The following is a 140709-nucleotide window of genomic DNA, read 5'->3' as shown; positions in this document are numbered from 1 at the left end:
GGTTTTAAAAGTGAGTTTTTATTAGATTCTATCAACAGCATTGCAATTGTGAATGAATTTTATTCTGTGCTGTGTTTGCCGATTATTATTTTTTCGTTAGGAACTCCGGACTAGAGCCTCTTACTGGTTTTACAAGTAAGAAAATTGACGCGTATAGTAGCTTTTTGACGGTATCGGTTACCTCTTTCGAAAGAGTACCGCTATGAAATGGGGCCGTGTCTGTCAATCAATTGTTCATTTTACACTTTGCGCTCTTTTCTCATTTTTTTAGAGTGTCCATCTTACTATTACGTTACAACACTAGATGCTGATTTTGAAAGTTTACGTTAATGTTCATTCCTTACTTAATGTATAAATACATATCGCTCATTTAAATGAAGACTATGATAAGTCAAAAAACGACATGCTTTATATTATGTACAAATTTCTTACTCATATCTTGTATACTTTAAAACAAATTGATTTTTTCTTTTTTTATTCTAGTCAGTTGAAATCTCCAATTCCTGGCTTACCTGATATTATTAAAAATGAAGTTGTAACAGCCGTGTTTAAGGACCCAAAGTATGATGAAAACTTCACCTTTCTAGCTAAAAGGCTTCCAAACGCTGTGGACCCTCCCCAAGTTATACAATCGGACAACAACAAAAATGGACCAATTATCGGTACCGGCCTTTAATATAATATGTTTTTTTATATTCTCATATGGGGTATTCTAATTGTGTGTAAAGGAATCATCTTGGACCCTATAAAGTATATACATAAAACTGTTTTTTCTGACTGACTGCTTGGTAAAAAACACACAGTAAGAGTTAGGAAGTTGTAATTTTCAATTTAGTTACCTAAGTTAAAGAAAAAATCGTGAAAAAATATTCTATACATTTTTTTCCATCTGATCGTCTCCGAGATCAGTTGTAAATATCTTTGTGAAAATTTATCTGATACGTTTTGATAATATTTGTTTTAATTATTTGTGTAATTATTGTGTGGCTTTGCAGTTAGTATATGATTCGATATATTTACTGATATTTGTGAGGTGTGTGATAGATTTTCAAAATTTTGACTGTTCCATTAAGATGAGTAACAACTACAATTCCATACTTGACTTGATTTTCACAGAGCTAATAATGAAAACGGTACCCGTGCAAGCAATAAGCACCTTCGACTCTATGAGGGGCGTGGCTTGCGCCATGATCCTTGATCCATCTCAAATTAATTGGCAGAAGCCAAACCGCATAAACATCATTATTGAAATATAAATTAAAGTGTATTTCTATATATTTTAATTTAATTCATTATTGATATTTAATCTGGTTCTGTTAGTTGCAAAATAATAATAATAATAACTGATCTACAGCATACACTCCGGAAAAAAAGACAAAATCAATATACGTGGGATATTTCATGCAATTATTGTAATTTTCAACCTGTCTTTAAAATTATTATTAGTTTTCATCGTATTCAAATATATGGGCGTTACTTAATAACAACCAATTCGTGTAAAACTTTTGGTTCTTAATTCGATAGATTTGAAATTAATTTTAATATATTTATGAAAAAAAATACAAATTGAAAGCAGCTAACTCAAGCCAGTTTATTACAGTTTGTTTATGCTTTTTATGTTTTAGGTTTTGGAGGCCATACTCAAAGGGCATACATTCCTCCCGGCGCTCAAAGGCTTGTATCCTCCAGCATTAGAACACAACGTATCGACAACGGACAAAGGTTTGCATATCAAAATAATGGAAGAAATTGTGTAAATTATAACAATCATCCAATGCAAGGTAAATTAAAAAATCAATAAGGTTTAAAAAATAAGATTAGGAATATGTTGAATCATTGTTTGTTCTTGATTTTGATTTAATTCGAAAGTTGAATTGAAAGTTTGTGTTAGTGTACACAAAAATTGGAAAACTGCATTCAAATTTAACAACATTAACAGTTTTTGACACCCAAAAATAATTATTTTTTGATAATATCAACAATCCTCTCAATTTGAACCTGAACCCATCAACAATGGGTAAAAGGGCGGACATAATGCATTTGTGCCAATGTGTGTAACAGGCAGATGGCAGCAGCTCTGACTTTGTAAAGTAAAAATATTATTTTTTAGTATCAATAGCCGAGTCGATATAGCCAGACAGATGGCTTAAGACTCGGCTATTGATTGATACTGAAAAATAATATATTTACTTTACAAAGTCAGAGCTGCGGTCTGTCCGGCTGTCCGTCCGACTGTGCGTATGTATGTACGCAAGAATCTCAAAGCCTATAAGAGCAAGAGACTTGAAATTTGGAACGTAGGTCCTGCTAGTGTCCGCGCAGAACGAGTTTGTTTCCGATAATCGATAACGTGCCCGTTTTCCAGCAATCGAAAAAATTCTAAATTGAAATCGTGTTTTTGCTGCATAACTGTTTGGTTTTAAGGTATAGAGTAACCAAACTTGATATGTAGCTTCTAAAATAATATATGCGAGTCAAGTATCTTTCATTTTAGCGCAAATCCCAATAATACATATACACACACATTAGCATTGAAATTGTGATATTTTATTCTGTGCTGTGTGCATAAGCTGATGTATTATTTCTTATTCTGAAAAACGACATGGCGATGGACGAAATATCTATAATGATCTTTAACAATATCCATTTTGATTTAAATGTAACAGTTTATAATAATTAATTCTTCGATAAATTTTTCAAGTAAAATCAGTTGTAAAGCTTTGATTGATCGAAAAATGCGGTAACTGATTCTTATAACCGGAAATTTATAATGGGTAAGGGTGTATTATAAAATCAAATCAATTATAATCGATTTTGAGATGAGGTTTCTTGACAGATCTCTCTCAGATCTTAAAGGAGCTAGAAACAAAAATAACAGATGTAGGTTCTTTTGAAGTAGACTATGACATTCGAAAAGGTAGTATGTCACATTTAAGCAATTAAAATTTCATTGAAATCGGTCCACAAAACACCAATGTTGTTTGGGAACGAATTAATTTGCGAGTAAATGCATGTGGTTTTTGTGCGTGTATATAGTAGAAAGCTCGAATAATTAAGTTGCAGCTGGGTGTTGGGTTTAAGGTATCTCCTAGTCCAGATTTCCTGACTAGAGAATTGTTACTTATGAATGTATATAGATTTCAATAATTACCATAATTACATATTCTTATTTAAATTCTTTTTATATATATTGCAGGTTACTATCCACATCAAACTGCATCTTACCATCAAAGAAATACCGATTCAAACTATCAACAACGTAATAATTATAATGGATCGCGGAATCCCCAAAACCGGCAGTCAAATAGGGGCACCTATCATAATAACTCAAATTATAGACGATTTTAAAATACATTTTTAAGCTATCAATCGTTTTTTTATAAATTACAAAATGATATAATTATGAGTATGCCAATGTTTGACTGTATGGATATTAATTCAGTTATATTCATCAGAACGTAAAAATAGGTTTGTCGGATATTTTTAACATAAATGGTAACAAATAAACAATAACGCTAACTATACTTATACATAAGTGATGTTGTGCCATTCAAACTCAAATAAAAACAACTAAGAGGTCCTAGTCAGGAGTTCCCGACTAGGAGATACCCTGAACCCTCTTCCAACACCAAATGCAGCTCGCGGAACGTTCTCGCTTGCTTTCGTAGCAATAAAGATAAATTACAAAAAAAAAGTTCCGCACTACTTGCCAGCCAAAAAAGTGTTACCTCAAGGATTCGAAGCCACACCAACTATTGAGTCGTAATGAAAAAAACAAACGAATTTAAATAGCAGCAAAGAAAACAATACAGTAGCTATTGCAATATATATATATATATATATGAATGAATTTATATATATATATATATATATTCATACGCGTCTTTGCATTTTATCAACAGTTTTGCAATTGCGATTGTATTGTTTTCTGTTCTGCTATTTTAATTAGTTTTTTTTTCTCATTAAGTCTCAAGTATTGGTATCACTGTTGGGTAGAGGAGGCGGCATGACTGAAGCATGCTAGCGCGTAGCGCGAGCTGCATTTGGTTTTGGTAAATGAGGGTGCAGGGTATTTCCTAGTCGCGAGCTCCCGACTAAGACTTGTTTGATTACCATTGGATCGGCTTCAAATTTATCTCCAGAGACCTTTGTTAAAATTTATTTAATACTTTTTTTCGATAGACACCGTTCTTCTCACCACAAGACTAACATGGGCGGAAATTGTTGATTCTAAAATATGATCTTTATTTAATGGATTTAAAATTTATTTAAATATTTCACAGGCAGCAACTGGATAAAAAACAGTTATATGTATTTCAAGATTCAAGCACAAAACTAGCCATGGCCAAGGTCAAGGTATACCTGGTCGCCAAGAGCCTGGTGACAACTGGCGCCGATAACACTATTAATATTTGAGACTGGAAGGTGTATTTTACCAAGAAACTCTGTACGTAGTAAAGACTCTCGCAGAATCTAATGGTGCTAATAAGTCTTGGCGCCCAGCGGCAAAGACTGCATATACACTATAAAACAATCATAAAGGGAGCTCACTATATTATAAGGCGGTGCGAATTATTATAAATATTATATGGGGCACAGCTATCATTCGCCCATCCAGGTCGCCTTACAATCCAATCTAGGAAGTGAGTGAGCAAGGCAAGAATGACTCAGGCGCAGAAAAGAAGCGCTTTGTCATTGATTTCCGGAAGGTGAATCAAAAAAAAAAAAAACCGTTGAGGATAAGTAAGCGATGTAAACCATCACAAGCCTTGATAAAGCTCCATATTTCACGATCTTAGATACAAAATCAAGCTGCCACAAAATTATCCTTGTGGAGTAAGACTGTGAAAAATCATATTTTTTTTATTAACGGCGGATTAAACAAGCTCTTCGGCTTGGAGAACGTTGAAGGCCAGGTTTAAAAAATTCTTCAGGGCGTCGATTTGTGGGCCTCCAAAGAAAAGTCACAGTTTTTTTTTTTCAAAAACTAGCCTTGACAAAGTAAAAACGATTCTGGAGTTTTTTCAACCTACTTACCTTTTTATAGTTAAGTATTGCTTGCTAGTTTTTGCAGGTACTTCGTAAAAGACTATGGCTCAATAGCTAAAAATGTGTCGGATACATAATAAGAAAACTGCAGAAAAAGTTAACTACGGTCAAATCTTCGTAACGTATCTGAAAGATAAAATGACCACTATTACAGTTAAACAACACCTTTGATTTACTTTAGTTAAAGCGATAACGAACCATTTTTTAGTTCTAAAACAATATATAATATTTTTGTATACATTTGCTTAACTGTACATTTCTCAATGGATTTTGGTGGAAGAGATGAATATTTAACCGATTTCGCAAAATATTTGCCTATTACTATTACAGTTAAACAACACCTTTGATTTACTTTAGTTAAAGCGATAACGAACCATTTTTTAGTTCTAAAACAATATATAATATTTTTGTATACATTTGCTTAACTGTACATTTCTCAATGGATTTTGGTGGAAGAGATGAATATTTAACCGATTTCGCAAAATATTTGCCGGGGTAGATGAACAAAGATGTTCACGGGAATCCTGATGCAATGTACAACATCCCGCCTTCCGCCCAACCTAATGCGGGCGCAGTTTTGGAACGGACGGGCCGATTTGGTAGATCCTAAGTCTATAGGCTGACTGTCTACTTGCTTCACACTTGTATGTCATTGGAAGTTGTAGTCGGTATAGGTTCATTTGAGGGAATATTAAAATCATTTCTTAAGCCTACGTAACTTATGCGTACAATGCGTACAAGCAACATATGGGAGATGTCCACAGCTTGATGGGTAGTTGTAGTGATGTCTAAATTTAAAATATGTAAGTAGAAGCTTGTTAAAATAATTTTTAAGCCTACGTAGTGACACACCCTATTCCAGGTTTTTTGATTGCCACGAATGCGGAAAAGAAGCACAATGTGGAGAATGCAATCGTACAATTAAGAATACAGTGAGCTGCAAAATATTCCAGTCGATCACAGCTGAGAGCACGCCGAACTGACAGCTGAAATATGAGCTTTTTTATACCCTGAACCAATTAAAAATGGATATAAGCGTATATTGTATTTGTGCAAAATCCAAATGTATGTAACAGGCAGAAGGAAGCATCTCCGACCTTCCAAATCGTCAAGTTTTTTTTTTTCAAAATCGAGGTCGGTGCGAAAGTGGAAACTTTTTCGATGCTTTTTTTTTAATATCTCGGGTAATAGTTCCGCGCGGAGATATGACGTTTCAAAACGACATAGCTCCGCGGAGATATGACCTTCCAAAACATCAAAACTTTTTCGATGATTTTTTTAAATATCTCGGGTAAATAATGTTTGATTTTAAAATGTTATACCCTTTTGAATGCGTACGGATCCCTACCATCAATAGGCATTCAAGCAAATTAAACATCGATGGGTTGAAAAATGTTGTTGACAAAAAGCCGATTCGTTCGTAATTTCAACCTTTTTGATGATGATTTGGAATATTTCCGTCAAATAATGTTCGATTCTGCAATTTCATACCATTTTTGACTCGTAGGGATCAGTTCTATCGATTGACATAAAAAAAAAGAAATCCAAAATTTTGACCCAAATCGACAAAATAGCAAGGGGTTACAAGGGGTTTTTTCAAAATCGAGGTCGCTGCGAAAATCGTAACATTTTCGATGCTTTTTTTTTAATATCTCGGGTAATAGCTCCGCGCGGAGATATGACGTTTCAAAACGACATAACTCCCCGGAGATATGACCTTCCAAAATATCAAAACTTTTTCGATGATTTTTTTAAATATCTCATGTAAATAATGTCTGATTTTAAAATGTTATACCCTTTTGAATGCGTACGGATCCCTACCATCAATAGTCATTCAAACAAATTAATCATCGGTTGAAAAATGTTGTTGACAAAAAGCCGATTCGTTCGTAATTTCAACCTTTTTGATCCTGATCGTTTGATCGTTTCAAAACGACATAACTCCCCGGAGATATGACCTTCCAAAACATCAAAACTTTTTCGATGATTTTTTTAAATATCTCGGGTAAATAATGTCTGATTTTAAAATGTTATACCCTTTTGAATGCGTACGGATCCCTACCATCAATAGGCATTCAAACAAATTAATCATCGATGGGTTGAAAAATGTTGTTGACAAAAAACCGATTCGTTCGTAATTTCAACCTTTTTGATGATGATTTATAATATTTCCGTTAAATAATGTCCGATTTTGGAATAGTATACCATTTTTGACTCGTTAGGATAAGTTCTACCGATGGGAATCAAAAAAAGGAAATCCAAAATTTTGACCCAAATCGACAAAATAGCAAGGGGTTACATCACGATTGTTTCCAAAATCGAGGTCGGTGCGAAAATCGAAACTTTTTCGGTGCTTTTTTTTTAATATCTCCGGTAATAGCTCCGCGCGGAGATATGACGTTTCAAAACGACATAACTCCGCGGAGATATAACCTTCCAAAACATCAAGACTTATTCGATGTTTTTTTTAATATCTCGGGTAAATAATGTCTGATTTTAAAATGTTATACCATTTTAAATGCGTACGGATCCCTACCATCAACTGGCATTCAAGCAAATTAAACATCGATGGGTTGAAAAATGTTGTTGACAAAAAACCGATTCGTTCGTAATTTCAACCTTTTTGATGATGATTTGGAATATTTCCGTCAAATAATGTCAGATTTTGGAATTGTATACCATTTTTGACTCGTAGGGATCAGTTCTATCAATTGACATCAAAAAAAGGAAATCCAAAATTTTGACCCAAATCGACAAAATGGCAAGGGGTTACATCACGATTGTTTTAAAAAATCGAGGTCGGTGCGAAAATCGAAACTTTTTCGATGCTTTTTTTTTAATATCTCGGGTAATAGTTCCGCGCGGAGATATGACGTTTCAAAACGACATAACTCCGCGGAGATATGACCTTCCAAAACACCAAAACTTTTTCGATGATTTTTTTAAATATCTCGGGTCAATAATGTCTGATTTTAAAATGTTATACCTTTTTGAATGCGTACGGATCCCTACCATCAATAGGCATTCAAGCAAATTAAACATCGATGGGTTGAAAAATGTTGTTGACAAAAAACCGATTCGTTCGTAATTTCAACCTTTTTGATGATGATTTGGAATATTTCCGTCAAATAATGTCCGATTTTGGAATTGTATACCATTTTTGACTCGTAAGGATCAGTTCTTCCGATGGGAATCAAAAAAAGGAAATCCAAAATTTTGACCCAAATCGACAAAATGGCAAGGGGTTACAAGGGGTTTTTTTCAAAATCGAGGTCGGTGCGAAAATCGAAACTTTTTCGATGCTTTTTTTTTAATATCTCGGGTAATAGCTCCGCGCGGAGATATGACGTTTTAAAACGACATAACTCCGCGGAGATATGACCTTCCAAAACATCAACATTTTTCGATGATTTTTTTTTATATCTCGGGTAAATATTGTCTGATTTTAAAATGTTATACCATTTTGAATGCGTACGGATCCCAACCATCAACTGGCATTCAAGCAAATTAAACATCGAGATGTTGAAGAATAATGTTGACAAGAAACCGATTCGTTCGTAATTTCAACCTTTTTGATGATGATTTGGAATATTTCCGTTAAATAATGTTCAATTCTGCAATTTTATACCAATTTTGACTCGTAGGGATCAGTTCTATCGATTGACATCAAAAAAAGGAAATCCAAAATTTTGACCCAAATCGACAAAATGGCAAGGGGTTACAAGGGGTGTTTTTCAAAATCGAGGTCGGTGCGAAAATCGAAACTTTTTCGATGTTTTTTTTTTTAATATCTCGGGTAATAGCTCCGCGCGGAGATATGACGTTTCAAAACGACATAGCTCCGCGGAGAAATAACCTTCCAAAACATCAAAACTTTTTCGATGATTTTTTTAAATATCTCGGGTAAATAATGTCTGATTTTAAAATGTTATACCATTTTGAATGCGTACGGATCCCTACCATCAATAGGCATTCAAACAAATTAATCATCGATGGGTTAAAAAATGTTGTTGACAAAACACCGATTCGTTCGTAATTTCAACCTTTTTGATGATGATTTGGAATATTTCCGTCAAATAATGTCCGATTTTGGAATTGTATACCATTTTTGACTCGTAAGGATCAGTTCTACCAATGGGAATCAAAAAAAGGAAATCCAAAATTTTGACCCAAATCGACAAAATAGCAAGGGGTTACATTACGATTGTTTTCAAAATCGAGGTCGGTGCGAAAATCGAAACTTTTTCGATGCTTTGTTTTAATATCTCGGGTAATAGTTCCGCGCGGAGATATGACGTTTCAAAACGACATAACTCCGCGGAGATATAACCTTCCAAAACATCAAGACTTATTCGATGATTTTTATTAATATCTCGGGTAAATAATGTCTGATTTTAAAATGTTATACCATTTTGAATGCGTACGGATCCCTACCATCAACTGCCAGTCGAGCAAATTAAACATCGATGGGTTGAAAAATGTTGTTGACAAGAAACTGATTCGTTCGTAATTTCAACCTTTTTGATGATGATATGGAATATTTCCGTCAAATAATGTCCGATTTTGGAATTGTATACCATTTTTGACTCGTAAGGATCAGTTCTTCCGATGGGAATCAAAAAAAGGAAATCCAAAATTTTGACCCAAATCGACAAAATGGCAAGGGGTTACAAGGGGTTTTTTTCAAAATCGAGGTCGGTGCGAAAATCGAAACTTTTTCGATGCTTTTTTTTTAATATCTCGGGTAATAGCTCCGTGCGGAGATATGACGTTTTAAAACGACATAACTCCCCGGAGATATGACCTTCCAAAACATCAAAATTTTTCGATGATTTTTTTTTATATCTCGGGTAAATAATGTCTGATTTTAAAATGTTATACCTTTTTGAATGCGTACGGATCCCTACCATCAATAGGCATTCAAGCAAATTAAACATCGATGGGTTGAAAAATGTTGTTGACAAAAAACCGATTCGTTCGTAATTTCATCCTTTTTGATGATGATTTGGAATATTTCCGTCAAATAATGTTCAATTCTGCAATTTTATACCAATTTTGACTCGTAGGGATCAGTTCTATCGATTGTCATCAAAAAAAGGAAATCCAAAATTTTGACCCAAATCGACAAAATGGCAAGGGGTTACAAGGGGTTTTTTTCAAAATCGAGGTCGGTGCGAAAATCGAAACTTTTTCGATGTTTTTTTTTTAATATCTCGGGCAATAGCTCCGCGCGGAGATATGACGTTTCAAAACGACATAGCTCCGCGGAGAAATAACCTTCCAAAACATCAAAACTTTTTCGATGATTTTTTTAAATATCTCGGGTAAATAATGTCTGATTTTAAAATGTTATACCCTTTTGAATGCGTACGGATCCCTACCATCAATAGGCATTCAAACAAATTAATCATCGATGGGTTAAAAAATGTTGTTGACAAAAAACCGATTCGTTCGTAATTTCAACCTTTTTGATGATGATTTGGAATATTTCCGTCAAATAATGTCCGATTTTGGAATTGTATACCATTTTTGACTCGTAAGGATAAGTTCTTCCGATGGGAATCAAAAAAAGGAAATCCAAAATTTTGACCCAAATCGACAAAATAGCTAGGGGTTACAAGGGGTTTTTTTCAAAATCGAGGTCGGTGCGAAAATCGAAACTTTTTCGATGCTTTTTTTTTAATATCTCGGGTAATAGTTCCGCGCGGAGATATGACGTTTCAAAACGACATAACTCCGCGGAGATATGACCTTCCAAAACATCAAGACTTATTCGATGATTTTTTTTAATATCTCGGGTAAATAATGTCTGATTTTAAAATGTTATACCCTTTTGAATGCGTACGGATCCCTACCATCAATTGGCATTCAAACAAATTAATCATCGATCGATTGAAAAATGTTGTTGAAAAATAACCGATTCGTTCGTAATTTCAACCTTTTTGATGATGATTTGGAATATTTCCGTCAAATAATGTCCGATTTTCGAATTGTATACCATTTTTGACTCGTAAGGATCAGTTCTTCCGATGGGAATCAAAAAAAGGAAATCCAAAATTTTGACCCAAATCGACAAAATAGCTAGGGGTTACAAGGGGTTTTTTTCAAAATCGAGGTCGGTGCGAAAATCGAAACTTTTTCGATGCTTTTTTTTAATATCTCGGGTAATAGTTCCGCGCGGAGATATGACGTTTCAAAACGACATAACTCCGCGGAGATATGACCTTCCAAAACATCAAAACTTTTTCGATGATTTTTGTAAATATCTCGGGTAAATAATGTCTGATTTTAAAATGTTATACCCTTTTGAATGCGTACGGATCCCTACCAACAATAGGCATTCAAACAAATTAATCATCGATGGGTTAAAAAATGTTGTTGACAAAAAACCGATTCGTTCGTAATTTCAACCTTTTTGATGATGATTTGGAATATTTCCGTCAAATAATGTCCGATTTTGGAATTGTATACCATTTTTGACTCGTAAGGATCAGTTCTTCCGATGGGAATCAAAAAAAGGAAACCCAAAATTTTGACCCAAATCGACAAAATAGCTAGGGGTTACAAGGGGTTTTTTTCAAAATCGAGGTCGGTGCGAAAATCGAAACTTTTTCGATGCTTTTTTTTTAATATCTCGGGTAATAGTTCCGCGCGGAGATATGACGTTTCAAAACGACATAACTCCGCGGAGATATGACCTTCCAAAACATCAAGACTTATTCGATGATTTTTTTTAATATCTCGGGTAAATAATGTCTGATTTTAAAATGTTATACCCTTTTGAATGCGTACGGATCCCTACCATCAATTGGCATTCAAACAAATTAATCATCGATCGATTGAAAAATGTTGTTGAAAAATAACCGATTCGTTCGTAATTTCAACCTTTTTGATGATGATTTGGAATATTTCCGTCAAATAATGTCCGATTTTCGAATTGTATACCATTTTTGACTCGTAAGGAATAGTTCTTCCGATGGGAATCAAAAAAAGGAAATCCAAAATTTTGACCCAAATCGACAAAATAGCTAGGGGTTACAAGGGGTTTTTTTCAAAATCGAGGTCGGTGCGAAAATCGAAACTTTTTCGATGCTTATTTTTAATATCTCGGGTAATAGTTCCGCGCGGAGATATGACGTTTCAAAACGACATAACTCCGCGGAGATATGACCTTCCAAAACATCAAAACTCTTTCGATGATTTTTTTAAATATCTCGGGTAAATAATGTCTGATTTTAAAATGTTATACCCTTTTGAATGCGTACGGATCCCTACCATCAATTGGCATTCAAACAAATCTATCATCGATCGGTTGAAAAATGTTGTTGAAAAATAACCGATTCGTTCGTAATTTCAACCTTTTTGATGATGATTTGGAATATTTCCGTCAAATAATGTCCGATTTTGGAATTGTATACCATTTTTGACTCGTAAGGATCAGTTCTTCCGATGGGAATCAAAAAAAGGAAATCCAAAATTTTGACCCAAATCGACAAAATGGCAAGGGGTTACAAGGGGTTTTTTTCAAAATCGAGGTCAATGCGGAAATCGAAAATTTTTCGATGCTTTTTTTTTAATATCTCGGGTAATAGCTCCGCGCGGAGATATGACGTTTTAAAACGACATAACTCCCCGGAGATATGACCTTCCAAAACATCAAGACTTATTCGATGATTTTTTTTAATATCTCGGGTAAATAATGTCTGATTTTAAAATGTTATACCATTTTAAATGCGTACGGATCCCAACCATCAACTGGCATTCAAGCAAATTAAACATCGAGGGGTTGAAGAATAATGTTGACAAGAAACCGATTCGTTCGTAATTTCAACCTTTTTGATGATGATTTGGAATATTTCCGTTAAATAATGTTCAATTCTGCAATTTTATACCAATTTTGACTCGTAGGGATCAGTTCTATCGATTGACATCAAAAAAAGGAAATCCAAAATTTTGACCCAAATCGACAAAATGGCAAGGTTACAAGGGGTTTTTTTCAAAATCGAGGTCGGTGCGAAAATCGAAACTTTTTCGATGTTTTTTTTTTTTTAATATCTCGGGTAATAGCTCCGCGCGGAGATATGACGTTTCAAAACGACATAGCTCCGCGGAGAAATAACCTTCCAAAACATCAAAACTTTTTCAATGATTTTTTTAAATATCTCGGGTAAATAATGTCTGATTTTAAAATGTTATACCATTTTGAATGCGTACGGATCCCTACCATCAATAGGCATTCAAACAAATTAATCATCGATGGGTTAAAAAATGTTGTTGACAAAAAACCGATTCGTTCGTAATTTCAACCTTTTTGATGATGATTTGGAATATTTCCGTCAAATAATGTCCGATTTTGGAATTGTATACCATTTTTGACTCGTAAGGATCAGTTCTACCAATGGGAATCAAAAAAAGGAAATCCAAAATTTTGACCCAAATCGACAAAATAGCAAGGGGTTACATCGCGATTGTTTTCAAAATCGAGGTCGGTGCGAAAATCGAAACTTTTTCGATGCTTTTTTTTAATATCTCGGGTAATAGTTCCGCGCGGAGATATGACGTTTCAAAACGACATAACTCCGCGGAGATATAACCTTCCAAAACATCAAGACTTATTCGATGATTTTTATTAATATCTCCGGTAAATAATGTCTGATTTTAAAATGTTATACCATTTTGAATGCGTACGGATCCCTACCATCAACTGCCAGTCGAGCAAATTAAACATCGATGGGTTGAAAAATGTTGTTGACAAGAAACTGATTCGTTCGTAATTTCAACCTTTTTGATGATGATTTGGAATATTTCCGTCAAATAATGTCCGATTTTGGAATTGTATACCATTTTTGACTCGTAAGGATCAGTTCTACCGATGGGAATTAAAAAAGGAAATCCAACATTTTAACCCAAATCGACAAAATAGCAAGGGGTTACATCGCGATTGTTTTCAAAATCGAGGTCGGTGCGAAAATCGAAACTTTTTCGATGCTTTTTTTTTTAATATCTCGGGTAATAGCTCCGCGCGGAGATATGACGTTTCAAAACGACATAACTCCGCGGAGATATAACCTTCCAAAACATCAAGACTTGTTCGATGATTTTTTTTAATATCTCGGGTAAATAATGTCTGATTTTAAAATGTTATACCATTTTAAATGCGTACGGATCCCAACCATCAACTGGCATTCAAGCAAATTAAACATCGAGGGGTTGAAGAATAATGTTGACAAGAAACCGATTCGTTCGTAATTTCAACCTTTTTGATGATGATTTGGAATATTTCCGTCAAATAATGTCCGATTTTGGAATTGTATACCATTTTTGACTCGTAAGGATCAGTTCTATCGATTGACGTCAAAAAAAGGAAATCCAAATTTTGACCCAAATCGACAAAATGGCAAGGGGTTACAAGGGGTTTTTTTCAAAATCGAGGTCGGTGCGAAAATCGAAACTTTTTCGATGTTTTTTTTTTTTAATATCTCGGGTAATAGCTCCGCGCGGAGATATGACGTTTCAAAACGACATAACTCCGCGGAGAAATAACCTTCCAAAACATCAAAACTTTTTCGATGATTTTTTTAAATATCTCGAGTAAATAATGTCTGATTTTAAAATGTTATACCCTTTTGAATGCGTACGGATCCCTACCATCAATTGGCATTCAAGCAAATTAAGCATCGATGTGTTTAAAAATGTTGTTGACAAAAAACCGATTCGTTCGTAATTTCAACCTTTTTGATGATGATTTGGAATATTTCCGTCAAATAATGTCAGATTTTGGAATTGTATACCATTTTTGACTCGTAAGGATCAGTTCTACCGATGGAAATCAAAAAAAAGGAAATCCAAAATTTTGACCCAAATCGACAAAATAGCAAGGGAATTACATCACGATTGTTTTCAAAATCGAGGTCGGTGCAAAAATCGAAACTTTTTCGATGCTTTTTTTTTAATATCTCGGGTAATAGCTCCGCGCGGAGATATGACGTTTCAAAACGACATAACTCCGCGGAGATATAACCTTCCAAAACATCAAGACTTATTCGATGATTTTTTTTAATATCTCGGGTAAATAATGTCTGATTTTAAAATGTTATACCATTTTGAATGCGTACGGATCCCTACCATCAATTGGCATTCAAGCAAATTAAACATCGATGTGTTTAAAAATGTTGTTGACAAAAAACCGATTCGTTCGTAATTTCAACCTTTTTGATGATGATTTGGAATATTTCCGTCAAATAATGTCCGATTTTGGAATTGTATACCATTTTTGACTCGTAAGGATCAGTTCTATCGATTGACGTCAAAAAAAGGAAATCCAAATTTTGACCCAAATCGACAAAATGGCAAGGGGTTACAAGGGGTTTTTTTCAAAATCGAGGTCGGTGCGAAAATCGAAACTTTTTCGATGCTTTTTTTTAATATCTCGGGTAATAGCTCCGCGCGGAGATATGACGTTTCAAAACGACATAACTCCGCGGAGAAATAAACTTCCAAAAAATCAAAACTTTTTCGATGATTTTTTTAAATATCTCGGGTAAATAATGTCTGATTTTAAAATGTTATACCATTTTGAATGCGTACGGATCCCTACCATCAATTGGTATTCAAACAAATTAATCATCGATGGGTTGAAAAATGTTGTTGACAAAAAACCGATTTGTTCGTAATTTCAACCTTTTTGATGATGATTTGGAATATTTCCGTCAAATAATGTCCGATTTTGGAATTGTATACCATTTTTGACTCGTAAGGATCAGTTCTATCGATTGACATCAAAAAAAGGAAATCCAAATTTTGACCCAAATCGACAAAATAGCAAGGGGTTACATCGCGATTGTTTTCAAATCGAGGTCGGTGCGAAAATCGAAACTTTTTCGATGCTTTTTTTTAATATCTCGGGTAATAGCTCCGCGCGGAGATATGACGTTTCAAAACGACATAACTCCGCGGAGATATAACCTTCCAAAACATCGACTTATTCGATGTTTTTTTTAATATCTCGGGTAAATAATGTCTGATTTTAAAATGTTATACCCTTTTGAATGCGTACGGATCCCTACCATCAATAGGCATTCAAACAAATTAATCATCGATGGGTTGAAAAATGTTGTTGAGAAGAAACCGATTCGTTCGTAATTTCAACCTTCTTGATGATGATTTGGAATATTTCCGTCAAATAATGTCCGATTTTGGAATTGTATACCATTTTTGACTCGTAAGGATAGGTTCTACCGATGGGAATCAAAAAAGGAAATCCAACATTTTAACCCAAATCGACAAAATAGCAAGGGGTTACATCGCGATTGTTTTCAAATCGAGGTCGGTGCGAAAATCGAAACTTTTTCGATGCTTTTTTTTTTAATATCTCGGGTAATAGCTCCGCGCGGAGATATGACGTTTCAAAACGACATAACTCCGCGGAGATAGAACCTTCCAAAACATCAAGACTTTTTCGATGATTTTTTTTAATATCTCGGGTAAATAATGTCTGATTTTAAAATGTTATACCATTTTAAATGCGTACGGATCCCTACCATCAACTGGCATTCAAGCAAATTAAACATCGAGGGGTTGAAGAATGTTGTTGACAAGAAACCGATTCGTTCGTAATTTCAACCTTTTTGATGATGATTTGGAATATTTCCGTCAAATAATGTTCGATTCTGCAATTTCATACCAATTTTGACTCGTAGGGATCAGTTCTATCGATTGACATCAAAAAAAGGAAATCCAAAATTTTGACCCAAAATGGCAAGGGGTTACAAAGGGTTGTTTTCAAAATCGAGGTCGGTGCGAAAATCGAAACTTTTTCGATGCTTTTTTTTAATATCTCGGGTAATAGCTCCGCGCGGAGATATGACGTTTCAAAACGACATAACTCCGCGGAGATATAACCTTCCAAAACATCGACTTATTCGATGTTTTTTTTAATATCTCGGGTAAATATTGTCTGATTTTAAAATGTTATACCCTTTTGAATGCGTACGGATCCCTACCATCAATAGGCATTCAAACAAATTAATCATCGATGGGCTGAAAAATGTTGTTGACAAGAAACCGATTCGTTCGTAATTTCAACCTTTTTGATGATGATTTGGAATATTTCCGTCAAATAATGTCCGATTTTGGAATTGTATACCATTTTTGACTCGTAAGGATCAGTTCTATCGATTGACATCAAAAAAAGGAAATCCAAATTTTGACCCAAATCGACAAAATAGCAAGGGGTTACATCACGATTGTTTCCAAAATCGAGGTCGGTGCGAAAATCGAAACTTTTTCGATGCTTTTTTTTAATATCTCGGGTAATAGCTCCGCGCGGAGATATGACGTTTCAAAACGACATAACTCCGCGGAGATATAACCTTCCAAAACATCGACTTATTCGATGTTTTTTTTTAATATCTCGGGTAAATATTGTCTGATTTTAAAATGTTATACCCTTTTGAATGCGTACGGATCCCTACCATCAATAGGCATTCAAACAAATTAATCATCGATGGGCTGAAAAATGTTGTTGACAAGAAACCGATTCGTTCGTAATTTCAACCTTTTTGATGATGATTTGGAATATTTCCGTCAAATAATGTCCGATTTTGGAATTGTATACCATTTTTGACTCGTAAGGATAGGTTCTACCGATGGGAATCAAAAAAGGAAATCCAACATTTTAACCCAAATCGACAAAATAGCAAGGGTTTACATCGCGATTGTTTTCAAAATCGAGGTCGGTGCGAAAATCGAAACTTTTTAGATGCTTTTTTTTTTAATATCTCGGGTAATAGCTCCGCGCGGAGATATGACGTTTCAAAACGACATAACTCCGCGGAGATATAACCTTCCAAAACATCAAGACTTGTTCGATGATTTTTTTTAATATCTCGGGTAAATAATGTCTGATTTTAAAATGTTATACCATTTTGAATGCGTACGGATCCCTACCATCAACTGGCATTCAAACAAATGAATCATCGATGGGTTGAAAAATGTTGTTGACAAAAAATCGATTCGTTCGTAATTTCAACCTTTTTGATGATGATTTGGAATATTTCCGTCAAATAATGTCCGATTTTGGAATTGTATACCATTTTTGACTCGTAAGGATCAGTTCTACCGATGGGAATCAAAAAAAGGAAATCCAAAATGTTGACCCAAATCGACAAAATAGCAAGGGGTTACATCACGATTGTTTTCAAAATCGAGGTCGGTGCGCAAATCGAAACTTTTTCGATGCTTTTTTTTAATATCTCGGGTAATAGCTCCGCGCGGAGATATGACGTTTCAAAACGACATAACTCCGCGGAGATATAACCTTCCAAAACATCAAGACTTATTCGATGATTTTTTTTAATATCTCGGGTAAATAATGTCTGATTTTAAAATGTTATACCCTTTTGAATGCGTACGGATCCCTACCATCAATAGGCATTCAAACAAATTAATCATCGATGGGTTGAAAAATGTTGTTGACAAGAAACCGATTCGTTCGTAATTTCAACCTTTTTGATGATGATTTGGAATATTTCCGTCAAATAAAGTTCGATTCTGCAATTTCATACCAATTTTGACTCGTAGGGATCAGTTCTATCGATTGACATCAAAAAAAGGAAATCCAAAATTTTGACCCAAATCGACAAAATGGCAAGGGGTTACAAAGGGTTTTTTTCAAAATCGAGGTCGGTGCGAAAAGCGAAACTTTTTCGATGCTTTTTTTTAATATCTCGGGTAATAGCTCCGCGCGGAGATATGACGTTTCAAAACGACATAACTCCGCGGAGATATAACCTTCCAAAACATCAAGACTTATTCGATGATTTTTTTTAATATCTCGGGTAAATAATGTCTGATTTTAAAATGTTATACCCTTTTGAATGCGTACGGATCCCTACCATCAATAGGCATTCAAACAAATTAATCATCGATGGGTTGAAAAATGTTGTTGAGAAGAAACCGATTCGTTCGTAATTTCAACCTTCTTGATGATGATTTGGAATATTTCCGTCAAATAATGTCCGATTTTGGAATTGTATACCATTTTTGACTCGTAAGGATAGGTTCTACCGATGGGAATCAAAAAACGAAATCCAACATTTTAACCCAAATCGACAAAATAGCAAGGGGTTACATCGGGTTGACCCAAATCGACAAAATGGCAAGGGGTTACAAGGGGTTTTTTTCAAAATCGAGGTCGGTGCGAAAATCGAAACTTTTTCGATGCTTTTTTTTAATATCTCGGGTAATAGCTCCGCGCGGAGATATGACGTTTCAAAACGACATAACTCCGCGGAGAAATAAACTTCCAAAAAATCAAAACTTTTTCGATGATTTTTTTAAATATCTCGGGTAAATAATGTCTGATTTTAAAATGTTATACCATTTTGAATGCGTACGGATCCCTACCATCAATTGGCATTCAAACAAATTAATCATCGATGGGTTGAAAAATGTTGTTGACAAAAAACCGATTCGTTCGTAATTTCAACCTTTTTGATGATGATTTGGAATATTTCCGTCAAATAATGTCCGATTTTGGAATTGTATACCATTTTTGACTCGTAAGGATCAGTTCTATCGATTGACATCAAAAAAAGGAAATCCAAATTTTGACCCAAATCGACAAAATAGCAAGGGGTTACATCACGATTGTTTCCAAAATCGAGGTCGGTGCGAAAATCGAAACTTTTTCGATGCTTTTTTTTTTAATATCTCGGGTAATAGCTCCGCGCGGAGATATGACGTTTCAAAACGACATAACTCCGCGGAGATATAACCTTCCAAAACATCAAGACTTTTTCGATGATTTTTTTTAATATCTCGGGTAAATAATGTCTGATTTTAAAATGTTATACCATTTTAAATGCGTACGGATCCCTACCATCAACTGGCATTCAAGCAAATTAAACATCGAGGGGTTGAAGAATGTTGTTGACAAGAAACCGATTCGTTCGTAATTTCAACCTTTTTATTGATGATTTGGAATATTTCCGTCAAATAATGTTCGATTCTGCAATTTCATACCAATTTTGACTCGTAGGGATCAGTTCTATCGATTGACATCAAAAAAAGGAAATCCAAAATTTTGACCCAAAATGGCAAGGGGTTACAAAGGGTTGTTTTCAAAATCGAGGTCGGTGCGAAAATCGAAACTTTTTCGATGCTTTTTTTAATATCTCGGGTAATAGCTCCGCGCGGAGATATGACGTTTCAAAACGACATAACTCCGCGGAGAAATAACCTTCCAAAACATCAAAACTTTTTCGATGATTTTTTTAAATATCTCGGGTAAATAATGTCTGATTTTAAAATGTTATACCATTTTGAATGCGTACGGATCCCTACCATCAATTGGCATTCAAACAAATTAATCATCGATGGGTTGAAAAATGTTGTTGACAAAAAACCGATTCGTTCGTAATTTCAACCTTTTTGATGATGATTTGGAATATTTCCGTCAAATAATGTCCGATTTTGGAATTGTATACCATTTTTGACTCGTAAGGATCAGTTCTATCGATTGACATCAAAAAAAGGAAATCCAAATTTTGACCCAAATCGACAAAATAGCAAGGGGTTACATCACGATTGTTTCCAAAATCGAGGTCGGTGCGAAAATCGAAACTTTTTCGATGCTTTTTTTTAATATCTCGGGTAATAGCTCCGCGAGGAGATATGACGTTTCAAAACGACATAACTCCGCGGAGATATAACCTTCCAAAACATCGACTTATTCGATGTTTTTTTTAATATCTCGGGTAAATATTGTCTGATTTTAAAATGTTATACCCTTTTGAATGCGTACGGATCCCTACCATCAATAGGCATTCAAACAAATTAATCATCGATGGGCTGAAAAATGTTGTTGACAAGAAACCGATTCGTTCGTAATTTCAACCTTTTTGATGATGATTTGGAATATTTCCGTCAAATAATGTCCGATTTTGGAATTGTATACCATTTTTGACTCGTAAGGATAGGTTCTACCGATGGGAATCAAAAAAGGAAATCCAACATTTTAACCCAAATCGACAAAATAGCAAGGGTTTACATCGCGATTGTTTTCAAAATCGAGGTCGGTGCGAAAATCGAAACTTTTTCGATGCTTTTTTTTTTAATATCTCGGGTAATAGCTCCGCGCGGAGATATGACGTTTCAAAATGACATAACTCCGCGGAGATATAACCTTCCAAAACATCAAGACTTGTTCGATGATTTTTTTTAATATCTCGGGTAAATAATGTCTGATTTTAAAATGTTATACCATTTTGAATGCGTACGGATCCCTACCATCAACTGGCATTCAAACAAATTAATCATCGATGGGTTGAAAAATGTTGTTGACAAAAAATCGATTCGTTCGTAATTTCAACCTTTTTGATGATGATTTGGAATATTTCCGTCAAATAATGTCCGATTTTGGAATTGTATACCATTTTTGACTCGTAAGGATCAGTTCTACCGATGGGAATCAAAAAAAGTAAATCCAAAATGATGACCCAAATCGACAAAATAGCAAGGGGTTACAAAGGGTTTTTTTCAAAATCGAGGTCGGTGCGAAAAGCGAAACTTTTTCGATGCTTTTTTTTAATATCTCCGGTAATAGCTCCGCGCGGAGATATGACGTTTTAAAACGACATAACTCCGCGGAGATATAACCCTCCAAAACATCAAAACTTTTTCGATGATTTTTTTAAATATCTCGGGTAAATAATGTCTGATTTTAAAATGTTATACCATTTTGAATGCGTACGGATCCCTACCATCAATTGGCATTCAAACAAATTAATCATCGAGGGGTTGAAGAATGTTGTTGACAAGAAACCGATTCGTTCGTAATTTCAACCTTTTTGATGATGATTTGGAATATTTCCGTCAAATAATGTTCGATTCTGCAATTTCATACCAATTTTGACTCGTAGGGATGAGTTCTATCGATTGACATCAAAAAAAGGAAATCCAAATTTTGACCCAAATCGACAAAATAGCAAGGGGTTACATCACGATTGTTTCCAAAATCGAGGTCGGTGCGAAAATCGAAACTTTTTCGATGCTTTTTTTTAATATCTCGGGTAATAGCTCCGCGCGGAGATATGACGTTTCAAAACGACATAACTCCGCGGAGATATAACCTTCCAAAACATCGACTTATTCGATGTTTTTTTTAATATCTCGGGTAAATAATGTCTGACTTTAAAATGTTATACCCTTTTGAATGCGTACGGATCCCTACCATCAATAGGCATTCAAACAAATTAATCATCGATGGGTTGAAAAATGTTGAGAAGAAACCGATTCGTTCGTAATTTCAACCTTCTTGATGATGATTTGGAATATTTCCGTCAAATAATGTCCGATTTTGGAATTGTATACCATTTTTGACTCGTAAGGATAGGTTCTACCGATGGGAATCAAAAAACGAAATCCAACATTTTAACCCAAATCGACAAAATAGCAAGGGGTTACATCGCGATTGTTTTCAAAATCGAGGTCGGTGCGAAAATCGAAACTTTTTCGATGCTTTTTTTTTTAATATCTCGGGTAATAGCTCCGCGCGGAGATATGACGTTTCAAAACGACATAACTCCGCGGAGATATAACCTTCCAAAACATCAAGACTTTTTCGATGATTTTTTTTAATATCTCGGGTAAATAATGTCTGATTTTAAAATGTTATACCATTTTAAATGCGTACGGATCCCTACCATCAACTGGCATTCAAGCAAATTAAACATCGAGGGGTTGAAGAATGTTGTTGACAAGAAACCGATTCGTTCGTAATTTCAACCTTTTTGATGATGATCGCGATTGTTTTCAAAATCGAGGTCGGTGCGAAAATCGAAACTTTTTCGATGCTTTTTTTTTTAATATCTCGGGTAATAGCTCCGCGCGGAGATATGACGTTTCAAAACGACATAACTCCGCGGAGATATAACCTTCCAAAACATCAAGACTTTTTCGATGATTTTTTTTAATATCTCGGGTAAATAATGTCTGATTTTAAAATGTTATACCATTTTAAATGCGTACGGATCCCTACCATCAACTGGCATTCAAGCAAATTAAACATCGAGGGGTTGAAGAATGTTGTTGACAAGAAACCGATTCGTTCGTAATTTCAACCTTTTTGATGATGATTTGGAATATTTCCGTCAAATAATGTCCGATTTTGGAATTGTATACCATTTTTGACTCGTAAGGATCAGTTCTATCGATTGAAATCCAACATTTTAACCCAAATCGACAAAATAGCAAGGGTTTACATCGCGATTGTTTTCAAAATCGAGGTCGGTGCGAAAATCGAAACTTTTTCGATGCTTTTTTTTTTAATATCTCGGGTAATAGCTCCGCGCGGAGATATGACGTTTCAAAACGACATAACTCCGCGGAGATATAACCTTCCAAAACATTAAGACTTGTTCGATGATTTTTTTTAATATCTCGGGTAAATAATGTCTGATTTTAAAATGTTATACCATTTTGAATGCGTACGGATCCCTACCATCAACTGGCATTCAAACAAATTAATCATCGATGGGTTGAAAAATGTTGTTGACAAAAAACCGATTCGTTCGTAATTTCAACCTTTTTGATGATGATTTGGAATATTTCCGTCAAATAATGTTCGATTCTGCAATTTCATACCAATTTTGACTCGTAGGGATCAGTTCTATCGATTGACATCAAAAAAAGGAAATTCAAATTTTGACCCAAATCCACAAAATAGCAAGGGGTTACATCACGATTGTTTCCAAAATCGAGGTCGGTGCGAAAATCGAAACTTTTTCGATGATTTTTTTTTAATATCTCGGGTAATAGCTCCGCGCGGAGATATGACGTTTCAAAACGACATAACTCCGCGGAGATATAACCTTCCAAAACATCGACTTATTCGATGTTTTTTTTAATATCTCGGGTAAATATTGTCTGATTTTAAAATGTTATACCCTTTTGAATGCGTACGGATCCCTACCATCAATAGGCATTCAAGCAAATTAATCATCGATGGGCTGAAAAATGTTGTTGACAAGAAACCGATTCGTTCGTAATTTCAACCTTTTTGATAATGATTTGGAATATTTCCGTCAAATAATGTCCGATTTTGGAATTGTATACCATTTTTGACTCGTAAGGATAGGTTCTACCGATGGGAATCAAAAAAGGAAATCCAACATTTTAACCCAAATCGACAAAATAGCAAGGGTTTACATCGCGATTGTTTTCAAAATCGAGGTCGGTGCGAAAATCGAAACTTTTTCGATGCTTTTTTTTTTAATATCTCGGGTAATAGCTCCGCGCGGAGATATGACGTTTCAAAACGGCATAACTCCGCGGAGATATAACCTTCCAAAACATCAAGACTTTTTCGATGATTTTTTTTAATATCTCGGGTAAATAATGTCTGATTTTAAAATGTTATACCATTTTGAATGCGTACGGATCCCTACCATCAATTGGCATTCAAACAAATTAATCATCGAGGGGTTGAAGAATGTTGTTGACAAAAAACCGATTCGTTCGTAATTTCAACCTTTTTGATGATGATTTGGAATATTTCCGTCAAATAATGTTCGATTCTGCAATTTCATACCAATTTTGACTCGTAGGGATCAGTTCTATCGATTGACATCAAAAAAAGGAAATCCAAATTTTGACCCAAATCGACAAAATAGCAAGGGGTTACATCACGATTGTTTTCAAAATCGAGGTCGGTGCGAAAATCGAAACTTTTTCGATGCTTTTTTTTTTAATATCTCGGGTAATAGCTCCGCGCGGAGATATGACGTTTCAAAACGACATAACTCCACGGAGATATAACCTTCCAAAACATCAAGACTTGTTCGATGATTTTTTTTAATATCTCGGGTAAATAATGTCTGATTTTAAAATGTTATACCATTTTGAATGCGTACGGATCCCTACCATCAATTGGCATTCAAACAAATTAATCATCGATGGGTTGAAAAATGTTGTTGACAAAAAACCGATTCGTTCGTAATTTCAACCTTTTTGATGATGATTTGGAATATTTCCGTCAAATAATGTCCGATTTTGGAATTGTATACCATTTTTGACTCATAAGGATCAGTTCTACCGATGGGAATCAAAAAAAGGAAATCCAAAATTTTGACCCAAATCGACAAAATAGCAAGGGGTTACATCACGATTGTTTTCAAAATCGAGGTCGGTGCGAAAATCGAAACTTTTTCGATGCTTTTTTTTTTTAAATATCTCCAGTAATAGCTCTGCGCGGAGATATGACGTTTCAAAACGACATAACTCCGCGGAGATATGACCTTCCAAAACATCAAAACTTTTTCGATGATTTTTTTAAATATCTCGGGTAAATAATGTCTGATTTTAAAATGTTATACCCTTTTGAATGCGTACGGATCCCTACCATCAATTGGCATTCAAACAAATTAATCATCGATGGGTTGAAAAATGTTGTTGACAAAAAACCGATTCGTTCGTAATTTCAACCATTCTGATGATTTTTTGGAATATTTCAGTCAAATAATGTCCGATTTTGGAATTGTATACCATTTTTGACTCGTAGGGATCAGTTCTATCGATTGACATCAAAAAAAGGAAATCCAAAATTTTGACCCAAATCGACAAAATGGCAAGGGGTTACAAGGGGTTTTTTTCAAAATCGAGGTCGGTGCGAAAATCGAAACTTTTTCGATGCTTTTTTTTTAATATCTCGGGTAATAGCTCCGCGCGGAGATATGACGTTTCAAAACGACATAACTCCGCGGAGATATGACCTTCCAAAACTTGTTCGATTTTTTTAAATATCTCGGGTAAATAATGTCTGATTTTAAAATGTTATACCTTTTTGAATGCGTACGGATCCCTACCAACAATAGGCATTCAAGCAAATTAAACATCGATGTGTTGAAAAATGTTGTTGACAAAAAACCGATTCGTTCGTAATTTCAACCTTTTTGATGATGATTTGGAATATTTCCGTCAAATAATGTTCGATTTCTGCAAATCGATTCTGCAATTTCATACCATTTTTGACTCGTAGGGATAAGTTCTATCGATTGACATCAAAAAAAGGAAATCAAAAATTTTGAACCAAATCGACAAAATGGCAAGGGGTTATAAGGGGTTTTTTTCAAAATCAATTGGGGCGAAAATCGAAACTTTTTCGATGCTTTTTTTTAATATCTCCGGTAATAGCTCCGCGCGGAGATATGACGTTTCAAAACGACATAACTCAGCGGAGATATGAACTTCCAAAATATCCAAACTTTTTCGATGATTTTTTTAAATATCTCGGGTAAATAATGTCTGATTTTAAAATGTTATACCATTTTGAATGCGTACGGATCCCTACCATCAATTGGCATTCAAGCAAATTAAACATCGATGGGTTGAAAAATGTTGTTGACAAAAAACCGATTCGTTCGTAATTTCAACCTTTTTGATGATGATTTGGAATATTTCCGTCAAATAATGTTCGAGTCTGTAATTTCATACCATTTTTGACTCGTAACGATCAGTTCTACCGATGGGAATCAAAAAAAAGGAAATCCAAAATTTTGACCCAAATCGACAAAATAGCAAGGGGTTACATCACGATTGTTTTCAAAATCGAGGTCGGTGCGAAAATCGAAACTTTTTCGATGCTTTTTTTTTTAATATCTCGGGTAATAGCTCCGCGCGGAGATATGACGTTTCAAAACGACATAACTCCGCGGAGATATAACCTTCCAAATCAAGACTTATTCGATGATTTTTTTTTAAATCTCGGGTAAATAATGCCTGATTTTAAAATGTTATACCACTTTGAATGCGTACGGATCCCTACCATCAATTGGCATTCAAGCAAATTAAACATCGATGGGTTGAAAAATGTTGTTGACAAAAAACCGATTCGTTCGTAATTTGAACCTTTTTGATGATGATTTGGAATATTTCCGTCATACCATTTTCATACCATTTTTGACTCGTACCGATGGGAATCAAAAAAAGGGAATCCAAAATTTTGACCCAAATCGACAAAATAGCAAGGATTGTTTTCAAAATCGAGGTCGGTGCGAAAATCGAAACTTTTTCGATGCTTTTTTTTTAATATCTCGGGTAATAACTCCGCGCGGAGATATGACGTCTCAAAACGACATAACTCCGCGGAGATATGACCTTCCAAAACATCAAAACTTTTTCGATGATTTTTTTAAATATCTCGGGTAAATAATGTCTGATTTCAAAATGTTATACCTTTTTGAATGCGTACGGATCCCTACCAACAATAGGCATTCAAGAAAATTAAACATCGATGGGTTGAAAAATGTTGTTGACAAAAAACCGATTCGTTCGTAATTTCAACCTTTTTGATGATGATTTGGAATATTTCCGTCAAATAATGTTCGATTCTGCAATTTCATACCATTTTTGACTCGTAGGATAAGTTCTATCGATTGACATCAAAAAAAGAAAATCCAAAATTTTGACCCAAATCGACAAAATGGCAAGGGGTTACAAGGGGTTTTTTTCAAAATCGAGGTCGGTGCGAAAGTCGAAACTTTTTCGATGCTTTTTTTTTAATATCTCGGGTAATAGCTCCGCGTGGAGATATGACGTTTCAAATCGACATAACTCCCCGGAGATATGATCTTCCAAAACATCAAAACTTTTTCGATGATTTTTTTAAATATCTCGGGTAAATAATGTCTGATTTTAAAATGTTATACGTTTTTGAGTGCGTACGGATCCCTACCATCAATTGGCATTCAAGCAAATTAAACATCGATGGGTTGAAAAATGTTGTTGACAAAAAACCGATTCGTTCGTAAATTCAACCTTTTTAATGATGATTTGGAATATTTCCGTCAAATAATGTCAGATTTTGGAATTGTATACCATTTTTGACTCGTCAGGATCAGTTCTACCGATGGGAATCAAAAAAAGGAAATCCAAAATTTTGACCCAAATCGACAAAATACTAAGGGGTTACATCACGATTGTTTTCAAAATCGAGGTCGGTGCGAAAATCGAAACTTTTTTGATGCTTTTTTTTTAATATCTCGGATAATAGCTCCGCGCGGAGATATGACGTTTCAAAACGACATAACTCCCCGCAGGTATAACCTTCCAAAACATCAAAACTTTTTCGATGATTTTTTTAAATATTTCAGGTAAATAATGTCTGATTTTAAAATGTTATACCCTTTTGAATGCGTACGGATTCTACCATCAATAGGCATTCAAACAAATTAAACATCGATGGGTTGAAAAATGTTGTTGACAAAAAACCGATTCGTTCGTAATTTCAACCTTTTTGATGATGATTTGGAATATTTCCGTCAAATAATGTCCGATTTTGGAATTTCATACCATTTTTGACTCGTAAGGATCAGTTCTAACAATTGGCATTAAAAAAAGGAAATCCAAATCGGTGCGAAAATCGAAACTTTTTCGATGAGTATACCCATTAAAAATGGGTATAAGGGTATATTGTATTTGTGCAAAATCCAAATGTATGTAACAGGCAGAAGGAAGCATCTCCGACCCCATAAAGTATATATATTCTTGATCAGCATCAATAGCCGAGTCGATATAGCCATGTCCGTCTGTCTATCCGTCCGTCTGTCCGTCGGTATGTATGAACGGAAGGATCTCAGAACTTAAAATAGTTAGAGACTTGAAATTAGGTATGTAGGTCCACCTAGTGCCCGCGCAGTACGAGATTGTTTCCGATAATCGATAACTTGCCCTGTTTCCAAGTAACCGAAAAATCAATATCGAAATTATGCGTTTTGAGCAAATGAGGTGAGAGAATTTCTGTATACATTTACACATTCATGCGCGTTTTCTGCGCTCTATTAAATTCGTTTTTTTTTTATTAAAACTCAATTATTGGTGTTGCTGTTGAGTAGAGGCGTGCGGCCTGTTCCGAACCCTACCGGCAAAACATTTTTTGTTTAATTTATTTTTATAACTACCAAAGCAAGCGATCGCGAGCTTCATTTAGCGTTGGAAGAAGAAGGCTCAGGGTATTCCGTATTCGGAAGCTCCCGACTACTTGTTTTTTTTTTCATCTTCAAGATACATGTGGACAATTCGTCATAAAATTGGGTAGATTATTCATATAGATTGAGAACAATGAGGAACCTACGACTAAACCTGTTTAAAAACTTAGAAGCGAAGAGAAAAGAAAAATTTCTTTAGTTTTGCACATAGTATGCTTACGCTTAGAGTTTCAAATACTTTGTTGATATCAAGCTGGGTGAGAATAGTCATTTTGCCCGTTTATTTTCCAATATTCTTAGTTATCATTACATTGTAACACAGCGCGTTTATAAAAATTAACATGGTTTAATGTCACTATAATACAGCTTTATTTAGTCATATTTTAATAAATCTATATCAAACATTTACATAATCTTGCATGTGCAATTAGGAACCGATATTCAATTGACCTGACAGTAGATTGTCTAATATACAAAAACCCTTAGGATATTATCTATTATTAATATATTTTGGAACTTCCAGCATAACCCACGCGATCAGAAGAGCATTGTTTATCACGGAGTATAGCATTATTTTTAATACCGGTGATACATCAACTGAAAATTATAGAGTTAAACATGTGTGCTAGATTCTCGCCCTCAACATATGCGACACTATGATAGTGACAGTTAAAGCAATGACCTGCGCAGAATTTAATTAGTTATTTTAATGAGTTTGCGAAAATAAGTTCAAAGGCAGTTTTATTAATTATAAGAAAATCGTATTTTGGCATTTGAAGATAATTGCTGCAGCAGGAGGGTACTAGTCCTTACGTAAATATCTGCAAGAAATTAAGTACATATTAATATATATATTATATAATACACCGTTTTTCTCAACAATTTTCATATTCAGTGGCTCAATTGCCTTGAACCCATTTGCGACTTCATTTAGTTTAGATTCTTCCTTTGCGCATAGATTGAATGAATTCCACGTTGTCGTCTTTGCTCTCATTTCCTGTGCTAGACAGCTCAAACTGATATGCAGGCCGACATCACTTATGTCTAAAATGTCTATCGCAGTCGAAAATATTTGGACCTCCAGTGCTCCATACACCTGATACATCTGCTCCAATACATTATAAACTAAAGTGTTCGGTTGCGGGCGACACTATTCTGTAATGTTATTTGTTTTTGGCTTAGCAATGTTAATCTTATTTTTTTTTTGCCTTTGTCTTTGGATTTAAGTGACTTATAGTATAATTCAACCGTCCAACATTCTTACATGTTTTTGCGAATATAACATTTTTGTCGAATGTTAAAAATGGGGCCTGTACATAATCCCATAGGAAAAAATGTCAAAAATATGACATTTTCTCAAACTGTGTATATTCGCCCCGAACAATTCGAGTACTTTTTCCACTCACATGTTACCGACGGCGGGCACTTGCCAATGGAACCACAAAGTGGGAGATTTAAAATGTAACATTTTTTGAGCATAGTGGAATTAGGCTATAAGCGGACGTCTGTATGCCAGTTCTCATGGCTAAATTTTCCTAAGGCTGTCTTGATTAATTTACTTTAACAACAGATTCAAGTTCACTGCATCACTGTCATTTAATTTTATTATTCATTTTATAATTTAAAACTGATTTTATGTCAAAAGGCAGATGGAGAGTAGTATAAGATAGAAATATATGACACGTGGTAATTGCTAGTAATAAAAAATTATCGAGAGTCTGATTTGTGATGTTGAGCAGAGCGGACATGGTGAAAAGCGCGGACTCAAGAATTCATCAAAAAATACTATAAGGTAAAAGTATATAAATAAATAATAATCGTAAATAATCAAAGTCATGTATATACGTTCACCCTATTGGGCTAAGTACATGCCGCGGCTGCCAACGCCACCAGGACGCTTCCCCTTATTGTTGAAGTCCTTCCTTCCCTTAAACAGCGACTGAGGAGGGGGTACGTCTGTTCTCAGGACCCCTGAAACGACAGGATCTATCGCCGTATCCCCAACAGGGTTAAGAAGGAGGTGACTATTCTAAACAAAAAACTCAGACACCATGCTGGAGTAAGCAACGGTAGACGAGAGCTCCACTTACGCGCTGTGGAAACTATACAGGCTATACAAACAGCACGTTGCGCCAAATTTTCCCGTCCGACATCCCGATAGCTCCAGTGCCAGAAGACTGAGTCGAAGCAGTAATTTAAAACCTGGAAGAGCCTTTAAGACGATTAATACCGCATCGCATGGCAGAAGCCAGCGCACAAGGTCTAATGTCCCTCCCGCAGCCCTTATCATCTTCCAAAAAGTCAAGCAGGAGATAAAGAGCTTCAAACATAATAAAGCCAGTGGGGAAGATCGTTTGGACAACCAGACAAATAAGTTACTGCCGTACAAGGCACTGTTTTTTCTCGTCGTCTAGTGGCCAGGAAGAACGCGCAAATCACTATGAGCGGAGAGCTTCCTAATCAGTTAGGGTCCTTTCGCCCCGTCAGCGTCCTGCCTGCCTTCGGCAAGATTCTGGACCGTTAAATCCCGAAGCTCTAATTTGGGTTCCGACTCAAGCATGGCTAACTCCAGTTTGGACTTAACCACAGGAAGGAAGAAGTTTATAAATGGACCACAGAAAGGCCATCTCCTGATGGCCACGTTTGCATGCTCGAACAGATGGGCGAATGAAGCGGCAGACATCCTGCAGGCTGACATTTCAGTGAACATTGAACTATGTGCTGCGGTCACTCATACCGTGCGCAAAGACTCCTGCCTCGGACTTTTTCTCCATAGTGAGCTCTTAAAGCAGGTGAGTCACCACAAATTCTTCGGAGACATTCTCGACTTACGTTTAAGAAACATATCACCGAGGTAACCAACAATGTCTGTAGAAAAATCAGGTGAACGAGCTGACTGCTCAACTCTAACGACAAACTCTTGTTCCGAAACAAGGTCCTCATCTAGAACGTATTAAATAATGGCGATATAGGCTGAAAGCTTACGGTATAGCCGCAAACACTCATTTGAATAAAGTTCTCATAATCCAGGCCAAGACCATGCGAAAAATGTCTGGAGCTGAATATATTCTAGCACGGGATATCGCAAAAGGCCTTAAGGTTCTAATGATAGGCGGCGTTGTCAACAGATAAGCAGCTAATTACCAATTTAATCTCCGCAACTACCAAAGGACCTGCTTTCTTATTTTCGATTTCGTTATTTATTTTTATCGCTTTCACTGAGACTTAGCTAGACTTGACATCACTGATTCTTCAGCGCTTCTTTCCGAATACACTACTTCAGACTCCATCGAGTCAGTCGTATTGGAGAAAAAGTAAGGGCTAAGTATGCCCTTTTGTCGTTTGACCTCCCTTCTAGTTGTATGTGTAATAATAATTTCCGCGTTTCATCTCACTTTCGATTTGATCATTAAATTTAAAATACGTGACATTATAAACAGTGGGTCGAATCTATAGTTTTTGCATGGCTTTTATTTAAACTTGGATGCAAGTGAACTTGTCCTGTATAGTTATGCAGACATTAATGTAGCAATTACAGCCTTGAGCTTGCTTCTTGATGTCTACGTTCTATTCGATTATCCAGTGAGGTTTCAGTTGAAATTGAAAAGATTTTAATTTCTCCCTCTAAGCAGTTTCCAGATCAATATTCTTAATGCAAAATTTGAAATTGCCGGCTTTTTTCTTTTAAAGAGCAAACGCAAGACGTCCTAATCGCCATTTTCGGTAAAGTTTGCCAATGGGAGTGGGAATTCTAATGCGAGCATTGCCCATCATATTTTCAACACATTGGCAAGATATTTTTATTATATTCCTCTTTATTACATTAGTTTGAATCCGATTATCACTGAAAGTTCACTATTTAACGGCCCTTACGTAATCAAGTCGGTGTGCCCACCAATTCCTGAGTGTATTCTTGTCTGCTTAGGTACTGTGCTGCAACCCTCTTCATAAAAAGGCAATAAATCAAATAAAAAATAGAAAACTATAGGTATTTGCAAATTGTCTGCTTAATTTCAACTGCGACAATTATGCAGTTCTATTATTTCACTACCTAATCACGGGTTCGTGAAGCGTAGATCTACAACCATTAACCTTCATAAGTTTACTTTGCCAGTCATTTATAATTTTAAGCAAAGGATACGCGCTGATTTAATCAATACTGATTTTGGTAGGGTTGAATTAATCACTTCATGTTGATTCAAAAAAAATGTATTCTCGTTTTCCTAGTCACTTTTCCGAACTGGATTTCAGAGTATTTGTTTACTCTTTACTCCTGTTATCAACAAAATTATTTGTTTCTATTGTTATCCTCGAATAAACTGTCAAAATAGGATTTGCCTTATTGATCTCGGTCATAACATGAGATAATCATGACCAAAATTTGAATCAGGCACTTCACAACTTCATACTTTTAACACGTCCGAGCAGCTTAAAAAGTTTACTGGACACTAGGAGTGCAAGACATTAACGTCGGCTTTTAATGAACTACAAAAAGTTAGTTTATATAAAAGCCACAACCACACATCATAGGCATACTTTATTACGCGAGAGTGAGATATTTCATGCTTAGATACTGAAATCTAGTTATAAAGATTGAGGTGGAGGCCAAGAACACGTCATATTGGAATCAGGAGTGATTGACTGAATCGAAGTTATGCTTCGAAAATTTCATGTACCCGTAACGTTTCAATACGGATAATTTATGAGAAAAGTAATATTTCACAAGATGTGTTTTGTGCATGTGTTAAATATTGTATTACACGACTATCTAAGTTTTTCTACAGTATGCCTATAATCTGTTATTTACCCTTGCAGTGTATTTTGTTTATTTATTTTTTTTTTTTCACGAAATTAAAACACAAATTTGATTCACATAGGCATGTGTGAACATTCCATAATATCCATTCAACAAATATTGGTTTGAGTTTCATGCACTTGCTTATGCTTATTATTAAACAAATTAATTATTGTTTGTTTTCGATTATAAAATTGATGGAAAATAAACCTGCAGGGCTATAAATTAATTATGTCTGGAGCAGTTAGACCGTATATGGTGAATAACCGCTTGGGACTCGCTAACATTCTTTTCATTGACTCATTTTTGTTGATGAAATTATTGTTGGTTGTGCTGGTTCTGTGAGAAATCGCCTTGTGCCTTTATAAGCGATTTGTATCACTAAGCGGCAATATTTTCTTAGGCGAATGTAGAAAGCAGTCAAAGGAATATATTAATATGTCGGCTTCTGGTCACCAAAAGTTACTTTTAATGGATGTGGCATTGCGATGGTCTTTATATTCACTATATTTTCACTTCGGGAAGACGATGCTCTCTCGACGGCATCAACTTTCAAACTGGCAAGAATGTGACTATAATGCCTGTTTTAATGAATTGTAGTCTTCCGAGACCACAAATTCATTGTTTCTTTTACAAATGAGAAAATAAGACGTGCATATTGAAGCATGATTTGTCTCTTTTGTACGCTTGGTATGGCTAAGCGCGACTGAATGCTTGCCATCTCGTTTTACAGTTCCCACCAATAAGAATTAAGGGTGGGATTAAGTAAAAGGTTTTATAAACAACAGTTGACCAATGACCAAAGTCTTATAAATGCCTGAAAACTATTCAAACATTATCAAATCAGTATAGTTAATACATTTGTTTTAAGGGAATTATATTAAATTATAATGAAAGTTAATATAATTAATTTGTATATCATTTATATGCCATTTGGCTATTTAAGTAAATGATATCTTTACACAAAGCATCCAATTCAATTATAAAAACACGTAAGAGGCTCATCCTTCCACCCTCTTTTACCAACACCAAATACAGCTCGCACTGCGAGCTCGTTCTCTTTTGCAGCAATAACAAGTAAGAGGTTCTAGTCGAGACTTGCTGACTATGCGATACCCTGAACCCTCTTATTTGAACACTCGCGCTATGCGCACGCTTGCTTTAGTAGTAAGAAAAATAAATTAGAACAAAAATTAAATTTTTTTCTTCGCTGGGGTTCGAACTCGCAGCAAACAACACTATTTGCCGCCGCCTCTACTCAACAGCCACACCAATAACTGGGCCTTAATGAGAAAAAAATGATTCAAAATAGCAGCACAGACAGCAGAGTCGGGAGCTCCCGACTAGGAGATACCCTGAACTCTCTTCTTCCAAAAATGCAAAAAAAGTTTCCTCGGTAGGGTTCGCACTTGCAGCAACCGCACTATTTGCCCCGCTACTACTCAACAGCAACACCAACAATTGAGTCTAATAAAAAAAAAATAGAAGTAGCAGTACAAAAAACAATACAATCGCAATTCGGTTGATAGAATTCAATGAATACGCGTTTGAATTTGTGTGTGTACATATTTATAGAAATTCCTGCAAAACATGTTTTATTTAATAACTTCTGCATTTCTCAACCGATCTTGTTGAAATTTAGTATAGTCCAACTTATTGTGCTATAATTCAATTGTATTTAAATTGTGTCTTCTACTGCTGGGCAGTAAAGTTTTGTATATTCACTTAATTTATATCTATGAAGTAGTAGCGAGAAGGTAAGGATAGCTATAAAATGAAAGATACTTGATATATATATTCTAGTAACTACATGTTAAGTTTAGTGGCTTTAGCTCTTATTATTTACCAAAATTGCTCAAATAAGAGGATTTCGATATCGACTCTAATGGATTACTTGGAAACGGGGCAAGTTATCGAGATTCGGAAACAAACTCGTTCTGCGTAGGCAGTAGGAGGAACTATGTTTAAAAATTTCTCTAGCTTTCATAGGCTCTGCGATCCTTGCGTTCATACACACGGGCAGACGGACGGACAGATAAAGCCATGTTGGCTTAATCTCAAGGGATTCGAAAATACAAAGAGCCAAAACAAAGCGTCGGACTGGCTTCCCTCCAGGATCCTGCTTGCACAGTGTCCCTTTGGTGCCAATTGAATGCATGCTGGGCGAAAGCAACATATTCCCTCATTGGTCGGAGGGGCCGCTCTTAAATCTCAAAAATTCAATGTTTTTGATTGAAACGCAACTCCATGTTGAGCAAAGTTCTACCCGCGATTTGGGTATAAACCACAGCCACCACGATACTCCCCGAAGGGCCGCAACCAAAAAGTCAGTACGGAACAAGTTCCGCGGGCTCCTGGCTACCCGTGGTACCAAAATTACAGCTTTGGTCGACTGTTGTAGCAAGCATTCTACTACCCAGTTTAGTCTTCCGTCAGACAAAGAATGGGTCATCTTGTTTCGCCGCTCGATTTAGCTGGCTGCCGAAATCAACTATGGGCAATCACCCAGGGTCACCACGAGGGGGCCACATATTTGTGGGCCTACGAGTCGAGTTGACTAATGATTTACGAAATACGCAACATGCTCTTCTACATTGGTCCATTGAACCCCAGACGGACGGGCAGACAGGCTGACGTAGCTAGATCGACTCGCGTAGCTCGATCGACTCACCTGTTGAATCTGATCAAGAATATATATTTTTTATGGGTTCAGGCTATACAAAAAAAAAAAAAAAAATCATAAATACGGACGGATACATGCGTATATTTATCTATGTATGTCCTGCAAGCATTTATTTTAACAAATATTTTTGAGCGCTGTCAAAATTAGATAATTAAGACTATGTACCATTAATAAATTGGTTTTCAGAATATATAGTCACACTCACTGTGGGTGGGACAAATTAAGGTAGTTAGTGTGTATGTAATCTGCGTATTGTGATTAACTCACATCCCAAGCCGTAAGATCTAGGACACTGAAAATTGCAAATCGATAACTTACTCCGTTTCCAAGTAATCGATAAAAATCGATATCGGTATCCTGTCTCTTGGGCAATTTTGGTAAATAATGAGAGCTAGAGTCACGAAACATGATATGTTGCTTCTAAAAATTATATATTTCTCAAGTATCTTTCATTTTATACCTATCGCCACCTCTCCGCTACCACCCAGGGCTATAAATCATGTTAATAACCCAACTTTTATTGCCAACCAATTTAAGTCAAACTTTAAATGCAATTGACTTTTTCAGTATACACAAATATTCTATGATACAATAAGATGACGTTTCAAAACGACATATCCTTCTTCAAAATAAAGGTCGGTGCTAAAATCGAAACTTTTTCGATGATTTTTTTTTAATATCTCCGGTAAATAATGTCTGATTTTAAAATGTTATACCTTTTTGAATGCGTACGGATCCCTATCATCAATTGGCATTCAAACAAATTAATCATCGATGGGTTGAAAAATGTTGTTGACAAAAAACAGATTCGTTCGTAAATTCAACCTTTTTGATGATTTTTTGGTATATTTTCATCAAATAATGTCCGATTTTGCAATTTCATACCATTTTGGCTCGTAAGGATCAGGTCTATCGATTGACATCAAAAAATGGAAATACAAAATTTTGACCCAAATCGACAAAATGGCAAGAGGTTACATCATTTTTTTTTTTCAAAATCGAGGTCGGTGCGAAAATCGAAACGTTTTCGATGCTTTTCTTTTAATATCTCGGGTAATAGCTCCGCGCGGAGATATGACGTTTCAAAACGCCATATCCTTCTTCAAAATAGAGGTCGGTGCGATAATCGAAACTTTTTCGATGCTTTTCTTTTAATATCTCGGGTAATAGCTCCGCGCGGAGATATGACGTTTCAAAACGACATAACTCCGCGGAGATATAACCTTCCAAATCATCAAGTTTTTTTTTTCAAAATAGAGGTCGGTGCGAAAATCGAAACTTTTTCAATGCTTTTCTTTTAATATCTCGGGTAATAGCTCCGCGAGGAGATATGACGTTTCAAAACGACATAACTCCGCGGAGATATGACGCTCCAAATCATCAAGTTTTTTTTTTCAAAACAGAGGTCGGTGCGAAAATCGAAACTTTTTCGATGCTGTTTTTTAATATCTCGGGAAATAGCTCCGCGCGGAGATATGACGTTTCAAAACGACATAACTCCGCGGAGATATGACCCTCCAAATCATCAAGTTTTTTTTTTTCAAAATAAAGGTCGGTGCGATAATCGAAACTTTTTCGATGCTTTTCTTTTTATATCTCGGGTAATAGCTCCGCGCGGAGATATGACGTTTCAAAACGACATAACTCCGCGGAGATATGACGCTCCAAATCATCAAGTTTTTTTTTTCAAAACAGAGGTCGGTGCGAAAATCGTAACTTTTTGCATGCTTTTTTTTTTTAATATCTCGGGTAATAGCTCCGCGCGGAGATATGACGTTTCAAAACGACATAACTCCGCGGAGATATGACGCTCCAAATCATCAAGTTTTTTTTTTCAAAACAGAGGTCGGTGCGAAAATCGAAACTTTTTGCATGCTTTTTTTTTTTTATTATCTCGGGTAATAGCTCCGCGCGGAGATATGACGTTTCAAAACGACATATCCTTCTTTAAATTAAGGGTCGGTGCGAAAATCGAAACTTTTTCGAAGCTTTTCTTTTAATATCACGGGTAATAGCTCCGCGCGGAGACATGACGTTTCAAAACGACATATCCTTCTTTAAATTAAGGGTCGGTGCGAAAATCGAAACTTTTTCGATGCTTTTTTTTTAATATCTCGGGTAACAGCTCCGCGCGGAGATATGACGTTTCAAAACGACATAACTCCGCGGAGATATGACCTTCCAAATCATCAAATTTTTGTTTTTTTTTCAAAATAGAGGTCGGTGCGATAATCGAAACTTTTTCGATGCTTTTTTTTTAATATCTCGGGTAATAGCTCCGCGCGGAGATATGACGTTTCAAAACGACATAACTCCGCGGAGATATGAACGTCCAAATCATCAAGTTTTTTTTTTTTCAAAAATAGTGGTCGGTGCGAAAATCGAAACTTTTTCGATGCTTTTCTTTTAATATCTCGGGAAATAGCTCCGCGCGGAGATATGACGTTTCAAAACGACATAACTCCGCGGAGATATGAACTTCCAAATCATCAAGTTTTTTTTTTTTCAAAAATAGTGGTCGGTGCGAAAATCGAAACTTTTTCGATGCTTTTGTTTTAATATCTCGGGTAATAGCTCCGCTAGGAGATATGACGTTTCAAAACGACATAACTCCGCGGAGATATGAACTTCCAAATCATCAAGTTTTTTTTTTTCAAAAATAGTGGTCGGTGCGAAAATGGAAACTTTTTCGATGCTTTTCTTTTAATATCTCGGGTAATAGCTCCGCGCGGAGATATGACGTTTCAAAACGACATATCCTTCTTCAAAATAATATCTCGGGTAATAGCTCCGCGCGGAGATATGACGTTTCAAAACGACATAACTCCGCGGAGATATGAACGTCCAAATCATCAAGTTTTTTTTTTCAAAATAGAGGTCGGTGCGAAAATCGAAACTTTTTCGATGCTTTTCTTTTAATATCTCGGGAAATAGCTCCGCGCGGAGATATGACGTTTCAAAACGACATAACTCCGCGGAGATATGAACTTCCAAATCATCAAGTTTTTTTTTTTCAAAAATAGTGGTCGGTGCGAAAATGGAAACTTTTTCGATGCTTTTCTTTTAATATCTCGGGTAATAGCTCCGCGCGGAGATATGACGTTTCAAAACGACATATCCTTCTTCAAAATAATATCTCGGGTAATAGCTCCGCGCGGAGATATGACGTTTCAAAACGACATAACTCCGCGGAGATATGACCTTCCAAATCATCAAGTTTTTTTTTTTTAAAATAAAGGTCGGTGCGAAAATCTAAACTTTTTCCAGGCTTTTTTTTTTTAATATCTCGGGTAATAGCTCCGCGCGGAGATATGACGTTTCAAAACGACATAACTCCGCGGAGATATGAACTTTCAAATCATCATACATTTTTTTTTTTTCAAAAATAGTGGTCGGTGCGATAATCGAAACTTTTTCGATGCTTTTCTTTTAATATCTCGGGAAATAGCTCCGCGCGGAGATATGACGTTTCAAAACGACATAACTCCGCGGAGATATGAACGTCCAAATCATCAAGTTTTTTTTTTCAAAATAGAGGTCGGTGCGAAAATCGAAACTTTTTCGATGCTTTTCTTTTAATATCTCGGGAAATAGCTCCGCGCGGAGATATGACGTTTCAAAACGACATACCTTCTTCAAAATAAAGGTCGGTGCGATAATCGAAACTTTTTTCATGCTTTTTTTTTAATATCTCGGGTAATAGCTCCGCGCGGAGATATGACGTTTCAAAACGACATAACTCCGCGGAGATATGAACTCCCAAATCATCAAGTTTTTTTTTTTCATAAATAGTGGTCGGTGCGAAAATCGAAACTTTTTCGATGCTTTTCTTTTAATATCTCGGGTAATAGCTCCGCTAGGAGATATGACGTTTCAAAACGACATAACTCCGCGGAGATATGAACTTCCAAATCATCAAGTTTTTTTTTTTTCAAAAATAGTGGTCGGTGCGAAAATCGAAACTATTTCGATGCTTTTCTTTTAATATCTCGGGTAATAGCTCCGCGCGGAGATATGACGTTTCAAAACGACATAACTCCGCGGAGATATGACCTTCCAAATCATCAAGTTTTTTTTTTTCAAAATAGAGGTCGGTGCAATAATCGAAACTTTTTCAATGCTTTTCTTTTACTATCTCGGGTAATAGCTCCGCGAGGAGATATGACGTTTCAAAACGACATATCCTTCTTCAAAATACGACATATCCTTCTTCAAAATAAAGGTCGGTGCGAAAATCGAAACTTTTTCGATGCTTTTTTTTAATATCTCGGGTAATAGCTCCGCGCGGAGATATGACGTTTCAAAACGACATAACTCCGCGGAGATATGACCTTCCAAATCATCAAGTTTTTTTTTTTTCAAAATAGAGGTCGGTGCGATAATCGAAACTTTTTCAATGCTTTTCTTTTACTATCTCGGGTAATAGCTCCGCGAGGAGATATGACGTTTCAAAACGACATATCCTTCTTCAAAATAAAGGTCGGTGCGAAAATCGAAACTTTTTCGATGCTTTTCTTTTAATATCTCGGGTAATAGCTCCGCGCGGAGATATGACGTTTCAAAACGACATATCCTTCTTCAAAATAAAGGTCGGTGCGAAAATCGAAACTTTTTCGATGCTTTTTTTTAATATCTCGGGTAATAGCTCCGCGCGGAGATATGACGTTTCAAAACGCTATAACTCCGCGGAGATGTGACCTTCCAAATCATCAAATTTTTTTTTTCAAAAATAGAGGTCGGTGTAAAATCGAAACTTTTTCGATGCTTTTCTTTTAATATCTCGAGTAATAGCTCCGCGAGGAGATATGACGTTTTAAAACGACATATCCTTCTTCAAAATAAAGGTCGGTGCGAAAATCGAAACTTTTTCCATGCTTTTTTTTAATATCTCGGGTAATAGCTCCGCGCGGAGATATGACGTTTCAAAACGACATAACTCCGCGGAGATGTGACCTTCCAAATCATCAAATTTTTTTTTTTTTTCAAAAATAGAAGTCGGTGCGAAAATCGAAACTTTTTCGATGCTTTTCTTTTAATATCTCGGGAAATAGCTCCGCGCGGAGATATGACGTTTCAAAACGACATATCCTTCTGGAAAATATAGGTCGGTGCGAAAATCGAAACTTTTTCGATGCTTTTCTTTTAATATCTCGGGTAATAGCTCCGCGCGGAGATATGACGTTTCAAAACGACATAACTCCGCGGAGATATGACCTTCCAAATCATCAAGTTTTTTTTTTCAAAATAGAGGTCAGAGCGAAAATCGAAACTTTTTCGATGCTTTTCTTTTAATATCTCGGGTAATAGCTCCGCGAGGAGATATGACGTTTCAAAACGACATACCTTCTTCAAAATAAAGGTCGGTGCGAAAATCGAAACTTTTTCCATGCTTTTCTTTTAATATCTCGGGTAATAGCTCCGCGCGGAGATATGACGTTTCAAAACGACATATCCTTCTTCAAAATAAGGGTTGGTGCGAAAATCGAAACTTGTTCGATGATTTTTTTTTAATATCTCGGGAAATAGCACCGCGCGGAGATATGACGTTTCAAAACGACATATCCTTCTTCAAAAAAAAGGTCGGTGCGAAAATCGAAACTTTTTCGATGCTTTTTTTAATATCTCGGGTAATAGCTCTGCGAGGAGATATGACGTTTCAAAACGACATATCCTTCTTCAAAATAAAGGTCGGTGCAAAAATCGAAACTTTTTCGATGCTTTTCTTTTAATATCTCGGGTAATAGCTCCACGCGGAGATATGACGTTTCAAAACGACATAACTCCGCGGAGATATGACCTTCCAAATCATCAAGTTTTTTTTTTCAAAATAGAGGTCGGTGCGATAATCGAAACTTTTTCGATGCTTTTCTTTTAATGTCTCGGGAAATAGCTCCGCGCGGAGATATGACGTTTCAAAACGACATATCCTTCTTCAAAATAAAGGTCGGTGCGAAAATCGAAACTTTTTCGATGCTTTTCTTTTAATATCTCGGGTAATAGCTCCGCGCGGAGATATGACGTTTCAAAACGACATAACTCCGCGGAGATATGACCTTCCAAATCATCAAGTTTTTTTTTTCAAAATAGAGGTCAGAGCGAAAATCGAAACTTTTTCGATGCTTTTCTTTTAATATCTCGGGTAATAGCTCCGCGAGGAGATATGACGTTTCAAAACGACATACCTTCTTCAAAATAAAGGTCGGTGCGAAAATCGAAACTTTTTCCATGCTTTTCTTTTAATATCTCGGGTAATAGCTCCGCGCGGAGATATGACGTTTCAAAACGACATATCCTTCTTCAAAATAAGGGTTGGTGCGAAAATCGAAACTTGTTCGATGATTTTTTTTTAATATCTCGGGAAATAGCACCGCGCGGAGATATGACGTTTCAAAACGACATATCCTTCTTCAAAATAAAGGTCGGTGCGAAAATCGAAACTTTTTCGATGCTTTTTTTAATATCTCGGGTAATAGCTCTGCGAGGAGATATGACGTTTCAAAACGACATATCCTTCTTCAAAATAAAGGTCGGTGCAAAAATCGAAACTTTTTCGATGCTTTTCTTTTAATATCTCGGGTAATAGCTCCACGCGGAGATATGACGTTTCAAAACGACATAACTCCGCGGAGATATGACCTTCCAAATCATCAAGTTTTTTTTTTCAAAATAGAGGTCGGTGCGATAATCGAAACTTTTTCGATGCTTTTCTTTTAATGTCTCGGGTAATAGCTCCGCGCGGAGATATGACGTTTCAAAACGACATAACTCCGCGGAGATATGACTTTCCAAATCATCAAGTTTTTTTTTCAAAATAGAGGTCGGTGCGATAATCGAAACTTTTTCGATGCGTTTCTTTTAATATCTCGGGTAATAGCTCTGCGAGGAGATATGACGTTTCAAAACGACATATCCTTCTTCAAAATAAAGGTCGGTGCAAAAATCGAAACTTTTTCGATGCTTTTCTTTTAATATCTCGGGTAATAGCTCCACGCGGAGATATGACGTTTCAAAACGATAACTCCGCGGAGATATGACCTTCCAAATCATCAAGTTTTTTTTTTCAAAATAGAGGTCGGTGCGATAATCGAAACTTTTTCGATGCTTTTCTTTTAATGTCTCGGGTAATAGCTCCGCGAGGAGATATGACGTTTCAAAACGACATATCCTTCTTCAAAATAATATCTCGGGTAATAGCTCCGCGCGGAGATATGACGTTTCAAAACGACATAACACCGCGGAGATATGACCTTCCACATCATCAAGTTTTTTTTTTTCAAAATAGAGGTAACTCCGCGGAGATATGACCTTCCAAATCATCAAGTTTTTTTTTTCAAAATAGAGGTCGGTGCGATAATCGAAACTTTTTCGATGCTTTTCTTTTTATATCTCGGGTAATAGCTCCGCGAGGAGATATGACGTTTCAAAACGACAAACCCTTCTTCAAAATAAAGGTCGGTGCGAAAATCGAAACTTTTTCCATGCTTTTTTTTTAATATCTCGAGTAATAGCTGCACGCGGAGATATGACGTTTCGAAACGACATAACTCCGCGCAGATATTACCTTCCAAATCATCAAGTTTTTTTTTCCAAATTAGAGGTCGGTGCGAAAATCGAAACTTTTTCGATGCTTTACTTTTAATAGATAGGAGATATGACCTTCCAAATCATCAAGTTTTTTTTTCCAAATTAGAGGTCGGTGCGAAAATCGAAACTTTTTCGATGCTTTACTTTTAATATCTCGGGTAATAGCTCCGCGCGGAGATATGACGTTTCAAAACGACATAACTCCGCGGAGATATGACCTTCCAAATCATCAAGTTTTTTTTTTTTCAAAATAGAGGTCGGTGCGAAAATCTAAACGTTTTCGATGCTTTTCTTTTAATATCTCGGGTAATAGCTCCGCGCGGAGATATGACGTTTCAAAACGACATAACTCCGCGGAGATATGACCTTCCAAATCATCAAGTATTTTTTTTCAAAATAGAGGTCGGTGCGAAAATCGAAACTTTTTCGATGCTTTTCTTTTAATATCTCGGGTAATAGCTCCGCGCGGAGATATGACGTTTCAAAACGACATAACTCCGCGGAGATATGACCTTCCAAATCATCAAGTATTTTTTTTCAAAATAGAGGTCGGTGCGAAAATCGAAACTTTTTCGATGCTTTTTTTTTTTAATATCTCGGGTATTAGCTCCGCGCGGAGATATGACGTTTCAAAACGACATAACTCCGCGGAGATATGACTTTCCAAATCATCAAGTTTCTTTTTTTCCAAAATAGAGGTTGGTGCGAAAATCGAAACTTTTTCGATGCTTTTCTTTTAATATCTCGGGTAATAGCTCCGCGCGGAGATATGACGTTTCAAAACGACATAACTCCGCGGAGATATGACCTTCCAAATCATCAAGTTTTTTTTTTTTCAAAATAGAGGTCGGTGCGAAAATCGAAACGTTTTCGATGCTTTTCTTTTAATACCTCGGGTAATAGCTCCGCGCGGAGATATGACGTTTCAAAACGACATAACTCCGCGGAGATATGACGCTCCAAATCATCAAGTTTTTTTTTTCAAAATAGAGGTCGGTGCGAAAATCGAAACTTTTTCGATGCTTTTCTTTTAATATCTCGGGTAATAGCTCCGCGCGGAGATATGACGTTTCAAAACGACATAACTCCGCGGAGATATGACCTTCCAAATCATCAAGTATTTTTTTTCCAAATTAGAGGTCGGTGCGATAATCGAAACTTTTTCGATGCTTTTCTTTTAATATCTCGGGTAATAGCTCCGCGAGGAGATATGACGTTTCAAAACGACATACCCTTCTTCAAAATAAAGGTCGGTGCGAAAATCGAAACTTTTTCCATGCTTTTTTTTTTAATAGCTCGGGTAATAGCTCCGCGCGGAGATATGACGTTTCAAAACGACATAACTCCGCGGAGATATGAACTTCCAAATCATCAAGTTTTTTTTTTTCAAAAGTAGTGGTCGGTGCGAAAATCGAAACTTTTTCGATGCTTTTCTTTTAATATCTCGGGTAATAGCTCCGCGAGGAGATATGACGTTTCAAAACGACATACCCTTCTTCAAAATAAAGGTCGGTGCGAAAATCGAAACTTTTTCGATGCTTTTCTTTTAATATCTCGGGTAATAGCTCCGCGCGGAGATATGACGTTTCAAAACGACATAACTCCGCGGAGATATGACCTTCCAAATCAAGTTTTTTTTTTTTTCAAAATAGAGGTCGGTGCGAAAATCGAAACTTTTTCGATGCTTTTCTTTTAATATCTCGGGTAATAGCTCCGCGAGGAGATATGACGTTTCAAAACGACATACCCTTCTTCAAAATAAAGGTCGGTGCGAAAATCGAAACTTTTTCCATGCTTTTTTTTTAATAGCTCGGGTAATAGCTCCGCGCGGAGATATGACGTTTCAAAACGACATAACTCCGCGGAGATATGACCTTCCAAATCATCAAGTATTTTTTTTCAAAATAGAGGTCGGTGCGAAAATCGAAACTTTTTCGATGCTTTTTTTTTTTAATATCTCGGGTATTAGCTCCGCGCGGAGATATGACGTTTCAAAACGACATAACTCCGCGGAGATATGACCTTCCAAATCATCAAGTTTTTTTTTTTTCAAAATAGAGGTCGGTGCGAAAATCGAAACGTTTTCGATGCTTTTCTTTTAATACCTCGGGTAATAGCTCCGCGCGGAGATATGACGTTTCAAAACGACATACCCTTCTTCAAAATAAAGGTCGGTGCGAAAATCGAAACTTTTTCCATGCTTTTTTTTTTAATAGCTCGGGTAATAGCTCCGCGCGGAGATATGACGTTTCAAAACGACATAACTCCGCGGAGATATGACCTTCCAAATCAAGTTTTTTTTTTTTCAAAATAGAGGTCGGTGCGAAAATCGAAACTTTTTCGATGCTTTTCTTTTAATATCTCGGGTAATAGCTCCGCGAGGAGATATGACGTTTCAAAACGACATACCCTTCTTCAAAATAAAGGTCGGTGCGAAAATCGAAACTTTTTCCATGCTTTTTTTTTTAATAGCTCGGGTAATAGCTCCGCGCGGAGATATGACGTTTCAAAACGACATAACTCCGCGGAGATATGAACTTCCAAATCATCAAGTTTTTTTTTTTTTCAAAAATAGTGGTCGGTGCGAAAATCGAAACTTTTTCGATGCTTTTCTTTTAATATCTCGGGTAATAGCTCCGCGATGAGATATGACGTTTCAAAACGACATATCCTTCTTCAAAATAAAGGTCGGTGCGAAAATCGAAACTTTTTCGATGCTTTTTTTAATATCTCGGGAAATAGCTCCGCGCGGAGATATGACGTTTCAAAACGACATAACTCCGCGGAGATATGACCTTCCAAATCAAGTTTTTTTTTTTTTCAAAATAGAGGTCGGTGCGAAAATCGAAACTTTTTCGATGCTTTTCTTTTAATATCTCGGGTAATAGCTCCGCGAGGAGATATGACGTTTCAAAACGACATACCCTTCTTCAAAATAAAGGTCGGTGCGAAAATCGAAACTTTTTCCATGCTTTTTTTTTAATAGCTCGGGTAATAGCTCCGCGCGGAGATATGACGTTTCAAAACGACATAACTCCGCGGAGATATGACCTTCCAAATCAAGTTTTTTTTTTTTTCAAAATAGAGGTCGGTGCGAAAATCGAAACTTTTTCGATGCTTTTCTTTTAATATCTCGGGTAATAGCTCCGCGAGGAGATATGACGTTTCAAAACGACATACCCTTCTTCAAAATAAAGGTCGGTGCGAAAATCGAAACTTTTTCCATGCTTTTTTTTTAATAGCTCGGGTAATAGCTCCGCGCGGAGATATGACGTTTCAAAACGACATAACTCCGCGGAGATATGAACTTCCAAATCATCAAGTTTTTTTTTTTTCAAAAATAGTGGTCGTTGCGAAAATCGAAACTTTTTCGATGCTTTTCTTTTAATATCTCGGGTAATAGCTCCGCGAGGAGATATGACGTTTCAAAACGACATACCCTTCTTCAAAATAAAGGTCGGTGCGAAAATCGAAACTTTTTCCATGCTTTTTTTTTTTAATAGCTCGGGTAATAGCTCCGCGCGGAGATATGACGTTTCAAAACGACATAACTCCGCGGAGATATGAACTTCCAAATCATCAAGTTTTTTTTTTCAAAAATAGTGGTCGGTGCGAAAATCGAAACTTTTTCGATGCTTTTCTTTTAATAGCTCCGCGCGGAGATATGACGTTTCAAAACGACATAACTCCGCGGAGATATGACCTTCCAAATCATCAAGTTTTTTTTTTCAAAATAGAGGTCGGTGCGAAAATCGAAACTTTTTCGATGTTTTTTTTTAATATCTCGGGTAATAGCTCCGCGCGGAGATATGACGTTTCAAAACGACATAACTCCGCGGAGATATGACCTTCCAAATCATCAAGTATTTTTTTTTCAAAATAGAGGTCGGTGCGAAAATCGAAACTTTCGATGCTTTTCTTTTAATATCTCGGGTAATATCTCCGCGCGGAGATATGACGTTTCAAAACGACATATCCTTCTTCAAAATAAAGGTCGGTGCGAAAATCGAAACTTTTTTGATGCATTTTTTTAATATCTCGGGTAATAGCTCCGCGCGGAGATATGACGTTTCAAAACGACATAACTCCGCGGAGATATGAACTTCCAAATCATCAAGTTTTTTTTTTTTCAAAAATAGTGGTCGTTGCGAAAATCGAAACTTTTTCGATGCTTTTCTTTTAATAGCTCCGCGCGGAGATATGACGTTTCAAAACGACATAGCTCCGCGGAGATATGACCTTCCAAATCATCAAGTTTTTTTTTTTTTTCAAAAATAGAGGTCGGTGCGAAAATCGAAACTTTTTCGATGCTTTTCTGTTAATATCTCGGGTAATAGCTCCGCGAGGAGATATGACGTTTCAAAACGACATACCCTTCTTCAAAATAAAGGTCGGTGCGAAAATCGAAACTTTTTCCATGCTTTTTTTTTTTAATAGCTCGGGTAATAGCTCCGCGCGGAGATATGACGTTTCAAAACGACATAACTCCGCGGAGATATGAACTTCCAAATCAACAATTTTTTTTTTTCAAAAATAGTGGTCGGTGCGAAAATCGAAACTTTTTCGATGCTTTTCTTTTAATAGCTCCGCGCGGAGATATGACGTTTCAAAACGACATAACTCCGCGGAGATATGACCTTCCAAATCATCAAGTTTTTTTTTTCAAAATGGAGGTCGGTGCGATCATCGAAACTTTTTCGATGCTTTTCTTTTAATATCTCGGGAAATAGCTCCGCGCGGAGATATGACGTTTCAAAACGACATATCCTTCTTCAAAATAAAGGTCGGTGCGAAAATCGAAACTTTTTCGATGCTTTTCTTTTAATAGCTCCGCGCGGAGATATGACGTTTCAAAACGACATAACTCCGCGGAGATATGACCTTCCAAATCATCAAGTTTTTTTTTTCAAAATGGAGGTCGGTGCGATAATCGAAACTTTTTCGATGCTTTTTTTTTTTAATATCTCGGGTATTAGCTCCGCTCGGAGATATGACGTTTCAAAACGACATAACTCCGCGGAGATATGACCTTCCAAATCATCAAGTTTTTTTTTTCAAAATAGAGGTCGGTGCGATAATCGAAACTTTTTCAATGCTTTTCTTTTAATATCTCGGGTAATAGCTCCGCGAGGAGATATGACGTTTCAAAACGACATATCCTTCTTCAAAATAAAGGTCGGTGCGAAAATCGAAACTTTTTCGACGCTTTTTTTTTAATATCTCGGGTAATAGCTCCGCGCGGAGATATGGCGTTTCAAAACGACATAACTCCGCGGAGATATGACCTTCCAAATATCAAGGTTTTTTTTTCAAAATGGAGGTCGGTGCGATAATCGAAACTTTTTCGATGCTTTTCTTTTAATATCTCGGGTAATAGCTCCGCGCGGAGATATGACGTTTCAAAACGACATAACTCCGCGGAGATATGACCTTCCAAATCATCAAGTTTTTTTTTTTTCAAAATGGAGGCCGGCGCGATAATCGAAACTTTTTCGATGCATTTTTTTAATATCTCGGGTAATAGCTCCGCGCGGAGATATGACGTTTCAAAACGACATAACTCCGCGGAGATATGACCTTCCAAATCATCAAGTATTTTTTTCAAAATAGAGGTCGGTGCGAAAATCGAAACTTTTTCGATGCTTTTCTTTTAATATCTCGGGTAATAGCTCCGCGCGGAGATATGACGTTTCAAAACGACATAACTCCGCGGAGATATGACCTTCCAAATCATCAAGTATTTTTTTTCAAAATAGAGGTCGGTGCGAAAATCGAAACTTTTTCGATGCTTTTCTTTTAATAGCTCCGCGCGGAGATATGACGTTTCAAAACGACATATCCTTCTTCAAAAAAAAGGTCGGTGCGAAAATCGAAACTTTTTCGATGCTTTTCTTTTAATATTTCGGGTAATAGCTCCGCGAGGAGATATGACCTTCCAAATCATCAAGTTTTTTTTTTCAAAATAGAGGTCGGTGCGATAATCGAAACTTTTTCAATGCTTTTCTTTTAATATCTCGGGTAATAGCTCCGCGAGGAGATATGACGTTTCAAAACGACATAACTCCGCGGAGATATGACCTTCCAAATCATCAAGTTTTTTTTTTTTTTCAAAAATAGAGGTCGGTGCGAAAATCGAAACTTTCTCGATGCTTTTCTTTTAATATCTCGGGTAAAAGCTCCGCGCGGAGATATGACGTTTCAAAACGACATAACTCCGCGGAGATATGACCTTCCAAATCATCAAGTTTTTTTTTTCAAAATAGAGGTCGGTGCGAAAATCGAAACTTTTTCGATGTTTTTCTTTTAGTATCTCGGGTAATAGCTCCGCGCGGAGATATGACGTTTCAAAACGACATATCCTTCTTCAAAATAAAGGTCGGTGCGAAAATCGAAACTTTTTTGATGCATTTTTTTAATATCTTGGGTAATAGCTCCGCGCGGCGATATGACGTTTCAAAACGACATAACTCCGCGGAGATATGAACTTCAAATCATCAAGTTTTTTTTTTTCAAAAATAGTGGTCGGTGCGAAAATCGAAACTTTTTCGATGCTTTTCTTTTAATAGCTCCGCGCGGAGATATGACGTTCCAAAACGACATAGCTCCGCGGAGATATGACCTTCCAAATATCAAGTTTTTTTTTTTCAAAATGGAGGTCGGTGCGATAATCGAAACTTTTTCGATGCTTTTTAATATCTCGGGTAAAAGCTGCGCGCGGAGATATGACGTTTCAAAACGACATAACTCCGCGGAGATATGAACTTCCAAATCAACAAGTTTTTTTTTTTTTCAAAAATAGTGGTCGGTGCGAAAATCGAAACTTTTTCGATGCTTTTCTTTTAATATCTCGGGTAATAGCTCCGCGAGGAGATATGACGTTTCAAAACGACATATCCTTCTTCAAAATAAAGGTCGGTGCGAAAATCGAAACTTTTTCGATGCTTTTTTTAATATCTCGGGAAATAGCTCCGCGCGGAGATATGACGTTTCAAAACGACATAACTCCGCGGAGATATGACCTTCCAAATCATCAAGTTTTTTTTTTTCAAAATAGAGGTCGGTGCGATAATCGAAACTTTTTCGATGCTTTTTAATATCTCGGGTAAAAGCTGCGCGCGGAGATATGACGTTTCAAAACGACATAACTCCGCGGAGATATGAACTTCCAAATCAACAAGTTTTTTTTTTTTCAAAAATAGTGGTCGGTGCGAAAATCGAAACTTTTTCGATGCTTTTCTTTTCAATAGCACCGCGCGGAGATGTGACGTTTCAAAACGACATAACTCCGCGGAGATATGACCTTCCAAATCATCAAGTTTTTTTTTTTCAAAATGGAGGTCGGTGCGATAATCGAAACTTTTTCGATGCTTTTCTTTTAATATCTCGGGTAATAGCTCCGCGAGGAGATATGACGTTTCAAAACGACATATCCTTCTTCAAAATAAAGGTCGGTGCGAAAATCGAAACTTTTTCGACGCTTTTTTTTTTTAATATCTCGGGTAATAGCTCCGCGCGGAGATATGACGTTTCAAAACGACATAACTCCGCGGAGATATGACCTTCCAAATCATCAAGTTTTTTCTTTTTCAAAATGGAGGTCGCTGCGATAATCGAAACTTTTTCGATGCTTTTCTTTTAATATCTCGGGTAATAGCTCCGCGCGGAGATATGACGTTTCAAAACGACATAACTCCGCGGAGATATGAACTTCCAAATCAACAAGTTTTTTTTTTTTTCAAAAATAGTGGTCGGTGCGAAAATCGAAACTTTTTCGATGCTTTTCTTTTAATATCTCGGGTAATAGCTCCGCGAGGAGATATGACGTTTCAAAACGACATATCCTTCTTCAAAATAAAGGTCGGTGCGAAAATCGAAACTTTTTCGATGCTTTTTTTAATATCTCGGGAAATAGCTCCGCGCGGAGATATGACGTTTCAAAACGACATAACTCCGCGGAGATATGACCTTCCAAATCATCAAGTTTTTTTTTTTCAAAATAGAGGTCGGTGCGATAATCGAAACTTTTTCGATGCTTTTTAATATCTCGGGTAAAAGCTGCGCGCGGAGATATGACGTTTCAAAACGACATAACTCCGCGGAGATATGAACTTCCAAATCAACAAGTTTTTTTTTTTTCAAAAATAGTGGTCGGTGCGAAAATCGAAACTTTTTCGATGCTTTTCTTTTCAATAGCACCGCGCGGAGATGTGACGTTTCAAAACGACATAACTCCGCGGAGATATGACCTTCCAAATCATCAAGTTTTTTTTTTTCAAAATGGAGGTCGGTGCGATAATCGAAACTTTTTCGATGCTTTTCTTTTAATATCTCGGGTAATAGCTCCGCGAGGAGATATGACGTTTCAAAACGACATATCCTTCTTCAAAATAAAGGTCGGTGCGAAAATCGAAACTTTTTCGACGCTTTTTTTTTTTAATATCTCGGGTAATAGCTCCGCGCGGAGATATGACGTTTCAAAACGACATAACTCCGCGGAGATATGACCTTCCAAATCATCAAGTTTTTTCTTTTTCAAAATGGAGGTCGCTGCGATAATCGAAACTTTTTCGATGCTTTTCTTTTAATATCTCGGGTAATAGCTCCGCGAGGAGATATGACGTTTCAAAACGACATAACTCCGCGGAGATATGAACTTCCAAATCATCAAGTTTTTTTTTTTCAAAAATAGTGGTCGGTGCGAAAATCGAAACTTTTTCGATGCTTTTTTTAATATCTCGGGAAATAGCTCCGCGCGGAGATATGACGTTTCAAAACGACATAACTCCGCGGAGATATGACCTTCCAAATCAAGTTTTTTTTTTTTTCAAAATAGAGGTCGGTGCGAAAATCGAAACTTTTTCGATGCTTTTCTTTTAATATCTCGGGTAATAGCTCCGCGAGGAGATATGACGTTTCAAAACGACATACCCTTCTTCAAAATAAAGGTCGGTGCGAAAATCGAAACTTTTTCCATGCTTTTTTTTTTAATAGCTCGGGTAATAGCTCCGCGCGGAGATATGACGTTTCAAAACGACATAACTCCGCGGAGATATGAACTTCCAAATCATCAAGTTTTTTTTTTTTCAAAAATAGTGGTCGGTGCGAAAATCGAAACTTTTTCGATGCTTTTCTTTTAATATCTCGGGTAATAGCTCCGCGCGGAGATATGACGTTTCAAAACGACATATACTTGTTCAAAGTAAAGGTCGGTGCGAAAATCGAAGTTTTTTCGATGCATTTTTTTAATATCTCGTGTAATAGCTCCGCGCGGAGATATGACGTTTCAAAACGACATAACTCCGCGGAGATATGAACTTCCAAATCATCAAGTTTTTTTTTTCAAAAATAGTGGTCGGTGCGAAAATCGAAACTTTTTCGATGCTTTTCTTTTAATAGCTCCGCGCGGAGATATGACGTTTCAAAACGACATAACTCCGCGGAGATATGACCTTCCAAATCATCAAGTTTTTTTTTTCAAAATAGAGGTCGGTGCGAAAATCGAAACTTTTTCGATGTTTTTTTTTAATATCTCGGGTAATAGCTCCGCGCGGAGATATGACGTTTCAAAACGACATAACTCCGCGGAGATATGACCTTCCAAATCATCAAGTATTTTTTTTTCAAAATAGAGGTCGGTGCGAAAATCGAAACTTTTTCGATGCTTTTCTTTTAATATCTCGGGTAATAGCTCCGCGCGGAGATATGACGTTTCAAAACGACATATCCTTCTTCAAAATAAAGGTCGGTGCGAAAATCGAAACTTTTTTGATGCATTTTTTTAATATCTCGGGTAATAGCTCCGCGCGGAGATATGACGTTTCAAAACGACATAACTCCGCGGAGATATGAACTTCCAAATCATCAAGTTTTTTTTTTTTCAAAAATAGTGGTCGTTGCGAAAATCGAAACTTTTTCGATGCTTTTCTTTTAATAGCTCCGCGCGGAGATATGACGTTTCAAAACGACATAGCTCCGCGGAGATATGACCTTCCAAATATCAAGTTTTTTTTTTTCAAAATGGAGGTCGGTGCGATAATCGAAACTTTTTCGATGCTTTTCTTTTAATATCTCGGGTAATAGCTCCGCGAGGAGATATGACGTTTCAAAACGACATACCCTTCTTCAAAATAAAGGTCGGTGCGAAAATCGAAACTTTTTCCATGCTTTTTTTTTTTAATAGCTCGGGTAATAGCTCCGCGCGGAGATATGACGTTTCAAAACGACATAACTCCGCGGAGATATGAACTTCCAAATCAACAATTTTTTTTTTTTTCAAAAATAGTGGTCGGTGCGAAAATCGAAACTTTTTCGATGCTTTTCTTTTAATAGCTCCGCGCGGAGATATGACGTTTCAAAACGACATAACTCCGCGGAGATATGACCTTCCAAATCATCAAGTTTTTTTTTTCAAAATGGAGGTCGGTGCGATCATCGAAACTTTTTCGATGCTTTTCTTTTAATATCTCGGGAAATAGCTCCGCGCGGAGATATGACGTTTCAAAACGACATATCCTTCTTCAAAATAAAGGTCGGTGCGAAAATCGAAACTTTTTCGATGCTTTTCTTTTAATAGCTCCGCGCGGAGATATGACGTTTCAAAACGACATAACTCCGCGGAGATATGACCTTCCAAATCATCAAGTTTTTTTTTTCAAAATGGAGGTCGGTGCGATAATCGAAACTTTTTCGATGCTTTTTTTTTTTAATATCTCGGGTATTAGCTCCGCTCGGAGATATGACGTTTCAAAACGACATAACTCCGCGGAGATATGACCTTCCAAATCATCAAGTTTTTTTTTTCAAAATAGAGGTCGGTGCGATAATCGAAACTTTTTCAATGCTTTTCTTTTAATATCTCGGGTAATAGCTCCGCGAGGAGATATGACGTTTCAAAACGACATATCCTTCTTCAAAATAAAGGTCGGTGCGAAAATCGAAACTTTTTCGACGCTTTTTTTTTAATATCTCGGGTAATAGCTCCGCGCGGTGATATGGCGTTTCAAAACGACATAACTCCGCGGAGATATGACCTTCCAAATATCAAGGTTTTTTTTTCAAAATGGAGGTCGGTGCGATAATCGAAACTTTTTCGATGCTTTTCTTTTAATATCTCGGGTAATAGCTCCGCGCGGAGATATGACGTTTCAAAACGACATAACTCCGCGGAGATATGACCTTCCAAATCATCAAGTTTTTTTTTTTTCAAAATGGAGGCCGGCGCGATAATCGAAACTTTTTCGATGCATTTTTTTAATATCTCGGGTAATAGCTCCGCGCGGAGATATGACGTTTCAAAACGACATAACTCCGCGGAGATATGAGCTTCCAAATCATCAAGTATTTTTTTCAAAATAGAGGTCGGTGCGAAAATCGAAACTTTTTCGATGCTTTTCTTTTAATATCTCGGGTAATAGCTCCGCGCGGAGATATGACGTTTCAAAACGACATAACTCCGCGGAGATATGACCTTCCAAATCATCAAGTATTTTTTTTCAAAATAGAGGTCGGTGCGAAAATCGAAACTTTTTCGATGCTTTTCTTTTAATAGCTCCGCGCGGAGATATGACGTTTCAAAACGACATATCCTTCTTCAAAAAAAAGGTCGGTGCGAAAATCGAAACTTTTTCGATGCTTTTCTTTTAATATTTCGAGTAATAGCTCCGCGAGGAGATATGACCTTCCAAATCATCAAGTTTTTTTTTTCAAAATAGAGGTCGGTGCGATAATCGAAACTTTTTCAATGCTTTTCTTTTAATATCTCGGGTAATAGCTCCGCGAGGAGATATGACGTTTCAAAACGACATAACTCCGCGGAGATATGACCTTCCAAATCATCAAGTTTTTTTTTTTTTTCAAAAATAGAGGTCGGTGCGAAAATCGAAACTTTTTCGATGCTTTTCTTTTAATATCTCGGGTAATAGCTCCGTGCGGAGATATGACGTTTCAAAACGACATAACTCCGCGGAGATATGAGCTTCCAAATCATCAAGTTTTTTTTTTTTTTTCAAAAATAGTGGTCGGTGCGAAAATCGAAACTTTTTCGATGCTTTTCTTTTAATATCTCGGGTAAAAGCTCCGCGCGGAGATATGATGTTTCAAAACGACATAACTCCGCGGAGATATGACCTTCCAAATCATCAAGTTTTTTTTTTCAAAATAGAGGTCGGTGCGAAAATCGAAACTTTTTCGATGTTTTTCTTTTAGTATCTCGGGTAATAGCTCCGCGCGGAGATATGACGTTTCAAAACGACATATCCTTCTTCAAAATAAAGGTCGGTGCGAAAATCGAAACTTTTTTGATGCATTTTTTTAATATCTCGGGTAATAGCTCCGCGCGGCGATATGACGTTTCAAAACGACATAACTCCGCGGAGATATGAACTTCAAATCATCAAGTTTTTTTTTTTCAAAAATAGTGGTCGGTGCGAAAATCGAAACTTTTTCGATGCTTTTCTTTTAATAGCTCCGCGCGGAGATATGACGTTCCAAAACGACATAGCTCCGCGGAGATATGAACTTCCAAATATCAAGTTTTTTTTTTTCAAAATGGAGGTCGGTGCGATAATCGAAACTTTTTCGATGCTTTTCTTTTAATATCTCGGGTAATAGCTCCGCGAGGAGATATGACGTTTCAAAACGACATATCCTTCTTCAAAATAAAGGTCGGTGCGAAAATCGAAACTTTTTCGATGCTTTTTTTAATATCTCGGGAAATAGCTCCGCGCGGAGATATGACGTTTCAAAACGACATAACTCCGCGGAGATATGACCTTCCAAATCATCAAGTTTTTTTTTTTCAAAATAGAGGTCGGTGCGATAATCGAAACTTTTTCGATGCTTTTCTTTTAATATCTCGGGTAAAAGCTCCGCGCGGAGATATGACGTTTCAAAACGACATAACTCCGCGGAGATATGAACTTCCAAATCAACAAGTTTTTTTTTTTTTTCAAAAATAGTGGTCGGTGCGAAAATCGAAACTTTTTCGATGCTTTTCTTTTCAATAGCACCGCGCGGAGATGTGACGTTTCAAAACGACATAACTCCGCGGAGATATGACCTTCCAAATCATCAAGTTTTTTTTTTTTCAAAATGGAGGTCGCTGCGATAATCGAAACTTTTTCGATGCTTTTCTTTTAATATCTCGGGTAATAGCTCCGCGAGGAGATATGACGTTTCAAAACGACATAACTCCGCGGAGATATGACCTTCCAAATCATCAAGTTTTTTTTTTTTTCAAAATGGAGGTCGGCGCGATAATCGAAACTTTTTCGATGCTTTTCTTTTAGTATCTCGGGTAATAGCTCCGCGAGGAGATATGACGTTTCAAAACGACATAACTCCGCGGAGATATGAACTTCCAAATCATCAAGTTTTTTTTTTCAAAAATAGTGGTCGGTGCGAAAATCGAAACTTTTTCGATGCTTTTCTTTTAATATCACGGGTAATAGCTCCGAGCGGAGATATGACGTTTCAAAACGACATAACTCCGCGGAGATATGAACTTCCAAATCAACAAGTTTTTTTTTTTCAAAAATAGTGGTCGGCGCGAAAATCGAAACTTTTTCGATGCTTTTCTTTTCAATAGCTCCGCGCGGAGATGTGACGTTTCAAAACGACATAACTCCGCGGAGATATGACCTTCCAAATCATCAAGTTTTTTTTTTTTCAAAATGGAGGTCGGTGCGATAATCGAAACTTTTTCGATGCTTTTCTTTTAATATCTCGGGTAATAGCTCCGCGAGGAGATATGACGTTTCAAAACGACATACCCTTCTTCAAAATAAAGGTCGGTGCGAAAATCGAAACTTTTTCGACGCTTTTTTTTTTTAATATCTCGGGTAATAGCTCCGCGCGGAGATATGACGTTTCAAAACGACATAACTCCGCGGAGATATGACCTTCCAAATCATCAAGTTTTTTTTTTCAAAATGGAGGTCGCTGCGATAATCGAAACTTTTTCGATGCTTTTCTTTTAATATCTCGGGTAATAGCTCCGCGAGGAGATATGACGTTTCAAAACGACATAACTCCGCGGAGATATGACCTTCCAAATCATCAAGTTTTTTTTTTCAAAACTAGTGGTCGGTGCGAAAATCGAAACTTTTTCGATGCTTTTCTTTTAATAGCTCCGCGCGGAGATATGACGTTTCAAAACGACATATCCTTCTTCAAAATAAAGGTCGGTGCGAAAATCGAAACTTTTTCGATGCTTTTTTTTAATATCTCGGGTAATAGCTCCGCGCGGAGATATGACGTTTCAAAACGACATAACTCCGCGGAGATATGAACTTCCAAATCAACAAGTTTTTTTTTCAAAACTAGTGGTCGGTGCGAAAATCGAAACTTTTTCGATGCTTTTCTTTTAATAGCTCCGCGCGGAGATATGACGTTTCAAAACGACATATCCTTCTTCAAAATAAAGGTCGGTGCGAAAATCGAAACTTTTTCGATGCTTTTTTTTAATATCTCGGGTAATAGCTCCGCGCGGAGATATGACGTTTCAAAACGACATAACTCCGCGGAGATATGACCTTCCAAATCATCAAGTTTTTTTTTTCAAAATGGAGGTCGCTGCGATAATCGAAACTTTTTCGATGCTTTTCTTTTAATATCTCGGGTAATAGCTCCGCGAGGAGATATGACGTTTCAAAACGACATAACTCCGCGGAGATATGACCTTCCAAATCATCAAGTTTTTTTTTTCAAAACTAGTGGTCGGTGCGAAAATCGAAACTTTTTCGATGCTTTTCTTTTAATAGCTCCGCGCGGAGATATGACGTTTCAAAACGACATATCCTTCTTCAAAATAAAGGTCGGTGCGAAAATCGAAACTTTTTCGATGCTTTTTTTTAATATCTCGGGTAATAGCTCCGCGCGGAGATATGACGTTTCAAAACGACATAACTCCGCGGAGATATGAACTTCCAAATCAACAAGTTTTTTTTTCAAAACTAGTGGTCGGTGCGAAAATCGAAACTTTTTCGATGCTTTTCTTTTAATAGCTCCGCGCGGAGATGTGACGTTTCAAAACGACATAACTCCGCGGAGATATGACCTTCCAAATCATCAAGTTTTTTTTTTTCAAAATAGAGGTCGGTGCGAAAATCGAAACTTTTTCGATGCTTTTCTTTTAATATCTCGGGTAAAAGCTCCGCGAGGAGATATGACGTTTCAAAACGACATACCCTTCTTCAAAATAAAGGTCGGTGCGAAAATCGAAACTTTTTCGATGCATTTTTATAATATCTCGGGTAATAGCTCCGCGCGGAGATATGACGTTTCAAAACGACATAACTCCGCGGGGATATGACCTTCCAAATCATCAAGTTTTTTTTTTTTCAAAATGGAGGTCGGTGCGATAATCGAAACTTTTTCGATGATTTTCTTTTAGTATCTCGGGTAATAGCTCCGCGAGGAGATATGACGTTTCAAAACGACATATCCTTCTTCAAAATAAAGGTCGGTGCGAAAATCGAAACTTTTTCGATGCTTTTTTTTAATATCTCGGGTAATAGCTCCGCGCGGAGATATGACGTTATAAAACGACATAACTCCGCGGAGATATGAACTTCCAAATCAACAAGTTTTTTTTTTCAAAATAGAGGTCGGTGCGATAATCGAAACTTTTTCAATGCTTTTCTTTTAATATCTCGGGTAATAGCTCCGCGAGGAGATATGACGTTTCAAAACGACATACCCTTCTTCAAAATAAAGGTCTGTGCGAAAATCGAAACTTTTTCGACGCTTTTTTTTTTTAATATCTCGGGTAATAGCTCCGCGCGGAGATATGACGTTTCAAAACGACATAACTCCGCGGAGATATGACCTTCCAAATCATCAAGTTTTTTTTTTCAAAACTAGTGGTCGGTGCGAAAATCGAAACTTTTTCGATGCTTTTCTTTTAATAGCTCCGCGCGGAGATATGACGTTTCAAAACGACATATCCTTCTTCAAAATAAAGGTCGGTGCGAAAATCGAAACTTTTTCGATGCTTTTTTTTAATATCTCGGGTAATAGCTCCGCGCGGAGATATGACGTTTCAAAACGACATAACTCCGCGGAGATATGAACTTCCAAATCATCAAGATTTTTTTTTTTCAAAATAGAGGTCGGTACGAAAATCGAAACTCTTTCGATGCTTTTCTTTTAATATCTCGGGTAATAGCTCCGCACGGAGATATGACGTTTCAAAACGACATAACTCCGCGGATATATGAACTTCCAAATCAACAAGTTTTTTTTTTCAAAATAGAGGTCGGTGCGATAATCGAAACTTTTTCAATGCTTTTCTTTTAATATCTCGGGTAATAGCTCCGCGAGGAGATATGACGTTTCAAAACGACATACCCTTCTTCAAAATAAATGTCTGTGCGAAAATCGAAACTTTTTCGACGCTTTTTTTTTTAATATCTCGGGTAATAGCTCCGCGCGGAGATATGACGTTTCAAAACGACATAACTCCGCGGAGATATGACCTTCCAAATCATCAAGTTTTTTTTTTCAAAACTAGTGGTCGGTGCGAAAATCGAAACTTTTTCGATGCTTTTCTTTTAATAGCTCCGCGCGGAGATATGACGTTTCAAAACGACATATCCTTCTTCAAAATAAAGGTCGGTGCGAAAATCGAAACTTTTTCGATGCTTTTTTTTAATATCTCGGGTAATAGCTCCGCGCGGAGATATGACGTTTCAAAACGACATAACTCCGCGGAGATATGAACTTCCAAATCAACAAGTTTTTTTTTTCAAAACTAGTGGTCGGTGCGAAAATCGAAACTTTTTCGATGCTTTTCTTTTAATAGCTCCGCGCGGAGATATGACGTTTCAAAACGACATAACTCCGCGGAGATATGACCTTCCAAATCATCAAGTTTTTTTTTCAAAATAGAGGTCGGTGCGAAAATCGAAACTTTTTCGATGCTTTTCTTTTAATATCTCGGGTAAAAGCTCCGCGCGGAGATATGACGTTTCAAAACGACATAACTCCGCGGAGATATGACCTTCCAAATCATCAAGTTTTTTTTTTCAAAATAGAGGTCGGTACGAAAATCGAAACTTTTTCGATGCTTTTCTTTTAATATCTCGGGTAATAGCTCCGCACGGAGATATGACGTTTCAAAACGACATATCCTTCTTCAAAATAAAGGTCGGTGCGAAAATCGAAACTTTTTCGATGCTTTTTTTTAATATCTCGGGTAATAGCTCCGCGCGGAGATATGACGTTTCAAAACGACATAACTCCGCGGAGATGTGACCTTCCAAATCATCAAGTTTTTTTTTCAAAATGGAGGTCGCTGCGATAATCGAAACTTTTTCGATGCTTTTCTTTTAATATCTCGGGTAATAGCTCCTCGAGGAGATATGACGTTTCGAAACGACATATCCTTCTTCAAAATAAAGGTCGGTGCGGAAATCGAAACTTTTTCGATGCTTTTCTTTTAATATCTCGGGTAATGGCTCCGAGCGGAGATATGACGGTTCAAACCCACATAACTCCGCGGAGATATGACCTTCCAAATCATCAAGTTTTTTAATTTCAAAATAGAGGTCGGTGCGAAAACTGAAACTTCGAAACTTTTTCGATGATTTTTTTTTAATATCTCGGGTAAATAATGTCTGATTTTAAAATGTTATACCTTTTTAAATGCGTACGCATCCCTACCATAAATTGGCATTTAAACAAATTAATCATCGATGGGTTGAAAAGTGTTGTTGACAAAAGGCCGATTCGTTCGTAAATTCAACCTTTTTGATGATTTTTTGGTATATTTTCATCAAATAATGTCAGATCTTGCAATTTCATACCATTTTTGACTCGTAAGGATCAGTTCTATCGATTAACATCGAGAAAACGACATCCAAAATTTTGAACCAAATCGACAAAATGGCAAGGGGTTACAAGGGGTTTTTTTCAAAATCGAGGTCGGTGCGAAAATGGAATCATTTTCGATGATTTTTTTTTACTATCTCGGGTAATAGCTCCGCGCGGAGATATGACGTTTCAAAACGACATAACTCCGCGGAGATATGACCTTCAAAATCATCAAGTTCTTTTTTTTCAAAATAGAGGTCGGTGCGAAAATCGAAACTTTTTCGATGCTTTCTTTTAATATCTCGGGTAATAGCTTCGCCCGGAGATATGACGTTTCAAAACGACATATCCATCTTCAAAATAAAGGTCGGTGAGAAAATCGAAACTTTTTCGATGCTTTTTTTTTTTTTTTTTAATATCTCGGGTAATAGCTCCGCGCGGAGATATTATGTTCCAAAACGACATAGCTCCGCGGAGATATGGCCTTCTAAATCATCAAGTTTTTTTTTCAAAAAAGAGGTCGGTGCGAAAATCGAAACTTTTTCGATGCTTTTCTTTTAATATCTCGGGTAATAGCTCCGCGCGGAGATATGACGTTTCAAAACGACATATCCTTCTTCAAAATAAAGGTCGGTGCGAAAATCGAAAGTTATTCGATGATTTTTTTTCAATATCTCGGGTAAATAATGTCTGATTTTTAAATGTTATACCTTTTTGAATGCGTACGGTTCCCTACCATAAATTGGCATTAAGACAAATTAATCATCGATGGGTTGAAAAATGTTGTTGACAAAAAACCGATTCGTGCGTAAATTGAACCTTTTTGATGATTTTTTGGAATGTTTCCGTCAAATAATGTCCGATTTTGGAATTTCATACAATTTTTGACTCGTAAGGAACAGTTCTATGGATTGGCATCAAGAAAAGGAAATCCAAAATTTTGACACAAATCGACAAAATTCCAAGGGGTTACATCACTTTTTTTTTCAAAATCGAGGTCGGTGCGAAAATGGAAACTTTTTCGATGCTATTTTTGTAATATCTCGGGTAAATACTGTCTGATCTTAAAATGTTATACCTTTTTGAATGCGTACGGTTCCCTACCATAAATTGGCATTCAAACAAATTAATCATCAATGGGTTGAAAAATGTTGTTGACAAAAAACCGATTCGTTCGTAAATTCAACTTTTTTGATGATTTTTTTGGTATATTTCCGTCAAATAATGTTGTTTTTTGCAATTTCATACCATTTTTGACTCGTAAGGATCAGTTCTATCAATTGACATCAAAAAAGGAAATCCAAAATTTTGACCCAAATCGACAAAATGGCAAGAGGTTACATCACGTTTTTTTTTTTTGCAAAATCGAGGTTGTTGCGAAAATCGAAACTTTTTTCGTATCTCGGGTAATAGCTCCGCGCGGAGATATTATATTCCAAAACGACATAACTCCGCGGAGATATGACCTTCCAAATCATCAAGTTTTTTTTTTTCAAAAAAGAGGTCGGTGCGAAAATCGAAACTTTTTCGATGATTATACCCTGAACCCATTAAAAATGGGTATAAGGGTATATTGTATTTGTGCAAAATCCAAATGTATGTAACAGGCAGAAGGAAGCATCTGCGACTCCATAAAGTATATATATTCTTGATCTACATCAATAGCCGAGTCGATCTAGCCATGTCCGTCTGTCTGTATAAACGCAAGGAACTCAGAACCTATAAGTTCCTATAGTTCCTCCTAGTGCCTACGCAGAACAAGTTTGTTTCGGATTATCGATAACTTGCCCCGTTTCCAAGTAATCGATTAGAGTGAATATCGTTAACCTATTTTTTGAGCTATTTTGATAATTAATAAGAGCTAGACACACCAAACTTGATAGCTTCTAGAATCCTAAATATAGCAATTTAATTGCAATTGACTTTTGAACAAATGTACAAAGTTTCTATAGTACAATAAGATCTGATATAGAAAATTTCATCAAGATTGGTTAAGAAACACACAGAAGTTATTAAAGAAAACGTGATTTGGCTGGCGGCATGCGCAAATTGCAAGAATTTCTGTATACATGTACACACACATTGTCTTTTTGTGCTGCTATTTAATTTCGTTTTTTTCTCATTAGGACTCAATTGTTGGTGTTGCTGTTGAATAGGAGTGGCGGCAGGTACTGTGTTCTGTTGCAAGTTCGAACCCCACCGAAGAAACCATTTTTGTTGTTTGTTTTAATTTATGTTTCTTACTACTAAAGCATTTGGTGTTGGAAGAAGAGTGTAGGAAGAGACTAGGAAGGTCGGGAGCTTCCGACTAGAGCCTTTTAGTATCTGTATGATAAAAAAAATTTGCCAAGTTAGCCCCCAAAAATAAATGATTAGTAGATTTTATTTCATTAAAATATAGTCAAAGCGTGTAGCCTTTTCTGCAGTCTTTTGAGCGTTAAATTTTCGACGAGGTGAGAAGAATAATCGTCAACTCGCCTCTTAAGCAAACACCATATACAAACGTTACCTTTTCAACATTTTAACAACAGTCCCAAGTGCCCCCAACCATAATATTAAGCTCGCTTACTAATATGCTAGCGGTGTTAATGATATAAACCTCAGGATAGTCCAGGTTATTATGTTTTCGTATTTCACTTTTCATTGAATCGAAATCAAATTAAAGGTGGTGGTGTATCCTTGTGTATGAGGAAGGCGGAACACATTGCGTATTTTGCGATTTGAACATCCACAAGTTGCGGCATCCAGTCTTTTATGGTATGTAAATGTGTGTATATCGTATGTATAAGAAGAGAAGTGTTCGGGCATCGGGCTAACAAACAGACGGCGGACAGTGAAATCGCTTCGATGGAAGCCATAATGACTTTAGCTTCTTTCTGCGAACCGAGAAATGACTACCAATTTAAAAATACCGCTTTTGACTTGCGAGACAGTGTGGCGGTTGCTTTACCTGGTAGATGCGCATACATATATGAAGAAACACGATGTATATAAAGAGCTTAAAAGTGTTGTTTATACCCTTTGGTTTTAAATATGTATACTTTTGTGTTCTAAGATGTGCTTATGATTTGGTTCTTAAGGGCTCTTCGATGATAAGCGCAATGTAATTTTATAAGAATACATAAAACATCGAAACCTTTGGATATCGTAATTTCCCATTATGCCTTTTTTGGATAATTGTGTGCAGTTGCAGACATTAATATGTTACCTTCTATCATCCGTATATATAAAATAGTTTATCCTGGCTAATTGACTAATTAGTGATCTTTTCTTATTCTGGCGTCGCGAGAATAAGCGACTTATCGCCAGACTAGCAAGCGGAAAATTTTGAATTTCATCAAGTAGAATTTAAACTTATTTTATTTATTTTTCAAAGCTCAATTCGTCGATTTTGGAAATACCACCCGCAAGTGTAGAAATATTGTAAACAAAAATGGTTGCGATTATTTGTCGATTTGGCTATCGACTAGGGGCTGCGGCTTGTAGTATAGTCTATTGCGAGTTTGTAACATCGAGGGAACTACTTTTTTTTTTTTAATTTAATATTTTACTGCTAAAGCAAATGAGCGTGTAGAGCGAGCTGCATTTGGTGTTGGTAGAAGAGGATTCAGAGTATCTCCTAGTCGGGAGCTTCCGACAAGAGCCTCTTACTTAATCAACAATAGATCTTGTGGTGCGCTATAATATTTAAATATTTTTAAAAAGACAATTGCGTTAAAATTGGGTAGTTTTTTCAGGTAGTTCCAATTGAATTTTTTATATTTATTTATAGCTATGGGGGAGGGAGTGTAGGCGTTAGCTACAAAATAATACATACTTGATTTGTATATAATAGTTTGGAAGCTTCACGTCAAATTTGGTGACTTCAGTTCCTAGGAGGTTTTTTAAAAAACAGGATTAAGATGTCAGGTCTTATTGATTGCTTAGAAACGTGGCAAGTTACCTATTACTGGAAACATACTTGTGGTATCTACTTTGAAGTTTTAAGTCTTTGGCTATTTAGGTTCCGAATTCGACTCGTTTATTTATACGTACGAAAAGACGGATAAAATAAATTTGAGATCTTTGAAAATGAGTTATAGGCCGATGGTAAACAAAAAGTTTTATACAAACGCTTTTCGCGTTTTTTTACATTTGAAGGTGGAATTGTTAAGTCTGCAACTCCATCACAAGATAACTACAATAAGAATCAGCTTCCTTGCTCTTTAACTAGTCGATTAGGATAACAAGATTCAACAATAGAGATATATATAAAGGATTAAAATTAATAGCTTGATTCGATTTAGCCATACCCGTCTGTTTGTTTCATTGTATGTACACAAGGTTCTCGACTCTTGAAATTTAAGATATATACATATGTATGTTTCATTTCCACAAAGTAGAATACAACTCATTTTTCCTTTTCAAATACTTACTGTAATCCATAATGAAGAACAAATGTTAATAAATATTTCTACGATATAATACGGTAGCGCCTCGGCAATATTCTTCAGGGCATGAGCACAAAAACTTAAACAATTAACAATAAAAGTAAGAAACTTAAGGTTTTGCCGTTAATCTTTGCATTTTTGTTTAGCCTATCATCATTTTAAAAGATCTTTGGGAAAATTAATTAATTCCCCCGCTTTTAAATTTTAAATTTCGTTTGATCGCCTTGAAAGTCATTTTCGAAGCCCTGCACAAGAACAATTTCAGAGATTTTAGAAAAATTTGCAATCATTTTGTTTCTTTGGGAGAACTTAATTATTTTGTTCGTAAAATCAACCGCTCCTGAATGGAAAATGCGGGTCAAAAGTTTAATCGGCTTCAAGTTTCTCATTACAAGACTTATAAGAGGAAACCGTTGATTTGAACTTTTGCAGCATTAATTGATGACCTTTAAATCAATTTTCATTACTAAAATAGACGACGAGTTTAAGATGGACTTGACATGACATGACTTAGCTATATCGATTCAGTTGACACTGATAAAGAATATATTTATATATATATTTTGTAGTAGTTTAGGTAAAATTTCCCAAAACCACATCTGACACATACTTTAGCGAAAATTCTTTGAATTCAATGCATACGTTGATCACTAAGCAGTTAATCAAGCTTTGCCCGTGGCAAGTTTCGTGCTTAAATTAATATATATTACTTATCCACATAGTTCCTTGGAACATTTAAATATAGATGTACTATTTTGATCTCCGTCTTTTTTAATTTTAAAATATGTTTAAAGTCCATCAAATAAATGACCAAATATTGAAGCCAACGGATTCCCCCCTGCTAGTCTTCCGGTGAGAATTTGAAACTAAAAAATTAAGCGGCGGCAATTAAACTTTTGACCCGCGTTTCCAGCCAGAAGCGGTAGATTTTGCCTTAAAAAAAAAAACAATAAACTCATTTTCACAAAAATCTTTTATTCTTGGTCAGTATCAACCGCCAAATCGATAAAGACATGGCCTCATGTCTGTCTCACACTTTCAAACTATGTGTTTGCGTATGATAAAAAGGACAAGTAATTGTACCAACCATCACCAATAATGTTTAAATGTGATTTAAATTATAATAACGGTTGGAATGAAAGAGATGCTTATTCTTCAGATCAAAATAAAAAACTAAGCGGCCCAATAGATCTTTAATATGACACCTTTACTTACCCTTTTTCTTCAATACCAATATATATCGTACACCGAATCATGGAGTTAATTAACTTTGACTCATGACCCTCAGTTCTTATTACAACAATAATGACCTTTAAAAAATATTAATAGATAAAAAAAGTGTTAGGCACTTTCTTTTCTAAAAAAGAGTGTATTTCCCTTAAGAAACAGATAGAAATAGAAAAAATGTAATTAGCTAGGATTGAAGTTTCTAAAACTCAGCTTGATTTGTATAGGCATAAAGCTTATTGAAATTTATGTTTTTAAAGTTTAGCAACATATTTCTTATCTGAAATTCTGTTTCATTTAATTATTTCTGAAGAATTTTAAGCAGGATTGTTGTGCACATTTTTGTTCTTATCCATTATTAAAAAGTTTAAAAATTAAACAACTAGTTGATGAAAGAACAAAATATTCTATGGATTTAGAAGCAATATAATATACAATGAATAATATCACCACAATAAATGACTTTTATAGGTGAACCCAATACATAACGAGAATAATTTGCACGGCTGGACTTAAGCAGAGGAGAGCGATGGCCAGATATATTAACCAAATACCTTTACAATGAAGGACATTAAATCGCCACTCAGTAGAAATGTGCAATGTCCCTATGGATATTAATCTGGCTCTTAAATGCCCTTTCTATGCTTGCTCCCATTTTGAAGATATAATAACAAAAAAAAAATTAGTTGTTGGCGTTAAAAGGGTGTTAAGCTGGTAAGAGAATTTAATCTTCGGGCTTTAGTTTCAGTTTTAGCATTATTTCTTTCTTTATTTTACTTTGTTTTCAGCTTTGCTTATGCACCGCCCAATTTGTTGATGTAGGGAAAGGGGAAGACTTCACCTTTCGTTTGCCTTTTCTTTTCAAGCCAGCCGAAATATGTAATTACTGCCTCGATCCAATTATGTATGTTCATCTACACCATCGCACCGCAAAGAACATTTTCAACGCTTTAAACGAAACGTACCATAAACAAACTATCTTATAAGTTATAATTATTTTTTTCTTTTTCAACAAATACATATTTTATAATTTAAACGAAAATAAGACTAGTGAGCATGATCTGCCGACTCGAAGATACTTTGTATACATGGTTATACTCTATATATGAAACATTTTGACTCACTAATCAATCCAAAGGGCTATGTGAACTAGAAAGCATTAAGTCAAAGTTGAGCAGTACGAAAAACCAACACAGTTTTATAATTGTGACTGAGCGACGGAATAACAAGCTAAAGGTCTCTGGCTTAGCTCCATCAGCAAATGTTATTTGTTTTCCAAATCAATAATAATAAATTAAATAGGAAAAAAAGCTCTAGCTCTGAGATAGATACGTCCATACCTTCGGCTGGATCGATTATGCTATCAAATAATATACATATACGCATGCAGATGTTTCCATTTGTCTTTTCCATACATTTACACAAAACTTTTATACCCTTATTAACAATGTTGAATGGGTTGATTTAGACATATCCGTCTGTCTGTCTGACTGGAACGGACGAATATATCATATAGTTACAATCGATCGAAAAGTAGATTCTCAACATTTTTGATTTACCAAATATTTAGAACAAACTCGCCACTTCTTAGCGTCTATGCTCCTTACTTATTGGATCACTTTATCTTATAGCTGACGTAGCAACGATCGGTCGAGAATTAAGTTCTTGTATCAATACTTAGTCTTATCCGTAATGGAAATGTCTTCAGTCTTATTCTCCGTTTTGTTGTTCTTCAAAAGAGTTCAATATTCTGGTTGTAAATACCATAGCAAAGCTTCCACATCAAATTTGGTTTTCCAGATATTATAAACTCCGAAATATACTTAAGAATCAGGATATCCTTATCAATGCCTATCGGTTTGATGGATCAATCGATCATTTGAAAAAAATACTCTGTTCTGCGTGGGCTTAGGGTAATAAAATTCTTGTAAGATTAAGCAGGCCCAATATTTAGCCAATGTATTCTTTTTATTTACCCCTATCAGATATACAAATTACCGCATTTGAAAACAATCAAGTCTGGTCAGGTATACGTCCTTTCTAAGAAGCATAAGAGAGAAGGTACGAGTTTCAATAGCTAAGCATTCGTTCTCATTTATTTTAAGCTTGTTTCGTATATTTTGTACCTTAAACATATGTTTGTGTGTATTTGATATACTTAGTACACATGGATACATACATATGAACGTAAAAATTCTGTTTAAATCGTTTTGTCGGCGTTCGAACCTAATTTGGATAAATAATGATGAAACATGCCGCACAAAAATTAATTCCGTTTTTAACGCTTCATTATTTAATTGTATTTGTTTTGGCATACACACTATTAATTCATCCATAACCATTAAAACGAGTTGGAATAGGATATTAGCGGTAAGATGAAAGATCTTGACGCAGCGGCTTCTACGCCAACCGCCAGAAATGGAAGTGATGTTTCTCTTTTATTTGTTAATTGCTGGAAATCATCCGTATTTTATAACGTGTAGGTAGAAACGGGAGTGTATTTGATTGTATATACTAATACATATACATGAATAAATAATTTTATAAAAGCGATGGGGGATTGCGGCTTGAGGGAACATTGTCTACTCATGTTGATCAAACACGTATATAAGTATATATATACATATATATATATATATGCATACTTGTCTGCACATGTGTTTGATCAACACGAGTAACTCATTTAATATTGTGATGCCTTCCTGTCTGCCGAGAAAAACATAAGCAAACCATATCTCAAAGCCGACCTCAATCGATATTAAAAACTCGTTCTGCGTATGGTATAAAATAATATATATTTCAACTTTGAAGTCTATAGCCGGCTGTATAGACGCACACACAGGCGGACTTTGACAGATCGTTTTGGCTCGCCGCCCTGATCAAGAATTGTTATACTTTGTGGGTTTGGAGATCCTTCCTTATGCCGTTGTCATATATTTTAACAAACACGTAGTACAGTCCTTACCCGTTTTTAATCGACGCGAAACCCGAAAACGAATACTCTTTTATTCGGATAAATATTTAGAGTAGCTTGTGGATCATCTCGCTATATCATGCCCAAAGATGTGTATATTTATACCTTACCTGACGAGATATATATATGTACTTGTGTATATGTTTCGAAGTTTCAAATTTCTAGAACTTATATGTCTCTAAATAAGCTAAGCCATATAATAAGAATTCTTTGGAGCACAATACTCTAGAAGCTACATGACAAATTTAGTGACTCTAGCCCAGACAATCTAAGAGATTTGCTTAACGATCAGGATTACGATATCGACTAATAGCGATTTCTTGGCAACGGGGCAGTTATCGATTATCAGAAACCAACTAGGAGGGCCAAACTTCAAATTTTCTAGCTTTTGTATGTTCTGATATCGATGCGTTCATATATTCGGACAGATGGTCCGACGGTCGGACTAACATGAGATCTTTTTATTAATGTATATTTTTCCATATAAATCACGAAATCCGAAAGGTTTCTTATAAAGATTGATCATTCTTTATGATCCATACGATAAAGTCATTTCATCTTAAACTATTTTAACAATATATTAGAAGCATAGCGATACTCGTAACTAACGTAACGTATCTATCCTTACTATCCTAACTTACCCTTCATTCTTAAAATATAGAAAAGTTGCTTTTCTTTTAAATTTAGTTTTCAGGTGGAATCTACATCGATAACCAACGGCGTCAGTTTTTGTTTGTATTTTTCTTATAACTCTCAGGTGGATTAAAAACTATTAATATCCTTTTATCGCACGGCTTTTGCGGATAACATATTGAGGAGCTCGGACACCAAAGTTATTATGGCGCGTGTCCTAAATATAGAAGTATGAAGGTTTTTGATATTTTATAGCAATGCAATGATTTTTTGTTGCCAATAAAAGCCTGAGAGCAGAAAATATATATTTCGCGCAGTTTTAGAACTTGAAAATGGAAAAGCTCGCCTCCTTGCAGCTAATCTTGAAAATCTTTATCTTCTACTTCTATATACTATACTAGGTACATGCAAGAGACAGTGGGGTGAAGGCGACTACTCTATTTTACTCGTTTCACTTTACACTTTATTGCTTATTTATGAAATAATTGTGCTAAAATCCCTTTTGATAATTTAACATACATATGTGCAAGTAATGCTCTAATAACCACAATAAAATGAACACGTGACATTTGTGGTTTTGAATTATTTAAGGGAATGCAAGCAAGTCAAAATTGTTTAGACCTATTGCGGCTCATTAACTCTTGATTGAAACAGAGAAAAATTATGCTACAGTCAAGTGTATCATTTTTAAAAGCATATTTTCTGCAATAATAACAATGGGAGCCATTGTAGAACTTGTGCGTTACTAAAGCAAATCAGCATCCACCCCTTATTGTACTTATATTGAGCAATAATTTTCCTAATAATACACAAAAGCTACCCCGTAACAATGACCCTTTTAGGACGCAGAAATCGGAATGCTTGTCCTTGATTTATTATACCATTATAGCTTTGATTCTTAGACGTATTTGATTAAGTAGAGTATAATGATATACAAAGTCATTGTATGGGAATATGGTCTTTTTTCTTATAAAAATATCCCTGTTTCTACTCAAGTGAACGTAAGTGGCCATCTGACTTTTACATTATACTATCGACTATCACTCATCTGAGTAAACCTCAATTTCTCCGAGAACGGCGAACAAATTGCTTCCGTAGATGTACTACAAATAATTATGTGTGAACCCAGTTGGATATACCTTTTTTCTATTATGTATTTGCCAAGTATACTGGATCGCTATATACTATCCCGGTGATGCCAGCTCATAAATCCTAGAAGTATTGCTCAACATAAGTATTTCGATATCGATATCGTTCAAAAGTGCAAGTCTCTAGCTCCTGGAGGCTGTGAGATCCGCGCATTCATATATTCATGGCTAGATCAAAGACATTGTAAATACTAACAAATGAGTAAAGCCATTCAACAAAGTGCTACTATACAGCTTGACTCACAATTCAAAGATCGAAAAAGCTAAAAATATAATATACTCTCTGCTCCAGCTCTGTGAGGGCTGAGCGGTCCAAAGCAAATCGGTAAATGTTTTCTTCCCTGCAGTGTCTTTTGCTTTTCGAAGAAACTAATTCTGTTAGTTTTGTGCGCTTCTGATATATCCTAAATTTGTATTTGCAAATGTTTGTTGGTCTGGGAGAAAAACAATATCCGATAACTGATGCTTATATAATTTCTTTAAATTAAGTTATTGTTATTTAACTGGCAGCAGCTAAACAGCATAAACCTTTTTCAAAATTTTTTTTAATTTTTGATTTAATTGATGATATATTAATCTTTGCTGTTTTATATATTCATGTACTTATATCATAAGTAATTAAATTTTAAAAAAAATTTGAATGTTATCATGGCCTTAGAAATACTCAACTTTATCCGAGTTTACCTCAATACACAACATACATATGTGCATACAAATGTGGGATATACATATATGTAGGTCATGGTCAGCCCTTTAAAACCCATAAACCACTTTGTGGTGAATAATAAAACATTTACATATACATATTTTGATCTCGTGCATGCATAATTCACAAAAATTCGCAAAAATAAAAGAAAAGTTAACTAGCGTCTGCTAAAGTATGAGTAAGTTATGGTAGAAGGTGCGCTATGTGATAACAAAAGTATTATTTCCAAGTTGATCTTCACAATTTAGAAATAACATCTAAGGACTATGTCACTCATTCATAGCGTGCATATCATGCAAAAGTACTAAAGTAAATACAACACTCTTTCGCGCAACTTACTTCGAAACTGAATCGACGCAGAGCTCTTCTGAGGGCAGAGGGCTTATTGTGCTATATCATATTTGTACATTTGATTTGATTTATAGCCAAGGGGTGGTGGCGGGGGTGGGCGATAACTATAAAATAAAAGATACTTGATGTATATAATATACTAGAAACTACTTGCCGAGTCGATCTAGCTATGTCGGTCCGTCTATATGAACTTAGCGATTTTACAACTTGTATGAGTTAGTGACTTACAATTTTGAATGATATTGATATCGAAATACGGTTTTTTTGAACATATCTCATAAGACCTAGAGTTAGTTTGACAAATAGCTTTTAGAACAGTGTTTACACATAAACTATTTATTATTTTATAGCTACTCCACCTCATCGCACCCCATAGCTATAAATTAAATAAATAAGTCAATCAGAACTACCCACCAATTAAAGCCACAAATTTAATACGAATATATGAACATTATATAGCACAATGTTTAAAAAAAACACAGAAAAAATAAAATTCAATAAAACGTGTGTTAATACCTTCCCGAAAATTCCTGTACACACATACATTAATATGGGTTCCCTTTTTGAATTCAATAAATATATGTGCGCATGTGCCTCTGTGCGAGTTCGAGTCCGTCACAGGGAGCTATTTATTATTTAAATTACTTTTATAAATGTAAGGGTAAACGAGAAAAAGAAGGTTCAGGGTATAAACTAGTTGGGCACGGCACACTAGAGCACTCTTACTTGTTTAATATTTAACAAGAGGTTCTAGTCGGGAGCTCCCGACTAGGGGATACCCTGAACCTTCTTCTTCCAACATCAAATGCATATATATACTATATTTTAGAAGCAATATATCATATTTCGTGACTCTAGCTCTTATTATTTATCAAAATTGCCCAAAAAAACAGGAAATCGATATCGATTTGTATCGATTGCTTGGAAACGGAATAAGTTATCGATTATCGGAAACAAACTCGATCTGCACAGGCACTAGGAGCCCCTACATATAAATTTCAAGTCTATAGCTCTTATATGTTCTGAGATCCTTGCGTTCATACATATGGACGGACAGACGGACGGACAGACAGACGGACATGGCTAGATCGACTCGGCTATTGATGCTGATCAAGAATATATACACTTTATGGGGTCGGAGATGCTTCCTTGTGATTGTTACATACATTTGCATTTTGCACAAATACAATATTCCCCTATACCCATTTTTAATGGGTTCAAGGTATAATCATCGAAAAAGTTTCGATTTCCACCCCGACCTCGATTTTGAAAAAAAACGTGATGAAACCCCTTGCCATTTTGTCGATTTGGGTCGAAGTTTCGATTCCGATTCGTTCGTAAATTCCATCTTTTTGATGATTTTTTGTAATATTTCCGTTAAATAATGTCCGATTTTGCAATTTTATACCATTTTTGACTCGTAAGAATCTGTCCTTCGATTGGCATCAAAAAAAAGAAAATCAAAAATTTTGACCCAAATCGACAAAATGGCCTGACAATAGAGGTCGGTGCGAACCCATTAAAAATGGCTATAAGGGTATATTGTATTTGTGCAAAATCCAAATGTATGTAACAGGCAGAAGGAAGCATCTCCGACCCCGTAAAGTATACATATTCTTGATCAGCATCAATAGCCGAGTCGATCTAGCCATGTCCGTCTGTCTGTCCGTCCGTCTGTCCGTCCGTATGTATGAACGCAAGGATCTCAGAACATATAAGAGCTATAGACTTGAAATTTAGATGTAGGTGCTCCTAGTGCCTGCGCAGATCGAGTTTGTTTCCGATAATCGATAACTGACTCCGTTTCCAAGCAATCGAAAAAAATCGATATCGATATCCTGTTTTTTGGTCAATTTTGGTAAATAATAAGAGCTAGAGTCACGAAACATGGTATCTTGCTTCTAAAATAGAATATATATATGCATTTGATGTTGGAAGAAGAGGGTTCAGGGTATCCCCTAGTCGGGAGCTCCCGACTAGAACCTCTTGTTCTAATTTATAGATGAATTACTTTCCACGTATTAATATGTCAGGGAACCCAGATAATTTTGATATATTTTATAGGATGTATTTAAGCAATTATGAATATTTTTTAAGCAGGAACTTTAGGATTTCTATATAATTGCTTTATATTTATTATAAACATTACTAGTAAATACAGGAATTTTATTTTTTAATTGAACAAATTGTTTTAGTAGATCTTAAAACTGCTGGAGAAATTATTCTATCTTAAAATTATTTATTATTATATTTGTATAGTAATAAATTAATTTACTTCTCTTTATAATCAAGTGTTCTTAAAACTTTAAATACATAACATTTAAATGTATTTTTATATATATTATATATGGTATGTACTCTTATATATATATTAAAATATTATACTTTTGGATACGTCTAAAGTTTGAATACCCACAAAATTGAAAAACACAAGATTTTAGAACTATCGACTTGGCCTTTGGTATTTACACATGTTGATTCCATATTAATGCCCTTAAAGTTCAATAAAGATCGGACAATAACATCGAAATAAATCACTCAGGCTTTTTGCATAGTGAGTGGTGAAAGAAAGAAGCAAACGACGTGCGTGCAATAATGTTTGTGCCGGCAGCTCTGTGCCGGGTCCAGGGAATCTCCAGGGAATATATATTATATACAGTCTCCACAAAGTATACATAGCCATTTTCTACTGTATGTCTACCCCATATGGATTATATAATGACTTTCAACCTAGGTGTTTTGAGCACATATTATAGTTAATAAGAGCATAACGCACCGAATTTGGTATTTCGGTTATTAAATATCATTCTCAGATGCATTTTGTATTTTGGACTCATTTCCCAGTTCCATCCTAAATTTAACTTAGTGCACTTTTAAAGAAATAGACTTGATTTTTTCAATTTGAATACCTTATTGACTCTTAGAAGGATCTTACTCCAAACACTGAACTTATTTAAGAATTTATATAGTTTTGCATTTGAAAAGGCAGCCACACACGAATAGTGCCGCGCTCATATGTGCTCTTAGGCTCGTTTAGTATAAAGGGAAAAGAGTATGTTAGTTTTTAGCGAAGTCCACCAGCCGGCCGTCCATAGGAACGCAATTAAAGCTAGACTTTGAATTTTAAATATATACTCGGAAATAGAAAATATTTGTAATTTGCTGCCCTAGAGCCAGAATAAGCAATTTAGAGTAATATAAAGTAGGCTGTTGATGACGATTGACGCAAAAATACTTTTCTTACGCCTGATACGCTTACAAAAATGTTGTATATCATTAAAAGGCTAACAGGCTAGCTCGTATCCAGCTTTTTAAAGTGTTATTTGGCTGTGAACAAGATGTGCGCAGCCGGTTGCACTCAATCAAATGCAGGTTGCGACACCTCGGGTTGGTACAATGTATCTACCAAATGGGTTACTCGACTAAAGCGTTGGTTATCGTCGCTATAATTTTAATACTTTTTCTTTAACTGTTTACCTTAGTTAATATTTTGCATTTGTTTATTTAATATATTGTTTGAGTTTGAGTCTGACAAGCTTGTCTTGTATATACTCTTGCATGCATATGTACTAATAAAGCGAATATTTTTGGACTTTGCATATTGCATTACGTATTTATTCAAAATATTTTATCGTCCTATGTATATACATTTATTAATACTATTTAAAATATGAATTTACTAGTACATATACAGATTTATAATAGATGACATTAAAAATGAAATTAAAATTGTTTTAAAAAATATTTATATTTTAAATTATAATATATATAGCATTTTCTCATCATGGGCGTCAGACATCGCTTAAGTAGAATTTGAGAATTTATAAATTTTTAAATATGATCTATATGTTAAAATTAATATCATAAACCTTACTACAAAAGGAACTAATTGTATGTACATCAACAGCATTGGATAGATTTTTTTTATTTTTTTCACTAGGCATAGGAATCATTCTAAGGAATAATTTTTATATCGTTCGCATACCAGAGCTTACTCTATTTTGAGCTTCCGGACCTCGGTATGTTTGTGACGGTGGTATAATTGAGAAATTATTACAATAACTGCTGTTTATATTTCCAATTGGTGCTGACATCATTAAAAGCGGATGGGCCAGAGCTAAATCATACGTCATTGTGGGAATTCCTGAAGACTGTATGCCACTAGAACTTAGACCAGATACGTTGACACCAGCGGCATAATGAAGGAATGGTAGATGGGCAGAAGCTGTTATTGTATGTAGTGGAGGTAGTGGGCGTTGACGCTGATCCTCATAACGAGTGGGCATAGCTATTGGCAGACATTCATCCGATTTTCGTGGATAATCAGTTAGTTTAGTGTAAGAGCTTCCGCATTCCACAACATCGATGTCAGTGCGATCATCGTCATCATCTTCATCCTCTGAGAGTTGCTCAGGCTTATCAGGTGTAATAAGGCTTTCTATTGTAAACAATCGTTTTGGTCGATAACTATTGATGCCTTCAAGTTCGAAATTTGCCGGCGAGCGCTGATTGCGCCTGGTTATTTCGGTCAAATGAGTATTTTCGCCGTTAGTTAAAGAATTGTGCCTAGATTGTGATAATGTTGCACTATGTCCAGGGGGCAAAGGGCAATGTTGTGCCATTGCTGGTGATGGTGATAAACGATTTGAAGAGTGTGATAAAACCACGGAAGACTCCACATTCATAGTTGTATTGCTTACGTCCAGCGTGGGCATTTGAGAAATATTACTCCCAGTTCGGGCGGTGAAGAAAAATCGATTAATATTCGCTAGTGCTGTCAACTCTTCATTGAGTAAATTTTTATCATTCTTATGTAACTTGAAACGCTTTCTTCGTCGTAACAAACTTCCATTCTCAAACATGTCGAAGGCTTGTGGATGAAGAGCCCAATAGGCCCCCTTTCCGGGTCTGTCTGGCCGTCGCGGTACTTTAATGAAACAATCGTTGAAACTTAAATTGTGTCTCAGTGAGTTCTGCCATCGTTGGGTGTTTTTTCGATAGTATGGAAACCTGTCGGTTATGAATTTATATATATCGCTTAACGGTAACATTTTTTCTGGTGAGCTCCAAATAGCCATTGCTGTCAGCGATATATATGAATATGGAGGCTTCTGATCACCGTAGGATTCACGTGAGGGCCTAGGCATTATTTGAATACTGGAAGTCTTGCGTTATTTATGTATTAAACGTCTGTGCCAGTATTAACTGTGTTTTTTTAATATTCAATATCATATCATGATAAACGGAATTTGAATAATATAACTAATTTTGAACTGGTAAACACAAAATACTTAATATTGAACGAGTGTTCATTAAAGACATTATTTTTGCTGCGAAGCTTATTTTTATGTAAATAGCCCGATTCGACATATCAAAGGCTTCAGCGACGGTAAAATAACTGCACGAGCTCGCGTTAATAATCGCCGCACAAATACTACTCTTCTGATAAGCTTTAGCAAAAGCAACAACACGGAATGTAAGCGCGCTCTCCAAGTTTTGACCGGTCTGGCGAATTACCATCTAAAGCTGAATACGAATACGTGAGTTGCAGTGGCTACTTTGCAGTGAGTTTGAAGCGAAGATAACGACAGACCCGAAGCAAAACAAACGAAGAGCCCGACTCACATAAAACAAAATCACTCTTACAGCAGACCAACAGACGGCGTGTCGGTTATTGTACTAAGTGAGCAATGCAGTACAACCAACCACAGTGAGCAATGCAATCAAAATATAATCACTCACATCATTGCCCCCGTGCTCTCTCCCAATCACCGCCATGCCAATGTATCATCCCTCTAAAACGGCAAAACTTCAAAGGAGAGAGCCGAGAAAAGAGTAAGAGATTTGCTAAACGAACCAAACCAGTTTAGCCAGACCACACTACGCCACTGCTATGGCAAACAAGACGAATATAGTAGTGGGGAGTGTCTACGGGCATGGCTTAGCGACTACAATAAACGAATACACAATCGACAAAAGACAAGCCGCCCGGCAGCTGTCGACCAAATGTGAGCGCGAGGTGTTGAAAAAGAAAATTACATCCACTTTAGCGATTTACTGATTTTACGTTTTCATAATCTTGTTAGTTAATTTAGATGGTTTGTACCAAGATTGACTTTACTGCAGGTCACTTAACCAATACAATAAAACACTTATTTCTGTTTGAATGTTAGTGCAGAATTACGTACATATATCGATGATGATATATCGAGATATACATATAAATACATATATATATATCTATATATATAAACATATATATATATCTATATTAATATTGGTATATGAATAATGAATGTGTCTTATAGGTAACACACCTAAAGAAAAAATGTATATATATATTAACAACAAAAAACCAAAATATGTATACATGCATACATCTTTTTTACCTATCTTTAAATACAAACAAAATCAATTGCTTGTTAATTTGAGAGTTCATAGAGATAACAAGGTGCTCATCATCCAAAAGTAAGCAAAAACAAGAGTATAAGAAGAAAGAATAGTTCTCTAGTCGACTGGCAGATACCCTGAACTCCGCGCCGTGCCAACTACTCGAATATTCTAACTTCCTTCTTTACAAAATACACACTCTCGCCACTTGCTGATCAGGATCAGGGCGAGGCATCCAAAAAGTGAAATATTACTTGTGTATATTACTTGTGTATATCCTGATCAGAAGATATATACTTTATGTAGTCGGACATGCCTTAATCTGCCTGTTACAAAAATTTAATTGGGTACAGGGTATAAAAAAGAAAAAAAAAAGAACTATGACCAAGAGCTAAAGTATACAACAAAAGTTGTGTTTGGGAGAGAGCATTTACCAATAATTGCTCTCAGAGCAAAAGAAATAGACAGAGAAGGAAACAGTGTGAGAGTGAGATGCATTAACCTACTTAGCAGAGCAGCACTATGTGCACATTCTTATACAAATTAAAAGAGGACAGCAATATTGTGCTCGAATTTGAAGCATCCACCTTGCTTGCTTCCTATTTGTTCAAAATAAATGTCTGTTTTCATTGGTCCATGTAAATTCATATATGGATATGTTTGCATGGGGTAGAACTTTGAAACTTCTTGTAACAATAAATGTATTATTTAAAAAAAAAAAAAGCATTTTATATGGATTTACTAAAACCAACAGAGTGATTAGCGAGATGAAAAATGTTAATAATGTGCTATGGATTCATAGATAATTTTTTTTAATTTGAATAACCTTTTCATTTAATTTCTTCGCTTAAACATGTTTAAGGTAATTCTCATTTCTTAAATTAAATTATTTGTTTCAGTTATAATTTAACAGAAAAGGAGACATCCCCGATTCCCCCAATGTATACATTTTATTTACCAGTTTTAAACTCCGAGTCTATAAATCCGAAAGTCGATCTGTCTTCATTATCTTTTAAGTTTACAAATTTTTTTAAATTTCTTTTTGGGTTAAATGATGATTTTTTTTCATACTAGACGAAAACTAAATACCAAGTTTCGAGTATCCAGTTCTTATAATCTTCGACTCCAAACATATAGTGATCGATATTATAAAATGAAAAAGACGAGGGTATAAGCTGGAAACCAAAATAGACTATAGTTTGTACAACTTCTGATCTTCATATTTCATTTTGCGAAACGTGTGAAACATGCTTGGAATGAATAAAGAGGTTTGTTAAAAGTATGATCAGCTGGTTATTAAATAATCTGCACAAATAATTCGCAATTACGGATGGAATTTCAAAATCGCTGAGCAGACGAAATTATCGCCAAGTAACTTTGACCTCCGAAAAGTATGAATGCATTTTCTTAAACACCTTTTTCAAATGAGTTCGAACCCAACTAAGATTAATAATGTATAAGCACAGAGGTCTAGTAGCTGGTAAAGTTAAACGCCTTGGTTCAGTTTGTTAAAAAACAAAAATAGTTGATAAAAACAAAAAAAGTAATAATACCGAGGGGCAAGTGCCTTGTAGACAGAAAGCAGCATGGCAAAATACTCTTTGAAGAAAAATGTCCAGGTTAATATATGATACTGCATATTTTCAGATAATCTAATAAGCCAGAGAATCAATACAGCTTTACGGAATCGGGTTTATCGGGTATTAATAAGTTAATATAAAACACCATTGGCGATTTTATTTTTATATAATTTTGTCAAGAAGTTAGAAGGAACACATGAAATCATTCTTATATTGCCTGAGAATCTGTTGTTGTATAGACCTTAATGAGGTTAGCGACTAAAAAGTTTAATAATCTTAGTATTACGCCACCAATTCCGAGGGATTTTGCCTTTGCATGTTGAAAGTACAGTGATTTATTTATATCTGATGCTAAATCTTCTGGTTGGATTACACCTTTTGACATATACGATTTTCGTATGCTATGTTAGATCATTTTTCTGAGTAGAGATTTGTTTTTATTTTGTGCCAATGTGTAGCTAAATTTTTGGTCTGCGGGATGCACAATTCGATTTCTATTTATTGTTTTCTTCTTTTTTATACAATTATTATCTTGTAATGTATGATATAATAAGATAGTTTCTTGCCAACAATTTTAAAATTTCTCGACATCTATTTTATAATTGCCTGATATCGCTCTTTAAATAAATTGAAAGTTCTTTAGAATCCCTTTATCAATAATCAGTTTTATACAAATATATCCGATTTCCAGAATGAATAAGCTGTATTTCAATCGCTTTATTGCCGTTACCGTAATTTTCCTTTAATTTTGGATTTCCATTTATTTTCTTATCCATAGTATCAAGTATTTGCCGTTTATTGATACTAATTTTTTTTCGAACTCTCTTGATGTATTTTCAATTTGGCTTTTATCGTGTACTGTGGGCTTGGGCTTATTGGGACTTGAGGGCTGCTAATTAAATTCTGTTATTTAATTTTTTTTTTTTTTTTTTGCGAAACTAAGACATTCGCACTGCGTTTCAGCATGAGGCGATGGCAATTAGTTCGTTCGGTCAATCCCCGATTTCGATTAGCAGGTGGAATTTATTTAAAAAATTTATATTTTTAATAAGCCTAGTAAATCTCTTTACTCACAAATGGTAAAAAAGTGTATTTTTGCTTAAGCTGCACTTGGTTTTGGTAGAAGCAGGTTCAATTTTCCTTCTAGTCGGTACTTTCGACTATAACTCTCTAAATTATTCGGATCGAATTATTTGTAATTCATAAAGGGTATACATTCTTGCTCAGCATCTATCGCCGAGGCGATCTAGCCATGTCCATCTGTCTGTATAAACGCGTCGACCTGAGAACATAAACTTGAACCTAGCTCCTTGCAGTGCCCGCCCAGAGTTATTTGCCGTACATCGATGACTTGCTCTGTTTTCAAACGATCTATAAAAATTGACTTTAAATCCGGTTTTTTGAGCATGCCTTTTAGGTCTTAAGAGCTTAAGTCACCGACTTTCAATTTTCAGACGGCGTTTAGTAGATTTTTGCATATCGCTCCTCATAGGAGTAGTAATAAAAACTTTTTGGGTTAAAATTCCTTGACATTTAATAAATTCTTGTTTGATCTTTCAAAACTGCAATTATATTTTATTTTCGGCATGCCGCTCTCTCATGTTCTTTTAAAAGTATATTCCTTTACTATCAATATTTCTGCAGTAACATTTATTTTGACGGTTAATATAGTTCTCGATTAGTCAAAATTAAAATTTTCCAAAACTAGGGACTTGAAATTTTTTCCTGTATAACTGTTTTTACATCATAGCATTACATCATACGATGAGAAATGACAGGAAAAATAAATATACTTTATTGTTAACACACCTACCAAACACTAAAGTACTACAAGAGTGAAATCAGAAGAAGGCACACATATCAACAGAGGTATCTAAAACAGTCGGTGGTCCAGTCAAACGGAATCTGTAGTCAACAAGAACCACATAAGACGACTGTGGAAGCACCATTCTTTTTTTCTCTTGGGTCCACAGAAGAACCCGTAGCTATAGACGGTAAAAAAATAAGGTCGGTTGAGTTGTTGGAGTTGGGGCTGCTTATTTACAGCCGGAGACTAAAAACTACAAGGAGTAGAGCTATTTGAGTGTCTGTAGGTATGTCATTTTGTTTGCAAAAACTAACAATCACACACTTGATAGTTAGTCCTGGCCTGCCACATAAATGCTCGCATCTCGTCAAACACCTCCCTGTTCGCGTCGCACCTATGTACTTATAGTGCAAAGCATTTCGTAGGGCGACAGCACCTACCTAACCCAGGCTTATATGGTATGCTATATTGATCAGCAAGTTAAGAATAACATGAGTGACAGGAGATTACCTGAACTCTGCGCAGAATGGTTCCTACAAATATTCTCGCATCCTTCCATACACAATATAAACACAAACGCCGCTTGCTGTTGAGATTCAACTCAATTCTGGGATAAATGTGGCACCCAATTGTGAGGAAATACCAATTCTCAATGCATAGAATAATCGCTAGGACCCCCAAAATGCACAAAAACAAACAGAACGGCCTACTAGGTTTTACTGTGTACACTTAAGTTAACACAAATTGATTTTTATCAAGATTCTAGCTTTTGGCTTGCCGTACCCTTTTTGCGGTCAGATATGCTTCCTTCTGCCAGATAGATTGTTGTTGCAGAAGATTGTTTTTAAGTTCAAGGCTAATGATTTTTTATAATAATGCCAATTTTATCCTTTACCCATTGAACTTAAGTTGATGTAATCGACCATTTCTCCTTTTATTATATCATTGATATATTGTCTCGGGTTGTGTGCGTGTTTAGCAGATAGAATAGGCTATTTCCTCACCGGGTATACCTGACTAGCGCACTCTTGCTTGGTTTATATGCATTAATGTATAAATATGTAGATATGGAACCATTGCAAATGTTCCATTTGGCACATTTTCGGTAATATGTATTTTTATTGCCAATGAGCTATGGTTCATTAAAAGTATTCCACAGTTTTTGGTTATATTATGTAATCACTACCGAAATCACAACAAATTTCACGCTAAACAGATTTTACACAACAGAGACATTTGTTAGCTGAGGGTTGAGCTAGCTGTTCAAGCTAGGTCATAAATCTCTTTCGTATTTACCGCCTTATTGTTACACTTACTGAATATCCACCCAGCCGTTTTGACATTTGTTTGTAATAATCTGGACTTCCGATTCTGTGTGAGCATACAGACGTCGAAATAAACGCTTTAATGTTATTTGATTCGGTATACGGTTTACAGTTGTTACAATTATCCATTGTTCGCAAATCGGTAGCGAAACCCAAATTAACCCCGTGGAAATAAATACAACTTTACCCTCCATCGGAAGAAGAACACAAATACCGTTAAATTTAAATTAAAACTCTTTTCTATAACTTGCATGCATATTTAAATTGATTAGTTTTATTTCTATAATCAAAACAAGTAAGCGGCTCTATTCGGGAGTTCCCGACTTGGGGATACCCTGTCATTTGTCTTATCCCTATGTGGTAGAGGCGGGGCGTGGCAATGGATTTAAAATAAAAGATATCTAAATATACTATTCTAGAAGCTACATTTAAGACTCTAGCTCATAAAACCTCTAAACCTCTTTCAGGCGGACACACGGACGGACAGATAGACAGACAGACGGACATGTCTAAGGTCGAAGATGCTACCATCTGCCTATTATATACATTTGCATTAAACCATTATGACCGCATATGTTTTATAAAAGCATATTTAGAGGGTTCAGGGTATACAAATCATTAATTTCGAATGTAATTTGCGATTGTACTTATAAGAAACTTCTACAGAGGCTTAAGGTCGAATCGATCGATAAAATATGAGGTATAAACAACTTTTTTCTTTATCGAAATATATATTTACCAAACTTGGCATTTATATTATAGAGTGGTCCGATCACGCCGATGCATACGTGTCGAGATAAAATGATAACACCAAATACTTGGGCATTTAATAAGTAATAAAATCTTTCCCTTTGCATTTGGGGCCGCACATTATACATACATGCAACCATTCATATGTTTGGATAGTTTGTATATAAGCTTTTAAGGAAAATACTTCGACCGGGTAAGGTCAGAATATACCAGCTAGTATGTATATATATAACATATAGAAAACTGTTTAAGCTGACTGGTCATTAACGCGCTGCTAGAAATAAGCTATTTTTGCTGTTGTTATCTTATGCGATGGAGGTACTGTGAAGACGTGGTTTTGCTAAATTTCATGTGCAACATTCGCAAAAAGCACTCGTGTGAAACTTTTTTTTGCAGTATCCTATTAGCTTCAATCTCAAAGACCTTTGTTCAAAAACCATTTGAGGTGTATTTAATCTAATCGAAATCAAATTCATATTCAAGCATCTTGTAAGAACTCATCGTGCTTCAAACTTTTTGCGAAATCCACACTTCTTACATGATACACGCGGATCAAGAAAAAATATTTAAGATGTGATTCACAATTATCGCAAAAGTTTAAAGTTTTGTCCAATTGGCTTTAAACGATGCGCCACATGAGAAATTAATAAAGAAATGTTTCTGGTATTTTGGGAATTCCAGTTCGGAGACTGTGGAAGTTTGGCCGTCATTTTGCAACTTATTTGCTTACCATTGGAAAATATCAATGAAACTGTTATTTAACACATTGAACCTATTTTAATATGCAACCGGGAAGGGCTGCTATTCTAGGCACACCAAAGACTTTTTAGATTAGATATGTGAGTATAGTGAAGCTCATAAATGAAAAGTTTTTTTTTTAAGTACGATCTTGACAAGATTGGCTCAAGCAGCGCAGTGAAACTACTTACTAACTGACAACTATGATCAAGACATTTTGACAAGCACAAAATTAATATTCGCCCGATCGTCCTTACGACAGCTACATATATTCCAGCATATGTGTGTACCGTCTGCAACAAACGCTACGATAGTTCTAAAATTGACAGAATAGTTTGTATAGATACAGACAGGCCGACAGACGGATGTGGCTATATCAACCCGGCTATTGATGGACACCGCAAATTTACTTGTGTGTCTTCTGCTTCATTAAACGCCGAACCGTCAGGCGAGATGTTTTTCGCTCTCCTGTTAGTTTTAATATGTTTTAATACAATATGTATGTTTAATTAAAAAACTATGAACTAATGACTAAAATAAAAATAAAATAATTTATAATTAAATTCGAAATAATTATTTAGATATTTTCCTCGTCTTACCAATTTTCTTCCGACGCAAGAGTACAAGCAAAATTCGTTTGTTTTTTTTTTTTTTTAGTAGCAAGAGCTGCCACATACAAACATAAATGTAAAGCGGCATTTTCCGAGCTGAAGCTAAGAGTATAATCCCTGTACGCTCTTAAAGTTGTGGGAACGAAAGTGTGCCGATCTCGTTTTGCCTCCAATTTTGTAAAAATTTGGCTGCAAATAGCATTTGGTTGTTCGGAGTTATTAATCTTAGTATTTATATTGACTTTTTCTGCATGGTCGGAAGCTTAGTTTATTTCTTATTAGCTTTCAACTCATTATCAATGCTTTAAACTACAAACCCTGCACCGTCATAACTCCGAGCTGTCATAACATACATTTAAATTCGTTCAATACATTAATGAATCATTCAGAATCCCAAAATTTTCAAAACATACATTTAAATTCGTTCAATATATTAATGAATCATTCACAATCCTAAACTTTTCTGCAGTGGCTCTTCTCTTGACGGGTTCACAGTAAGGAAAATGTATTCTAAGACTTCAATGTTTCAAGTCTCATCCTTATGCAATTTTCACAGACTAAGTATCATCATAAGTATGTATACATGGAAATGTATGCAGCTAAAATATACGCTTATAAAATTGTAGAGCATACTATAATTATATAACAGCAAATTAAACACATTGTCTCTGACTACAAGAAGTATGTTTGATCAGAATCAAGAGCCTAGTCTTTGTAGCAATGTACGTTTGAATGTTTTTCTACCAACTTATATTTGAAGCTATCACTTCAAAATATATTTAGTTTAGGTTGTTGTAGTACATATGCCGGAGTCGACCGGACAGACACCATATATCATATAAATTATTTTAAGAAAAATCGGTCAAATGGACGAGTTGTTGAGTAAAATCCACAAATATTAACATTCTGTACCTTTCTTAATGCTTACACTGTGACGGTGACCTGCTGTTACACCACCTGTCGCATTAGAACAAACAATATCTTTGTTCTTTTTTTCGATTAGCAAACGAACCCATAAATTTCAAAGGGAAACTGTTATGTTTAATGGCAGAGGTGTAAAGATAATTAGGGATATTGCCTTATAAATGTAAGGGAGCATATTTTTTCACTTTTTTCTGGCCGACCGCACAGCGGCATGCCTCTTTTTCGTCACTGAACCGAAAAAATGTATTAGAAAAGGCGTTTCTAGGTATGTTGTTACGCTCGCAATTACATGTGTAGGCACCCATTTAATTATTCACTTTCTCACAAATACATATGTATATGTTTTATATTTAAAAATGCTTATAACTAAGAGAAGTTATATAAATAATCAATACATATACATATGTATTTAACTAGCTTATATTACCCGTCCTTGAATCGGGAAAAATTGTATATATTACTTCTTCGTCCAGTTTCCGAACTGTGGTTAATATAATTATGCCCCTTATATCTGGAGTGCAGTTCAAATATTTTTATTATACTAGCGGATATTGCCAGGCCTTGTCCGTGAAACGTTGTATGCTAAAAATTTTAGATATTACCTTTCCTACCGTTGAAAATTGAAATTTACCCGTACCATCTTGATCGTCACTTCTATTTAAAAGTAAGTTTAAAGTACATCGAATAAAGACCCAAATGTTGGAATCTTATTATATTAAAAATAATTATTTACATCATGTTTTTTACAATATCTCTTAAGCCGCAAAAGTTTAACATGTAGCTAAAATAGTACATACAGATCAGGGATCTTTAATTTTATAAAAACATTGCTTGAGGTATGACCAAACCAACTTCTACCAACACCAAATGTAACGTTATGTAAGTTGCTCGTTTGCCTAAGCATTAATAATAAATAAATAAATGGCTCTAGTCGGGAGTTTCTGACCAGGGGATACCCTGAGACTACTTATACAACACCAAATCCGACTCAAACTCGTTTGCACTATACATGAAAGAGAAAGAGATTGGCGTATTTTACTTGCGCTCCAAGATTTTTATATATTATTTATCGCTTCCATTCGGTTTTTTGTTTCTAAATTTTGCATTTTTTGTGCTTTATTTAATAAGCTTTAATTACTTTTGCAAAATGCTATCTGTTCAGCAGCGTAAGTCTGTTAATTATTACATTCATAGAACGCGGCGTTAGTTCCGTGTTGTTATCGTTTTGATCCTTTTGTTTTGGCGCATACACTTGTTAGTGCATGTCTTTGCTGGCGCGTAATATGGATATGGTTAGATCGACTTGGCTTGTGATGGTGATCAAAAATATAATATTTATGGTGTCGGAGATGCCTCCCTCTACCTGTAACATACATCATAGCACCCCTTGCTATGCCTCTTCTCAATAGACACACCAATAATTGTGTATTATTGACGCGCATAAATGTGTGTGTATTGCCCAGTAAAACATAACTTTGGGTTTTCCTCAACCGTTCTTAATGAAATTGTCTACAGTACTGAACCATTCAGTATTGTACCATCGAATATTTGTGTGTTATTAAAAAGACAATTGTATTAAAATTGCTGCTTAAATTGTTGGGCAATATAAGTTTGGTTATTATCTTGATGCATAGCTCTGCGGTGGTTGCGGGGAGGAAGCGATAGGTATAAAATGAAAGATATCAAGTTTGGTGACTCTAGCTCTTAATACTTACCCATTTTGCTCAAAAAACAGGAAGTCGATATCGATTTTTATCGCTTGCTTGGAAACGGCATAAGTTATCGATTATCGCAAACAAACTCAAACTGCGCGGGCACTAAGAGGACTTATAGCTAAAATTTAAAGTCTCTAGCTCCTATAGGTTTTTCCCTGCGTTCATACATACGGACAGACTGACGGACGGATAGACTGGCGGACATGGCTAGATTGAATCGGATATTTATGCTGATCAAGAATTAGATACCTTATGGGGTCGGAGATGCTTTTGCACAATTGCACAAATACATAATACTCTTTTTACCAATTTTCAATGGGTTCAGGTGAAATAATTGTCTATCTCAACATTTTGGTACTTAATGTCTTATTGCAGTGACGAGGAACTTATATTCAGAAAAACTCAATCAGAAAGGAAACCAAAAATGAATAAGAAAAACTGCCACTGAAATTTTAGAAAGTGTCTTCATGTCGTGATGAAACAATTATTCAGCTGACATAACAAGTTTAAAGGCAAGAGTTAGATGCGACGAGCCTTTGGATATTGTGAAGCAAGCAAGCAAGCGATAAGATCCCTGCAGTCTTCCGTTTCCCTTAACTTAGATAAAATTAATGCGAAAATAATTCTAGATAGATCTGTTTGGAACCCTTGTAGTTTCCAAATATGAACTTTATAAAAATCGACGATGCGACGTCCACGTCGACAATGTTTTTTCGATTTTTTTCTGAAAATAAAGAAAACTGCATTAAAGACCTTGAATGAGTATTAAAAAGTCCTTATGACGTTGGCATGAAAGCTTCCCAAGAAAACTCCAAGTAGGCCCTTCCACTCTGTTCAGTCTCAGATCATCACTATCGGCGCTTCATAAAAAGTTTTGCTCCTAATGAAAGTTCTTAAAAGTGAAAATGGAAAAATTGGCACCAATCACTTGAGGAGAGTTAAAATTGAGTTAACTGCAGAAAATCTGGATGACTTTGAAGGGTTAAAATATATATTGGCCTAAGAAGACGTCATATGCCCACTTTTTCACGATCATTACGTAAAAATAAAAATGTTGCGACTTACTTGTGAGAGCTCTTAGCAATTGCATGCGCCTTAAATAATGTGGGCAACTATTTATACGGAGGGGGAAGTACGTTAACGCCATACAAGATTCCCCGGATTCAGGTGTCGCTACTATTCACAGTGATAAGTCCCTGATTTACACTATCGAGGCTACTCACAGCCCAATAAATTGTTTAAAAATAAGATCAGCTTGGAAGGGGCACCGACCAATTCATTAAAACCTTTGTAATTTTTAAAGAGAAGAGTAAGACGTGTCATTCAGTTTTCTGATCCTGCTACGCTCTTTCAAATGCTTATCGACGTTGTCATCACTGATGTTGTGAATGCAATTGAGTGCGAACTCCCAATCTTGGCCTTTATTCAACATAATATTGTTGAAATGTTTCCGTCAACAACCTTCAGACACTGCAAGCACCAGGTCATAGTTCTATTTGACCAAAACGAAGAAGGAGATGTAGTAACTGCGAAACACAATGGGAGGCACATAGCAGTACAAGAATATTTAAAGCAAACAATGCGAGCTTATTTCTTCCCAACAATAAGACGTTTAACTAACAAAATCGCGGCAAACAGTAGAGTGAGCGCAAAGAATTTAGTCTGTGGCGACAGGCACCCCAAGAAACAGGAATTTGGTGTCAAAACCAATTACATCCTTACAGTTACAGTTACTTAATTCAGAAACTATAAGATCGATCCTAACCAATCAACCGAGCAGTGACGAGATGAAGTCAGAGTTCGGCAGCGATTCCAGCGACGACCTGCGGTAGTGGGGCCTTGCTCTAGATTCAGTAACTTGCTTCCGCCACTGGTCTTAAGGATATTCGAGGTCGGCTTGGGCGACTCGCCACCACCGCTGGTCCCTATGTTATTTGACATCGGATTGTGGGACTCGCCAACACCGCTGCTCCTGAGTGTATTCGAGGATTGGATGAGGGACCCGTCCCGACGGTGTGACGCAGGGTCATAATAGAGGTAAAATCGAAAAGTAACCAATAGAAAATAAGGAACGACATGGAGTCATAAACCGGCCTTCCTTCTCCAGCATGAATTCGTGTGCGATCGCCAGTAGTTCCTTTTTGCGCCGCTGCTGGGTCTAGAGCAGGAATCAGGATATCTAAGTCTCCTGGATGCTCTGAAAGCGAGAGTACAGGGCGTGAGTTAACAATAGCTATGATCTGGCAAACAACAGTACGAAGCTCATCAAAGCTAATAACGAACGGCTGTCAGAGCGATAGAAATGCTAGAATGAATTTCCATTAGATCTCATTGGCAAGGCTGAACTGTCGAACTGCTTCCATGTGGATCGCTAAGCAAGAGACGTTTCAAATCAATCAGCTCATTTTTCGATCCAACGAAGTTTGCTGTGTTGTCTAATCATGACGCCGAAGCAATATAACGGGATATTGCGCATCATGATCCAGAGTAGAATTGCTAAGCCAGCCACCAACACGGAGGAGGGTACATTCGTCAAGAAATAATGCAAGGGATGTTGGACTTTTGCACATTTCCATGAGAAAGTATCTCCTTAATGTCATCCCACAAGTTTGCTCTCTTCTCAACTTGAAGAAGAATCCGAGTGCCGTGATGAATGTTATAAACTTAATGAATTTGTACAGATAGCTGAATGTCTGCTGCATGAAGCCAAATCAGTTTGTGGTCTTTCATCCAAGATCTGCATGTGAATAATTAAGGATCAGTACTCTTTTCCTCAATTCAATTTTTGGAGTTTAAGGCAGACAGGACGCCGGCCAATTAGGGCGACCATCTATATATATATATATATATAATGAGTCATGAAACCAGAGCTCCGATTGGGTTAGGACGTCGGGAACTGTTCTTCTAGAGAGAATGTCCGTCGGAAAATATCGCCCCTCCATACTCGCGGTGAGTTCTTTTGGATGCCATAGCCACACGATTTGCTAAGAAAAACATTAAATTTGAAGGGCTCATCTCTTCTCCGGGATAGGAATACGGACGAATCGAACAGCATTAAAACTGGCTGTGCGTTTGACTTCATGCATCCGATCAGCCAACAGCTTTGCTCCACATACTCTTACTCTCCTGGGCCGGACAATATTCCTAGTTGTCTACTCAAGGAGTGCAGTTCTTCCCTTTTCTATCCATTGCTAAAGCTTTTTAATCTATCCCTTGAAACTTCTGTCTTTCCATCTCTTTGGAAAGAATCTTATATCATTCCTCTTCACAAGAAAGGTGGGAAGTCTGATATACAAAATTACAGGGGCATTGCAAAACTGTCTGCTATTCCTAAATTATTTGAAAAAATAATCACTTCGAATTTGCAGCATTTCTGCAAATCAGTTGTTTCCCCTGTTCAACATGGATTCGTAAAGAATCGGTCAACTACGACCAATCTGCTTGAGTTTACTTCCTTGGTAAATGATGCTTTCCTTTCGAAAATGCAAACTGATGTCATTTACACTGACTTCAGTAAGGCGTTTGACTCTGTGCACCATGACATCTTACTTTTTAAACTTGACCGAATAGGTTTCCCTCTGTCCCTTTTACTTTGGATTAATTCTTATTTAAAAGGTAGGACCCAAAGAGTAATACTGAGGTTGACTACCTCTAAAAGGGTTCACGTTACTTCTGGTGTTCCTCAAGGTAGTCATCTTGGACCTTTACTCTTTACACTTTTTATAAATGATCTTCCTTCTGTTATATCACATGCCCGTGTACTCATGTATGCGGACGATGTCAAACTTTTTCTATCATACACTAACCCCCTACATCATTCTCGTCTACAAGACGATTTGAACGCTATGCAACTTTGGTGTTCGGCCAATCAATTGCATCTAAATTGTTCAAAGTGTATGTTTATGACTTTTAATCGTACTACACCTTATCTTGTTAGTTATACAATCGACAATATCCCTTTGCAACGTATACTAACAGTTAAGGATCTTGGCGTTATTTTTGATTCTAAACTCTGTTTCAATCTTCATATAGATACCATTGTTAATGAGGCAAAAGGTGTACTTGGATTCATTAAACGATGGTCTAAAGAGTTTAACGATCCTTTTATAACAAAACTTCTGTACATCTCTCTTGTTCGCCCTATCCTTGAATACTGCTCTTGCATCTGGTCTCCACAGTATATCAACAGCCAGGATCGTATTGAATCTGTTCAGAAGCAATTTCTGCTTTTTGCCTTACGAGGTTTAAATTGGGACCCTAATCTTCGGTTGCCGTCCTACTCCAGCAGACTGCTTCTTCTCAACCTTCCGTCGTTAATCAACCGTAGGACAATTCTCGGTGTTGTCCTTCTACATAAGTTGATTATTGGCGACATTGATTCTCCTTTTCTGCTAGGGCGTCTTCAATTCTCTGTTCCGGCTAGACCAACCAGAAATTATCGCCCCTTATTACTATCTACGTGCACAACTGATTACGCTATGCACAATTCTTTTCGCGTGCTATGTAAAAATTATAATAGTTTGCATCACGTTTTCTCTACCGAACTGTCTCTACCCCTAATAAAATCGTTGCTTTCAGGATACCTTCGGGAAGTCGCTGACCATTCCCAGCTATGAGCAGGGGCATAGCTAGCCGGACAGGCTGAAAAATTTTCCCCCACCGTGTCGGTGATTTCCCAATACTTTTCTCTTTGTCCTATCCACTTAACACTCTTTATCTAACTTACATTGCTTTACTTTATTAACAATTTTCTTACTTTCTTTTTTCCTATTTATTGTATTTTCTTTATTAATTTAGCAAATTAAGATTATTTTTAATTTCACTTGAGATCACTTTTTTCCTACTTACAACCTTCTGCTTAGATGTAGGCTCTAATAGCGTCACTGACAAAATTAGCTGTGAAAAGGGGCACAGCTGGCCGGACTGGCAAATAAAACACCTCCATCGGTCGGTGATGCTATTTAGAAAATTGTATCCTTTAACTAGGCTTTTAGAATATACTTATATTGTACAACCTTTTGAATAATGAGGAAGACACTCGTTTTGTCGACCATTAATAAATAATAAATAAATAAAAAATAAATAATTCCAGTTGTGGGACAGTCAATGTTTTTTACGGCGCAACTCGTAACTTGGAGCAAAGGATACAACTTATGGCTAGAGAACTTCTGGCCAGCACGTAGATGCAGGCTCCATAGGCCTCCACACTAGCATCGCAAATCCATGTACTTCAACATCAACTTCTTCGAAAAGTACCACTCTGGGAAACGATACATCGCGAATGTTGCGAAAACGGAGCATAGCTCTCTCCAGGTCGTATCACGTGCAATCGGCAAGCTTTCATCCCAAGTCAGTTGGTCCTTACAAAGCTGTTTAGTCCAACCGTATCATAAAACCGGGCGACAATAGACAGAACGGAGCGCCTACAAAGTTTAACAATGATCGACAGCTGGATCCCATACAAAACCAAGCACCTTGTTGAAATCGCTTCCATCATTAAACTTCAAGTACTGTTCCCTACCTTCTCCTTCTTCCCTACCTACTTCATCGAGGACCTTCTGGTGACTGGAACACCATTTTCCAAGCTTACAGTTTCCACAGGACAATGTCTCGGCCGTCTCACGAATTTTCTCGCTGGCTTCAGCAACTAAGTTGGCTTCGGATATGACATCGTCAATGTAAAGCTCCTGCTTGATGGCATCCGATCAAATAGAAAATACACGACGCTCATCAATGGCCAACTGATTGATTATGATATAATGCTGATAAAGATTTGAGGCGAGTCCCTCCATAAGATATTATCGCTGAGCCATCAAACACAACACGCAACCTGGCTGTGGTACTGTCTTCCTTTAAGTCACAATGATGTGGGAGAAAGAATTTACAACATCCACTCAACTCTGGACTAATTCGCGACATGTGATTCGGATCCAGAAATTTGATGAATGCCGAGTACTGCTTCTACAGATGCGAATGCCGACCCAATTTTCACACAAGACTTAGAAAACAACGATAAGCCTGGCCGTAAGATTCTGCTAGCAGCTCAGCACTCCACTTCAAAGGCAATCGCACTGAATACTCGCTTAATGGTAATCGGGAGAAGTTATTGGCAAAGTGCTTTTCACATTTTGATTGTTCCTTGCTGGCCTTTACCACAGTTGAATTGACCTGCATCCCTGTCAGGAGTGGGGGCAGCAGCCAACAGTGAGGTACTGCGCAGTCTCTTAAACCCACCGGTCACATCCCAGCTAAGAAGAGTTTTCTGCAGAGGAGGTTATCCTAGCAAAAGCACAATTTGCCTAACAGACAAAAGCTCGTAGAAGAGGCTTGGTCCAATCAAAAGATCGACCCGCTATGGCTTGTTGAACGCAGGATCAGCCAACCTTATGTTTGAGGGAATTTTCCAATTCGAAGCATCGATGTCGTAGGGAGGCTGATTGTCGGTAATTGTTGGACCCACAAGAGCATCAATGGTGGCTGAATAATCTGAGTCTTGTGGCTTCATATTAATCCCAACAGCTGACTCATCAGAAGAGACGCTTGTGCCTGCGAGACCTATGTCAACAGTCGACGATCTGGTTTTCCTTAACAGAAGTCTCTGCGTTAAACGGGATGTGAATATGCAACTGCGATCCTGAAACTAGTAACACCCTACAAGGAACCAAGGAACCAAATCTCTTTTTTATCACTGTAGTGGCCAAGAGCATAACACCAGACTGAAGACCTTGGACAGCAGGAGAGGTTGTGGAGTGAGAGTGTGTCGAAGTGGCGGCGCTCAAATCAGACAATGTATGTGATTGTGTCGTGTTGTTGTAGATCCCGTGGCCAGATGCATCACAAAAATATGCACCTGCTGGGGCTAGTATTATGGTTGAATGTGCTACCTGAGTGTTGGTTATATGGGTTGACATGGCATGTTGCCCGCTCTCAAGCATTTGACAACGCGTTTCCCGAAATAGGAATAGCTCATCGGCCTTCGGAACATTGTGGATTCCTGTGACCTCCTCCCTCTTGATGTCCGATTTATGAAGCAGCGTCTGTACTATTACGTATCCTAAGATTTGCTACAAACTGCAGAAAGTCTGCAACGCACGCCGGCTTGAGCAGAGCCACACGATAACTGGCACCGGAGAACTCCAACGATCGAACCGAATCCATCCAGGGCTGGACAAACATGAGCGGAGATGTTGCAACTTTTCAATATTTGACAGCTTGGTATCCTTGACTCGAGCATCGCGATGAAATCCGAATATTCGGTAAAGCCACCGGAAAATGTGGGTAATTTGAACAAGGGCAAGCGAGTTCTGTTGGCCAAGATCACGGTTTGGCTTGGCGAATGTATAAAAGCTGAGCTGATGAATGACCGGCCAAATGGAAGAGCGCGACGAGCAAGTAGGCTTGAGAAACGAATTTTCGCCGCACCACAAAGAGCGAGAGAGACAGCAATCATAGGTAGCGGGCGTACAAACGGGCAGTTAGAATTAATCACGCTATGGGACATTCGCGGTGCTTTTCGCGGTTATAAAGATATTCGAATAAGAAGAATATAATATGGTATGAAAACAAAATACTTTCGCTCAAAAACATTAAAAATCGCACAAATAATTCAATGTTGTATCAATTGTGAATTATTTCCGGAAGAAGCGAGTTTATTTGACTTTTCAATTTAGTTGCACTTGAACCACTGGAGTTAATATTATTCGTAAAATTGTCTTTTAAAACTATCCACCCGAGAGCGCATTGAAAATTTAAATGACTGTTTATAATTAAAAGTCAAAATTGGTGGCTTTAAAAGACTCGAAAAATTATCGATACATTTCTAGTTTCCCTGACCAAAAAACTTTTTCACTGCATGAGCTTAAACTGTTACAATTAGTTTTTCAATTTATTTTAACACAGATCAAAAAACTTATTTAACAGCGGGACAGTGAAATTTATTAAGTTTATTACAAAAACTGAATATCTAAAATGTATTACATAAATTTCACGAAACTGCTTAAAAGCGTATATTTTGTATAGATTTTAATCCACATCCACTGCTTTTTGGATGTGGATGTAAACGCAGTGTCAATAGAAACGTACATTTCATATAGGATGTGTTCGATATTGTTGTAACCCTATAAACACAAGAATTTTTGCGATACAAACTTGACGTCAGCACGTAGATTCAGTAGAGCAGCAGAAATTTTTTATGTACATACATATGTATGTATAGTAATCGCAGTGACTCATTGTCAGTGTAAGATTTATTGGGAGTTCGGGTGCTGGCTTACGCCTTATGTATGTTAAATTGTACATTCGTGCGACAATGCCAATGTTGCCAATAACTGAGTATCTGGACAGAAAATGTACATAAATTTACGTTATATGTGTTTTTCTTGGATGCCAAAGAATAAGAGCGAACAACAGAGAAACTAAGAGATTCCTACTCGTATTAGTGAGTCGACAGGCAAATAAAACACAAGGCGATTATTTTGCTTTTGTTCACATGCGCTCTGTGTAAACCAAAGTGACGTCAAATAACTTTCAATTAATTAAGAGTTTATGCACCTCAATAAAGCATATACATATATATGTACATATAAGAATCGGTACAGGAAATGCTTGGCATATGTATATGCTAGCAAACTTTTTTGACTAAAGATTGTGAACGTTCTGTAAAAAAGAAACATACATACCAGCAAAATATTTTGACCAAGATTGTGAAAGTACTGTTAAACAGATTTTATAGTGAACTGAAACACATATACATATAAAATAGGCAGAACAAAACTGTTAAGCCAAATGTACTATCTTGTGGCGTACAGTTAGCAATTATAGCAGCCGAAAGGCTGCAACACAACAAATTTTAAGATCATACTATAAATAAATATTAATCAAAGCAGCAAAGCTAGCTGAATAACCAACATTGGGACCACTCAAAAAGTACAGCCCATGTTTAGATAACCGATATAAATTCTAGTCAAGCCGAACTTTTAAATAGTGGCATTTTTTAGCTATCAGTACACTTGTGACCACCACTCAGTCTGTGAATTTAAGTCTGGAATAAAATTCGAAATGCAAACGAATTTTAACATAAAAATTACATAATCATCTTTAGTAGTGCTGCTGTTGCAGAGATTCTATAAATCTTAAGACATTTGATTCTGCAATGGTAAAAGGTAACTCTGGGACACTTACAATGCGTCTCGTTCGAAGTAAATTTCGCAAACGCGATGAGCCCCATATTGAATCGAATATTATTGAAAGCAACGAGCAACACGACAATGAAGACCATCATCAGTCTTCAAACAATTTGGAAGTCTCTGAGGCAAAGAACGCGAACACTTTGATTAAAGACGGCCACCAGCATGTAACGTTCTTGCGAACTAGCGGTGTCACTGCAGAAGCTGTTGGACATGCAGATGTGGCCGATATTCCGGATTGGACGTTTCCTCCGAAAGCGCCAACTCCGCATATCTATCATATAAACCAGGTACGTTTAACATATATTTGTATATACGTAGTACATACCTGTAATATGTGTAGTTATATTAACAGATGTATATAAGTACCAACATATTATATAATCATATGAATATACACGGAAAAATTGTTACATGTAAAAAACTTTAATCATTCTGTTTAACCCATCAGTGAATAAAAGCACATGGTACATATATGGACGTACTGCTGCATGCATAATTCACACATGCAAACATAGGATCTTGCACGCTATTGACTGAGACAAGAATTTATTGCCAGCATACACTGTGCAAAACTAAAAGTAAAGCTAATATACGTGGGCTAATGTATGAGAATGTTATGGAACTATCACTTTTCTCTCAGGCCGTCGTGAGAAGATACATGCTGTCAATTTAAGTTGTCAAGAAGAGTCTTAAACCTCGATTGACAAAAATTTGCCAAAATTTTGGTCATAGGAAAAGCTGGCTTTAGATCTTCATATCATATCTTTAGCTTCATATCAAGTTTGGTGACCATACCTTTAAAAACTTAGGCGATTTGCTAAAAAAAAACAGGATTTCGACTTTGATCATTTAGTTATCGATTATTGGAAATAAATTCGTACTGCGCAGGCCCTAGAAAGCGCTATGTTTCAAATTTCAAGACTCTGATCTTATAGGTTCTAAAATTGTTGAGTTCGTACATACGGACGGACGGACGTACGGTCAGACGGACATGCCTAGATCACCTCGGCTTCTGATGCTGATAATTTACGCAGCCGCAGCAAGCGTCGTCCGTGCATGTGTTCGTGTTACATTAAAGGAAGCTTGAAAATTTAATTGGGTAGAACGGCGCTGGGTTAAGGTTATCTTCTAGTCGGGCACAATTTTTTTTTTATACACAACTTTTATATATTTATTAAAAAAGTATATTTTAAAATAAATAACAAAATTATTTTTTTTCTCATTTCAGGAGATTTTGATAGCTAACGAAAAATTAGGATTCAGAGGATTTCGCAAACAATTCAGTGGCCGGTTTAAGCGTTTAGTTGCTCGAAAACTGGAACCTGCACCAGTGATACCTCCAGAACTAAAACCGCAACTAAAATCTATATATGTCTATTAAGTTAAAATAATTTGTGTAAATATTTATGCATATACTTAGTTTATGTGATAGATCTAAAACTGGAGACAGCCAAGTAAAAATGTTCTTAAACTAAACATAGAAATGTACAGATTAACTTTTTAATAATAAAATTCATACAATTCATTAAGAGTGAAGCAGAATATATTAATTTTGGCTAATGACTGTTCCTCTGTCCGTATGAGCATACATTTTTTTGCTGATGGTAGTACGCATCAAGCACATGCAGCTTGATTAACAAAAGTATGCTTACAGAGCAGGTTGTAAAGATTAGCGGACAGACAATGCTCTATACAGTAGACACTGAAGCAACACGCATCATCATGAGCGCGGACTGTGTGCACAAGATGTGCAATCGTTTTGGCAGAAGGGGTTATCGCATGCCGATGCTCAATGTGTCTTTTATGGGGCACCCTTTCATTCTGAGTACAGAACGGGCACGACGATACAATGCGGGAATGCTGAGTTGGTACTGCAAACAGTCGCGGTCCCGGTCGCAGGCCTAGGGTACTAAGTTCTAATTAGAAGACGAGTGGTAGGGGGTGGAGGGGTCATAAACACTCTCATGATCCAATGGCTATTTCTAAAGTCGATTTGGGTCAACGCGAATTACATATAGCGGATTTGTAACAGAAATTGAAGAAGTTCCAGATATCAGAACTGCCACTTTTTGAGAGTCTTACCCGTATACTGCTATGTTACAGCGAGGGTTATCGCTTAGACGTTCTCCTGGATTACCTGGCTGAACTCAATCAAGAGCTAGCTTCTACATGCGAGAAGAACAGACAACTTAACAGACAAGACTGTAGCAATTTTTTACGATGCTTCCTCTGGCAGACCTCAGGGGGTGAGCTAGACTAAATTACCCGAGGGGAATGCTTTGTTTCTTCAAAAATTCAAGAGCACCTTAGGCGTTGTTGTGAACCGAATTTGAGGGCCTCCCGCGATCGATACACTTGCGGTTAACTCATGAGGTAGTGAGGTAGATTCAAATGCACAGGAATTTTCACTCAAGACTTAGAAATCAACGGTAAGCCTGGCCGCAAGACTCTCCAAGCAGCTCAGCACTCCACTTCAAAGGCAATCGCACTGAATACTTGGCGAATGGTACTCGGGAGAAGTTATTGGCAAAGTGCTGTTCACATTCTAACTCTTCCTTGCTGGCCTTTACCACAGGCGCTTCGAAGCTCTCAACTTTCCTAAAACGCCGAATCCAGGCGAACGTCCAATTGACCAGCATCGCTGGAATTTTCCAGTCTGATGTATTGATGATAAAGCTAGGCTGACTATCGGTAATTGTTGGAGTCACAAGATCATTTAAGGTGGTTGAATCATCTGAGTCTTGTGACGTCATGTTAATCCTAACAGCTGCTTCTTTAGTAGGAAAGATTGTGTTTCCGACACCCATGACAACTGTCGACGAATTGGTTTTTGTTAACTACAGTCTCTGAAACAGGATATGACCACGTGCAACTGCGAGCCTGAGTCTAGTAAGGCCCTACAGATAAAAAGACTTGAGAGGTAAAGCCCTTAAAGCACAGAATATGCGAATGCAAAGATTAATCAAAGTAAGACAAAATAAAAATTTCCAAATAGGAGTCAAAGTCCTTGTAAAAGCAAATAAGCGACTAGAAAACATACCTTTGTTGACTTGATGGCAACAGTTTTGATGAGTGGTCCACAAGGATAATTTAAGAGAGTCATACTTTTTCTCTATATTTCCACGTATACCTTAGAATGTGGATTACGCTACTGTTTGTTACAATGACGACAGCCAAACTCAACGACTACGCCAATGCAGACGATACACCAATCATAGAATAAGACATAAGTATTTCAGTACTTAATATACTCAACATTACTATGTACTCAACAATAGTTAGGGAGAATGTTTTTCGCAGTCACACATGAAGCAGATACTGAACTCAGGCGTGCGACACATGCGGACACTTATAGCTAGAGTATACATCCATCATATCGCACTACACAAATATCTATCCATTCAGGAACCGCTTAATTTATATATTCTCAATTTTTTCAATTGTAAAGCGATCGTCTGAAACATTGCAAGTGTCAAACTTTATGTTGCAGGCTATACTAATATCGGAACCGGCCGGATCAGACTAATTTATCATATAGCTGCCATTGAAACGATCAGTCTAAAAGCAGGTGCTTGTATTAAAAACGTATTTGTTTATTAAGATATCTACCCGAATTCAGAATTTAAAAGTTTCATTATACATATGAATATGCAAAACCTTACCAGCATCGTCCCACTATATAACTGCTATAGGAACGATCAAATTTTTGTGTTTTCATGATATCCTTACAAGCTTGGCATTTATAAGTTACCCTTTGCTGCCTACATTAACCCAAAATTCGATCAACATCGGAGCACTACATCGGTCGAATGGTCATCGGTCATTTAATATGACAAAAGGTTATCAATAACGGACCACAACTTCATATAGCTGCCATAAAAACCGTTAATTCCGGTTTCGAAACCTTTTTTGTTTTTTTAAGATATCTCGAATATATTCGGTATTTTTTTATTATCAATATGCTGCTTATATAGGCTAAATCTTAATAAGATCGCTCTGCGAAATTCAACACCTCTATTGGAAGAATCGGACGAACGGATATTTTCACCAAACTCGGCATTATTTCAGCATTCTATCTTGTTGAATACAAATCAATAACATGTAAGCTAATTATATATTAAAGTATTTTTTTTACATTACCTCCAATATAAAGGCATCGAATATATATTTCCAGTATTCTTTCGACTCGTGTTAACATTTTCCATAACTGCTATGAACCCAGGGTGCGTAGGCATATAAATTTAAGATGTCCTGACGCGGCCAGGGTGTATCCCAAGTTCCAATCTCTATCTTTATACTTAACTTTAGTTTCTTAACTATTTTAATGAAGTTGATATTTTGAGAATGAAAATTTGGAAAATTTTAAATATTTTGTATCTGTACATTCCATATACACTACCTATCTTTTATATTTTTTGATCTGCTATTCGTATAACAGCCTGTCTTAGTTTCTGATAACGTTCCGTAAAAAACTAACGATATCATTAAAACAGCTAGCTGTATTTAGTACACAACTTATTCGAAGTAAACTTAAAATTTTTTAATTATATTATTTGTGAACACTTTTTATTCTCCAATCTAATAGTGTGTCTACACTGTCTTCTTCACTAGAGCTAGATTCTTCTTTGATCTTTAATGTTTTTGTATTACGTTGACTTTTTAAAATGTTGTTTTTTTTATCATTTATTGTTATAAACCTCTTCCAGTTTTCAATTTGTTCGTCTATTTCTTTTAGATGACGCTTGATATTCAAACTTTCCTGCTCCTCAGATACTATATTATTCGATATTGTGTCCGCTTCTCTTATTTCACGTTGAAATTTAATCCATTCCGCTTCTGGATCACGATCGCTTCCAAGAAAGTTTAGAGACTTTTCATGGTCAAAGAACTTCTCGGGTAATACCTGAACCGTGTCAATTTGAGCTTGCGGAGTTTTTTCAGATTTGCTAGGTTGCAACTGAACCTCATTGCGTGAGATGCATTCCGCTTTTTGTGGTGTTTGCTCTTTGTTTGTTGGGGTTATCTTTTCAAAACTATTGCAAGTATTAATATGCTGTTGTTTAGCGAGTTCCAAATTTCGCTTGTGTTGGCGTGAGGTCAAATGTACCTTCCATACATTTGCCTTAATGGGGATCCTGCATAATATGCATGACAAATTACCTGAAGAATCATATGTATATTAAATATTAAGAAAACCAATCAAAAATTTTAAGTGATACAAATACGCTTGTGTATAAACATATGTACATATTTGAATTTGGGCATGTGTGCAAATATACACATACCGCCATACATGTACAATAATGTAATAAATAAATATGATTTGAAAAAGGATATTTTGCTATGGGAGAGTCGACTTTAATCAACTTGTGCTTTATTTCAGTTTTTCTGCGGTTTTTTAAATTAGCTTCAATTATTTCTTTACTCTTGTCCATTCTCAGAGTTGTATCGAATTTGATTGAACAAGTTAGACTGAAATAATCATTAAAACATGTGCGTCAAGTTAGCAGCGTCACTTTTTGTTAATTTTTCGAACCTGGTTCCGGAGTTGCAATTAGATATTTATGTTTATATATATATATATATATATATGCATATATATGACATTATTCAGCCTCGACTTGCTTGTATGTAATCAAAAATATTAAATTTGTATAACATTTTAATATAATTTTTATTCGCCTGTTTTTAGTGTTTTCCGGCTTTTCTGACAGATTATTTTGGTTGTCGGGTTTTCCTATTATACTGGGAAATATAGAATTTCCTTTCTTTTAACGCCCATTCTAATGCCTCCCGAAGGTTAGTCGGCTACACTGACCTAACGGTGGCTCCCAATGAGTCCCTAATTCCTGATAGGAACGAAATCAGACATATGTATGTGTGCAAATAAATTGTTTTGGTTCTGTTCAATAATGGTTCAGATTCCTTTGTCTCGGTTAATCTGCCTTATAAGATAATAATACAGTCCCATTGCGCTAGTTACCGAAGGGAATCCTGATACCGGTGTTCAAGATGTCTTTCTTGTGATTTGTAATTATATATGGTGGCGTTGGAATCCATCAGGTAATGATTCAATATAAAAATCCAAACTAAGAAATCCTCATTCTCAGAAGTATAAGACTTTATATCTACTACTTAGCTGCCAAACTGATGTCGTCAACGGTGTCCCATTTCCATACTGGCAACATCAACATCATCTCTCTTGCTGATGTTGCGTGTGGGTACTTTTTGTCAAGTTTCTAAACTTGGGGGGGTTGCCATCTCATGATGGACTGAGATGGGAACTCGCGCGCATACCACGCTGCAACAGATACTGCAGTTTGCGTTCATTGAAGAGTATCTTCGACGGAGTATAATGTTTAGAATGCTACATTCGTATTTCGTATTTTGGTGTTGCGAGCAGGCCTGCGTTGTTGGTGTCACGTATGCTAGTTACAACTATGTTAATTATGGGTACCCAGTCAGTCGATTTGCCAGTGTCGCAGAACACAGCTATTAGATGGAGGTGCTCTAGTTATTGCAGCAAATCTTGCAATTTCAAGAGATAATAAACCGACAACAAGGTAAGTGAGACCTAACACGTCCCGCATTGATTGGTGTTTTAAATCGATTAGTTACCAACTTAGTTCAAGTCGTCAAAATTCTTGGTTACACCTCTTTACAATTTCATCTCCTTCAAAATGTCTACGAACTTCCAATTATAAAAGCATTCAACATGTGTCGAATTCAATTTCACTTTAAGTGAGATATATTAATCCGATGACAAAATTAGTTTCCTCATTGAACCGGCATACAGATTTAGCTTTTTCCTGCGATAAATTGTTAGGGGAGTAAGCTCAAGAAGGTTAGTGGCTGTGATCTGTCATGTGAAATAATTGAGATGCATAGATGTTGCAGTTGACATGTTACGATTCTCTTAAATGCTTTGGGTATAGCAGAGAATTTGGAAAGTTTTCGGCTAATAGATCTACCATCTTTCTTATGTAGAATTATCATTAACGATTCATATTAAATGGTCGGAAAAGATTTTGTGTTTATGGATAATACAAATAGCTTGTAGTCCACTTGCAGAGTAAGATCATACACCTTGCAAAAATCCGCCTTATGAAAACAACGGAGACGATTCGCTAATTTCGATTCCTTGAACGGCCCCGCTCGTAGATCAATGACCAATTCCAAAGTAGGATGAATAGGGAGAGGACGTGAAAGCGGGTCAATTATGTGCTCAACACTGTCGAATGTATCCAACAGAATGATCAAATCACGATATCTGTCTTCTGTGTTAAGCACCCGATACTCCTGCAATGAGGACATCTTATGTATACCATCAATAAAGTCTTGTGACATAGAGGGTTACAGAAAGATAAAATCTATTGGCGATAACCAAGCAATATCCGAAAGATTGAAGTCGCCAAAAACTACCAAGAACTCCTCGTCAAAAAGTAGTATTGCAGATGGCAGATCACTAGCTCCCAGTTTTGCCAGCAGACGTGCTCTGTATTCCATATCGATAAGCCTGTCCTTTAATAGGTTTAAATAATTAATAACTGATTTATTTATCGTTTTTATTGCAGTCTAATTCGAATAAATGTAACTTATTTTAACGTTCTCTTTCCTTTTACTACAATTGGTCGATTTCGAATTAATCCTTTGCGTTTTTTTTGATTCTGAAATATAAGTTCATTATAAAATATGATTTCTTTTAATATAGCACAAAATACCTTTCTAGATATGAAGTTTGTTGGAGGAATAAGCCTATCTTTAGCCTTTAAGGATGGTCTATTAAACTCGAATGGCTTCTTCACTCTGTAGATTCGAACCAACCAGTGTTCTGTTGTATATGCCTCTTCCAAATATGTCAAATCGAAATCTTTATTGCCTATTACAGCATTACGGGTGCGATCATATCCAGAAGGCCCCCTAAAAACAAACATTGGTTATTGTATTTAAAACATAGTTAGTATAAATATTATTGGTGACAGTTCATGAATAGCAGACATACTGTGTGCACCTCTAAAATAATTTAAATAAATTAACATGCATATGCACACGTGAGTATTTACATATATTACACAAAGATATAAAAAGATGTATGTGAGAGTGTCGTTGCAAAGCGAACGGCATTTTGTTTGAGCGATCCGTATTTAACAATTTTAACTGGAAACGGTGGAAGTGTCAAAAACTTATAGCTTTCTCTTTTCGTAAACTTAAACCGACGCATTTATACGGATATCAAATCTAGTGTAAAAGTTCTTTTGGTATGTTTAGTTGCGTTAACAGTCAGCTCTTAGCACTCAGCTCTATATCGTAAGCGCAATGAGACTTCATGGCGCAAAACTGCTTTTGACTTGCCATTGCCAACTACTACAATTCAGCAGCTTAATACTGCTAACATAAATTCAGTTGTTGAATGTGTACTCTGGAAGCAAGCATAACTAAATTAAGTACCAATATGTCAAACGAAATAGAAAAGAATAGCACAAGATGGAGCGAAATATAATTACGAGATGGCTCTGCATGTTGCTTGCCATTTATTATTGCCTCAAGCCTTGTAACGTAATTTGCGGTTAAAATAAAAGGTGGAGACGAAAAGTCTCAAAAAAAGCAGACCGACAAAAGAACTGATACCTCGAAGAAGATAATCGGACAGAAGTGGTAACATATATATACTTCCAGCCAAAAATAATAACCCAACCAAAGCAATTTAAAGATAAAGCGCTTATATTAAATATCTACGTTTGCAATATTGCCGCACTAAATATCTTCAGAGTTATCTGTTTTTGGGTAAAAAAATATATATTTTTTTACAGCATAATAGCTAGAACATCTAAAAGTGGAATGAATGTGCAATGGTTAATAAGGGCATAATGTTTGCGCAAATATATGAAACAGGCATAAGAAAGCTTATCCGACCCCTTAACGAGTGTATATGCCGATAAAAGACAATGACTTGATATTGTAAATGTTCTTCGCGCGCAGATAGAATTTATTTTTAATCAAATCTATAAGAATCGCCATCCTGTTGTTGCCTATATCTCAAAGCATATAAAAGTTAGAGAAACCAAATTATAGTCTGTATGCTTAATATGGAATATCTGGACTATTTCTCTTTTTATATACCTCTATTTCCATCCTTTGTTTTTTCACAACATGATCTTATTTTGCTCATAAGTTATTGAATCACAAAATTCATATAGTCTATTCACTTTGCAAACAGAGCGTAATATAATAATCCAACGTTATACATCAGCACAATATTTTAAGCATTTCATATAATTAAAACTATGAGAATTAAATATGTTTGAAACAGAATTAAAAAACAAATATTTTTACCTGTAATCCAATTTTAATTCCCCAAAGCGGTAGTAGCTCAATTTGTACATCAGACAGTTTAGCAAGGCAGGCGCACCCTCTGCGTCCACTCTAAATTCACCACGATCGGTAAAAAAATCGCTTTCCTTAATATCTTTTGGATGTTCTCCTTCCGCAATTCGAACCATCCAGAGGAACTTATTTATATCATCACCAGAATAGCCAATCACACCTCCAAATATTACGAGAACAAAGTCCACATCTAGAGATGTCATTATTTCATAAGACTTCTCCTCAGTCGATGACATCGCTTTCCCGACTAAAGCTATATGGCTATTATTCCAAGTATTATTGTCAACTAGCGTTGTTCTGTTGGCCATCCCGGCAATTTGGTAACCATAATCCCACCACGACATTATGCGAGCGTCATCTGCAGTGTTTTGAGATAGCCAATAATACGCTTCTCTAAAATCATCCAATATATTTCGCGATCTACAATAAAATATATTAATATAAATAAATATACATATATTAAAAAAGGAACAAAGATAAAGATAAAGAGCTATGATATAAATACCCTTGTAAAACAACAATGGTTTTGAAGACATGTATTGAGGATAGTAAAAATAAAAAACAAAAACAAATAGTTCGATGTAAAAACGTTTTTTGACATATGTGTAGAGCATATTGAAATTAAAAATCTTATTGCAATAAGTTACAATTCTAGTCGGGAGCTCCCGACTCCCGAGAGAATATCCTAAACCCTCTTATTCTAACAACAAATGCACCTCGCGTTGCGCGCTGTTTTGCTTAAGTAGTAACAAAGATAAACTAAAAAAAAAAAAAAGGCAGGGTTTGAACTCGCAACAGACCGCATTACTTGCTGCCTCGACTCAACAACCACATCATCAAAAAAAAAAAAAACAATAGTTCCCTCGATAGGGTTCGAGCTCGTAACAGATGGGTTCAAGGTATAAGAGGGAATAAATTGCAGTTACGAATGGAAATATGCAAATTTTCGATGTCAAGCGTCAGATATTAAGAATTTTTCTTTGAAAAAAAATAATTAGTCTTGTTTCTTGCACTTCAAAACTTATACAACATCTAATTCTAGTCGAAATTGCCTGACAATAGCGGGAAATGATTTGGATAACACAATTTCGCGGGCTGTATTTGTAATGTTGGTAACAAGAAGGGCGTGGCTCTACAATCGGAAATATTTCGTAACATAATATACGGTCAGCCAGCTGTGTTTTGAAAGAAATCCCAGTAAATGGAAAATGGCAGTACGAAGAATGAATATGAAGAACGTTCAATGTACTTTGATGAAAAGCTCTCTTCCACATTTGGAAAGGGACATCAGTTCCATTTTCTTGGTAGTGTTATTTTGCAGGAGAATGAACCAATAAAATAAAATAAATTTGACCCCTATATCTCTTCTAGAATCCAATTGTGAATTTGTGATTTGGTGACTTTATCTCTAACCTAAGACATTCGCTCAGGATTTAAATATCGATTGCTTGTAAACGGGATAAACTATCGAGGATCGGAAATAAACTTATAGCGGAAGGACCAAGCAAAAATAGACGAAGTAAAGACCTTGGGATAGCAGACCCTACTACTCTGATATCCTAATACAGCGATGTTGCCTAATACGCCACTTGTGTGTCTTTAGTTATAAGTCGCCAGGTATTTAACAATATAAAAACTTGTTTAGTTTTAAATTCTGAATTTAAATAAAAATATTAAACTTACCCATCCTGGCTATTATGAAAAGCGAGAACTATTGATGGGCTTGAATACGCATTGCTTGTTACCCATGTACAATGAACAGCAAACATCATCAGTATCATTAAAACCGCCAATATAACAATACTTTTTAAGTTGGAGCTTATTCCACTGTCGTGTGTGGGATCCTGTTTGGTACGATGTCTTAACTTGCCGGCCTGTAAGCATTGTTTGAAATGAAATTTATTTAATATTCTTTTAAATATATTCGCTAAAAAATCAACATATGTGGTTTTTATACCCTTGTAGAGGGTATTATACTTTATTCATTGAATGTATACCGCATAGAAGAAAACATCTCCAACCCCATAAAGTATATTATATTCTAGATCAGCATCTAAAACCGAATTGATATAGCCATGTCCGTCGGTTTCTATACGAAGTAGTCTCTCAGTTTCCAAGCTATCGTCATAAAACTTTGTATAGGTCCAATAAGTTGGAAGCCGATCAGAGGAAGCTTGAAGCTTGGCTAATTAAGAATATTGTAAGGTATATTATATAAATGTCCCTGTCAAAAGGAAGTAGTCTCTCAGTAGTCATAATGACTATGCAGTACACTTTGTGGAATCAACTGGCATTGTGCCGTGCACTTTTCACCCATCATTCTTATGTCATTATTTTTGCATTGTCGAAAGGATATTTTAATTACTTTAGGCAAGTTAAAGTGTTCCAGTCGGACTGCCTGTCTATGATATCCTAGCGCTAAGTAACTTTTAACTTTAACCATACAAAATAGGACACACATACACAATACGTTGTTAACGCTGCAGTTTTGATTATTCTATTGTTTTGCTTACACTATTGGAAACGCATTTGTAGTTTTGGTTATTGTCCGATATAATGATTATGGAATACAAATGGGTCTATATACCTCGCAAGGCTAAAGTTTAAGAATTGGGACTTATGCAAGATCATATTTATACTGATTTACCTTATCGTATAAACTTTTCCTTTCTAATGATTCGTCCTGTTCATCACTTTCTTGTAGAGCGTTGATTGTATTTGGCATTCGCTTAGATGAATCTTCTTGAAGAAAGACATCTAATAGTCCGGAAAATGCAACGCCAGCAAGCATGCACACAACTGGAGTTAGTGTCAACATCAAACGGACCATCACACCCGCGAAGTAGACAGCACTTATGGCGTATAGTACCACAAAAACGCGTTCATCATTAATCTGCTTCACGCAATACCAAAGCCCAACCGGAAATGCGCACACAAGAATATGCAAGTCGAAGAAGAATGAGAACCAAGTAGTTGGCTGATGCTCCGAAACAGATGCAATAATTGGAATATGAATTTTCGCATAGCCTGTATCCCAGAGAGAATAAAATCGTCCACTCCATGGGGCTACGACCCCCATCAACGTTAACGCAACGACTGCGACGAAAACAAGAGCAGCCGCCAGGAATCCACCAACAATGAATAATTTTTTAAACTCATTTCGTGATAATACAGATTGCAAGTGACGTAGAGCAGCAACGGCCATAAGCAGTACAAAAACTCCCATAGCCGCCATATGTTCACTTGTGCGTATTGGCTGGAATCCAACAAACGGTATTTGCATTGAGAACAGGAGTCCGAGTATGTAGAATGTGCTGTAGCTTGTCAGTAGTCGCGGGGAGTATCGCCCCATTATTAGCAACACAAAAACATGCAGTGGAATCAAATTGATTATAAACACATATCCACCCCAAGCGGACACCATGTAAAAGTAGGAAATCGCTGCACCAGATGCCCAGAATGCGGATCCAGTTTTAACAGATCGCACCCATAGGAAGTAAGTGAACTGTAGTGCAAATATGGCGATGCCTTCATTATCGTAGGAGCCCGCCACGGATCGGCTGATATAGCCGGGCACTATAGCAATGAAACTTGCCGCAAAGAGACCAGCGCCAGGCGACCAAAGTTCCTTTGTTAGTAAATACGTCGAAATGGATGTAAGGCCACTGAAAACCGGTGCCAAAAATACGCATATGTCACGTATATGCACTGGAATATTCAGTATGTGCAATATGTAATGGATACTGCCAGAAGTTATCATTAATCCAGGGTACACAGTACCACCAACTATGCGGCCTAGTGGATACCAGGCTCTTTCGTCAAACCAATTAAGAAACTTATACCAGCCATGTTGCACCATGTAGGCAGTTGCTCGGTAATTGAACCATGGATCAAATTCGTGAATTATTGATTCGAATCGTATGACGGCAAACAAACGAGATGAAAATCCAGCTATCCATGCGATCAGTAAGACGACAAATGTGATAAGACTACTGTAGCCAGCAATCTTATTATTTAATATTTTTGAGTTCCGATTCATTTTAAGTGTAGATTTCAAAACTACACTTTAAGAACACTGCAAAACAACTTAGCCACGTCGCCCAAACTATACCGGCGATTACTTGACCATTGCACGACATATTGCTATCGAATATATTTTCAGAACTATTTTTATCATACAATTTAAGTAGAGGTATTCCCTTTATGTATGTCGTATTAAAATGTTGGCATATTTATATAAACTCCATAAGATCATTCAAAATGTTAGTAAGCAGTATATAGAACGTCTTTCCATATTTAATGAAAATTATCAGATCAAATTTATTTATCACGTTTAAAACATAATAATAAATTAAAATTGACAAAGCTTATCAAACATTGTGCTAAGAACCCAACATTTGAGTGAAAATTTATGCACAATGGAAGAATTATTGCTGCAATGGCAGAATTATCTTATGTCAACCTAATTAAATCTTAAGAGAAAAAAAATGTAATTGAAGAATTACAATTATTTAGGAAGATGAATAATATTACATAAATCCTAATTTTCTTGCATAATATTTTCATGTGATTTGCTCCATTCATAGTTTACGTGAAACGTGCTGGTGTTGTTTATGATATAAGAATAAGAATGTTGTTTGCTCGCAATTGGTAAGGAAATCAATTTCAATCAATTCACCCCGAACAGGTTGTGTTTTTAGCGATGATTTATCGAGTTTTCTATCGCTGTTGTTAAAAATTACCATCAACAGCTGATACAGCAACGAAAATAACATTTTAAGATGGTAAAATCCCGTATAGAGTCCATTCCCCATCAAGATCGCATTATTTGAGTAGTGGAAATAGAACCTTGCGGCACATATGTAAATTAAAGCAACTCGATCAGCTGTTTATTTAAAGAAGCTGGTCCCACTCACATGTTACCGACAACCGATGGAACACCAATATGCGAAGCTTTAAAGTGTGCCATTTCTTAAGCATAGTGGAAACTGTTCGTCAATTAAACTGACAAAAGCATTTGATTTCCTGATTCCAGATTCAAACCTGTGATGTTTAAGTCCTAACCCTAACTCTTTATAAAAATCATCGGTATATGTATTGTCGATGTCGAGCTCGCCGAATATTGTCTCGTTTCTGTTCGTTTGCCCTTGAAACTGGAAGAGAGGATCTTCAGAATTTTGTCTCTGTTCGTTTGCTCGATAGATTGGGTCTTCTCTGCGTCACGATCGACGCGAAGTATCAGCCAATTGCTCCTGTTGCTTTTCAGGAGAATTAGCTCGTCGAGTCGGGCGGTCTTCAGTATTTTGTCTCTGTCCGTTTGCCCTATATATATATATATATATATATATATATTTACAAATATATATATGATATAGATATGATATTTCAAATTACATGTAATTTGTGTTAGATCGGGGGGATCGCTTTGCAATGGTCTAGATTAGGGGAGGCAGATAGGATGGGTGCGGTGGGATAAAAACAAAAGCACTGGGTATTTCAAATTTTATTCTATTCTGCATTGCGTTTCGCCTGCTGAAGAAGTTTTACTGATCTCCGACCTTTGTTTGGCGGAGATCATGCTTGATGGTTTCGGTTGTCACATACCATGGCAGGCCGGCGACCATGCGTGCTGCCTTGGCTTGGACCACTCTTATGCGGCTCTGCTGGTATGTTTACGCTTGGATAGCAAATGGTCAGATGGATGTTATCATCATTTTAATAAGAAACGCCTTTGTGGAAATGTAGAGCATGCTTTGCGGTTTCAAGAACCAGTCGAGTTTGTGGAGCCTTCTTAGGCATTTTTCCTTTCCTATCAGCCTTCGGTCCAAGTTGAAGCCCAAGTTGCAAAATGAGTGGTGTGCTCAATGGTTAATTCATAGAACCGTTTCTGGGCGCAGCGTAAATGTGACCCAAGCGGACTTGACAAGGTTTATGGCGACGTTCCAGGTAGCCGTCCAAGTTTCAACCTGCAGCAGCCAGTCCTGCACTGCATTTGTTTCGGCTTTTAAGTGATCGTGCGAAACTAGGAATGTGGTGTGAAATGAAATCAAGATGCTGAGATATGCCCGTCGTGCCAGACCCTTTCAAACATATGACATTGAGGAAGACTCCAATGTTGTATTCCTTCTTTTCGCATGCCTCCAGTTCATGGTTGACTACTCGGTGGTCCTCCTTGGGGCAGCCATGAGACTTCCCAAAGCCAAACTGATGGTCCGGAAACAAGCGCATAACCTCGTCGAGCTCCATAAGTCGACTTTAAGGGAGTCGCTCAAGCTGAGTTAGCGGCTTACCGGGTTGGGCGATCATAATTATACTCGCACATTTCTACTGCTCCGGGAAGTGACCAAACCTGACCATTTAGTTGAGTTAACGCGAGTGCCATGATGTCTTTGCGTGGCAGTACCATAGCTGATCTGTTGTTAATTTCGTCACGTCCAGAGGTCTTCCTTAACTCGAGCGCTTTCAGCTGAAATTCGATTTCCGCGGAGGATGTTCTCCTTATTGAGAGAGCCATCTGATTCAGCCAGTTTACGGCGCTGTGCAACATCTGCGAAATGGAAGGGCGTTAAGGTCGCTTTCAGGTGGTTAGCTAACGCATTGGCCTTCTCCTCGTCGGAGCTAGAGGTCAGTACGATCCATGATCAGGAAGGTAAAAAGTGGTTGCCATTTAATGCTTCTGGTAAGTTTCCACACTGAGATGGTTCTGTTGACGTCAGCTGTTTCTAGAAAGCTATCAAGTTTTTCCCTTCGGGTTCTAACCAGCAGTCATCGGAGCCTGTTGGACGCGCTGACCATTTCCGCCATGGTAGCAGGATCGCCGTTCCGGCCCAGACGCTTTTTTCGAGGAGGAGACTTCTGGCTTCTGGGCAGAGGGTGTAGTTGTCAGGTGATGGAGGGAGCTCTCCAAGTTCCTTGCTTGTGTCCTCGAGGCAGGCCTGGTAGTGGTCCAAGTAAGAGCACGGCGCAGGGATTTTGCGGATGTCAGAGTGTCGGAGTTGAAGGTGATCCGCGCAGGTAGGCAAGCAAAAAACAGGCACACATAAAAACTTCCATCTATATAGAAAAATGTGTGGCAAACAGTTTTCATGCAGACATGCCAACGTTCAGGTACCCTTACCAACAACAAGCATGCAAAATAGAAATTTTTGACATGAACAGGCCTTTTATAATGTCACACGTTTGCTCCTTCGAAAGAGTGTGCGTGTGCACAATTAGCAAGTCGCAAAATTTGAAAATGTTCAATTATTGGTCTTCGTTTAGAATTTTTCGAAATGCCAACGATGATTTATCCTTGCAGAAATAGGACTTAAATATTCTTTTATTTTAAGAAAAACTGTGTGGACCAGTTAACAAGAAATAAATATAAATATAACATTTATGTCAATTAATTTTTTATTTAATACAAAATAGCTCAAATTCTTCTCATTTTTTGCTCTGAGCGTGATGCGGCTTCATACTGAACTTTCGGCTTTTGAGGCCGCGTTCTGCTGCCATGCTGAGATTGGTCTTACTCTATCCGGGCACTCTAGAATGATCGATTCAATGGGAGTGGCGATTTATCGTGATCCGATTACTCTGCTGTTTGACATGTCTATGGTTAGTGAAATGATTCATATTACTATCGTTTCCCGCTGCGATTGCGACAGTTTTGTCGGGTCCAGTTTGCTATATCAATTGCGACAGTTTGGTCTGCTGGGTATTTTAAATTTGACACTTCAAAAGTAACTGTGTTCACTATTTGCTGGTAGATTTTTACTCTACTAAAGCACTATAATTTAAAAGCCTCTGGTTTCGCTCGGCTACAAAACACGCTGTGTGTACTTTTTATTACATATTTACATATATTAAAATTTTGATATTTTTGTATGCATTCATAATATTTTATTTTTAACAGGGCATTTCGTAGTCGATAATTATTGCCGTCTTTACTTTCATAAGCTTTCAAAAATAATCCAAGATATGTATGTACATACATATGACATACATACATACATATGTGCATGCACATTAAAGAGATTAACATACTTTTATAAAAGCATGTAAGCACCCGAATATTATCATATAACATATCATTCGTGTTTGATTACTGACTGAAAGACTTTCTCATAAAAAATAAATAAAATGTTGGTTTCGAGATTATTCATTATTTTTTTGATTGGCTTTGCTAATGTTAACATCCAAGCAATAAAACGCAAAGATTTTGATTATTCTGAGCTGTTGCAAATGCTTTCGCTTTTGGAGGATCAATCAACACCTAGAATTGTAAACAACCAAAACCAGAAGAACACGGCGAAAAACAGTTCACCGGTGGAACTTGGTAACTTATTCCAAGCAGTGCAGGACAAAAAGGTGGATGCTGTTACCTTTAATAGGATGTATGGTGCATTAAGGCAGCCCTTCCCGGTATCGTACACGCAAACTGAATCCAACATTCATCCACAGCTAAAAGAACCTAGTTTATGTGTACCAGCAATATATAACACGGCGATGCGTTTTAACCCAGCTGAGCATAGTCTAACTAATATAAATAAGATAATTGCAATCCAAAAGCTTGTACCGACTCCAGAATCAACATATAGCAATATCCAAAATGTGCATGTTCATCATCATTATTTAAATCTTAACAACAATGAGAATACCATTGTAAAGCAGCATATGCAATCCGGAGTGTTCCCAGAAAGTTCAAAGTATCAATCTGCCACATTTAGGCCAATCATTATGGCCCATGACGTTTCTAGGCTCAACAACGATTTGAAATCAAATCCAACATATAATCAGGCTGATATAATGAAGAGTTCAGAATCATTTCAAGAAAGCCCAATTTGGCAAGAGCATCGCAAATCGTCTGCAAGCAGTGAATATACTTCAGATGAGGCTATGGAAATCAAAACACAAGCTTCAACTAAAAAGAATAACAAAGCTACATCATTGCAGCAGACCGATGAAAAAGAAATAAATATGTTAAACGCCAGTAAAAGTAACTTTTTGGAGAATTCTACATCCACTGTAACTCCTTTACATAACGAATATACTGCATATGACGTACCATTAAATTAAGAACTTGTCATGCTTAAAATTTGTTAATAAGGAAAACTATATTAAATTTAAGCTGGCCTGTTTAGGGTCCAGCAGTGACAAGGTTTAAACATACAAAAAACTATTGACCACTGATAATATATAAAATAATTCCTATAATTCGCAGTCACATTCAGGTCTTGTTCTTCTTTACTCGCTTTCAACTTGCAAGCAGCCTTGAGATTTCTCAAAGTAAGGTCTTTTAACTATTGATCAGTGGTGTTATCAACTACCACTTACCTTCTTATATAAAATGTTTGATTTTTTCTATTAATAAGGGTATCAATGCATCGACGCGCCAAATAGTTGTTGGTATGTGTGTCTGCCAAGGCAAGGAAGAATATGTACTTAAGAAGGTTACTATATTCTGTTGCGCATGTGACGTTACAGTCCAAGGATTTTTTTTGTCATTTCAAATTATTACCTATGCCAATAAATTATGTATTATAAAAGACCCTATGCACAAATTATTTAAATGCACAAAATAAGGGTTGGAATATTTACTATTCAAGACAAGAAACAAAATTCTATAAAATGTGACCTAATAATGATGATGTTAGTGCCCTTGTTTGATTTTTGCGAAAGTTTTAAAACGCAAATAAAAGCTCTGAGCGACTTTTCATTATTGTATATTTTGTTGCATGGAGAGTCAAAAATCGCCCACAACAAAGGAAAAGAACCGGTGTATTCGAAATTGTACCCACATCCAATGGGAGTGGCAGATTTCGTAAATCGATATACAATGCCATGCATTCCCAAGATTGAGCTAACCTCACAACTCAAGATTTCAGGTCAGGGCATCATTAAATTTATCTAGCGGAACAAAACCCCGGATAAACGTAATTTTCTGTTAACGGCGGATATAGGAATTCTGGCGCTTGCCATCCGGCCTTTAAAATGACGGAAGCGTTAGACTTAGCACATGAGACAAATTGAAGGCAAGGTCGGACAAGAGATATAAAAGCATTCTTGCCTTGTATGGAGCAACAATCTCTTTAGACCACTGCTTGACAAAAGTTAAAAAAATTCTGTCCCTATTGTGTACCGAGCGTAAGCTGTCAAGTGGGCAAGAAACCATTGAGGGAATTAGTCAAAGTCATGGATTTGGTACAGTTTAGATTTCAATGATTAACTAACAAGAAGAAGGATAACAAAATATGTATAGATGCTATTTTGTATGTATGTAGGGGTCTTTTTTTTTTTGGTAATAATAGATTATTTCAATTTTCAATTTTTTTTTATTCAAAGTAGTCTCTCAGTTTTATTGTTATCATCATCAAACGTTGCGTAGGTCCGTCTTTCTGGGGCAAGCAATGCATTTAATATGATATATTATATATGATATAACGTTTTCTAAATTCTTATTAAAATTAATTGTGTACCGTGTACACAACATATTAAAAAAAAAAGTGCTCAAGGCAAGTCAATTAATAAAATTCTTTTTTTTTCGAATACGAAAGCAAAAGAATAACAAAATATATATATACATACATATTTAAATGTACTTTTGCATGCCTAATTCAAACATGTAAGCTTACGTTTAATGATGCTTGTCTCGGACAACGGTTCCTCTCCAGCATAAACCATGCAAAAATAAAAGCAAAACCAGTTTACGTGTGCTATTCCATTAAGTAAATAATTGCAAATACATATGTCATATGTATTTTATTTTAGTTTCTAATTTGCCTTTCGGATTTATCATATGTATCTTAGTTGATATATCTTTTATATAAAATATTCATATCAGAACTAGGCAGAAATACTTGGATAGGCTATAACATTGCGTTATGGCAGCATCCAGCAGTTAATAAAGCTCGCCAATGCGGTTAATGGTCAAACCTTTTAAAGTATATTGTTGTACGGTTAGTGCTTCTGGAGAGTTGAAAGCCTTCGGCTGGCATGTAATTTATAAAACTTAAAGCTTATCTGAAAAGCCACATTTGGAATTCTACGTGACATTCAAATATGTATACTGGTGTGAGTCATCTTAGTATTTATATTGTCTTGATAATTCCCTCTGTAAAAATGTAGAAATAGTGCAAAAGTGGAATTTATTTTAAAAAGCTGACTCAGGTAGAAGAAAATTAAAGACATTTCCGTTAAATATAATGTATCAAATACATATTTTAGTAGCCTTTAATATTTCAAATTAAAATTAGGTAAATTAACAACAGTTGAAGTTAAAATCACAATTATCATCAAACGGACTTTTCATATGTTCTAGAGTATTCCGTTTAGATATTTCATAGGATACATCCAACCTCTTCTGACAGTATTAACTTATCCATTCCAGAAGCAAAAACATTTGAAATTCTCTTTATTGGATCGCAAGACTTTGAGCTTAACTCACTTTTTCCGTAATCTGGAACAAAGAATTTTATATTTTCGTTGCACAACACACAGCCGGCGTCATCCTCCTTTTTCGTATGATAATTATATCGCAGGCAGTCTTTGTGGAATGAATGCTGGCAAAGGAAGTAAACTGAGGGCATTTTCAACGGTTGCTTGCAGATGTCACAACACTTGTTGCGAAATTCAATTGGATGTAACTTATAATGGAATAACAGCGAACTTTTGCTTTCTATATCATAGTTGAGATCTTCAATTGACTGAATCTCAGATTTGGCGTGTATGCCATTTTTTATTAATTTTTCTGCCAAAATTGATTTTACATCTTTCATTTGTATGTCTAGACTACTATATATTTTTTGCAAAATCATAAGCACTGAGTGCGGGTCGGTTGTCAACAATGAGGCAAGATTTGGATTTTTTTTAATATTGTCCTCAAAAAAATGTTTTTGTTCGTCCGCAATTAGCTTTAATTCTTCAATATTTTCCAGGTTTCCGTTTCCAAAAGAAAATGAATAAGCTTTTGATAATATCAAAGTATTCTCAAGTCTAAGTGGTACTCTTTCTATAAAGTCAATAATATACTTTGATGATATTTTGTTATCACGCCAAAGACTGAGATATAACATGAGCAAATGATAGTGTAACTTTTCATCATTGGTGGAACCATTTTCTATGTAATCAGATAGTAAGTTTGCGCAAAATTCCGCATTATACGAAAAAATAGTTAAGAAACGAAGTATATTTTTAATTATCTGGTTTCTAATCAATGATTTTACGGTTTTTAAAAAATCTGTGGAATGTACCGATAGAAGTTCGCGTCCATACTCCAGAAAAAAATCCAAAACTTCAACTTCGTCGGCTTTAGAAAAATCAGCAATTTGTAAATGACTCCATGCATCAATTAAGCTTGAGATGTTGACTCTTCTAGCGGATATCTCTTTAAAGTCACATATACGGGTAGTATCATTTTTAAAGATCCATAACTGTTGAATCCTATAAAGAAGTTTTTGGCGATCAAAGCAACTTTGAAGCAATTTCTGATGCTCAATTGTAGCGGATTCACTCTTTAATAATTTATTCATGTATTCTATTAAATTATCGTTATGCCTTGAACTTAATAGCTTCGAAATAATGTGGTAGGGCTTTACAACGCCAATTGTTTGAGCGTATTCGGCGACTGCTCTTGTAAAGCTGCCTTTTACTAATAGATTATTGCCGTATTTCAAACGAACATATGCTGCGTTCTGATATTCACTTCCTTCTCTCTTTAACAACATTAGGGCGATATCATGCATACAATTTGTAATAAGGGTTCTAATTTTAATATTTGTATTGTGCTCTTTTAACATGTCCATGTTGTAAGTACATTCATTTTTTGAACTTTCGTCCTTACTTAGAACATAGTACAAGTTATTACCAGTCATAATGCAAAGCAAACTTGAAATTTGTTTGCGTAATACAATTAATTTGTTATTAATATCAATAACTATTAGCATAGAACCAAAATGAGTTTTCACTACGGCAATAAGATGATTCTCTACCAACGAAAGATATTGCTTTTGCCCTTCAATAGCATAACAGGAACCCCTGCAATTACGATTAAAACAGTAGATGGCATCATATCGGCCAACAACAAGAAATGCATCAGAAGTAATTGGTTGAGATATTGTACAACATTGGTTGGGCGTGTTTTTATTGCTATCAAGGACAGTTTTAGCATCGACTTCTCCTTTATCATTTAATGCAATGCAATATACTCCATTTAGCGATACTACAAACACGTCGTAGATTTTTATATCTGATTGCTGATTACAACTTCCAAATTGTATTCCATTTATTGAACTTGAAGCAATAGCATGGCGGCGAATATTCAAAGACAGATCCCGGTTGATATTACCAACATGTAGCAGCAGGTCACCCTTATCAAGCCCAATGCCTAAAGCAAATAACTTATCGGGTCCTATGACCTCTGCCTGCATAAATGTTGCCACACTTGTGGCTGGAAAGATTGTGGTTGCGATACATGGATGTACCTCCTTTTTGATTAAGTTTAAGTCATATATGGATATGCATAAAGAAAACGTATCCGTTTGTGTTAGTACTGCAAGTAAATTGTTGGTTGTAAGAGCGCACAATTTAATCGGTGGATGGTTGTAGCAGCATTTAAAGCTTATCCGCTTCGCTTTTATATTATCTTCCAATAAAACATGCACATATCCATTATTGTCACAAAGTACTAGAGTGGAGTTGGTGGTACCATTTACAGCTTTAACGCGGTTGCAACAGTGCGCTGTAATTTCAGCATTTATGTCATTTAATTTTATTGATGGCAAATTAATTAAACCGAAAAGTTCCACACTCTTCCACTGAAATACACTCATCCTGGTTACTGAACTGTATATAAATAAATAATTTAATAATACAGAGCTGTATTAGGGTTAAGGTCTATCGATGACAGTCTCGTTTATATCGATAGATTGAAATTATATCGATAAATATATTTTGAAAGTCAATTCACACTGAGCAACATTTAACAAAAAATAGCCCAATCCCACTATGCTCAAAAATTGTTACATCTTCACATTTTGGTGTTCCATTGGCAATTGTCGGTTGTCCGTAATATGAGGACAACAATGCAGTCACTAAATAAGGCAAAACGCAGCTCGTGATATATTTTTCACTACTGTGCGATTGTATCTAAGTGAAATATAAGAACATCAGGTTCATTGGAGGGTAGGACGGAACTAATTTTCTAATGACAGGAATGAGGAGAAAATTGAGTATTTGAAGTTTCAATTTAACAGCCCGTCCCGATTGAGGACGGGTAAATTTATAAAAGTTTGTAAATTTTGTAAACGCGCTATGAAATAAAGGTAGTTCGTTTAATTTCCGTTTAACTGAGGTTATCGACTACTAACTATCACTTTCCTACACGGGTCCTGTCGCAAGCGGTCCACTGTACACTTGCGGGTTTTCTTCCCTCTTAGCTAGTCACTCAATCAACACGACTGCTTGGTTCGGCCACTCTTTAACAAGTCCTTATCCTCCTTATCCTTAAATCATTTCCAGAATAAAATAATTATATAATAATAACAATTGCTAATTAATGACTTTTCCTGGCTTCATGCCTCAACTGACACAACATAATGCGAAAATTCATCCAGAAGCTTCTGTGGACTTAAATAACCACTTAAATAATAAAACAGGTTGGGGATCCCGAAATTAGTCATCGGGAAGAAGGTGCTCGATGTTTCCTCCAAAGCGGGATCCCGCGGGTCTGCCTCTGAAGTGAAGTCGGGTTTCCTGCCGCGTACGGACTCCAAGCTTATGTCCCATCAATCCCGCAAGCAATTTTGCTTCAATACAGCAGTCTTACTCTCTCTCTGGGCACACTCTCTCGCGCCTGCCTACCCTTGGGGTTCCCATGTGTACATGTATGTGTATGTGTACAGTGCGATTTATCGTGCTTTGATTATTCTGCTTTTTGGTATATCTATGCATGCATCTATGGTTAGTGATAGTAGTGCACGCTGAAACGCTAGTAACGTACTTTTAAAAACTTATCGATAAGATTTGGCGTTAACTTCAAACGTTGTGCAGTTAAAACATTCTTTAAGTATAATCTATTCGATATTTTCATGTCATACTAATCGATAGTATAGTATTTATTCAACTTAATGGAACGGGAGCGTCACAATTTGCATATGTGTAATATATGTGTACGGCCATTTCACTTTGTAATTGATGTGAGAGTGATAAAATTAAAATTACAAAAGAGAATGTTTATTTTCTAAGGCTTGCATTTCAAAGTTTTAAATATGATAAATATTTTAATTGTTTAATTAAATTATTCAATCTTTAAATTAAAAATTTTTTAAATATAAATATAATTAGTTACACTAAGTTTAGCAGAAGTGAAGTGAAGTATAATTCAGAACTTAACATTCCGTTGTTGGCAATAGACATTGAGTATGTTTAGCATTAGCGAACTGTGCTGCATGTTCTGCTGCCCACCCTGTCCTGGACCAATAGCTGCCAAACTCGCTTTTCAGCCACCTGAGCCAACATACAAATTAACTCCTGCGGATGACACAAATAATAAATACAATTTACAGCTCTATGATCGTGCTGAATGGCAATACTCTGAACGTGAAAAGTCTAAAATTGAAGCATTTTTTACCCGTACATCGCGTGGCAACTTGATAACATGCACATATGTCCGATGTAGCAAAAATGCAAAATATACACTACTCTTTTCTCATGGAAACGCAGTTGATTTGGGACAAATGAGTAGCTTTTATCTAACTCTGGGATCACAAATAAATTGTAATATATTTGGTTATGATTATTCGGGATATGGCATGAGTGGTGGCAAACCATCCGAAAAAAATTTGTATGCGGATATCGAAGCTGCTTGGCAAGCAATGCGAACTAGGTAATAGATATGAAAACGGGCCTTCAATGAAACAATTTTTATCAAGAGTCTTTTCAAAGGTTAAACATTAGTCCAGAAACCATCATATTGTATGGCCAAAGTATTGGAACAGTTCCAACTGTCGATCTAGCAGCTCGTCACGAAGTTGGTGCAGTTATACTTCATTCGCCGTTAATGTCGGGCCTTAGAGTCGTTTTTAGAAATACTAAAAGAACATGGTTTTTTGATGCTTTTCCGAGGTAAGTGAGCAATATTAAAAAATTTACAAGTATTTCAAGTTTGTAATTTTCATAACAGTATTGATAAGGTTGCTAAAGTAAAGTCTCCAGTTTTGGTTATTCATGGGACTGACGACGAGGTCATTGACTTTTCTCATGGAATTGGTATTTACGAGAGGTGTCCTAAGACTGTGGAGCCATTTTGGGTAGAGGTAATTCCTTATAAATAGACATATGTATTTTTTATAACAAAAAACAGTAATCATTTTATCCTCTGACCAGTATATTATATAGCTGTTAAGTTCGTATATGAAAACCCATTTTCAGGATTTCGTGACCAAACTGGAATATAGATTTTACGAACTATACTATACCACACACATGTGAAACAAATATAATCAACATTGAACTTCTAAAATATGATGTAGCTTTGATGCAATATATATTTTAAAAGAAATTTGTTGTTTCTCAAAATACTTTTACCAAACTCGGCAATCGTTACATATCTGAACACCAGTAGACATATGTCTACAGGGCGGAGTGTTAATTTCTTTTAATGTATCATAAAATACAAAGAAAGCGGCAACCCTCGAAGGGCATGTTTGTTTTGTAATTGTAAATAAACTTTCTTCATAAACAAAAAAGTTGATGATTCCAAAAGACTGAAAAATAAAATAATAAGAGATATGACGCTTACAGTGAGCCTGAAATTGGTTCATGAAATATAAATATTTCTTATACATCTAAATAACAACACTGTGATTTGGTCGATCTAGCCATGTCCATCTGTCTGTCCGTCTATCCGTGTGTATGAGCTTCAGTCACCAAACTTGACATGTAGCTTCTTTGACTTTTTGAGATTATTCAAATATTTCATAGTGCAATAAGATCTACTGTAGCAAATTTTATCAAGATCGGTTAAGCAACAAAGAAGTTGTTAAAGAAAACGTGCTTTGGCTGGCAGCAAGCGCAATTTGCAAGAATTTCTGTATACATCTACACACACACATCATGCGCGTCTTTTTTTAATTCCATCAACAGCATTGCAATTGTATTGTATTCTGTGCTTTATGCTGCTATTTAAATTGTTTTTATTTTTTCTTAATGAAGATGAACCTAAAGCCACATCTCAAAATTCAATATAACTAAATATAAAGTTTGTGGTTTCCCAAATGTGAAATTATAAGTTTATTTTTAAGTTCCGATATGAATATACAACAGGATATCAAAATCGTACTGCATAGGTACCTACATAAAAAATTTAAAGTCAGTCACTCTCATACGAAATACGGGCAAACAGACGTTTCTGGATCGCTTAAGCTTTTGATACTGCCCACTTCTTACTTTTTGTGTGTGGTGATAAGGTCTGGCAAACTTAAAGTCGTTATCAAAATAAAGTGTAGACAGGACCTTGAGCTCTTTAAAATAGCTTTGAAGACAGCCTCTTTAATTTTGTCCAATTATATACAGTTGTACCCTTATAAGGGCTATCATAAATTAGTCAAAAAGTATGTAAATTCTCTACCAAAATTCTCTGAACAAACTCGGGATATAAAAGTTTTAAAATGCTCCATAAGAAAAAAAATCAATATTGGACCGAAATTTTATATAGTTGCTATATGACCGATCATCAGATATTAGATAACGATGGTGCTGACAGGGGAAACAAATTTTAGAAACGTCGCATTCTTAAGACAAATGAGATTTTGTAGGAAAAATATTCTTTTTCCAAGATATTTTCATCAAACAAGCAAATAAAAGCTAGTAAGAGACTCTAGTCAGGAGTTTCCGAGTGGAGGATCTCTTGAATCCTCTTCACCCACACCAAATGAAGCTCAAGCTACAAGTTCGCTTCTATTAACAAAAAAAAAAATGTACAAAAAAAAATAAATGCCCTCCACTTGCCACCAGCTTTACTAGGCAGCCATACCAATTATTAATTTTCTACGAATTAATATAGCAGCACATGCACTCAGAAAAGAGTACAATACGTTCGCAATCGCAATAATGTTTATAGAATTCATTAAAAACCTGCATGAATTTGTGTGTGTGTATGTGTATGCAGAAAAAATTACAATTGATGTCGCCAGAAACTTGTAATTGAACAATTTTTCGTTTTTGACATTGTGGTATCAGCGCTCTTTGAAACCTTTTAAGTGTGGTATCACACGCAGTAGTTTTATAAATATGACGTCGCCCAAACACTAACTTAGTCTGTAACTCACCAATTCGTTAACTGCTTCCTACTTGAACATCAATATGAGTGTAAGTCGAATTTATAAATGGATTTACAAGCATGCATGTTGCAAGCATTAACGAAAAAATATGCAAGTAAGAAATTATGTACACTGCGGAGCAGACTGTAGACAATTGTAGTCAATCAGTCTTGACTAGAGCACTCTATGTTGAGAAACTTAACTGGTTACTAGATATCTCCTAGTCGCGAAGCCTCGGCTAGCATTTTGTTAAGAGTCATTTAATTTTTCCGTTAATACGTTGTACTGATCTTTTTTTCAGGGCGCTGGTCATAATGATGTTGAACTACATCCCCAATACTATGAACGGTTGAGAAAGTTTCTCTCCGTGGAACTGATCAAATGACAATTAAAGATAAATGTCGAGGGCGGCATTTGTAATATTACTTCTGAAGGAGCATCTAATTCGAATCATATGGCAGCCAGCTTAAAATATACTGAAAAACCTCAGACTCCTTCAACAGCGAAAGAACATGAATCAAATAACAAAAAAAATATACATGAAGATATCGATGGTTAGTAACAAATTATACATTTTTGCTTTAAGAATTAACATTTGTGTAAGTCAGTCATATATATAAATCAAGATTTCTGATTACGTATTGATACAAAAAGCTCTTCCGCTCATCTTAGGTCTATCTTACAAATACCAATTTTGTTAAATCACTTTTAATTTTCAGAGACTCACATTGAATTTTTAATGCTGTCTAGCCTTTAAGTCTAAAAATATAAAAAAAGAGATAAGCTTAATCGACTTAGCTAATAATGCTGATTAAAAATATATATTTTGTACAGTATCACAGATTGATTTTTTATGGCTGGTGAATAGATATACATATAATTTTTTTATACTAGCAGGTATATCCCAGGAGTAAGCTTCATACAACGGCCACGGACGGAACTAATATATATTAAAACGTTGATTATATTCTTTATATAGCCTGAACCCATTTAAAATGGGTAAAAAGGATATTATATATGTGTGCAAATGTATGTAACAGCCAGAAGGAAGCATCTCCGACCCCATAAAGTATATATATTCTTGATCAGCATCAATAGCCGAGTCGATCTAGCCATGTCCGTCTGTCTATCCGTCCGTCCGTATGTCCTTTAAAAGCTAGAGAGCTAAATTTTAGCTGTAGGTTCCCCCAGTGCCTGCGCAGTTCGAGTTTGGTTCAGATAATCGATAACTTACATCCTTTCCAGGCAATCGATAAAAATCGATATCGACATCCTGATTTTTGAGCAACTTAAGTAAATATTCAGAGCTAGAGTCACCAAACTTGTGTGTTGCTTCTAGAATATTTTGAATATATCAAGTATCTTCTTTGTATACCTATCGCCACCTCCCCGCTACCATCTCAGAGCTATAAATAAAGTTAATAACCCAACTTGTATTGCTCACCAATTTAAGCCACAGTTTTAATGCAATTGACTTATTGAGAATACCCAAAAATCGATGGCACAATAAGATATACTGTACAAATTTCATCAAGATCGGTTAAGAAACACAAACGTTGTTAAAGAAAACATGCTTTGACTTTCCTCGTATCAATTTCAGCAACCGCAAAATCCATGAATTTCTGTACTCACACACATTTATGCGAGTCTGCTTCGAATTTTATCAACAGCTTGCAATTGCGATTGTTTTTTGTGATGCTATTTTAATTTGTTTTTTTTTTTTTTTTTTATGTTGTGGCTGTTAAGTAGAGGTATAGCAAATGGTGCGGTCTGTCGCGAGTTCGAGCCGAACCTATGTTCGCCGGTCTGTCCTCCGTATGTATTAACGGGTCGATCTCATAACGTCGAAAAGCCAAAGACTACTTTTTAAACTTTGCTTAGCATTATGGTATGGAGAAATGTGTCTATAAATGTTGTATAGCTTAAATGGAGTGGAAATGGAATGCTAAAACATATATTTATGCCTTACAAAAACAACTTATAAATATATAAACAAAGCTAGCTTATTTTGGTAAATATCTCTTTCATTGGATGTTATCGGAACGACAGAATATTTTGCATTACCAAAACTCATTTTTCGACTTAATCTTCCATTGGTGCTATATAATGTAGTAGACCGACATTAATAAGATTTGGCTCATATATAAGCAGCATCCTTTAACTAATAAATGCCGGGTAAGGTCTCGATATTTTCATATCTAAAATGCAAGAAATTAACCATTGATTGATCGTTCCTATGTCAGCTATATGATATAGTGGTCCGAAATATGTACTGCGACCTATGTATAAATGCCTTTACAAAGGTATACAAACCTTGGATTCCCGGGAATCAAATTGATCTTTGTCTCAATTGGCCACTACTATTAGGCCCTGGTGCAAGCCCAATGGAAAGTCTATGGGATTAATCAAAAAAATATCACAACGCTTTCTAAGTCTAAAGTAGAAAGAACTCAATGCTCAGTTAAATCAATTGATGTGTGCTTTAAAGCTGATAAAAAGAGTAATACAAACGAAGACGGAGTCATACCATAGACACTGCTAAAAAAGCGCTCGGCAAAAGATAGTCCATTAGGTCTGTGGAATTATGAAAAAAAAACTGAATAGTGGCACAGCTCTTTAAGCCTAAATAAAAAGGAATTTAAAACGTAGTGCCCGACTAGGAGATTCCTTGCACTCCGCGCCGAGCTGCCGTCACAAATATTATATCTTACTACACATGCATAATAAAATTACTCAAGATCGCACCTCGCTTGCCGTACAGCTTACGTTGCGACTGCGGCTGCATTAATTAGAAAATCAATGATGTTTAAATTAAAAAAATTATTGTTTTAATTTTTGTGATAATTTATTGAATGAATGATTTAAAAAGGCATATTAAAACTCTTGGTGTTATTGTCTAAAATATATTGATTACTGAATGAAGCACAATTAAAAAAAAATAGTTTAATTAAAAGTGTGGCTTAAGAGGCTTACCCTATTAATTCCAATTTATTCTTTTAATTATTTTTCTACACAAAAAACATGGTTTCAAAACATATTTAACATGCCCCGTCTTAATGAAATCGATCAAATTTGATAACAACTCTTTGTTTTAGTATACGCAGATTTAGAGCGCAGTCTTGCATGTTTAATCTTGACCTTAGCCCCAATAAAACGGCTAATAAAAACCATCAGTTTTCCAAATTATAGGGCTATGAAAACTTCGTAACAAGCGGAGGGCGTGTGTGATTTTGTGAATGTATGTGTAAAAGAAAGATAGAATGTGTGTCAGCTCTGTATGGAATTTAAGGAATTTCCTACTCCATTACTCCTGACTAGATAAGTCTTACTTGTTATATATATATTTTAAATCTGTTATATCTTTTCAGTTCTTTCAGCATCCAGATCGACTTCAGTAAAAGATGTTGAAGAAAAATTTCTATAGCAAAAAAAAACGGGCGTGTCTACCATTTCGCCCATAAACAAGTGTAATTTGCAAGTATCAAATACACATTCTTTGAAGGGATACAAAAACACTGATAACCGACAACTTGGATATGACTCACGATGTAATATTAAGCAAACTGAAGAGATGATTGTGGCACCATTTATGAAACTTCATAATCCAGCTCCCACACTTCCTATACACTCTCCCCATTCTCCGATGCATTTAAAATCATATTCTAAAATTCAGCAAAGTAAACTTTCTGGACGGTATATAAATAATAAAATTGTCCAACAAAAGTCTGCTAACAAATTATTAGGTGGTAAACAAATGACTGAAAAAAACTTTTATTTTAATGAAAGGGAGAGAGCAACAATCACACACTCGAGTAAGATCTGTGGGTGTACTAAAACACCAAAACACGATTCGATAGAAAGCTGTGCAACTAATTTTACAGTTAACGATGATAAAAGTGATATGTCAAAGACGATGTATGACAACAGACCGAATCGCAAAGAAAAATCAACAACTGATTTTAACGTAAAAAAAAAAAATGAAGTCACCTCAGACGTAAATTCAAAACATCGACGATCTCTTGGGGTTCAAGACAATCATAATATATGTCAATATACACTTAAAACTAGTAGATCTGAGCAGAGTTCACCAAATATTGTGAATATAAACAAATCAAGTTTCGCATATGATTCTTTGCTACATCTTTCAGCAATGGACCCATGGATAAAGAAAAATGAGTTGCAAATGTATAGTATGAATGAAGTTGATAACAATTCAACGGATCCTTGGATTAAACTTCCAAATAGTGATCATGTTAGAACAGGAAGCTCTACAGAAAAACTACCAAAACTGGATGATATTTTGGAAACAAAAACCAAGTCCTATTTAAAACCAGTACTGCTGCAAAAGCAAATGTCTAAAAATGAAGAATTAGTATTCTCAGCGCCTCCTTCACCAAATCTTAATATTTCGTCAAATTTTACCATAAATCAGTCACCAAAAAAAAAGGGGCTGCCAATCAAGTCTGCCAGTTTTTCACCCGCAAGATTCAAGCCTTTCGTAAATCCCTTTGAAGATCCATTATACGACAGTATCGCAACACCTTCATTTCAACCAAATTATGTTGCAACTCCGTACCAATTAGAATACACAGAAAATGTAAATTGTAATCTTTTAAATGTGAACACTTCTAATAAAGAAGAGCTTCAGCTAAATATTCGTGGTCTATCCGAACATATAAGTCAAATGAACGTTGTACAATTTGCATTATGTGATTGTAATGTTAATATTAAAGAGTATGATACACAAACTTTTGTCGAGAACGCACAAACTTCTGATTTTCCCGCTACACAAATAGAATTGCCTAAAATGGAAAAAAAATGTTATACAGATATAGTGAAATGTAAGGACAGCTTTCATTCTGTTAAGCAGAATCCAAGTTTTTCCAATGTTTCGGAAAAAACAAAAGTGTATATTAACCATCAAAAGCCGAATCCAATGCCAGAAACCACCTGCTAACTATTGTTCAAAATTGAAATGTTAAGAATATTAATATATGTGTGTCTATATATTCGATTCATAATAAGTTATATCCGTATAAAGAAAAGCGAGAAATTTGTATTACAACATTTTAATTTAAGCCTGCAAGCTCTACAGCAAAAATGCATTTATATAAAATAATAGGAACGCTTATACATTCCTTATAAACCTAAACAATGTGTATTGTTTTTCAGTTGTTGGCTATAATATATTTGCGAACACCACCAATACTTATGTATAATGTATTATTTTATTGTATTAATATAATTTCTTGTAAATTCATTTAACCCATTGTAATAAAATCTCATAAACAACTCAAATGTATTTTTCATGCCTGATATCTAACCTCATAACTGTTACTGTAGCAAGGTTTTATGTTGATTTTTCAAACTTTTGAGCGCGTGTAATCAATGATTATTTAGATAATTTAAGAAAGTAAAACCAACACTATTAGAATCCCGTTGTCGTTGATGTTGGCTATGTGACTTGCCTGCTAGCAGAACAAAAATCATGTGCAGATGCAACCTACATGGCCGCTAGAGGAGTCTTTGGAAAATGTGCTAAGGTTCATTATGTTAATTGCAAAAAAAATTAAAAGAAGTCGAAAAGTTATAAACAATTTTGTAGTGAATCCACATTGCTATGGAATTAGTTTAAAAGGACGACAATCCATCTAGAGTCGTCAAAGCTTCGCTGGATCGTGAGAATATCACGTTAATGGAATATCACCTTACGCAACTGACTTAAATGTTATCGAAAATGTGTGGGGATGGGTAGGCAAGGAAGTTATATGAAACATCGGGAAACAACATTCTACAAAATCGGAGCTAATTGAGGTGATCCAAGCGTTTGTATGGTTCTCTATCAAACCCAAGATATCTGAAATTATCCTGAATCGTGGGGCTCTCCTCATTATTTATTATAATGTCCGTGTCATAACTCAACACCCAAACGGACAAGTAGTTGGATATTATACGGAAAAGGGAGGACGGTATTCCTTTTCAGGCTCAGGCTCCCTGGATGCGTGCCAGCTTGCTGAGTTGAAGACATTATCTTCAATGACACATAGAAGCCGGTCACATATGATCCTATATCCCGATGGTGCCTCGACTGGCTTTTCATACTTCAGTAGAAGTATTACTCCCTTTCTCCCTTATCACTTGGGGAATACTCCGCCCTGTAAGCATTTGGTATATGTTTCAGCAAAGACTTCTTGTTTCGTTGCTGGCTGGCTTTAGTGCCTTGTTAGGCACACTATCTGGGTCTGGGGCCTTCCGTCGCCAATTTTGTTTACTTGCCACCGCAATTTCGTATGCTGACACCTGCTGCGTAGCTCCGTGCTACGTGAGCAGTTGACCGTCACTAGTTGTGGATGTTGAGAACAGTGACTCGACTATAGGGTTGAGTGCAGTGATGGCAGGCCTCTGCCGAGTCCGCCCACTGATCATGAAGTATAGAGTCCTCAAAGGTCCTCGTGTATGTAGCTGTCCTTCCATTTAGGGCCTGTTTGTTTCCTCCCCCGTTGATCTCGAAGTGTACCCTTGCTGAATGTGAATTCATCGCTGAATTTCCACGTAGATCGTCTGTGTAGCGAGATGATAAGCAGGGTAAATTATATAAGAGAACCTCTGCCGGCCTTGCAATATGTCAGCTACTGTCTAGCATTTGCAAGGCCCACATCGAATGACGCGCTCTTCCAGCAGATTGGGCCCTCTCGCGTTGGTTTCCTAGCTTCCCCATTCCACAGCCCAAGTGTCAAAGTCTCCCGCTATGACAAGTGGAGCACTCTGGCTCCTCTTGGCAGTCCCAAGCCAAGTGATCTTTTCCTCTGCATCGCCGGCACAAATCTGTCCTGTTCGCTCTAGCACTGTCTCGCAAGGTGATGACATTTGGTGATGTTTATTCCTCGGAGCCTTGAGCTGACCCACCCTACTTTCAGTGTACCCATAGGACTTTTTCCCGCTTTCCGCTGGCAACCTTATCGTGGCCGTTTGGGTGTGACCATACACCTTTCGCAGGCTAACGTTTTCCGAGGATCTGATCTCGTCCAGGTCAGATATTTATAAATAAGGTATTTTTACTATTGATCAGTGCTGTAACCAAATACCACTTACCTTCTCAAATAAGGTAATTTTATCCAATATCTGATCAAATTATAATTTCGTATTTAGTGTGCAACTGTTAGTACAATCAATAATAATTGTTTTCTTTAAAATTATATCCACTCTTATAAAAAAGGGCTTCAATGCCTCGAGGTGCCAAATAGTTGTAATATTGGTACAATACTGCATATATGTATGTGTCTGCCAAGCCAGAGAAGTGTACGAATTTAAGAAGATTGCCACATTCTGTTGCGCATGACGTCGCAGCCAAAGGATTTTATGTGCAATCACTTCGTATTTAAAATTATTACATATTTCAATAAATTATTTACTATAAATTACCCTCTTACAAATTATTTAAATGTACATAATAAAGGTTGGTTGAAATAAAATTCTAAAAAAAAATGTGACGTCATAATTTCTTATATTAACGCGCCGTGAGCGTTACCCTTTGATTTGAATGCCATGGACTGCTGGCATCGACTAAGTCAAGTGATGTGGAAAAGTTTAGTTTGCAAAGTTGTGACGATATTAATAATAATTATTATGCTGTTTTCTGCAAATATTTTTAAAACAAATTTGTTGGGTAAACTATCTTAATAAAACATGGTTTTCATATAAGAAATTTATTTTCCACCCATCGTATAACAGCTATATGAGAGAGTGCTCCGATCCGACCGTTGCCTATATATGTACTGCCTGCAACAGAAATACAAACCTAAACATTTCATGATGGTTTTGTAACTGGTGGACTATTCTACAGAGAGACAGACAGACTCACGGGCATGACAACATTAACTTGGCTTTTGATTATCAGGAATATATGCACCTCAATGGGGTTGGAGACATTATTTTCTATGCGTTGTACATTTAATGAATAACTTATAATGTTTTTGTCAAGATGATAAAAGTAAAATTAAGAAATATTGTTTCGCTAGAAGCTAGATTGTATTTCTCAATTTTTCCGCCATCACATTACATTCAGCGATTTTGTAACAATCAATGAATTTAACTCGAACTTAAAGTACTTTATATGTCGTCACGAGGGATTCCTAAGTGAGCATTGCTCCACTTTGAGGTATTGGGGTATTCAAACTCTCCCTATAAATATATGTTAATATCGGTTTAATCTGACTTGTCCATACTAACCGTAATGTGATCAGGTTCATGCCAAAGATGCCAAATTACCCACCACCACATGGCTCCACCCACAGCGACGGCTCCTATTTTAGTAGCTTTTGAGTGAGGCGGTGGGGCACTTCGGTAGGAAACACTAGGTAGTGCATAAAATATGCACAAGGAAATTAAAAATTACATAATAAATAAGGTCTGAACAGCATTCAAATATGAATTGAATTTTATATGTTCATGTAATTTGCGGTGTATACTACTTACACATGACTTTTTCTATTGATTACTTTGGTTTTTCCATGAAGCGACAGAATTGCATTTTCGGCCGCCAAGACACTTCTAAATAATCTTAAGTTACCAAACATTATCTGCGTTGACACCTAACAGAACATTTAAAAGCTAGTTATGATGCTTATCGATAGATTCATGAACACCAATGTCTTCGAGTGTACGTCAAACTAGCATCAAACTCTTAGCGATTTTTGTAACTTGGTTCCGGAGCCGGAATCACTCATTCAGTTATGCACGCATCCAAATACATTTATATTCATAGTTGTAATTATTGACTGGCTACCATTTGAAAACCACATATTCCCGGTTAAGTCCAATAGATTCACTTAATCCACATATAAACACATAAAAATCAATAAGAACGTTTATGAGTTATTTACAAAGGAGTAAAACAACCTCGACATTTTGATTAAGGCACATTTTTCAATCGACCTAAAGGTTCTTACCACATTATTAACAAAAGCGGAAACCTCTCATTCCAACATTTGACTTTTTATTCGATGCAATTTATAGCCTTACAGTGCGTAACCACATTTCGTACATATTTCTGAAAATGTGACATTTTTGCACAATTTTGCAAAGATGTGTAAATTTGCACCGAACATTTTGTAATCGAGATTCTTATCGATATTGTGAAAAAATGTTAAAGTATCATAACCATAAACAGCTGATATATCAACGAAGGCAAGCGGCAACTTAAATAAGAAAATAACCCCAAAGTTTTTAGAATATAAACATGGCGAAATCTCGAAAAGAGTACCTGAAATGAAGCCCTTACTTCGAGAGCGCAATTTTTGAATTTTTTCAGAAAAATTAAGTAAACTCGTGGCCAATATGTTAAATTTGAAAATGTGACATTTCTTAAACAAGTGGACAGAGTTAATAGCCTCTGAATAGAAGGTAATAAGGGGAAGGCAATATCTTAAATTTTTAGCACAAAACGTTCCGCAGGCAATATCCGCAAATATACGATACATTTAATCTGGTACCTTTGTGTAAGGCAGTGAAAACATTCCGTGCTGTAGTCTTTCGTCATTCGGCTCCGAATCGCGCTCTCTGGAGTGAGTCCCTGACAGACCGAGCACCTCGACGATGTGCTTCATCATCTCCAGGAAGTCCGCTTGCATCTCATCTCGGATGGACTAGCTGATGCCAGACGGAAGGGATTGCCGATACGTCTGCTGGGATTGTGCAATCGCTACGTTCACTGCCGACCTGATTGCAAAGTCCATGGGTGTTTTTGGGAACTTTAGATTTCCTAGATGCCCCTTCGCCGGGATATCTCTCTCCCTCTCTCTGGAAATCCTCGAACGATCATCCGCGTTCTCCCTAGATTTCCGCCAGGTCGAGGTGGTGGAAATGATGACGTTTCTTCAGTGTCTAAAACCCAATCGGATTCCTGGTCCTCAGCCATGAATGTCTCCTAACCAGAAGGCACTAACCTTACTTTTAATGACACAGATACATTTTTAACGTACCGACGAAGATAAATACTATATAAAAATGTTAAAATCACTACACGAAATATCCTAGCGACATCAACTCTAACTAATATTAAATAATAAATAAATAGATATATAAGCTCAAAACTCGACACCGAAAATCTTGCCTATGTAAATAAATGAACATTGACAACAAAAATGATCAAATTTTTGATCAACATCAAAAGCTGAGTTGATCTAGCCATGACCATTTTCCTGTCCGTCCTTTCGTCCGTATGAATGAACGTTAGAACCTTTAAGAGCAAGAGACTTGAAATTTTGAACGTAGATACACGTTGAGCCCGCGAAGTACGAGTTTGTTTCCGATAAACGATAGGTTTCCCCGTCTTCAACCATTCGCTATCCAAATCTTGGTATTTGAGCAAATATCTTAGATTATACGACATGTTGACATGTTGATTTTCAAATAGTATGTGTAAATCATGATTGAATCATTATATACTAAGCTATCGACCTTGTCTTATCATGCACCTCCATCAAATAAGGTAAATACAGGATCTATATGTTATTACTGGCAGCGTAAATATATATGTTGGAAATGTGGTCATGTCACCCAAATAGTAAGAGGGTGGCAGCACCGATTTTATGAAATGTAGCAGAACATGGATGCTTGCCCACCCGATTCGCTCGGTGAAAGAATATGAGCGGAGTGAATCATGTGCCCTTTAAAATGCCCTTGCCCTTTGCTGGACCGTTGAACGATATAAAAAGCTGTCAATTTGAGCAGCAGTGGTGTTCAAAGCACAGAATAAAAGAACAAGATATTATGCAGGATACGCGCAACCGTCGCGCTATCCGCAAGGACTGAACAGGATGACTCTTGGGGTTGAGATGTCACTAAATCGCGCGGAAACCCTGCCGAGAGAGCTGCAGAAGGCCTTCGTGGGAGGCTAGTCTGCTGGAACTGTAGAAATTTCGATATCATGCCTTTGCAGAGAGAGAGAAGGATATCCTACTACAGGTGCCCACAGAACAAAAACTGTTCGGGAAACTCCAGAGGGAGCGCCATGATGGTAGGACAATCGCTTTCGGGGTCGACTGTGGAAAAGCAGGGGAGGAGTTCCTACCAAAACAAATCCGTGTATAAATATGAATACTTAGGCTTATAATAAGGACACATAAACAAAGTTGCGAATAGGGATATGACTTAAGGAAACATATTAAGAGGCTTACCTTATGAAGAAATTGTTCGGGCATACAACGGTCCGAAAGGGAATTTCTGGTTTAGCGACCGCTGGATTAAAGCGACAGGTCATGGAAACTGTGAGACGGGAAGAGAGAGTATAAGTCATTGGGAACGAGATCTGTTGGATATGAGAGATTCTATCAGTCTGCTGGTGCGAGGATGCGGGGGTAAGTGGACGTATTGGACAAATCCATGCGATGGTACGTCGATGGTAACGACAATGTTGCCAATCGTCCAATTTTAGGCCGCATCGTTCTGCCTGTTAAATGCGGTAGTCGAGAGGAAGAAGTCATATTTTACATGAGGCCCGACCTATCCAAAGAACTATATTGGGTATTGATTTTTGGAGAGCTTTCGAAATCGATCTACAGTTGGTCGGTTCCTTCACCAAGTTCGAAGTGTTTCCACAGGCATCTGAGCTAACAGTAGCCAACCCAGAGGTGGCCGTTTACCGAGACGACGACAATGGTATAACTGACCTGGAAATGTGTGACCTTTAGGACGAGCTGACTAAGTTTAAAGCGTTTGAGAGCACATTTCACTAATTCGAAAAGGAAGACCTAGGGAAGACCTACCTGTTGCTGCATTGGATACTGGTGATCGAAGAAACGTAACCCCTGAAGAAGAGCAATTATCCTTTGACACTGGAAAAGCAGGAGATCTTGTGGGCCAAGGAATCATCGAGGCGAGCGAAAGCCTCTGGAGTAACCGGGCGACGATGCGCGGAAACTCATCTCAACTCATTTTATATCTGAAGTTTCCGATTTGACAGATCGAGACGGAGGAGAAAAGCAGGGTATATATGGCGTGTATGGCACAGGGAAAGCCACTTTATTAATTCCGCCACATGCCATTCGGGCTCTGTAACGCCGCTCAACTGTTATGCTGGCTCATGGACAAAGCGATCACAGCGACCTTGGGAACTATGACTTCATTGCTTGGAAGACTTGTTAATCATTTCGGAAATACCTAAAATTGGCATGGCTAAATCAAAGTTCTACGCAATTACGCAACTAAGGAAATATAGGATTCAAGGCGGCGGGGCAATACGAAATGCGAACTCGAAATCATTGATGAGAGAAGGCGATCCGGAACATTCCCAATCCAAGGACTGCCAGGGAACTACGAAGCTTCGTAGGTACAACAAGTTGGTATTGCCGCTTCACAAGAAACTTCGCCGAGATCTCGGTACCGCTGATGATGCCTTGAAGAAAGAACGGGCAAATTTATGCTGACTGACCATGCATACCGTGGAAGCTTGAAGCCCATACCACAGTTCTCAGCTTGGCTCACCCCGATTTTAAAAGACGCATTTTTATCTTTTCATCTCACTTCGGAGTAGAAGTCATGCTGTTCCAGCTGAAAAACGAGCAGGAAGAAAGGCCTATGACAGCCTCCACGGTATTTGGGAAGAAGTACGCACCGACTGCCCCATTTTAAAAACTATACATCGAGTTCTTGACGAAATATCCACGATCAAATCAAGGGCATACGTGGATATTCGTCGTCGCAGACCACTTTCAAAGTTCACATTCCTGAAGGCCATGAGAAAAGCCCCCGCAGCAGAGTTTGTAAACTATCTAGCACACAAAGTGTTTTTCAAATTGTGCGTGCCTGAAGTAATCCACTCGGATTATGGGTGGCCAATTATTTCCAAATGGTGCAGGCATTTGGCATCACTCATTTGCGCACGTCCGTGTATTCACCGCAGAGTAATAAAAGGAAACGGTGAAAATGGTAAGCAATTGGCATTTTAAGCGATACGGCAAGCTTCGGTTTTAAAAACGAACACTTTTATCCCGTGCAAATTGGTATGTATTACTTAAAAAACATACGAAAACATCTAAAACAAAACAATTACTTTTCATTTCAGAGTCCAATGCCAAAAGCAGGTGGTGCTAGGTCTCCAGAACACCAAACTAAAAGAGCTATGTAGCTTAAAAAATAAAAAAGAATCATAATAAAAATTTTAAATAATTTAATATAGACTATAGGTGCAGCAAACAGAAATTTAAGATAATGAAATAATACGGAAAAACTAACTAATGCATTTTGCACCGATGCTAAATTGACGCAAGTACATAAATGCATATATTGTGATTCCGGTTCCGGAACCAAGTTCTAATAATTGATAGTTCATTTTACGATTGCTTTGATTCGAACTTATTGTGAACTCTTTTTAAGAACGAGTGCCGATAATAAAAATAGAATAAAAAAGCAATATTATTTAAGGTATTCTAAAAATTAATAGAAATGCCAGTCAAAGAGATGCCTTTTTCCGAAGAACAATTGGGAAAGAAATTAGATCGATGTGCATCTGACACAATTATTAAAGGAAGTGAGTGTTATATAATGTGTACATATGCATGCATACTGTGTAGTTTTAAAATCGAACTTGCTTATTAAATTATTCAAAACAACAAATTTCTTATTTATGTTACATCAAAATTCACAAAATAAATTTGTATGCAGTCTTTTTATACCCCTGCAGAGGGTAAAATAATTTTGTCTCGAAATGTGTAATGCATAGAAGAAACCGTCTCCGACTCCATAACGTATATATTCTCGATCAGTATCAAGAGCCGGGTCGATATAGCCTTGTGTGTCTGTCCGTCTACACGTTTCTATGCAAACTAGTCTCTATATTTATGTTGCACGCAGTACATATGCCGGAACCGGCTGAATCGGGCCACTATATCATATAGTTGCCATCGATCGAATTAAGGTTCTTGTATAAAAAACTTTTTTGTTTACCAATATATTTTGCCCAAACTATATATATATATAACTATATACAAATATCAATATCGATATCGGACCACTATATCATATAGCTGCCATAGATTCGATCGAAAATTTAGTTGTAAAAAAACGTTTTTGTTCAAAAAGATATCTTGACCAAACTCCGCATTAAGTTGTGACACCAAATTAAATTATTGTTCTGAGGTCACTTTATTTTTACTACTTAATAATACTACCGGCTATTTGGATTTTATTTGGAGCGATGTGCTCCCTTCAAAATAATCTAAAGAACTATAGAGTCTCGGTCGTTGGGCGATGGCGTTGATAATGTATATCGATTTAAAACCTGGTTTCCTTAAAAAAAGTAGAAGTTATATTATTGAAATGAGAGAAAAAATAAAAATGCACTCATACTAACTGACTGATTGGGGACTAACTAGGAACATGGAGTTGCACCCTAAGACGGGGTAAAAATCGTGAACAATAGTTTAGGAATTGTTTTCTTCTCCATCGACCGCTAACTCATGTTTAAAGATCTTTGTGGGGCGTTTCATCCATGCATGATGTAAATGGGAGTCAAAGATTTAGTGGGTGAGGTTTTGGGGTCAAATTCATCCTTACTGAAATTCATTTGAGATGTTCGAAAATATCATTAATTGTCGTGGAGAATGCGGGTCGTCTTTAAGCTGTTTTG

At 36.4% G+C, this 140709-nt stretch overlaps 9 protein-coding genes and 3 long non-coding RNA genes across 15 annotated transcripts in view; 6 read left to right on the top strand and 6 right to left on the bottom strand.

The window, feature by feature from the left end:
* The window catches only part of Rat1 (5'-3' exoribonuclease 2 Rat1), an 11718-nt gene extending 7587 nt beyond the window's left edge, over positions 1-4131 (top strand). Inside the window, exons 7-9 of the mRNA XM_002052921.4 lie at positions 484-662; positions 1626-1781; positions 3197-4131. Of these exons, the coding sequence (XP_002052957.2) occupies positions 484-662; positions 1626-1781; positions 3197-3348 (487 nt within the window). The 3' untranslated portion in view covers positions 3349-4131. The remainder of the gene's footprint in view (positions 1-483; positions 663-1625; positions 1782-3196) is intronic.
* A 25626-nt stretch (positions 4132-29757) lies between these two features.
* Positions 29758-34399, bottom strand: LOC116649849 (uncharacterized). 3 transcript variants are annotated; one of them, XR_011416110.1, is made up of 3 exons: positions 34295-34399; positions 29941-30188; positions 29758-29854 (listed from the first exon to the last, which is right to left on the bottom strand). It is a non-coding gene; the product is annotated as an uncharacterized lncRNA (long non-coding RNA). The 3 variants fall into 3 exon arrangements; XR_011416111.1 differs by having other exon boundaries at positions 33841-34395; XR_011416112.1 differs by having other exon boundaries at positions 34039-34395.
* LOC116649847 (uncharacterized) lies at positions 30690-68568 on the top strand. The gene is made up of 4 exons (XR_004302749.2): positions 30690-30825; positions 30899-31825; positions 68035-68277; positions 68352-68568. It is a non-coding gene; the product is annotated as an uncharacterized lncRNA (long non-coding RNA).
* Positions 68569-75572: 7004 nt separating this feature from the next.
* Positions 75573-79327, bottom strand: LOC6629700 (fork head domain-containing protein FD4). The gene has a single exon (XM_002052922.3). The coding sequence runs from the start codon at positions 78520-78522 to the stop codon at positions 77344-77346; it is 1179 nt and encodes a 392-aa protein (XP_002052958.1). The 5' UTR covers positions 78523-79327; the 3' UTR covers positions 75573-77343.
* Positions 79328-97397: 18070 nt separating this feature from the next.
* Positions 97398-99932, top strand: LOC6629701 (uncharacterized). The gene is made up of 2 exons (XM_002052923.4): positions 97398-98690; positions 99632-99932. Exons 1-2 carry the CDS (start codon positions 98367-98369, stop codon positions 99782-99784), a joined length of 477 nt encoding a protein of 158 aa, XP_002052959.2. The 5' UTR covers positions 97398-98366; the 3' UTR covers positions 99785-99932.
* Positions 99933-102903: 2971 nt separating this feature from the next.
* Positions 102904-103889, bottom strand: LOC26530603 (zinc finger protein 830). The gene is made up of 2 exons (XM_015172326.3): positions 103741-103889; positions 102904-103577 (listed from the first exon to the last, which is right to left on the bottom strand). The coding sequence occupies exons 1-2, from the start codon at positions 103836-103838 to the stop codon at positions 102953-102955; spliced, it is 723 nt and encodes a 240-aa protein (XP_015027812.1). The 5' UTR covers positions 103839-103889; the 3' UTR covers positions 102904-102952.
* A 2054-nt stretch (positions 103890-105943) lies between these two features.
* Stt3B (catalytic subunit 3B of the oligosaccharyltransferase complex) lies at positions 105944-111903 on the bottom strand. Its single transcript, XM_002052924.4, has 5 exons — positions 110435-111903; positions 109471-109661; positions 107737-108207; positions 106125-106323; positions 105944-106070 (listed from the first exon to the last, which is right to left on the bottom strand). The coding sequence occupies exons 1-5, from the start codon at positions 111824-111826 to the stop codon at positions 105999-106001; spliced, it is 2325 nt and encodes a 774-aa protein (XP_002052960.1). The 5' UTR covers positions 111827-111903; the 3' UTR covers positions 105944-105998.
* A 3463-nt stretch (positions 111904-115366) lies between these two features.
* Positions 115367-116994, top strand: LOC116649792 (uncharacterized). Its single transcript, XR_011416224.1, has 2 exons — positions 115367-115600; positions 115682-116994. It is a non-coding gene; the product is annotated as an uncharacterized lncRNA (long non-coding RNA).
* A 1087-nt stretch (positions 116995-118081) lies between these two features.
* Positions 118082-121651, bottom strand: Vps11 (vacuolar protein sorting 11). The gene has a single exon (XM_002052925.4). The coding sequence runs from the start codon at positions 121593-121595 to the stop codon at positions 119106-119108; it is 2490 nt and encodes an 829-aa protein (XP_002052961.1). The 5' UTR covers positions 121596-121651; the 3' UTR covers positions 118082-119105.
* Positions 121652-122949: 1298 nt separating this feature from the next.
* LOC6629704 (alpha/beta hydrolase domain-containing protein 17B) lies at positions 122950-131374 on the top strand. 2 transcript variants are annotated; one of them, XM_002052926.4, is made up of 5 exons: positions 122950-123649; positions 123709-123888; positions 123947-124079; positions 126385-126637; positions 129452-129576. In XM_002052926.4, the coding sequence occupies exons 1-4, from the start codon at positions 123186-123188 to the stop codon at positions 126466-126468; spliced, it is 861 nt and encodes a 286-aa protein (XP_002052962.1). In that variant the 5' UTR covers positions 122950-123185; the 3' UTR covers positions 126469-126637; positions 129452-129576. The 2 variants fall into 2 exon arrangements, with proteins under 2 accessions (XP_002052962.1, XP_032296733.1); XM_032440842.2 differs by lacking the exons at positions 122950-123649; positions 123709-123888; positions 123947-124079 and having other exon boundaries at positions 126466-126637; positions 129452-131374.
* Positions 131375-134087: 2713 nt separating this feature from the next.
* LOC26530948 (NADH dehydrogenase [ubiquinone] 1 beta subcomplex subunit 2, mitochondrial) lies at positions 134088-134719 on the bottom strand. The gene is made up of 3 exons (XM_015172360.2): positions 134559-134719; positions 134313-134436; positions 134088-134264 (listed from the first exon to the last, which is right to left on the bottom strand). Exons 1-3 carry the CDS (start codon positions 134657-134659, stop codon positions 134193-134195), a joined length of 297 nt encoding a protein of 98 aa, XP_015027846.1. The 5' UTR covers positions 134660-134719; the 3' UTR covers positions 134088-134192.
* Positions 134720-139434: 4715 nt separating this feature from the next.
* LOC26531850 (MICOS complex subunit Mic10) overlaps positions 139435-140709 on the top strand; it is a 1849-nt gene continuing 574 nt past the window's right edge. The window contains exon 1 of the mRNA XM_015172465.3: positions 139435-139611. Within this exon, the coding sequence (XP_015027951.1) occupies positions 139527-139611 (85 nt within the window). The 5' untranslated portion in view covers positions 139435-139526. The remainder of the gene's footprint in view (positions 139612-140709) is intronic.

This window comes from Drosophila virilis, chromosome 2 (genome assembly GCF_030788295.1).
Source record: "Drosophila virilis strain 15010-1051.87 chromosome 2, Dvir_AGI_RSII-ME, whole genome shotgun sequence".
NCBI classification, from domain to species: domain Eukaryota; kingdom Metazoa; phylum Arthropoda; class Insecta; order Diptera; family Drosophilidae; genus Drosophila; species Drosophila virilis.
This window is presented reverse-complemented; position numbering and strand designations above follow the sequence as displayed.

Bases quoted from the DNA above. Each gene is read 5' to 3' on its own strand.
- LOC6629700 (XM_002052922.3), bottom strand. From the start codon at position 78,522: ATGCCTAGGCCCTCACGTGAATCCTACGGTGATCAGAAGCCTCCATAT.
- LOC6629701 (XM_002052923.4), top strand. From the start codon at position 98,367: ATGGTAAAAGGTAACTCTGGGACACTTACAATGCGTCTCGTTCGAAGT. The intron at 98,691-99,631 runs GTACGTTTAACA...TTCTCATTTCAG, and splicing joins ATATCTATCATATAAACCAG to GAGATTTTGATAGCTAACGA.
- LOC26530603 (XM_015172326.3), bottom strand. From the start codon at position 103,838: ATGGACAAGAGTAAAGAAATAATTGAAGCTAATTTAAAAAACCGCAGA. The intron at 103,578-103,740 runs ATATCCTTTTTC...TATTTAATATAC, and splicing joins GTCGACTCTCCCATAGCAAA to ATATGATTCTTCAGGTAATT.
- Stt3B (XM_002052924.4), bottom strand. From the start codon at position 111,826: ATGAATCGGAACTCAAAAATATTAAATAATAAGATTGCTGGCTACAGT. The intron at 109,662-110,434 runs GTAAATCAGTAT...CAATGCTTACAG, and splicing joins GGAAAAGTTTATACGATAAG to GCCGGCAAGTTAAGACATCG. The intron at 108,208-109,470 runs GTAAGTTTAATA...ATTTTATTGTAG, and splicing joins TTTCATAATAGCCAGGATGG to ATCGCGAAATATATTGGATG.
- Vps11 (XM_002052925.4), bottom strand. From the start codon at position 121,595: ATGAGTGTATTTCAGTGGAAGAGTGTGGAACTTTTCGGTTTAATTAAT.
- LOC6629704 (XM_032440842.2), top strand. From the start codon at position 129,655: ATGATTGTGGCACCATTTATGAAACTTCATAATCCAGCTCCCACACTT.
- LOC26530948 (XM_015172360.2), bottom strand. From the start codon at position 134,659: ATGTTTGGTAACTTAAGATTATTTAGAAGTGTCTTGGCGGCCGAAAAT. The intron at 134,437-134,558 runs GTAAGTAGTATA...TGCACTACCTAG, and splicing joins ATCAATAGAAAAAGTCATGT to TGTTTCCTACCGAAGTGCCC. The intron at 134,265-134,312 runs GTTAGTATGGAC...ATATATTTATAG, and splicing joins ATGAACCTGATCACATTACG to GGAGAGTTTGAATACCCCAA.